The 115000-nt window shown below is 34.5% G+C and overlaps 2 protein-coding genes across 2 annotated transcripts in view; one reads left to right on the forward strand and one right to left on the reverse strand.

Annotated features, from left to right (window-relative positions):
- Window positions 1–20364: 20364 nt before the first annotated feature.
- Window positions 20365–82076, reverse strand: LOC145246851 (Golgi to ER traffic protein 4 homolog). The gene is made up of 9 exons (XM_080108698.1): window positions 81843–82076; window positions 61616–61694; window positions 53066–53147; window positions 44844–44999; window positions 37408–37546; window positions 33534–33674; window positions 29800–29875; window positions 27488–27557; window positions 20365–21224 (listed from the first exon to the last, which is right to left on the reverse strand). Exons 1-9 carry the CDS (start codon window positions 81941–81943, stop codon window positions 21127–21129), a joined length of 942 nt encoding a protein of 313 aa, XP_079964824.1. The 5' UTR covers window positions 81944–82076; the 3' UTR covers window positions 20365–21126.
- Window positions 82077–103464: 21388 nt separating this feature from the next.
- LOC145246853 (diphthine methyltransferase-like) overlaps window positions 103465–115000 on the forward strand; it is a 167717-nt gene continuing 156181 nt past the window's right edge. The window contains exons 1-2 of the mRNA XM_080108700.1: window positions 103465–103599; window positions 113923–113962. The gene's annotated coding sequence lies outside the window, so the exon portion shown is untranslated. The remainder of the gene's footprint in view (window positions 103600–113922; window positions 113963–115000) is intronic.

Consider the following 115000-nt stretch of genomic DNA (forward strand, 5'->3'; position numbering starts at 1 on the left):
GTTCTAAGAAAGAAGCTTTGCTCATGGAATCTACGTTTTGATTTAGGCACAGATAAAGAGTGGGGGAACTTATCGACAGTGGTTTAAGCTAGACGGGTGTTTCTCGTGAAAGATTGGCGAGGGGGGGACGAGGGATTGGAGCTCAGACGAGCACATGCCATGGAAATAACGATAAAACAAAAACAGGCTCGCAACGTCTCTTCTGTGGGAGAGAGGTTGAAGGGAAGAAAAAAAGGCATCCCCACTAAACCACGAAGTCTATTTTGTACTCTGTCAAGGCAGGATAGGCTGTTTTTAGCAGCTCCTGCCCAGATGTGGCAGCAGTACTCCATCCTTGGACGTACTTGGCTTTTATAAAGATAGAGAATTGCATCAGCAGTGAAATATCTTCTGGAGCGGTAGAAAGATCCCACCATTTTCCCAGCGTCCCTGGCAACAGAATTGATGTACGTGTTCCATTTCAGATCAGGAGTAAATGTCAAACCCAGAAGCTTGTCAAAACATGGAGCCTCTCCAAGACGATAGCCATCCATTTCAATTGATGCCAGTGGGGATCAGAGCGTTGATGATGTAAGGATAGAAGCTTGGTTTGGGATGCATTAAAAGTGACCAGCCACCTCTTCCCCCATTGTACCACGTGCTCAAGATCAGAGGAGAGAGAATTAGAGAGACCTTTGTCATTTACAGCCTTTGATGTGTTGCCATAGATGGCCGTGTCATCAGCATAGATGTCAGCTAATGATTTAAGTATGTGTTTTGGGAGATCATTGATGTAGATCAGGAAGAGAGTTTGGGTTCGTACATTTTCATATAAATACAAAAAAATATGCCTGTTGTAATTTATTTCGTAATTCTAATTATTTTAAAGAAGCTAAAAATTCTTATTTTAATTTTGAAAAAAAATTGTTCAGGATTATCTTTTTATTTTGTGTTAATTAAGTATTGGTTTTACTTTTATCAATACGTTACGCGAAACTTTAACAACTCTTCGAATTGTCTCCCCTTCAAATACTTCAAAAATGAAAACAAAAAAATGTTCATCAAACGTAAAATGCACAACTGCCGACTAACGTACTGTCAGTTCAGAAAATTTTGGATATTAACTCTTTAATATGTCATTTTTTTATAGAAATTCAGTATACCTGATTTTTCTTGCCCTTGTACCACATGCCTTCATGTCGATCTGGCTTCAAAAAAGGTCATTAAACTTATGATGTGGCTGATTAAAAAATATATATTATCAATTTTAGATGGCAGCAATGGACAATTTTAGATGTAAGCAATGGACAGTTGCAATTTGGAGGTATCTGGCATCTACCCAGATACTGAACTAATATGTACAAGGTGTGTTTGAATCAATTCCCACTTTATTTATGGCGTTCTATTCATTATAAATGACGACGGAACGAATTAGTTCAATCAGGTCATATAGGGTTAAAGACAAATAATGAACGCAAAACTCATCCCCCCCTCCAGTATCCCTGACTCTCACAAAATAAACTCGATATATTCTTCGTTGTATAATTTGGATTTTCTTAAAGATTGTTCTCATTTTGAGTGTTGTTTTTACAACGTTTTAGTCGATGTAACCTCCGACCTCTATCTTTTGAACTCAGAAATCTGTGCGGAATTTCGAAATGAAACCCTTTATTTAACTCACGGAGGTAGCATGCTCTTGTTTCGTCCGCCTTGACTGGATAGAAGTCCTATGCCCAAGTCATTCGCAATTGTATTTTTGGCTGCCCATACTGAGGATTGAACCTTCAACCTTCAGTGCAATCCTCATTGTGGGCGATCAAAAATACAATTTCGAATTACTTGTGGTTTCTATCTAGTCATGGCTGACAGAACGAGAGCATACTATCTTCGTGAATTAAACAAAGGGTGCCGTTCGAAATTCCGTCTCGATTCCCAAGCTTGATAGAAAGACACAGAGTTCGACAAGATTCACCTGAAGAAGGTCCGAGGTTACATCGACCGAAACATTCTGAAAATAACACTAAAGATGAAACCAGTAGTCCGATGAATCCAAATAATACGAATAACTAATCCTCATCTCAAAAATTCAGAAATGTAAAACCAGATATAACTTGTTCTTTAAGGACATGACTTCAAGTTGAACTGATTTCTGGGAAGGACCATAACGACAAATATATATATATATATATATATATATATATATTACAAGGTGGTCACCACTTATCAAGGCTCGGAAGCTACTCGGGGATAAGGGTTATTGCGTGTACGTTAGTGTTGAGATTTGATAAAGTATTTTACTTAAGGGGACGGTTCATCAAGAATTTGTTTATGTTGGACTTGAAGACATCCAGGTTGTAGTCAAGTGGGAAACGGGCAGAAGGAACAGAGTTCCACAGGCGTGCACTTCTAAGAAAGAAGCTTTGTTCATGGCATGTACGTTTTGGTTTCGGCACAGATAAAGAGGAGGGGATTTTTGACAGTGGTTTCAGCACTTTTATACATTTTACAAAGGTATAAAATTTTTATACATTACGTTGTAAAATTTATGAAAGTGCACTTTGAAGATAAATAAATTTCAAATTGAATCTTGTACCTTTATTTTTAAAGCCTATAGTAAAAACATTCTGTTCAACAATTTTCATGCCTTGGATGAAATGCTTTTCTAACTTATATATATATATATATATATATATATTATAGATAGATAGATAGATAGATAGATAATTTGCATATTCCTTTAAAAACTTTAATTTTTTATGGTTTTTTATTAAATGGTTAGTTTCATATCACTATCATACTGAATTCTATTTATGTATAGTTTCTATATTCTGCATAATTTCGTAGAATTTAAGATGAAAACGTTCTAGCACATGCTAACGGATAAGGCTGGAGATCTATATGTTATGGTTTCGATTCTAACTGATAGCACACAAGTCAGTTTTATTTTTGAAAATCACTATTATATATTAGGTCCAATAATAATCGACGGAGAATTGTCTCTATAATAATAAGTACAAAATCTGCATGAATTAAAATATCATATTTAAACGTATTTTTCGACCGGGCAACGCCACGCTACCTGTTGGTATTAAAGATTAAATGTTATCAATTTTCGCGGTGTTGTGTAAACGTCCAACTGTCAAACTCAGTAATCGTCATCATATCGTATGAATACAAAAATTTAATTGTTGCCATTAGTTTCCCTGATATTTTCCTAGTCAGAATTATTTCTTGAAAGACATCAGTGAAGGGTCACAAGAAGGTTGCCGACGTCCTAAATGAAAGTGGTCTTTTGTGGAACAAACTGGGTTCGAACTTGAGACACCCAGGTCGTCAGTCCGTGTCATTAACCACTTGACAACCGTTACCTGTCAAACTTACTAATGCTTATCCTCGAGTGGCCTTTTGATCTTCATAAGACTCGTCAATACGTGAAAGCAGATATAAGAGGGATAAAAAAAAGCTGTAAAGTTGATCGCCTTAAAAAAGGGTTGCCTGTTTTCTTTCTTGGCCTTCGGACCAAGATCAAAGTGTAGTATCTGTTTTGATACTGCACTTTATTTTTTTGGTCTCCTTCTTGACTGATGCATAGTTTTATTTTTGTTACTAACCAGAGTGCCCCTTTTGGGGGAGCTGGCTTCCCCTCCCCACATTAAAAACCGACCTTGTGTCTAACTCTCCCCGCGTGGGGAGGTAAGTAAAACAAAACAAAAAGCTTGATCGTCTTAGCCGACGTTGCCGTGCTTTTCAGCTAATGCGTATCTTCAAATCTGATTAGAAATTTTTGAGAAACGGTTTTATTTGTCCAGGATCGGTCAGTCGTGTATAGCAATTCCCTAGCGTGGAGACGATAATCTAGACATCGAAGAAGGTGACTGAGCAAGGAGAACGATTGAACGACCGCATTTTATGATGACATTTGAGTTCGAATCAGTGTCGATGTTTGAGATACGTCCTATTACAAAATTCTTTTTCTTTTTAGCTTTGGTCAGTCTGTCACGCTTACGTCGTTTTTCTAATATATAAAAATAGCAGAGAAGCCCGACGTTGCTCGGGATTTAACAATGATCAACGAATGCTTCACACGCATATTTTTTATTGTCATCGAAATCGGTAAAATCGTTCATTTTTCAATCAAATCGACTCATTGCCTGCTCTAGTTGGCAACCCATCGCAGAACACCGAGAGGAAGCTCCACGCGCCGGTCACAGTGACTTAGTCCACAATACATTGTATTCTACATTGCACTGTAGAGAAACTGTTAATTTTATCAAATTATTTTTTATATATAATGGCTTGCATTAAATTTTCAAATGCAAAAGTCAAATATCGTTGCTCAATTGTGCTCCAAACAGAAACATTCATTCTGAATGCTCACTTGTCCTGTCAAAAAACATACTGTTGATTTTATATGTCTGGCCTTACAGCTTGTACGGTGATAATACCTTGAATTTAAGCTTAAAATGAAAAGGTCATTATTATGGTTTAATCATGCTTTAAACAGAAACATTCATTTCCAACGCGCCCCTGTCATATCAAAGAATCTACTATTGATTTCATATGTCGGGCCTTACAACTTGTGTGGTAATAAAACTTCTCAAATGCACTCGTGATGTAAGGATGTTTAAGGTGTTAGCTTTGGTCAAAATCGCCTGTTCCTTCTTTCATAGGATTATTTCGATTATCGATTATCGATGCTTACCAGAGACCTTCTGATGCAAAACCTTACAAAAATGCCAGGCACATAAAGTACCTTCGTGTGAAATTTCGTTTCGGAGTCCATAGGGAACGAACTCACGCACACAGATACACACACACACACACAAAGTTCCTTTTATATAAAAAATGGAGATAGAGATAGAAATAAAGTTAGTTTCTTTCTCGATTTTTACTATCGGTAGATTTTATTCCTATGAAATCAAAATTTGAAATTTTTTTTGTCGACTTCTTTTGATGGATCGTTGCAACACGTTAACAACAACAATAATCTAATATATATAAAAAGCAAAATGTGCGTGCATGCGTGTGTATGTGTGTGTACGTGTGTTTATGTATTTGTATATCTGTCAAAAACGGTATCGTTAGACATATCGAACTCTCGGACGACAAATATCCAAAAATTGGCCAAAAACATTAATTCTGTGCTGGTCAACTGAGCCGTTTTTGCAGAAAGAGGTCAGTTTTTGCGTGGACATTTTGACAAGTCATCATACGCCTTGCAATGACTAACCTTATTTCAAACGCCCGCAACATTTTTTTTTTTTAGGGGCAGCGCACGGGCAACAAAAAGTTTACAGAAAGACCCTATACCCAATAGTTTTATACAAAGACCCTGTACCTTATAGTTTTATACAAAGACCCTGTACCTTATAGTTTTACAGAAAGACCGTGTACCTCATAGTTTTATAGAAAGACTCTGTACCTTATAGTTTTATAGAAAGACTCTGTACCTTATAGTTTTATAGAAAGACTCTGTACCTTATAGTTTTATAGAAAGACTCTGTACCTTATAGTTTTATAGAAAGACTCTGTACCTTATAGTTTTATAGAAAGACTCTGTACCTTATAGTTTTATAGAAAGACTCTGTACCTTATAGTTTTATAGAAAGACTCTGTACCTTATAGTTTTATAGAAAGACTCTGTACCTTATAGTTTTATAGAAAGACTCTGTACCTTATAGTTTTATAGAAAGACTCTGTACCTTATAGTTTTATAGAAAGACTCTGTACCTTATAGTTTTATAGAAAGACTCTGTACCTTATAGTTTTATAGAAAGACTCTGTACCTTATAGTTTTATAGAAAGACTCTGTACCTTATAGTTTTATAGAAAGACCCTGTACCTTATAGTTTTATAGAAAGACCGTGTACCTTATAGTTTTATAGAAAGACTCTGTACCTTATAGTTTTATAGAAAGACTCTGTACCTTATAGTTTTATAGAAAGACTCTGTACCTTATAGTTTTATAGAAAGACTCTGTACCTTATAGTTTTATAGAAAGACCCTATACCCAATAGTTTTATAGAAAGACCCTGTACCTTATAGTTTTATAGAAAGACTTTGTACCTTATAGTTTTATAGAAAGGCCCTATACCCAATAGTTTTATAGAAAGACCCAATACCCAATAGTTTTATAGAAAGACCCTGTACCTTATAGTTTTATAGAAAGACCCTATACCCAATAGTTTTATAGAAAGACCCTGTACCTTATAGTTTTATAGAAAGACTCTGTACCTTATAGTTTTATAGAAAGACCCTATACCCAATAGTTTTATAGAAAGACCCTGTACCCTATAGTTTTATAGAAAGACCCCATACCCAATAGTTTTACAAAAAGACCCTGTACCCTATAGTTTTACAAAAAGACCCTGTACCCTATAGTTTTATAGAAAGACCCTTTTGTAGAAAAATCCTGCACGCATCCCCTCTCCCCCAATTTCTTATAGGGCTTCATGCCTAAATTTGTTTATTTGTGACTTTTATATTTATTGCACAAACATTAAGCGTAACTTTTGCACATCAATAAACTTTATAAATTAAATAAAAGATTCCGGTGGAAATTCTTTGTAGATTCCCGAGTTCAGCAGAAATATTCGGTAGTCCGACAGGATACACCTGAAGAAGGTCGGAAGTTACATCGACTGAAACGTTGTGAAAATAACAGTCAACATGACCACATTATTCTACATCGTGACCTGAAAAACCGTATCCCAGGGTTTTACTGTAATAGAAATAATTTCCGTTTGTTTGTCACGCTAAAATTTGAAATGTATTTTTCGTTGGTTTGTAATGCTTAAGTTTGAAATATATTCTTCCTTCATTTGTAATGCTTAAATTTGAAATATTGCTTTCGTTAACTGCTAGGCTTAAGTTAAAAATAACATTTTCGTTGGTTCGTCACACTTAAATTTGAAATACCATATTCGTTGGTCTGTTACACTTAAATCTAAAATATTTTTCTTGGTCTGTCACGCTTAAATATGAAATACCTTTTTCGTTTTTTTATTGCTCTTAAGTTTAAAATATCGTTTTCATAGGTTGGTCTGTCACACTTTTAAATGTCAAACGTCCCCATTGCTAAACACGTATGTTGAATGGACATATTTTGCCATTGTCGTTTTAAGCGAGATTCCCATGAATCTCGGCCGTATGATCGTAATTAACTCTCATAATTATTCGTACAATAAAATGAACGCAACCACTAGCAGTGTCAGAAATTTCGTGAAAATAGTGAATAATTCCACCCCATCTTTCCAAGCTTATAACTCCTCGAAAAATGTAATTCAAGCCCTAATTTTTTTTTTCAATTAAAGGAGTAAGGACCAAGGTTTTATTTTAAAAAAAAACAAAACAAAACAATGTGTTTTTTTTTTTTTAAAAAGGTTTTAAACTTCGGACTTTACAGGTAAATTTCTAAAAAACTGATTTTTTTTTTTGTTTTAAATTTGAATATATTATTTATTGACCTTTTCTCTTCAATTTGTGATATATAAACCTATTAAACATAAATTAATTATTTACTTTTTAATAGACATTTCAAAATGAGAGGCGTAAATTATTCGACCCCCTATCTTTCTAAGCTTATAACTCCTCGAAAAATGTAATTCAAGCCCTAATTTTTTTTTCAATTAAAGGAGCAAGGACCAAGGTTTCATTAAAAAAAAAAAAAAAAGACAAAAAGAAAAAATGTGTTCTTATAAAATAAGGTTTTAAACTTCGGACTTTACAGGTAAATTTCTAAAAAACTGATTTTTTTTTTTGTTTTAAATTTGAATATATTATTTATTGACCTTTTCTCTTCAATTTGTGATATATAAACCTATTAAACATAAATTAATTATTTACTTTTTAATAGACATTTCAAAATGGGGGGGGCGTGAAAATGGGGGGGCGTGAAAATGGGGGGGCGTGAATTTAAAAAAAACGTTTGTCTAAAATATTATATTCGGTTTATTGGAAAGAACATAAAATTTCACATTGACCCTGAAAATATCGTAAAAATAGAATCAATAGAAAAATTTTGATAGATTTTTAAAATTTAAAAATTTAAAAATATTGAGTTTAAAAATTGAAAAATATTGAGTTCGGAAAATTCATTACTGTTTTAAAAAAAAAATAAAAATATTTTTATTACTTTTAAAACAACTGTAATAGTTTATTTTGGAAGTATAATCCATAAAGAAAATAAATAACCCACTTTTAACAGAGAAATTACGAGATTTTTATATTGTATTCGCAGTTTCGTGTTAGGGGTGTCAAAAATTCCTACAAAAATTCTGATACTGCTACGCAACCACTGGTAACGGATTAGATTAAGCATACTTAGCCCATTCTCCATCTCCCTCCCCTCGGGAATTCAAATTTACCCAACATTAGGATGGGGTCGTGTTGTCGTAAATGTCTTCACCCTTAAACGACAGATTATTTTCGATGGATTTTTATTATTGTGATGGCTACAAATTAGAACGTACCTTTCTTCCTCTCACGCACAGTCTCTCTCTCTCTCTCTCTCTCTCTCTCTCTCTCTCTCTCTCTCTGACCCACACTCTGTCTTTATCTTTCTTTCTCACTCCCTCTCACACACACACTCACACATTCTCTTTCTCACATGCATACATTCTGCCCCCTCTCTTTCTCTCTCTCTCTCTCTCTCTTTCCCGACCCTCTTTCTCCCCCCCTCTCTCTCTCTCTCTCTCTCTGACCCACACTCTGTCTTTATCTTTCTTTCTCACTCCCTCTCACACACACACTCACACATTCTCTTTCTCACATGCATACATTCTGCCCCCTCTCTTTCTCTCTCTCTCTCTCTCTCTCTCTCTCTCTCTATCTCTTTGACCCACACTTTTTCTCTCTTCTTCACTTCCCCCCTCTCTCTCTTTCTCTATATCTCTCTCTCACACACACACACACACACACACACACACACACAAACATTTTCTCGCACAGATTCCCTTTCTCACATACATATTAGGTTGGCTATAAAGATAATGTTTTTTATATATTGTTGGACGTCAAAAACCGACATTATTTTTGCACCAACCTAATACATACTCTCTCTCACACTCTCTCTCTCTCCGAAGACAAAACAACAAACATTTAATTCTTCTCTCTCTCTTTCACTCGCTCAGTTTGTATCTCGCTGTATATATTCTCCTCACTTTAAAACTTTTAACAAATTTTTATACTTAACTATATTTCCCTCACCCTAAAAATTTGTAACCTTTCTTTAACAATTTATTTTTTAGCTTTTTATCGCATATCTTTTCAAATAACTATGTTTACGAAATCAAAATATCTTATATATTTTGTCCAACTCTTTAGATAGTTTCCATTTTTCATTCCATACTTCAATTGACAAACCTGCACGCGTGTTTGAAAGTTAGGGCCTAGTTTTAGTCACAATTACCGATTTTGTACACCGATTGCCTGCGCTACATTTTTAATGTAAATTTCATTACATAGGGAATTGTTTTCAGTGAAGTATTTTATTTAAATATCTTTTCCAGTCTGATTCTCGACATTGCATACACATTAAGTATTTTTAGTGTGATAGGCGGTAAATTTGTACATTGGGCCCACCTCCACAATCTTCTTAAGAATGATGACTTTTACAGTTTTTCGACTATGCTGGTTAAGAAAATGTCATTCAAATTGTGTGGAGACAGGTACTTACAGAGATATAAATACCTATATTATGCGCTGTAATTCACAGGCTGCCATGTTTTTACACACACGCCATAAAGAAATCTACTTCTCTCCTACCAATACTGCCACCCTACATTTTTTTTACCATTTGCAGGTGGATAACGATTATCAGGGTTAAATTTGGAGGAATTATTTTTCCACATCCCTCCAATAAATAGGGGGTTGTCTACTCCGAAAATCGTTCTTTACATGGGTGTTTATTCCAAAAGATTGTCTTTACAAAACAATGCTCAAATAAGTGAAAGAACTTGTAATTGTTTTACACGTTAAAAAAAAACTTATCTTTGCTTTGTGGGACAAAAAGAGTCCCAACGCGTATAGAGACCTGTAAAAGTTGGTTTACGATAAACAGAAGTAAGAAAACACGAGGATGTCTTGGACACAAGAATATCCAAAAACGGAAGAGTAGAATTCGTTTCCTTGTCTGCCAACCTTTACCGGTCTCTATACGCGTTGGGACTCTTTTTGTCCCACAAACCAAAAATACAGTTTAATTAAGACTTTAGACCTTGATGATTTGTTCTAAAGTTAATCTGGATAACGAGCTTAAATTTATTACTAAGACCCTTTGTAACAACGGTTAACCCTTAGATATTGTTGAAACTACTATTAATAAGAAAGTTTCCAATTTTTATAAACCCAAAGAAATTATACTTAATAGATGTCCTGTTTACCTACATCTACCTTTGCTAGGTAATATCAGTGACCGATTTTCTAAACAAATCTCTTTGTCTGTGCAACGGTGTTATTTTGCATCGAATCCACGTGTTGTTTTTTCGTCCATTTGCAAAGATGTTCTTCCCCCCACCATAATAATTCTATTATTTATTTATTTAAATGTAGTTGCAGTGTGTGCTATGTTGGGCGAACATCGCAAAGATTAGATTTCCGTTTGAAACAACATGTACCAGCAAAGATTCGTTATGCAAATTTTTCACCTTTGGATGTTCTGAATAACACGTATGCTTCTACGATTTGCGAGCACCTTATAAATAACCATGCGTGTGCCACAAATTTTAGTGCTGACATGTTTACAATCTTGAGTAAGTCGCTCTCTCCCTTTCATGTAAAAATTCAGGAGACCATTTTTATTAAGTCTTTAAGACCTTCTCTTTGCAAGCAAAAATAAAATCTTTTACGACTTAATTTAGTCTCTGTGTAATTTTCCCTCCGTTTATTTTATGATTTTTTTCTCCATCCCCCCCTCCCGCCATATTCATGACCTTTTTCTTTTTTTTTAAATCGTATTTTCCTCGATTTAGCTCTGTTGATCGAGGAACGAAACCTGGTTAGCTAACCTCTATTTTCATTTTTTAAATCATTATGTTGATTGGTCTGTATATATATATATATATATATATATATATTTCAAAGAATCTTAACTATTTATTTTTACAACAAAAATATTGACAATATATTACAATCACAACAAACACTTTATAACAATTAAACTTAAAAAAAAACTGCATATTGTATTGGGGAAGACGGGGTTCCCCCCACTTTTACGGAGAGACAAAAACATACGTCCTTACACCATGTTGGTGCTGAAGAAAGAGAATGTGTCCTGGCGAATTGCATTGTTGTCCCTTCTCCGTATCCTTCTGCGAATGACCAAATCACCTCCTGGCTATCGTGATGGGAATCATAAAGCAGTGGCACTTATAACATATTCCTCCCTATGTTATATTGTGGGGTAGGATCATATAAACGTGTAAATTAAGTCATGTTGTATAAGCGAAGATGATAAGTATAATATATGCTTCATACCTTTTCTTTATCCAGGAGTTCTTCTATCTTCACTGCTGGGCTCTGTGACGAAACATGAAACGACCAACACCATAACCGATTGAGACACCTGTTTTTTATTCTTTTGTGAAACCACAGAACAACACTTTATATTTTTAAAATATAAATGTATTTCGGCTGTCCCGGTGGTCTTCACAAAGAGTCTGCATTACGTGGCTACACGCTTGCGTTTTTTTACAGCCCCGCTTCCTGGCTTTAAAGCATGTCTGCTCACTTCTCAATCAAATCTTGACTTCTTGACCTATCAGTTCCGTTACATGACCTGTCACATATGTAACTGTTGAAGGTCGATCTAGTTATTATTTTGCTTATATTTAACTTAAACTAGCCGCATACTGGAAGTTCAACAGCACCTTGTTGGAGCTTGAGGACTACCGGTTCAAGGTCACAGAGATAATCCAACGGGCATTAGTGGGGGTGGTTACCGGGAGTAAATGGTCTAAAGACTAAGATTAGATGCTTCTCGGTACAGTACAGCCAACGCCTCGCACTAGATAAGGCTAAGGCCAAGAAGCGTATAGAGAATAGGCTGACCCGGGCGGTGGAGGGGGGGGGCCCTAGAGATAGCACTAGCTAAACAAGACCTCAACCGCTTGGCTAGCGAGCGGTACGAGGGCCAGATTGTTAGGGCTAGGCTAATGAAAGTCTCGAACGAGGCTGTTAATGTAGATGCTGTTGTAGCCAAGTTTAAAGCCATGGTCACCTACCTTATTCAGTGTAACACACCGGCCTGAAATCCTCGGGGGGCGAGGACGTGGTAGGTCTGTCCAAGGCTTCCAGTGAGTAAGTCCGGCGAGGGTAATCCATCCTTGACCACGCCTCCCACGTCCAAGGGGAAAGTGAGTTTAGGTGCCCTGTAAAAGGAGGGGTGAGCATAAACAGGGATTCTTCCCTCACATTTGTAAATGATATTATTCAGTGAGGGATGCTCCCTATCCACCAGCTGCTGGCCTGGGATAGCATCCTTTGCTGCATCTATCAGAGCCCAGAGGGCCTTAGTCCTAGCATCCTTGTTGACCCTAATGAAAGTGGTCAACAAGGGAACGTTCTTGAATTTTGTTGGGTCGGCGACGTTGTCGCCACCAATATATGCAAAGTTCCTTAATTTGTTGTACCAGACCTTCTGCTGGTCTTTGAGGTCAGGTAATAGTTGCAGAGGGTCCAGTTCACAAATCCTTTCCCCTGGTAGGAAAGCGAGTTTTTTCGTCCGCTCCATGCGGACTGGTAGCATAGGTTTTTCCTTGGTCAGGGAAGGAGGGGATGGGGTAGGAGTGACAGGAGTAGGGGGTGTAGGTTTTTGGGCGTTGGTGTCTGCCCTATCTGGGGATGGGTTGTGTGAAACTGTTCTGGGGGAGCTTGGGCTGGAGGGGGCCGGTTCCACTGGCTTATTGGGGGTGGTGTGTGTGGGTAGTTCAGCCTTGGTTGTTTTGCTATTGTCTTTGTGGGTGGGGGTGTCTTCTTTAGTCTTCCTGCTCTTCCTCGACTTTTTGTTGACTGTTGCTGTGGCTGTTTCCTCTGCGTCTGTGGTCGCCTCTAATCCGTCCGACACGATCTCTTCCTCGGAATCTTGTAGCTTCCTTTTGTTTAAGGAAGAGGATGCCTGCGTGTCCATCGGTGTGCTGTCGGGTTGGGTTTTGGTCACTATTGGCTTGGGCAGTTTTTTTGTTGGATCTGCCTTTCTTAGTGACCGTCACCCAACCTGCTTCTGCTACTGGACCGGCATTTACTGCGGCTAGGGCTGTGAATTATGTTGGAGCTTGGACTTCTGCTGGAGTCTTGGTCGGTGCTGCTTTTCCAGGGGCTCTGGCTGGTTGTTTTGTGGGACAGCCCTTTACCATGTGTCCCATCTGCTGACAGTGCGGCCTTCTCCCCTGCACGATCAGTGTCATGGTCCAGTCCCCAAACTTGAGCATGGCCGGAAGGGTGTCAAATTCGATCTTGTCCAGGACCATTTGGACTCTGTAATCCCCGATCATCACGTTGCGTTGACTGCGGGACGGGACGATCACTTCCACATTGTCGTACTGGCTCATATGGCACCGAGTTCCATTCCGGTCATGTAGCACGGGACATTTAGGACTGAGACTGAGGCGATTCTTTTGTTCAAATATTCTGGCTGGAGCCGAATATTTCTGGCTCTGAGGTCGGACCTAGCCAATCTTTTTGCCTCTTCTTGACTGGGGAGCAGGATATCCAACATGGCGAAACTTCTGTTATGTTTATGGGGGCAAAAAATAAGACTGAAATTAAACAAAGAACAAGTGAATTTACTGGAAGTCTGAAAAATCATGGATTACAATAGAAAAATGCGAGCATGAAAAGTAATATGGTTAAGCTTAAACATGGGAAAGTAAAGGACTAGTTGTTAAAACAAGAAAAGAAAAGGACAAGATAGTAAAAAATACAAATTTATAACTTAAAATATTGCAGCATTAAGAATTTCTTTTTAAAATTCAATTTATTACATTATATAATCAATTCTTAATGCTGCAATATTTTAAGTTAAAAATTTATATTTTTTTACTAGAATATCTTATCCTTTTCAGTTTTAACAACTAGTCCTTTACTTTTCATGCTCGCATTTTTCTATTGTAATATATATATATATATATATATATATATATATATATGAGCGTATAATTGAGTTCATTCATCTTTTTTTTACTCTCTTGTTGGCAAGTAAATTTTCATGGATCTTTTGTTTATACGACAAATTTTGCTCAGTGGCTAATAGAATAAGTCCCATATCCGGTAACTTGATTATCTTTTATTTTTCTTCCTTTTAGTTATATCTATAGCCAATTTTAATAAAATTTATATTGTTTAACAGTGAGATTTTACAGGTGTTTGTTGTTCGACAAATCATTTTTAACTGTTTTGAGAATAGGACACCTCATTCATGTTTCAGGGTCATTTTTGCCATAAATCTTGACAAACTTTCTTTTTTTTTTTTAAATCAGTTTGTTGCATCATTTTATTTTCTGCCATTCCCAGCAGAATCAATTTGTCTCGTAACCCATGATAATTAAGTCATGTGCTTAAAAATAATCGACTCTTCTCTCCTCTTTTTGACCTTGTTGCTTACTGGATGATCATAGCAAATAAATCATTTATCTAAAATTGTGTTATTGATTTAATTAATGGAATAATTAATGTAGAAGCATGTCAGATGGCTACTGAAATTGTCACCAGGATCACTATACCAAATGCATGCACGTTGAGTTATGCAAATCCACTCGGCAATGTCTGTTCACTTTTCTTTTTTTTTTTTTTTTTTTTTAAAACAGGCGCTCTGTGATCTTTCTCTTGCATTGTTTCTTAGCGGATAATCTTGGAGTTGCTGTCCAATCTTTGCATTCCCAGCAGATGCTCATTAACATATCTTCAAAGACTTCTTCAGTGCTTACATGGTTTCCAGAGTAGATTCCAAAAGTTCAGTTCTTGTCCAGAATTTCTTATATATTAAAACAATAAAAATCAGTATGATGTACATAGCTGTTACGAAACAAAAATATATTCCAAAATTCATGTAAATTGATCAAGTAGTTTTATTTTTAAATAAGAAAATCAAATATCATGAGCAACTGAAGAGCAGCTGTTTTCGCCAGGATTAGGGAAAAAAATAAAAATAGGGGGGGGGGGATAACTCAGCATAATTCAAACTTGCAAGATTACGGTTGTAATGCCTACAAATACCCATTAATCATTTTGAAAGGATTTTCTTTATAAAAATAAGCTACTTGATCAATTTATGTGATTTTCGGAATATGATAGTTTTGTCACAGATACATCATACAGATGTTTTTTGTTTTTTTTAGTTTTTGTTTTTTAATGTAGAGGGAATTCTGGACAAAGAATCAAGTATTCTCCTGAAACATCTTGATTACTCCATAGCTCGACTGTTATGGATCATAACGCAAAAAGTGGGGAAATGAGGAATAGGAGTTTTTTTTGTTTTTGTTTTTTTTAGTAAAAAAGAAAAAAAATGGGGTTGTGTTACTATACACATATACATTGAATACGGTAAGTTTGTGAAAATGAGTTCAAACTAAATATTTATACAAAATACGGTCAGAAACTCACTCAATATATGTTACCGTGACATAGAAATTCATTGATTATATTTCCGCCTAACAGTATTTTGTATAATTATTTAGTTTGAACTCATTTTCACAAACTTACTGTATTCAATAGCAAGCACGCTGCCAGTTTTCTTTTTCAAATATATTGATAAACACAGTATGATTTTCAAAAGATTTCACGTTTTAAAGTGAGTAAAAAACACTAAAAGCTTTTGCAGATAGGTAGAAGAGTAACTTATCTTGCCTTTGATAACATTTGTTATATATTTGATTTTTTTTACAACTTTTTCGAATCTATGTGTATAGTAAACCCGAAAAATTAAAAAATAAACAAATAAATTAAAATAAACTTGTGAATGACCCAAAGAAAAAAAAACTTTATTTTCAGAAAAGAAATATTTGTAGTATTTTTATTTTTTTAATTTCATTTTTTTTTTTTAATATAAAGAAAAAAAAAAAATTGGGGGAAAGAAGGGGATAAGGGTTTAAAAATACAATTTTTTTTTTTAAATAATATTCAGATATTTCTACATTCAAAGAAAACTGGGTGGGAAAAGGAGAACAGAGAGTTGGGGGTGATGATGTAAAGAAAATTTTGAGGATTTATTTAAAAAAAAAAAAAAATTATAAGGTCTCAACTATAAAAACAATTCTTTAGATAATATATGTAATAAAAATAATTTCCACCCCCTTTAAAAAAGTAATTTCCGAATGTTTTTATTTATTTCAGACTTAAATGTTTTTTTTTAAAATGATGAAACATAACATCAACTGTTTAAAAAGCCCCATCAAACCTCAGATCCAATTCAGATAAACCATAAAATTTTGTAAGTGGATTGAAAAAGTCAGGCGGATAAACAATGTAAGATTTTCATGTTTCCTTCCAAAGTTGGTAAAAAAAAAAAAAAAAAAGAAAGAAAGAAAAAGACGCAGAGAAAAAGAAAACGAATCGGAGAGAGAAAGAAAACGAATCGGAAAGAGAAAGAAAACGAATCGGAAAGAGAAAGAAAACGAATCGGAAAGAGAAAGAAAACGAATCGGAAAGAGAAAGAAAACGAATCGGAAAGAGAAAGAAAACGAATCGGAAAGAGAAAGAAAACGAATCGGAAAGAGAAAGAAAACGAATCGGAAAGAGAAAGAAAACGAATCGGAAAGAGAAAGAAAACGAATCGGAAAGAGAAAGAAAACGAATCGGAAAGAGAAAGAAAACGAATCAGAGAGAAAGAAAACGAATCAGAGAGAAAGAAAACGAATCAGAGAGAAAGAAAACGAATCAGAGAGAAAGAAAACGAATCAGAGAGAAAGAAAACGAATCAGAGAGAAAGAAAACGAATCAGAGAGAAAGAAAACGAATCAGAGAGAAAGAAAACGAATCAGAGAGAAAGAAAACGAATCATAGAGAAAGAAAACGAATCAGAGAGAAAGAAAACGAATCGGAAAGAGAAAGAAAACGAATCGGAAAGAGAAAGAAAACGAATCGGAAAGAGAAAGAAAACGAATCAGAGAGAAAGAAAACGAATCAGAGAAAAAGAAAACGAATCAGAGAGAAAGAAAACGAATCAGAGAGAAAGAAAACGAATCAGAGAGAAAGAAAACGAATCAGAGAGAAAGAAAACGAATCAGAGAGAAAGAAAACGAATCAGAGAGAAAGAAAACGAATCAGAGAGAAAGAAAACGAATCAGAGAGAAAGAAAACGAATCAGAGAGAAAGAAAACGAATCAGAGAGAAAGAAAACGAATCAGAGAGAAAGAAAACGAATCAGAGAGAAAGAAAACGAATCAGAGAGAAAGAAAACGAATCGGAAAGAGAAAGAAAACGAATCGGAAAGAGAAAGAAAACGAATCAGAGAGAAAGAAAACGAATCAGAGAGAAAGAAAACGAATCAGAGAGAAAGAAAACGAATCAGAGAGAAAGAAAACGAATCAGAGAGAAAGAAAACGAATCAGAGAGAAAGAAAACGAATCAGAGAGAAAGAAAACGAATCAGAGAGAAAGAAAACGAATCAGAGAGAAAGAAAACGAATCAGAGAGAAAGAAAACGAATCAGAGAGAAAGAAAACGAATCAGAGAGAAAGAAAATGAATCAGAGAGAAAGAAAACGAATCAGAGAGAAAGAAAACGAAACAAAGGAAAACAGAGGAAGAGAGGGAGAAAGAAAAATAAAATGAGAAAGAAAGAGAAAGAATACAAGACAAAAAAAAAGAGCAAGAAAGAATAGAAAATGGAAAGAAAAGAACTATAAAAAGAAAGAAAGAAACATCTACTGTCATCGATTTCTAGACATGATACAACCCAACATAGTGCTTTTGAGATCTTAAAAATCATAAAAAAAGTAAAAGCAAAAAAAAACAAATAAAAAATTTTTTTAAATGAAAAAAAAAACAAAAAAAAAGCGGGGAAGGTAAACAATCCAGATTAATGGATACAGAATGAAAGAACGAGCGACTGGAATGTTCTCATCTTGCTCGTAAATATTTCCACAATTTTCCCAGAGGTCAAGGCTCAAAAACCTAAAACAAATGAACTATGTTCTACAGCTTTCATTGTAACTTTCTTACCCAAAAAGTATTTTTTTTTTTTTTGTTAATATCAAAATTTTGAATTTGAAATTTAATTAAACGCTAAATCAATTTATTTTTCTGAAAAAATTGCCTCCCAAATGAGCTAAATGGGTGAGGAAAAAAAGTTTTCTTTGTAAATTAAATATTAGAAAGAAAAAGAAATATTCAATAACTATTTTCATCCAATAATTTTTCAAAGAAAAATACAACAGAATAATTTGAATAAAATTAAATGGTTTAATTATTTAAGTATTGCATGTTAGTTGAATAACTTTAACACAAACTCATTAGACAGTTTGGCGTTTATGTATTTATAATAATTTTAAAAAATAAAATAATGCATTCGGAGTAAAAACACTTAGATATTTATGTCATGTCAAAAATCAGTAAAAATTTCAAATATTACGAAAAATAATAAGTAAAACTAAAAGTGCTTGTACAGTTTAGAAAACACATTAAAAACGAAGATTAAAAAAAATGTGTGTGTGTGTGTGTGTCCGTTATGGAACAGAGTGCTCAAAAAAATCACTTCACTTGATTTTTTTTTTTTTTTTTTTTTTTTTTTTTTTACAGAGGAAAATAAAATTTTAGTGAAACCGATCACGGCAGAGTCACCTTGGCAATTTCCAACTACAAGTAGAGGTATGCCAGGGGAGATAACTATTTTTTTGAAGTTTACTCAAATCTGACGAGATTATTTTTACAGATTTAAATAATTCCAGGCAATCTTTTTGTTTTTTTGGGGTTTTTTTTTTATTTCTTTCAAAAAATCGTTTAATAAGTTATTAATAAAAGAATTAGAACTTCACATGCATTCTGACAAAATTCAAAAATTAGACGGAGTTATCTCCCCTGGCGCACGCACGCACGCACTTCTAGCAGTTGGAAATTGCTAAGATGACTGCATCGTTATTGGTCTCACTAAAATTTGATTTTCTTCTGTAAAAAAGAAAAAAAAAAAAAACTTGATCAAATTAAGTGATTTTTTTATGAGAACATCATTCCATAAAAGGCACATAGAGTGATTTTTCTTTATCTTCATTTTTTTATATCTTTGCTAAATTGCACGAGCAGCAAAATAAAATTTACTGAATAATACTATTTTATCGTATTTTATAAATTGCTAAAAATTTCGCCAAATAATTTCAATTCTTGACCGGCCAATATGTATTTTTTTTTTGTTGTTGTATAGCATTTTTGTTATTAATTACCATTATCTTTATTTGCATTTTTCTTAAAAAGTTTCTTATAATGCCCCAAAAAAATTTCCTCTCTTCCATATGAAAAACAGATTTATCTCCCTTGCTTTCAATTACATTCCACCATTTCAAATTAGAAAATGGCAGATGGAGATTTTTTTTTTTTTTATTAAAAAAAAAAGTTTAAATCTTTTACTTGATCATGTTTTTTTTCGTAATTAAAAAAAAAATTTTCTTACTTATTCCGACGTGACATGTAATAGTGTTTTTATTTCAAATGCATTTTTTCAATATTTTAAAAATCCACTTATAATGCACAAGCACCCATGTTTTTTTTTTTTTTACACAAATAGCCACCAATACACAAACGTGAAAGATCGAGAATTCGTAATCATTTTATAGCAATCCTTGCTAGCATTTTATAGCATGCACCATATCGAGGCTTATGCAGTAAGTTTTGATCTATAGCAAAATTGAGTTATTGGTTCGTTTCAAATTCGATTGTTATTTTATTGCTGCTACAAGTATACACCTTCCACCAAATGACAGATAAAAACAATTATATATCACCAGTGTTCACACTAATATTCGTATGAAAACGTCTCAATCAGTGCAGTTAAACGAACAAAAACAGCTTGAACTTTCCAGTTTAAGATAAGAAAAAAATTTTTAAATAAAAGAAAAAACATCAATCAATAGGGAGAGGGTCTCATTATGGAAATAAAGTGTAGGACTTCTTTCCGAATTCATTTCAGACGGTAGTCTTTTTGGGAGGAGTGTGGGGTCTATTCACTTTCTCTCTTTCTGTGATCACTTGAAATAGTTTTGTTTGTCACTAATTTTTTTTTTTTTTTTTTTTTTTAACTAACTTGTGTGCAACAGGATGTATATATATTTATTTATATACAAATAAATACACCTTGGTCCTTATTATATAGTGGGAGATAATCCATCCAAGAAACAATAGGAATAAGGACTCTTCTAATCTATTAAATAAAATCTCTTTATTGTCGCTTTGCTATCAACAGATTTTTTTTTTCTTACAAAAATCCATATTTAATCCTGGTCTGCTAATTTTTTTCTTGTATGCTCACCTCAGCATGTTTAGAAGAACAAAATACAATTCGATTTAATCTCTTCCAGAAAATACTTTGTCTGGGTCGGAATCATTTTCCAATGGCTACCATTTTAAAAAAAAGAGGAAAGAGGTGGTGACTATTCATCCAAAGAGTTACTTCCTTGATTAAAAGAGAATATATTTTTTGAAAAAATTAAAATAAAAATATAAAAAAGAAAACAGCATAGTTCAGAAATAAAAAAAAATAAAAAAATTGCATGTCAATACACAACCGAGTAGTTTGCATTAATGCTATTCAACTCGCGTGCAAATTTTACACATTTGAATATTTCATAGTTTTTTTTTTGAAAGTTGAAAATAGAATATCATATTCCTGAATAAGCTATGTTTAATTTATGGAGACAAAAAAATTAACTAAATAAATAAGTGTGTGGATGTGTATGAGAGGACAATTTTAAAATTGTGTACCACTATTTGTATATAGAAAAAAAAATATTTCCTTTTTTTATTTTTTTTATTTTTAAAGAAAAAAGTGGAGATGTCTTTTTGTCAGGAATCCATTCTTGATTGACAAAAAAATCCAGAGAACCTTACAATTTCTGAGAATCCGTCAGCCCCCTTCAATTAACTAGAAGAGGGTCAGTGGAAGGAGGTTGAAAAAAAACGATAAGGTCATAAGTATATTGCGATGTAGATCAGAGGGTTTGGGCTGATCAATCCAGTTCCTCTGTAGTGACTTCAAGTCCACTGCTGCCCATGGCAGAGTCGATGTCAGAATCATCACCACTAAATAAACTTTGAAGAAGATTGCCTACAAGAATAAAAAAAAAAAAACAGAAGAGTCACAAACGGGGGAAAACAGACACAAAAGGGGGAGGGGGGAGAAGTCAAAAAGGGAGGGGGTCACAAACAAGGGGCAAAGTCACACGGGGGGGGGGGGTCACAAACAGGGAAAAAGCCACAAACGGGAAAAAAGCCAAACAAAATTTTTCATTTATCACACCTAAATTAAGCGAGTCACACATTAACGTATAAATTTAAAAAAAAAAAAAAAAAAATTGAAAATACATATTATAACGCTAAATTTTAAATCTATTTAATGAATGTAAAAGTGTTTACTTATCACTGATGTTAGCATATAAGTGGATTATTGTTATTTAAATCAATAATTGAAATTGGAAATATGCTATATAATACATATGAAAGACCTAAAGACATATAATACATATGCAAGACCTAAAGACATATAATACATATGCAAGACCTAAAGACATATAATACATATGCAAGACCTAAAGACATATAATACATATGCAAGACCTAAAGACATATAATACATATGCAAGACCTAAAGACATATAATACATATGCAAGACCTAAAGACATATAATACATATGCAAGACCTAAAGACATATAATACATATGCAAGACCTAAAGACATATAATACATATGCAAGACCTAAAGACATATAATACATATGCAAGACCTAAAGACATATAATACATATGCAGGACCTAAAGACATATAATACATATGCAAGACCTAAAGACATATAATACATATGAAAGACCTAAAGACATATAATACATATGAAAGACCTAAAGACATAATACATATGAAAGACCTAAAGACATATAATACATATGAAAGACCTAAAGACATAATACATATGAAAGACCTAAAGACATATAATACATATGAAAGACCTAAAGACATAATACATATGAAAGACCTAAAGACATAATACATATGAAAGACCTAAAGACATATAATACATATGAAAGACCTAAAGACATAATACATATGAAAGACCTAAAGACATATAATACATATGAAAGACCTAAAGACATAATACATATGAAAGACCTAAAGACATAATACATATGAAAGACCTAAAGACATAATACATATGAAAGACCTAAAGACATATAATACATATGAAAGACCTAAAGACATATAATACATATGCAAGACCTAAAGACATATAATACATATGCAAGACCTAAAGACATATAATACATATGAAAGACCTAAAGACATAATACATATGAAAGACCTAAAGACATAATACATATGAAAGACCTAAAGACATATAATACATATGAAAGACCTAAAGACATATAATACATATGAAAGACCTAAAGACATATAATACATATGAAAGACCTAAAGACATATAATACATATGAAAGGCCTAAAGACATTTAATACATATGAAAGACCTAAAGACATTTAATACATATGAAAGGCCTAAAGACATATAATACATATGAAAGACCTAAAGACATTTAATACATATGAAAGACCTAAAGACATTTAATACATATGAAAGACCTAAAGACATATAATACATATGAAAGACCTAAAGACATATAATACATATGAAAGACCTAAAGACATATAATACATATGAAAGACCTAAAGACATTTAATACATATGAAAGACCTAAAGACATTTAATACATATGAAAGGCCTAAAGACATATAATACATATGAAAGACCTAAAGACATTTAATACATATGAAAGACCTAAAGACATATAATACATATGAAAGACCTAAAGACATTTAATACATATGAAAGACCTAAAGACATATAATACATATGAAAGGCCTAAAGACATTTAATACATATGAAAGACCTAAAGACATTTAATACATATGAAAGGCCTAAAGACATATAATAAATATGAAAGACCTAAAGACATATAATACATATGAAAGACCTAAAGACATATAATACATATGAAAGACCTAAAGACATATAATACATATGAAAGACCTAAAGACATATAATACATATGAAAGACCTAAAGACATATAATACATATGAAAGACCTAAAGACATATAATACATATGAAAGACCTAAAGACATATAATACATATGAAAGACCTAAAGACATATAATACATATGAAAGACCTAAAGACATTTAATACATATGAAAGACCTAAAGACATTTAATACATATGAAAGGCCTAAAGACATATAATACATATGAAAGACCTAAAGACATTTAATACATATGAAAGACCTAAAGACATAATACATATGAAAGACCTAAAGACATATAATACATATGAAAGACCTAAAGACATATAATACATATGAAAGACCTAAAGACATTTAATACATATGAAAGACCTAAAGACATTTAATACATATGAAAGACCTAAAGACATTTAATACATATGAAAGGCCTAAAGACATATAATACATATGAAAGACCTAAAGACATTTAATACATATGAAAGACCTAAAGACATTTAATACATATGAAAGACCTAAAGACATATAATACATATGAAAGACCTAAAGACATATAATACATATGAAAGACCTAAAGACATATAATACATATGAAAGGCCTAAAGACATTTAATACATATGAAAGACCTAAAGACATTTAATACATATGAAAGGCCTAAAGACATATAATACATATGAAAGACCTAAAGACATTTAATACATATGAAAGACCTAAAGACATTTAATACATATGAAAGGCCTAAAGACATATAATACATATGAAAGACCTAAAGACATTTAATACATATGAAAGACCTAAAGACATATAATACATATGAAAGACCTAAAGACATTTAATACATATGAAAGACCTAAAGACATTTAATACATATGAAAGACCTAAAGACATATAATACATACGAAAGACCTAAAGACATATAATACATATGAAAGACCTAAAGACATATAATACATACGAAAGACCTAAAGACATATAATACATATGAAAGACCTAAAGACATAATACATATGAAAGACCTAAAGACATATAATACATATGAAAGACCTAAAGACATATAATACATATGCAAGACCTAAAGACATATAATACATATGCAAGACCTAAAGACATATAATACATATGCAAGACCTAAAGACATATAATACATATGAAAGACCTAAAGACATAATACATATGAAAGACCTAAAGACATATAATACATATGCAAGACCTAAAGACATATAATACATACGAAAGACCTAAAGATATATAATACATATGCAAGACCTAAAGACATATAATACATATGAAAGACCTAAAGACATATAATACATATGAAAGACCTAAAGACATATAATACATATGAAAGACCTAAAGACATATAATACATACGAAAGACCTAAAGACATATAATACATATGAAAGACCTAAAGTCAGCTATTCGAATGCTTAATTCATGCAACTATTTTTTAAGCAGTACGTAAATTAAGGTTTGGTTTTATTCACGTGTAATTCTACTGCCCTATTTTTTTTTTTTTTTTTACATGGTTGTCATCACTTATCAAGGCCCGGAAGCAGAGAGTTGATGGCCTTCATCGCATAGGATAGAATTAGATGCAAAGTTTTTGGCAAGTTTTTCTATATATTTCTATTATACTAGCAGGAGTGCCCGACGTTGCCCGGATGTGTGTAGGTGGTGTGGTAAGGACCCCCCCCCCCAAAAAAAAAAGTGGTAGTAGCGGAGGGAGGATCAAAGCAACAATAGGCAGCCCGGGTGGAAAGCGATGTTAAAAAAAAAAAAAAGTCGTAGTAGGCAGGTAGGCAGGCTCAAACCCATAACATGAAAGAGGTGTCTGGCGTTGCCCGGGTGTGGAGAGGTGGTGTAGTACGGAATCCCCGGTTATATTCCTAAATGCTGTTTACTAATGTCATTTTTTTTCTTTGCAGACATGAAAAAAAATTAAGCGCTTACAATTAAAAAGAAAACAAAAAAGTCATAAAATAAAAATGTTGGCTAGTTTTTTTCTAAATTAACAAACCAAGTGACACCAGAGAGAGGGATCAAAGGGCATTATTAAAATTGAAAATGGGAAGATTCACAGTGTATGAATTAGCTTCAATAAGTTTACTGGAATTTTATCAAAATATTGAAGTAGAAAAAAAAAAAAAAAAAACTGACCCTTAAATGTTTGCTTTTGTAACCAAGTGCTCATCTTCACATTTGGGGGGCAAGGCTTATACGCAAGAATAATCCCCATACTATATATTCTTTCAAGAAAGTTACCCATAAGCAAACACCCGGAACAGAAGATGTGATTCTTTCATTACAAAGTAAAGTGCTTATTTAGAATAATACAAACAAATCTTTCATGTACATATTTGTCACAAAACAAAGATGTCATATTCCAAAAATGTAGGGTTTTTTTTTCATTTACCAAGAAAATCAAATTTTATTACAAAGTGAAGCACTATTTTTAGATCAGCCATTTTTTTTTTTACTATAAATAATGAGATATGTCAATTCAAACTATCGAGCCTTCTAATGACTACAATTTATCTTTATAATCCGTTAAAATCATAAAAAAAGATTTTAATAGTTAAAAAAATAAATAAAAGTAATATAAAGGAAAGAAATACTTGATCAATTTGTGATTTTTGGAACATGACATCTTCATTCTGTGATGAGTATATACAAAGATTTTTCTGTAGATTTTGTTTTTGTATGAAGTGTAATTCTAAATAAACAGCAAAAATAATGTCCACTCACAACAGACATGCCGCTACCGTGATAAGTTTCAATGTCCGAAATACAATCTAGTGTAAGTTTATATCCTTTCCTTGTTTCCTTTGATAAAAACGGAGATTTCAAGCTGCACCTGATGTTGATTCGACTCCAGTTTTGTTTTAAATTTACAACAATATGTAGAATTAAGTTCTTCCCATACAAGCACTATTTTGAAACAGATCATTTTCCTTACACATATTGAATTAATTTTTAAATCAATATATAACAAAAGCTATTTATCAAATTTCAAATTAAATATCTTTACAGGAATTAAATGCTCCTACTGGTCACAAAATTTTTTTTTCTTAGAGTCGCCTTCCTTGCACTGTTTAAAAAAAAAAAAAAAAAAAAAACCAAAACACATGTGGGATGTCTATCCGCAGTTTTGTCAAATATTTTTTCAATATTAATCAACAAAAGAATTCAGTTAAGAATTGAATCATAGAAAAGTCTAAAAAAGTACTCTAGTGACCTCTGAAAATTGACCTTTTTTTAATTTACGGACACACTCTCAAACCCATGGGCCAATTTTTTTTTTTTTTTAACCAATTTTTTATTTTTTTCAACCAATTTTTTTTTTTTTTTTTACATGGAGGTCACAACTTATCAAGGCCCAGAAGCAACTCGGGGTTAAGGGTTACTGCGTGTACAGTAATCAATGAGATAGTATTGTAGTAATCATTAGTATTGGATATTTGATAGGGTATCTTACTTAATAGAGCGGTTTGTCAGGAATGTTTATATTGGACTTGAAGACATCCAAGTTGTAGTCAGGTGGGAAACAGGCAAACGTAAGAGATTTCCACAGTCGTGCACTTCTGAGACAGAAGCTATGTTCATGGAATCTATGTTTGGATTTAGGCACAGATAAAGAGTGAGGAAAATTAATGACAGTAGTTTCAGCTAGACGGATGTTTTTCATGAAAGATTGTCGAGAGGGGACCAGAGATTAGAGCTCAGACAAGCATTTGCGATGGAAATAACGATAAAACAAAGACAGGCTCGCAACGTCTCTTCTGTGGGAGAGAGGCTGCAGGGAAGAGAAAAGGGCATCCCCCACTAAGCCACGAAGTCTATTTTGAAATTGTCTAAATTGAAGTCTAAATTGAAAAACATGGATTTTACACCTCATGAAGGCTGTAGGTTTCAACGACTGAAACGTTGTGTTAATAACACATAAGATGAGAATTGTTCGAACAGTCAAAACAATACAAAAATTCAGAATTGCAAATCTTATATTTGTTGAATTCTGACAAATCCGAATATGTCCTGCTTATTTAAATCAAGGGAGACAATTACGTTGTGTCACTACATCCATATGCATAAGGATATACATCCATAACCACAGTAGAAGGAAAGCTTTATGTTTTACCATAATAAGTAAATTTTGCTTTAAAAACCCCATTATAATTTACCTTGAATATTTTCAGCTTTTATTTTTAAATCACAAAGATTAAAAAACAATTTATTTTTATAAAACAAAGTCCAGTTTAAAATCATTTGATTTGTACTAAAAATAGAAAATGTGGTAAACTCACCAAAAATCCCATGGGATGCGTGTTTTGGTGGTGGAAGACCGAAGAAAAGTTGGCCTATTCTATCCAGATACTGGAAGCGGATTAAAAAAAAAAAAAAAAAAAAATCATATTGTAAATAAAAACAAATAAAATATAAAGTAAAATGAATTTTTCATGGCATTATAAAAGTTTTGATTTTTACTAAAATTTATTTAGTTTTCATTTTTTTTTTAAATTATGATCGGCTGCAAATTAATTAAAAAAAAAAAAAAAAAAAAAAAAAAAAAACAAGAAAAAAAAAAACAATAAACAAAGAAAAAATCTTATTTAAACACATCACTCAATAAATCCCGGGTCTGACATATAGATGGTGCCACTAGCGAAAATAATTTTTAAAAAGTACTAACCTTCAAATGACATGTTAAAATTTGAGCTTAACCAGATTATCAATTTAAAAATTAGTTATTTAAGTTATTGTTTCAAATGTTTCAAATCAATGGAAAAATCTGAATTTTGCATGTTGATAAAACATTGCTGTTTAAGCAAAGCAATGGTGATAAGTGATGATTCAGACACAATGATTAAGTGATTATGTACCAACCTAAAATGTGGTTGTACAGACACAAAGGATGCTGAACTCTTGGGTTACCTAAATTTGGCAGTTGTTTAAGAAAACAAAAATAAAGTTTGAACTCGTTTTGGCTAATTGTAAATTGAAGTTTTAAAATTACTTTCAAATTTGTGAAAAGTCAATTTTTTTTTTTAAACTATTAACAAAATGGCTGATTTGTTTACAAAGTTGTGGATTTTATTTTGTATTTAATTTTGGGGGGGTGCTTGTCTAGGTTAACCCTAATATTAAAAACTGTTCATAAAAATATAAATAAAATGGCATATAATTTTATTAGGTACTTATGTGTTCAGTTTTTAGAAAAAGAAAACACCAAAATTTATGAATTCAAGTATTTTTTTTTTTTTTGGAACAAAAAAATCATTTTAAATGGTGAAATGTCCTGTTCGTAATTTTCTGCTTAGATTTGGATCATTAACAACCAAGGAACATAATTCAATACACACTCATTTTTTTTTTATTATAGCGAAATTTGAAAATTAAAATATTGAATTTCTACTGAAATGTCATGTTGCAGTAATGAACACGTCTTAAAAATTACAAGTTCATATCCTTTCCTTGTTTCCATTGATGATAAAAAAACTTATTGCATCAATAATTAATCTTCCACCTTAGTTTTTGAAGACAATTACCAAAAATTGAGTTTGCAAAAAAAAAAAAAAAAAGAAAGTTCTAATTCTAACAAAATGGAGGTAAATATTTTCTGAAAATCTTTGGCCAATTTAGCAAAACTTCATTTTTGCTAAATTGTCATCGAAAATCGGTTTCATAATTAATTTTCTACCTTACCGTTTTTCATCATTTTTGGGATATTTTCATTACTGCGGCACAACAACTTAGTAGATACTATTTGTTTTGCTTGAAATTCCACATTTCATTTTTTTCAATTTCACTACGATAACGAAAAACAACACTCATAATATTAGCCAGAAATCATTTACTGATCAAATTTCATTTTATTTTACAAAAACAAAAATACTGGATAAATTTGTGCAAATTTTGATGTATAGCCTTTTTTCAAAATGAATAGGTAAATGAAGTTTTTGTGCAATTATAATTTTTTTTAATATTGGAGTAAAATTATTTATATAAGCGCCATGTTTTTTTTTACATTTGTATTTTATACTATTTCATTTTGAATGACAAAAATAATTGATTTGAAAAACAAAATGAAAGTCACATGAGTTCATTAAAATAGAGATAAGCTGAATAATCCTACGGTAAAAAGAGATCACAAAGACTAACAGTGATTATAACCATCTCCTTAATAAACGTGAACCAACGGCCAAATGATTGAAATCAAGAAGAAACTTTCTCAGCTATGTTGACCCTCTAACAACATCACAGGAAGTGACCACAGTACAGCTGTGGACCAAACAGCTTGAGAATGGCCACCTCCTCATGGGAGCCCCACCCTTCCTAGGCCTTCCCCCTCCTAGCTCAGAAGCACCCTCGGTTCAATAGAAAATATACAACCAGCTGAAACCGGAATAAGGAGTGATCAAAAGTTGCTATGACCAGACGGGGCTACAAAATTGATGCACCCATCTGCAAATGTAGAGAGAATGGCCATACGATGCAACACTGCCTGAACTCTGCAGAATGCAAACAACGCAAATAACTATGAAAAAAAAAAAAAAAGTTAGGAAACTGTTGTATGACGATATGTTTCAAAGAGTAAAAAGTAAAAATATACATTTACCTCTTTATACGTTGGGTCTCGGTTTATCGAGGTCTCATACTTCTCACATAAAACAGTGAAGACACTAACTTTGCCGCTGGAAAAAGAAAAAGATGAAAAAAGTTTTCAAACGTTATATTTTTCTTTAAGAACACAGACCAATATTTGCTACAAGTGACTCGGAAATACATTTTTAAAAAATATAAAATTTATTTAATCATTTACACATGTGCGCCTACAATTTTTTTTTTTTTTAATGCAAGTCAGATGTAAGGGAAATAACTCTGTTAAGCATGTGGAAGCTAGGTAGTTATCTCTCTATTAAAAAAAACAAAAAAGAAAACAATCTCAAATGAAATATTTACCTTGATATTAAGTCAGATCAAAATTAATTGGCAAAAAAAAAAAAATGCAAATTTAAATATTGGATGAATTTCGGTCATTTTTGCTGAACAGTATGTATTTATCCCTCACAAGTAAGTACATCAGAAAGGTTTGCTATTTTTTTTATATTTTGGAACCATGGAAAAGCATCTGATGGTCTAGTGACTTTACTACTGAGTTACCCCCATTCCAGGTTGTTAATTTAAAAACTACTCTGAAACAATTTTATTCATTTATCAGTGCTATTGTGCATTCATCAAGTTGAATGCTTACTAGACACAGTCCTCGAGGTCTCTTTGTATAGGGCCTTGTCAGGTCAACATGGCTTGAGGATACTTTTCCCTAGAATAAATCTTCACCAAATATTCAAAATAACATAGTATTTCAGTCCAAATAAGATCTCCTCAGTATAGCTAACCCACACTGGCTTTTACAAGAAACTAGCCTGGGTGGTCGGCATTGCCCGGGTGCTTGGAGGTGTGTGTTGAGCAGAAAAAAAAAAGTAGTAGTAGACAGGCAGGCAGGCTCAAACCTGTGCCGCGAAAGAGGAAAAGAACATTTAAAAAAAAAAAAAAAAAAAAAAAAAAACTGACGTCTTTGCTGTTGCATCCATTGCCAAACCGGAAGTGACAAAGGTTTAAATTAAGGCTAGTCAATCGAAAAGAGGACCCAGGCTAGTTTCAGACAAAGCCCAAAATTCAAGGCCTTTTCAAGCTTGTGCAACCCCTGGCTAAATCAAGTACATCATGAAGATTTATTATTGTATCTATTTTTTTCGTACTCATATTCAATCTAGAATCTGGGGAGGCACCCGATTGTCTAATGACTACTACCAGATTCCACATGGGGTTGTTCTTTGGACGACACAACATCTACCTCATCCAAAACTTGTTGGTGCTGAGCAAATAAATGAAGACTTCCTCTCGTTAGTCATTAATTTAAAATAAGCTAACTATTTTGAAACAATTTTCAAATAGTACCTTATTTATTTATATCTAGGTTACCATGTATTCGTCGAAACACAGTGAAGGATCACATAGTATTCACAGCCGAAATAAGATCTCGATATGGTTAACCCACACTAGTTTTTACGAAGAATGGTGCACCTTCTTCAAGTGATGTTACCTCAAGTAACAGTACAAAGCTGGATACTCCACCAGACTAAATAAATTCTTGCCCTGGAATCCAGTAAGACATGAGGAATTTTTGTTTTGGAATCCAGGAAAACCAAGAGACCAAAAAGATATACTATAACATAAAAAAATGGTCAATTAGAGATAGGAAAATTAGGTTATAGTCAGCTGCCATGGCTGCTACTGGAAACGGTAATGAGGCAAATCAGTTCCTTCGGGGGGGGGGGGGTTCTATCATACCTATGCATACTCTTGTTTTATGTTTTTTTTAATCTTTTTTCATTTGATAATCATTGTTTTTTTTTTTGGGTTTTATTTTAATTATTAAGAATTATTGAAATTTTTTTTTTTTTTTTTTTAAATACTTCAAAATCTTTTAAAACTATTTTTGGAATATTATATATTGGAGACGTTTTTTTTTTATCAGCTGATTTTTTAGAAATATCAAATGCTGTATATGGTCTGTTTATCTTGGTATGGTTTCAGGTTGTTCTGGATTTCACATTGCCATTGGAATCAAGCTTTGCCAATACAGGAGGTTTGCGATTGTGCAACACATGCTTCACATTTAAACATGCAAGCACCCTTACAGGCAAATTGATGATGAGGTAAAAAAAAAAAAAAAAAAGTGAAGCATGTATGGTCCCCCATGAATGCACAGTGAACGAGGCATAAAAAAATGACTAAGTCCATCTTTTGCCTCCTCCCATTTAGTCCCGAAAATCCCCAAAGCCTTAACATATCTAAATTTGAGTTCAACACCATGCAAAACTGCTAAATAGACATACACAGAAAATTTTGGAAAAATATGGTAAAATAGTCCCAAAGATGGAGTGTTTTTTATTAGCCCTAAAAGAGCCCAAGAGTTATCGCAAAGTATAGGCAAACAAAATTATATAGAAATCAGTACATTTTAGAATATTTTATATAAAATAAAAAAAATAAAAATAAAAAAAAAAATCGAAGACATCAAATTTTTTTAATAATAATTAATTTTTAATAACAATATGATATAAATGCGGGAGTGCCCCAAGGGTCTATCCTTGGACCTCTATTATTCCTAATATTCATAAATGACCTCGCTGACAAAATTGTCTGTGAGATGAGTATATATGCTGATGACACCACGCTCTATAACAGACACGATAGGAAAACAAATGAACACATAACTAAAGAAATGGCAGAAACACTAGAGGATGACCTCCAATCTGTAGTGGAATGGGGACAAAAATGGATGGTCACATTCAATGCTGCTAAGACTAAACTTGTTTCCTTCAATAATTACAATAAACCATCTCTACCACCAATAGTAATGGCCAAAGACTGTCTGAAAATACATCTTTTAAACTCCTCGGCCTAACGTTCACAGTAAACATGAGTTGGAACAATTACATTGAGAGCATTGCCAGGACTACTGCGAAGAAGGTAGGTTCTCTCTACCGTGCTAGAAAGCTACTAACGCCCGAAAATATCCTGTACCTCTTATAAAGCCACTATTCGCCCATGTATGAGCTGGTGCATCTGCTACTAGTCTCTCGCTCCTAGACAAAGTTCAAAAGAGAGTCGCCAATCTTATAGGCCCTGAACTGTCATCTAAACTTCAGCCTCTGCCCCATCGACAAAATGTAGCATCTCTCTGCCTGTTCTACAAGTACTTTAATGGAGAATGCTCTAACAAACTTGTACTCCCTCAACGTGAACATCCCCGACAAACCCGACAAGCAGCTAAATCCCACCCCTTCACAGTAGAGACACTGAGATGTAAGAGAGCCTTCTACTCCAGTAGTTTCTTCCCCAGAACTGCTAGACTTTGGAATTCCCTTCTGGGTTCCTGCTCCCCAACTGTACTGACATGCAGAAGTTCAAGTGGCTTATGTCCCTGATAGTAGCCCGCTACATCAAAGTGGCAATGTGTCTTGTTTGGGGGTTATAAAAAAAAAAAAAAAAAAAAAAAAAAAAAAAAAAGCACAAAAGTGTCAATTTCAGCCATTTTTACCCAAAAGGCACCCCTAGGGGAGCAACCGGAGTTTTGTCAGAAAATCCGTTCCGTTACTTTTTTACTCCTATCATGTTTAATGTGTGTGCAAAATTTCAATTGAGAAAAGTGTGGACAGACAAGGGTGAATTTACATCAGGGAAAAAAAAAAAAAAAAAATAAATAAATAAAAAATATAAAAATAAAAAGAACTGAATAAATAAAAAAATTCTTTTAGTACATAAAAAATTAGTAAATCTTACGTTTCAAGGGCCAATAAGAGAAACCAAATGAAATTGAGTAGCGGTTTAAAAAATGGAGGGTTTTCTTTCAAGTCTGGATGTTCTTTGGTATACTTTAAGAAGACAACATTTGCAGTATCTTTATTCTGCAAACACAGGAACCTACAAGAAACAAACAGATTCAACTTAGTTCTTTTGTAAGAGGTCGTAAAATGTAGAAAATTTGCATTACAAGGAGGAGAGGAAATAATGCCTCATATCCAAACAGTTTCTTCAAACAAATTTAAGATTTCCTTTGAATAGATAATTTATATATATATAAAAATGATGGAATAAAAGTGTAAAAAAAGTTTGTTTTCAATATGAAAGTTCAATTGTGAAACAGTGTACCTTCTGTATATATTAATCAAATTGTGAACAGACAGGAATACAACTTTATTATAATAGATATAACTTTGCTGGGTTTTTTTTTTCAATTTAAATTCTAACAACGCTTCTCTGATGAATGTTTGCCGAAAGAAAATTTTAGGAGACAAATTACTAAAAGTAAACCAGTGATTTTTTTATTGGTTAAATTTTTGTGCACCCCATGAGAAAAAAAACACCAAAGTAAAATCTTTATGTACTTACCTGTGATGAAAAGAGAATATCTTACAGCAAAATTCATGTAAATTGATCAAGTAGTCTTATTAAAAAATAAAAACATGCTTTCGATGCCTTTTAGTAAGGTGTAGCAGAAACAAATAGAACTCTTTTCTTGTGCGTCAGTGCCTCCTCTGACTGTGCGATATGGCACATACTGACCAATCAGAGGCATAGCGCAGGGATCTTCCTTACCCCCTTAAGGAACTATAACTGCTTCCGTCCCAGACGAGAAAAATTCTACCCTTTTTCCAGTGAGACATCAAAGAGAGCGGACCTGTTTCCTCTCTCTCTCTCTCTGCCTACATCGGTATCTACAATTCCCACTTGGGATTAACTACCGGGCAAAGGCAGACAAGTTATATCTAAATGGCATCACACCCTTGCTTCAATAAACCTTTTCCTTGCAAGTTTTACAAAGTCGTTTGTTCGTTTATTCAGTAGCTTGTGTTGAAATATTTATTTTATTAGGGAGTGCCCGAAAAGCATTAACTCAACTCTCTAAAAAGGACAACGGAGATAATTAAAATTACTTAAAACATTTGCAAAATTTTAGGAAGCTATTCTATGATAGGGAGAACGACGGCATTGAAAAAACTAAAATTCACTCAAAAAGTTTAATTATGTACAATACTTTTTACGGATATGTACATCAAAGACTTAGGGGGGGGGGGGAACTACCACTACATTTTGTTTTTACACTTTAACAAGGGGAGATAACCTTGCAAAACAGGGGTTTAATTAAGGGAGATAAATCTGTGATATGCAAGTTGGTTTTCATGTTTGTACATAACTGGGACAACCTGTGATCGTTTGGGTAAATTTAGGTACACTATATGGCAATGATATAGTATAGTTAACAGTGAAGAAATTGAAACAAGAAAAATATACAACTAACTTTTACCAAACAGAAAACATTTTATTCGCTATTAACCTGCACATTTTTAACCTTCGGAAACTTTGGAAATTTTATAAGTTCAAAAATTGTTAGCCAAATTCGATTTGTAGGAAGATCGTTATCGACTTCAAATTTAAAAAAAAAAAAAAAAAAAAAGCTTATGGTACTACTAATCTGGACGATGGTTTCCAGTTGGATTAGGATAGTTCTATTTTTTTAATCTATTAAGCCTGAAATTAATAACCCCGCCCCAAAAAATAAAATCAGAAGCCATATTTGATTGTTGAATTCAGCTAAGTGAAAGTAACAAAAACTAGCAAGATTTTAAAAAGCCATTCTTATGATGGGGAGGATGGAAGTATTGAAGAGACTCAAATTCACAACAAAAAAAAAAATTTTTTTAATTATTTGATCAATTTGTGTGATATGTAATGTACAATACTGTCACAAATGCATACATTAAAGACTTGCTTGTTATTTTTTGAAGGGGGGGGGGCTTGTTAAGAGAAGAGTCAGCAAATCGATTTTTTTAAATATGTGCTTTTAAACAATACTTACTTGTCATGTCAAAAATAGTAATGTATCCAAAAATTAGAGTAGAAAATTATCTATAGTTAAAAGTAATTTTACAGACAACAGGGAAATTGCATTTCTCTAGATGTAAGCACCTTGAAGATTGCGAATAGAGGGAGCATACTTATCTCCCTTTTCACCGCTTTAATGGCTGATGGGTTTCAGACTATAGCAATAGACTTGTTTTTGTTTTTACTGAAAATTCAAGAGCAGTTGTTCTACTTAATGAATCATCATCATTTTTGGACATATTACTATTTTCGACATGACACTTAAGTACTGTTGCTATAAGCAAAAACAATATACTTCAAAAATCGAATGTCGACTATCTTAACAAGCGACGTTTTTTCTTGTATGTTGGTGTGGGTATTGACTAGCACCAAGCAAGGGGAGATAACCTTGCAAGAAAGGAGTTTAAGGGAGATAAATCTTACAAACGAAAGAAAATATTTTATTTGCTGTCGATCTGAATAGTTTTAAACTATTGTTTAGTGCAAAATTTGCGAGCAGAATTCAATTTCTTGGAAGGTAGTTGCTAATTTCAGGCTTAAAAGATATAGTAAAAAAAAAAAAAAATTATGGTACCACTAATAAGTTTGGGGGATGGTTGCCAGTTGGATTAGAGTGGGAAGTTTTTTTGTTGTTGTTTTAAGCCTGAAATTAACAACCCTATCACAAAAAATAAAATCAACACTATTTTCGATTGATGAATTAGCTAAATTCATCAATTAAAGATTTGACGAAATCAAAGTGACAGTAAAAAAAAATTGATATAACAAAACTTATAAAAGGTTAAAACTATGCAAGCTGACAGAATATTAAATTTTTATTTAGTAAAAATTATTGGTTCTATAATTGAAATTTTGCTGTATTTTAAAAATAATGTAAATTACAGGTTAATTCCTATTTCAATCACCTAAATTAGAGTTAAATTGGTATGAGCTTTTATTCTATTGTCCATTTCAAGTGCATTGGTGTGTCTGGTTGACCCCAAAACAAACCATCTTCTATTATATAGAAGGCAGTTGTCCGTGTGTGTACATGTCCAGCGAAAAGTTTAAAAAGCAAAGACCCACAAAGTTGATATACGCTTTATCAATGCATTAGCTGGAGTGAATAATATCTGAATTTTATGAAAAAATAATATTTCTTTCTTTGACCTTAAAAATGGCGCAGGATGAGGGGGGTTTGTTTACGAGCCATTTGATGTACTAAGTCAAGGAAAGTAACTGATTTTTGTTCAAAGCTATTGCCTTTATATTGACCTGAGTAATCTACAAAATGTGTGTGTGTATGTGTTTAAAGAGAAGAATAGGATGGGCAGAAAATAAAGATGGGATGGGGAGAGGTAAAACAGAAAGATAGAGAGACTGGGCAACATCAGATATCTTTGCTAGTTGTTTAATTGGAGGTCAAATAACGATTTATATAATTTACTGTTGTCAAGATGCGCGCACGCATCTTTTAATGTCATTATGTAAAAGGAAGTAACCGATTTCTTTTTGCAGAGATATTTTCCTTACACCGACAATGTTTGTGTACAAAAAGAGAAATGGGCAGGGGAAAGCTGTGAGTAAGGAAAAAAGAGAGAGGGATAGAAATTATGTCAAACTTTTGGCCTGGGAAATGCTGGGTAACCCTGCTAGTTGTTTATAAAAAGTCGAAATAAATATTTTACATCAGAATCTGGGCAACGCTGGGTAATCAAAACTAGTAAGCCAATAAAAAATGTTATCAAAAAAAAAAATTAAAAAAATAAATAAATAAAGATGAAATGCTTACTGCAATACAGCCTGGGCAATAAATAAATCGACCTCTGAAGAAAATCCTTGTGATATGTGGTATTCTATTAAGAGGTCAGCGGTATTGATACCATCGGTTGAGTGGAGAAAATGATATCTGGCTTGCACATAGTTCTTCTCTGAAAAAAATAAATAAATAAATAAAAATAAAAAAAAAATTTTTTTTTAAAAGTTTTCTTTTTAATTCAGCCAAAAACAAACGAAAAATATTGATGAAATCAAACACACAAAAAATTGTTTTAATAATCAAATAATCTTCTGAATCTCAATGCATGCATGTGTAGGTGTTCCCTACAGAAAGAAAGGTTAGAGAATTTACATAAGATTGAAAAGTGTACTCTTATCTAAAATTTACTGAGGAAAATAATGTAACCTTAAGGGAACTGTGAGGGTAACTCCCTTAAAACATATCCTATTTTTACAAAATGTAAATCATATTTACATCATTTCTGGGCAAAGACATGAAAGTGGTCACAAATCTCTAAGAGAGATATAGGGACAGGACCACCTTTAAGATTTCAAATATATCCTACTAGCTTTAACCTGGCATAAAATACGGTTAAATATATTTTAATTTGTTCAGATTTTGTATATATTATTATAGAGTTGTGATTTCAAAAGTAAAAAAAAAAAAAAAAGTATTTAGGTGCCATCAGCAAGAATCGAAACAGAAACTGTAGCATTCAAAGCTAGTGACGTTACCACTGTACCAATGTGACACACGTAAATCAATTACAAATAGACTAAGATGAATTTGAAAATATAGAGACAGACCATCAGACAACCGTTTATATATTAGATTTTTATGAAATTTCTATCATATGTATTAAATTTCTATCATATGTATTAAATTTCTATCATATGTATTAAATTCTCTGCAAAAAATAATGAAAGTGATTCTGAATATCTACATTACACTAGATGTTCCGACATCTGGGGACATAATCATATTAAAACTTGAAAGACATGAATACATTTTAATTAGGTACTTGTACAGTTTAATCAACATTCAAAAATGAAAATATCTAAAATAGGTTATATTGTACACATTAGTTTTGGACTGAAGATCTCCGAAAAAAAATTTCATTTAATTTGATCAAGTAGTTTTTATTTTACAGCAGAAAAACAAGTTTTAAGAAAGTGTGTTGAAGTCAGCCATTATGAAATTTGTTGAACACGCCACGAGGAGATAACTACCATTAAAGCGCCGACACTCCCTCCCCATTTTCATTACTAGCTTTTCTTCCTAAAAATTGAACCTGTTGCTCGGTATCATAACAAATTGTTTTTTCGCTTTAAAATAAAAACTACTTGATGAAATTAAGTGAAATATTTTTTTCAAAGAACTTCATTCCATAACGAATACGTACAATATAACCTTTTTTTCGATATTTTCATTTTTTTAATGTCTTGATTAAACTGCACAAGTACCTTTAATTAAATTTAAATCATATGTATAAAATTGATTCAGGAAATTTTCCAACTTTTCAGCTTCTTCCAATTATATCCAGGGCGAAATAGGAAAGGAGACGGAGCAGCAAAATATTGTGCTATGAACATAGTGAAAAAGTACATAGTGATTTTAATTCAATCCTGGGTGACATTGGGTCTTTCTGCTAGTCTGTATCATAAAATTATCATACAAGATATTGTCTGTATGTGACAATTAACATTTAAACATAACTTCTGGTACTTATCTAGAACTCACTCTACTCCATAAAAAAAAAAAAAAAAAATCTTCATGATGTATGTACCTGCAACATAACGAAAATATCATATTCCAAAATCCATGTAAATTGATTAAGTAGTTTTTGTTTTTTTTAAATAAAGAAAATCGTTTTTTTAAGCAAATTTGAGGGTTTTTTTTTTCAATGTCTCCTCCTCATGTTAAGAATGGCTTTCTAAAATCTCACAAAAGTTTTAATTGTAACTAATAAAACTACTTGATCAATTCACATGGTTTTTGGTATACAATATTTTCTTTTTGTCACAAGTACACCATAAAGATTTTTCATTTTTTTGTATTTTTTTTTTCAGTATTTTGTTTTTGACCTTTTTTTTTTTTTTTTAAAACTTAATTTGCTCTTTGCTGAAAATCAAATTTTATGGTTGAACGATAAGCGATAATCTTGCGAAAACAGTCTGAAGTAACATTCGCCCATGTATGAAGTATTGTTGCCACATTTGGGCTGGTGCACCTGCTACTAGTCTATTGTTCCTGGACAAGTTTCAAAAGAGAGTTGTCAACTTGATAGATCCTGAACTGTCATCTAGGCTTCAGCATCTGTCCCATCGACAAAATGTTGCATCCCTCTGCCTGTCCTACAAGTATTTTAATGGCGGATGCTCTGACGAACTACAAGCACTTGTACCCCACCCCCCGATGTAAATATCCCCAACAAACCCGACAAGCAGCTATATCCCACTACTACACAGTAGAGATCCCTAGATGTAAGAAGGCCTTCTACTCTAATAGTTTCTTCCCCAGAACTGCTAGACTCTGGAACTCCCTTCTGGGTTCCTGTTTTGCCAAATGTACTGGCATGCAGAAGTTCAAGTATAATGTGAACAGACATTTGGCTGCTTCACTCCCTATATAGTATCCCTGCAACTTATGTCCCCGATAGTACGCCCCTACATTAAAGTTGCACTATGCCTTGTTTGGGATGAAAATGAAATTTAAAAAAAAAAATACAACTTAAAAAATTTTTTAAATTTAAAAAATAGGAAAATCCCGGCTATTTGTTTGGAAATGTCTGTAACCAAAACTAGGTCCCATTTTTCAAAAATATTGCATTATATTCTTAAAGATTGTTTTTATTCTGAAATATTAAGTTATGACATGGTTGGCATGATTATTTTAAAATGAGAAAAACTTGATGTGACTAATAAATATTGGAAAAGATCTGTGTTACAAGAATATATCTAACACAAAATTATATTATGAGATTTTAAGTTAGACCTGAACAGCATTTAAACAGGCAAATCGATATTTGATTCTAACTAGCCAATCTTTACTTTTTCTTGTTGCATCAACTTAATAACAATGAAGCTGCAGGGAAGACCTAGAAAAATCTGGCTTGCGTGTATACAAAGTGCTAGCAGCAAAACTAGAATCAACCCTATGGATCAGACCACATGGCGAGCAAGCATGAAACGTTGCCTGGTGTTGCCTACCTCGGAGTCTGGGACACTCACAGAACCTTAAATATCAAAACCAGATTATGTACCATATCATTTGACAAAAAAACAAGTGAAGCATGCATGGTCCCCCGTGAGTATACAGTGAAAAAAATGACTAAGTTCAACATTTGCCACCCCCCTCACTTAGCCCAAAAGTCCCCAGGAGACGTCAAATCCTGGTGAAAATGAACAAACTGAGCAGTTTAAGGCCTTAACATATGTAAATTTGAGTTCTGTCCCATGCAAAAAGAAAAGAAATGACTAAGTTCATCATTTGTCTCCCCCACCCCCCAACCATTTAGCCCCAAAAATCGCCAAGGCCTTAACATATTTAAATTTGAGTTCAGCACCATGCAAAACTGATAAATAGATATACACAAAAAATTTTGGACAAATATGGTAAAATAGTCTCAAAAATGGAGTGTTTTCATTAGCCCTAAAAGAGCCCTTGGGGCACACCCAAGAGTTATTGCGAAGTATAGACAAACAAAATTATATAGAAATCAGTTAGTTACAACTTTTCAGAAAGTTTTATAAAAATCCAAGGTAGCAATTTTTTTTAATAAGCACAGAAATGTCAATTTTAGCCATTTTAACCCAAAAGTTTTCACCTGGAAAATCCGTTCTTTTACTTTTTTTACTCATATCATGTGCAAAATTTCAAAAAATTCCAAGGCGTAATGACTGAGAAAAGTGTGGACGGACCAACGGACAAGGGTGAATTTACAGGTCCACCCTCCTTTTGTCGAGGGGGGGGGGGTCAAAAAAATCTCTTTAAATTATTATTTTTCAGTTTCTTTACAAAATTAAATTGGGCCTGGAAAAAATTTAGAATAGATATATTTTTCACTAATTCTCGTATGTCATTAATAAAAACCGCATTTTATTGTTTTCTTATCTATTTTTGTTATTAGATAAACAATTAGATCACGTCTTGCATAAATATTCGCAAATTCATCTCTTAACATTACTTGGTTATCATACTAGGAGATAAAAATATCATCCATTGTTCTAATCAAATACTGCAAGAGATCAAAAAATGCAAATGATGATCTGTTGTTTTAAGACGTTCAACATGTAGACTAGAACATTGTATTAATTAGAATCAAATAATCTCCATGAGTGATATATTATTTAATAGTATTCATCCCATATTATCAAAATAAATTACAAAAACAGCATAAAATAAAAAGCTATTTTATAAAACATTTCTGTTTAAGTTTTTGTAACAGTATTTGTGGATGAGAGCAAAGTGTAGTATCTGTTCTGATGCTTTTCTGTCCTCGATCAGTGGAAGAGAAGTCCCTCATGATCGAGACAACTTTTACTTTTATTCTTATCTAGATTGCCCCTTTTTGGGAAGCTAAATTTTCCTCACATTAAAAACCGACCTTGTGTCTAACTGCCTTCATGGGGAGGCAAGTAAATGGGAAAACTTCTTTGGAGTTACTTCCCTTGAACCAACTATATCGACTCCTCTCCATATGAATAAATCTACGCAGCAAGTCAAGGTTTCTCACCTATGCATAACCCATAAACATACATAAAGTTCATTTTTTTTTTTTTTTTACATTAAATGATAAACGAAAGCAAATTTTAAAAATTCCTATTTCTAGCTGAGCAACACCACTATTATTTAGGGGAGAGAATTAAGGAGTTTGATTGCTGCCATTTCTTATTTACAAAATTTCAGAGATTTTTTTTGGGGGGGGGGGGGGGGGGGGGCTTTTGTTTTCCCAGATTGTTGTTCGGGTTCATTGAAACATGCTAGCTGCTGTTATAGTTTCTTACATCTTTTTGGCCAGGAGCCAAGTGTAGTATGTGTTCTGATGCTGCACTTAGTCTTTTCTATCCTCAGTCAGTGGAAGAGAAATCCTTCTAGAGTGAGACAACTTTTTATACGATGTATGAGGCGGCTATGACAGGTACTACCATATCTGTGGACCTGGGAGTAATGTGAACTAAGTGAACCTACACTCCCTAAAGCTCCTAAATTGGGGTCCTCACCACCAGATGGACTAAAAATATAATTGATATTGGTGGTCAATTCAGAGTGACTTTCTTTTTATTCTTTTTACATACAATAATTATACAGCAAACCTAAGTCGTCATTAGGTTGTTTCCAAGAATTGTTCCTATTTACAATGCCTCCCCACGGGACAGAGTTAGACACCAGGGTCGTTTTTTAACGTGGAGAAAAGGAACAAAAATAAAAATTGTCTCAGTCGTGAAGGATAATTTTAAACTAATTCATAGCAAACAAGACTCAGAAGTTTCAAGATGAGGATTGACTTCATATTTTTAGGATTATTCAGACTACTATTCTCGTCTTGAACGTGATTCTTACGCTTCGAATGATGCAAGGACCAGTGGTATAAATGATAAATTACTAAGCGAAATTCTCATCTTGAATATTATTCTCACAATGTTTCAGCTGACATAACCAACTTTTTCCGGGTGTATTTTGTCAAATTCTATAAAAGTCTGGAATTTCAAATGGAACCCTCCATGGGGAGTAGCATGCTCTTGTTCATCAGCCATAACCAGGTAGAAGTCTTAAGTAATGTAGAGTTGTATTCTTAGTATCGTCCACACTTAGGATTCTAGCATAATGGATCAACTACTTCAGTTCTAACTGACACTCTTCTGAAGGTTGAAGGTTCAATCCTTAGTGCAGGCAGTACTAATACAATTATACTCTGTCATGGCTGAATAAAGTGTTTCATTTTAAATTCCGTGCAAATGTTTCTTATGTTTCTGAAGTTTTGAGAGGAATATTATTTGCTTTAGTCGGACTGCTGTTCTCATCTTTAGTGTCATTTTCACAACGTTTTGGCCGATGTAACCTCCAGCCTTCTTCAGGTGTATCTTGTTGAACTCTGGAACCTTTCTGCCAAACTATAATCTGTATGGAATTTCGAATGGAACCCTTTAGTTAATCCCCGGGCGTAGCAAACTCGCATTCTTAATATTGTCTGCACCGAGGATAAAACCTCCAACCTCCTGAAGAGTGTCACTGAGAGTGAATTTTACTTAGTACTTAATCATGCCACAATCCTTAGCATAGACAATACTAAGAAAACAATTGCAAATTATTTAAAACTTTAACCATGTTGCTCTTGAACCCATACATTATCTGATACCATCGCAAAGGAACAAACAAAAATAAAAAAAAATAAAAATCCGACTGCATTTTTTTAGTGCAAGTGAAATGCACTTATACTTATTCTTCTAACAATGCATTTCAGATATTTTGATGAATAAATCCTTGTCAATGAAAGTCTTCTTTTTTTTTTTCTTTTTTTCTAGTCCATGATGTAATCTGCAAGATAGTGTTTTCTAGCCTTTCAAAAATATATGCAACGCTTCAAATGCAGGCAAAAAAAAAAAATATTTCTGTAATGCATTTCATTATCTTTCAAAAGTCTTTTCGGGCACACATGTTTTACAACGCTGCCATTCAATTGTGCTTTTTAAAAGTCTCTTTCTCCACCTCATCTTAACACGTCTGTCTTCGCTGACATGCAACTTGCTTCTATTTTTTCTACCCTTTTTTCTTCTTGTGACATCAGTGTATGCATACTTGCTTAATTTGCATATGTGTTAAGACAGCTGCTGCTAATATTTTTGCTAGTCAGCTATCCTACGGCCGTTGCTGATTTTCTCACACGTGCGTCATTACACAAGAATAATATTCCAAATGAGAACAGACGTTTGAATAATCTAAATAATACAAAAACTTTTTTTAAATACATCAGTCCCATGCATTCAAGATTGAAAGACAGGAAGGATAAATTATGAAATATGTTCAACTGAGCTCCAATCTTTAGTTGTTCTTTGTAAAACATTTACAGCAAGAAAGCACTATCTTCACTTCCCTTCTTCCATATGCCTAACATCAAATGGAATTTTCATGAACAGAGTTTATTTCCAAGAACTCCCTATCCATAGAACAAGTTGCCAGGAGATTGCTTCCCTGAGGTCTGCAACATGGTCATCTTCAAAACAAATGTGATACATTGTCAACAGAAATCAAATTTTATTCTAGTCATTCTCAATCCTCTTATAATATTCAGCATCATTCAAACATCAATTCGATTAACTTTTTTTAGAGTGACTTTTCAACCCTAATTAACCACGAGTCAGAAGTGAAAACAAAAAAGTGGGCAAGGAGTGAGGGAGAGGGGGGGAGTGAAATTAACAGAAATGACTTTGCACTTCCTTTAAATTTACCTGTCCAAAAAATGAGCCCAAACTTTTTATGTAAAACTGGGTGACCAGATTTGTACATTGGATCAACTTTAATCGACCAATTAATGCAATCCAGCAGGTACGTCTGACGCTCGGGATTTTCTGCTTCCATGCATTCAAAAAGACGGGCAATTTTGTCTGCAAAAGAGAAAAAAAAATACAAAACCATTATGGTAAAAAAACATTCACAATAAAAATAAATGTTAGATAGGACAACGTACAATAATAATCACCAGGTGCTTGATAAACATCTGACTTTGTCATATCAACCATTTTATGATTATTTTAAAATCAATGTTGTCTATAAATATAAAAGCGAAAATGTATGTATGTGTGTTCTGTCTACAAAAGGCTTCTTTCAGAGAAGCGGTCGCTCGCTTCACAACTTTTTAAAACTTTTTATATCACATATAAATCGTAATATCTCACAGTTAACGAAGCTCGCCTGTCTATTTAATTTGCTCGATTTCGGGAAGATAAATATTCAATATTTGTCGCTCACCGCATGTGGGTTAGTCTTTTTCCTATAACATCTTGGGGGAAAAAAAAAGCGTTCAGCAGTAAATGAAATCCTGCAGTCAAACTTGACCTCATTAACTCATTAAAACAAGCACCTGCTAAATCCAAGTAATCAAATAAATTCAAACGTGTTTCCGTAAGCATGTCGCGGTGGGGCAATGGTTAACGTCGCACGGTTTTTTTTCACAACTTTGCCTCAACGGTTTGGGTTCGATCCTCATACTTACTTTTTTTTTTTAACCCCCTCCCCCCACACACCTCCAAACACCTGGGCAACGCCGGGTACCCCTCGCTAGTCAAATATAATTCTATAGATAGGATAATTATTTATACTCTCAGAATACACTATTCTTTAAAGAATTAACCCTAACCCGCCCCTACATAGTAGAGATCCCTAGATGTAACATAGCTTTCTACTCTAAAAGTTTCTTCCTCCAGAACTGGAATTCCCTGACTGTACTGACATTCAAGTGTAATGTGAGCAGACATCTTGCTGCCCAACTCCCTACATAGTATCCCTGCAATTTATGTTCCTGATAGTAGCCCCTACATCAAAGTGGCACTGTGCATTGTTTGGGATTAAAATGTAATAAAAAAATATTTTTTTTTTTAAATAAATAAATAAAAAAAATAAAAAATAAAATAAAAAAAATTTATATTAATTTATTTTATTGCGGACTATTATCCTCATCTTTCTTAGATGTTGTTTCATGACATTTCGGTCAACTATTCCTCTGACCTTCGTCAGGTGGTAACCTCAACGGATAGGAACTTCGAATCTAACTGCATTCTCAGCAATCACTGTCATCCGTAGTTGGCGTCTCACCACGTTTTGCCCAAGTAAGCCTCTGGCCGGCTTTGGGTAGAATTGAAACCGCTATCTTCAGACAACGCTCATCTGGAACCGTAGCCAGAGGAATAGTTGGGTGAAAACAACAACCAATAAAGATGAGGATAATAGTCCGCAATAAATAAATTAATATAAATAATACTCATCTCAATAATGAATTCCAATTAAAATAAAAATTTTTTTAATTTTTAAAAAGTTCACTGATGCAGATGTTTAAATTCTTAGCAAACATTTGTAGTTCTTCAAGAACACAAATATGAAGTGTTCTTTAAGAATTCTAGAATAAGCAGTGTTTGTTTCATTATTATGCCATTTAAAAATTAGCACACAGTGAATCTGGTGGTGGGAGGAGTAGATAAGATGCAAGTAAAAATAGCACGTAATCTCTCTTTAGCAAGGTTCACTATAAATCTATACATCTATAAAAGTGAAATTATTTATGCGTGTTCGTCTATTGGTGTACATTTCCCTACCAAATTACTCTGCCAATTTTTAGTCTCAAGGCTCGAGATTTGAGATAAGGTATATTGAGATTTGAGAAAATCCTTTTAATCGGTTTTTGGCCAGAAATTTGGCTGTCAAGGGGTCAAAGTTCAACGATTTGACCTTTGAAAACACTACCAAACTCCTCCGCCAATTTTGGGTCTAAACACTTGAAATTTAAGATGTAGATTACTTGAAAATGGATCAAATTTTTTAACTTGATTTGAGCCCAAAACAATAAATGTTAAAGGGTCAAAGTTAAACAAAAATTTGACCTCTCAACCAATTTTTGGTCTAAACATTTGAAATTTTACATAAAGTGTATTCAGACATAGGGAAAGCTTTTTAATCGGTTTTTGGCCGAAAATTTGGCTGCCAAGGGGTCAAATCTCAAAAGATTTAACCTTTGGGGTCGCTACCAAACTATTCAGTCAATTTTGGTTCTAAACACTTGAAATTTTAGATGTAGGTTACCTGATCATGAGTCAAACTTTTTAATATATATATATATATATATATATATATATATGTGTGTGTGCATATAAAGTTATGAACAGTACATAGGGCCCGAGCAAAGTCAGGCTGAACTGCTAGTGTATGTATATATATATATATATATATATATATATATATATATATAGAATGAAGAAGAAATGAACGGAATAATTTCTGGAAACATGCATCAGGGTTTAGGCTGTTTGCAAGGGAGGGGGAGTATAAATCAACTTTACTTTATCATATAGACATATATACACCTCACATCATCACCGAAAATCATTTAAGTTTATACCATTTCTGAAATGGCCTTTTTCTGTTGATTGCAGCATGATATTAGTCCTGCGCAGTTCTAGGAGGTTCACCATTCCAGGCTTTGCCTTCTCTCTTTAAGAGGGTTAGTTTATTGTTGATTGCCTGCGGCTCCCCTACCAACTAATGCTGACGGGGTTGTCCAGGCATTTATTGTAGGTTAGGGTGCTTGCGGGGGGGGGGGGGTCGCTGACACTTCAATCTCCCTTTCTAACCCTTGTATCACATCTACAGAGAGATAAATACCCATTCACATTTATGGAAGAGATAAATACCCACCACACGTGCACATATAGTGTATGTGATGTAAACCAAGAAATAGAAAAAAAACAATACTGTCTTGTTTCATAGCCTTTGTGACTCGTCTTGTGTATTTAAGAATTTTAATATATTGTTTTATTTTTTTTCAGACGCATAGATATACTTCTTCAAATTGAAATGCAAAATCAGATTAAAATTTCATGTGTTTGTTTTCGGTCTTTGATATGACCTGACCAAGGATTGAACCTTGGTCTCACGGCCCGTTAGCGAATAATCTTACCATTATGCCAAATGGGCTGGTGTAAAAAATATGAATAATTTTTTATATATATTTCATTTCAGAAAAGAACAGAAATAGCATCACATCTTTTAAATTCTAATGGCTATACGTCAAAAAAAAGTTTTTTAATCCCTCACTATTCTGTAAACACTATACATATATTGAATGCTAAGAGCTAATTTTTTTTATTAAAAAAACAAAAAAAACATTTTACATTGCAAACGCAACAAGTATATTTTCAAATATTTTACTTCTTCAAATTAATCAGCCAGAGAAAGTCTTGAAATAAAGATATAACATTGAACAGTTAAAAATAATTGTTTTTTGTTCATTTTGTCATTATTTCTATAATATAAAGCTGAATGCCTGTGTGTGTGTGTGTGTGTGTGTGTGTGTGTGTGTGTGTGTGTGTGTGTGTGTGTGTGTGTGTGTCTGGTCACGAATAGGCTCCTATATGGTTGACTATTTTAAAAAACTGATTACATATGATAGAAGATGTATCGAGACACAGGAATGGGTATGTTTGATCTGGCATAACAGTGGTTCATTAAAATTGTAGTGTCTGCGTTCGTGCCTGGTCCACAAAGTATGGAAATAAAAAATTTTAAAATTTAAAAAAAAAACTTTTACAAGTGTTTTTGATATAGATGTACATAAGAATACTTTAATAAGTATGTTTTAACTTAAATAGTGATGGTATAATAAAATTGTGGGGTCTGCGTTCGCGCCTGGCCTCTATAGAATGGAAATAGGCACAAACTTTAATAAAGACTTTTCATATCTACCTGCGTAAGTAGACTTTGATAATTATGTCTCAGTTTGAAGAAATATGGTATAATAAAATTATGGGGTGTTCATTCGCGCCTGACCTCCATAGAATGGAAATATGTCACAAAGTTTAACAAGGTTTTTTTAATATAGATCCACAGAATATTGTGATAAGTGTTTCAGTGTGAACAGGTATGGTATAATAAATTATGCGGTTTATCTATTTTATTTTTTACTTTCATCATATTTTGCTTTGGTTTTGATATTCCCAAATTCGAAGCTATCTCTTTACAACCCTTCCTTTTCATAACCTATCATACTTTCATAAATCAGAGTCCATTTTCTGTAGGCTGTTTTTGAACCCAGTCAACAACAGGTACTTTTGCTAGTGTATATATATATATATATATATATATATATAAGGGCCCAACAATATTTTTCGGTCACTTTAGTATTCGACTTTTCAAGTATCATAGAGTAGTGAAATTCCTTCAATAGAATAGCGTAAACATATAATGACAATACCTGTAATAAAAATGGAAGAAAATCGATTAAGTAAGGAAAAATACTTCATTTTCATCATTTTTTTTTACAAAACACACGCGACATTTTTCGGACATCGTTGAAAAACTTAATAGTCTGTAATATCACCTTTCTTCTCAATAACTTTTATCAATCTCTCTTCATCATGATGAAACATATGCATAATAACATCTCCATGTGTTTCTATTAGTTGTTTTTTGGCATCTAGTATTCGTTCCCATAGTTCAGCCTCTTTCGTTATTTCAGGTCCATCATAGATAAGTTGCGCAAGCATTTCCCAAACATTTTCTATTAAATTTAGATCTGGGCTTTTTGCAGGCCATTCCAAAGTAGTCATATTCACTTTAGCCATCCATTCTTTCATGAGTTTTGGCACATGGATGCTGCAATTGTCTTGCTGTAGAACAAAATCATTCCCCATCTCTCTTCTTATCCTGGGTAGGGCTTTCTCGTCCAGCAACTGTTCGTAGATTTCACTGTTGTCATCCTTTCAGCCACTTCTAGCATATATTTCTATTAACAAAGATCATACCCAAACCATAACTCCTCCTCCTCCCATCTGTCGTTTGTTTAGTACAACAGGCTCACCCCTTCTCGACCAAGTACACCAGCAATTGTGCCCATCAAACTTGGAACGCTTCTCATCAGTAAATATCACCTTCTTAAAGTCAACATGCTTTGTTAACCACCTTTTAGCACTCTCCAGTCTTGCTCCTTTGTATTTCTTTGTTAGTGTAAGGTTTTTCTTAGCCTTTGCATACTTCACACCAATCCTATGCAGCGTTCTTTGTACTGTTCAGACGTTTACATCCAATTCACATCTTCTTCTTCACTTTTCTTGCTGTAACTTTTTCTCCAGATGTCAAAAGCTGTGTCACAGTCCTCTTCATTCTCTTTTCAGTCCTCTTGCCAATTGATCTTTTCTGGCCTCTCTTCTTTTTCCGCTCGGAGTTTGTCTTCATGTATTCGACCGTTGATTTCGACAGCTTCAAATTCATGGCGACCCTTGTGATGATCAGGCCATCTTCCCGCTTCTTCCGTGCCAAACAAACGACTTCTTTTGAATGCATTTTACCTCATTATACTTAAATTGTTTTGCCAGTAGAATAGAACAGATAATTGATTCTAATGATGACAGCTAAGTGTACAAGGAGAAAATTTGCATACAACAACATATACATGAACATAGCTCTTAATAAAATAAGATTTTTTGTTATGTCCGAAAAATAGTGTCGCACAAGTTTTTGCAAAAAAAAAAAAAATCACAAAAAACTAAAAAAATGATTACACTAGCAGTGGATTTTCACTTTTCAACTACAAACCTACAATCTCAAAAATTTTTAGCACTAGTAACCACCTTGAAGTACTTTTTTCAAAGTGTCTGAAAAATATTGTCGGCCCCCTGTATATATATATCTCCATATAATTATAAAACTGAACTTTGCTTGCATCTTGTCTTCAACAATCAGATGATTCCATCTTCTAAAAAAAGACGACATTATATGTCGTCTTTTTTTTAAATATATATATATATAATGAGCATAGCTCAGAGGTTAAGGAATGAAGATGGTGAGCTATATATTTCGGTTTTGATTCTAGCTGATGGCACCAAAGTCATATATATATAGTTTCTATTATTCTAAACCGGGTTAGAAATATAAATAAAGTATAAAGCTCATCTAAAAATGGAATTTTTCTCCATAACGGTGAGTATTTTTGTATTCGGTTGTAGCAGTATTGACGGTGAAATAAGTGATACCCTCTTAAAACAAATAAAACAACTTAACAATCAAACTAGTTTTTATTAAAAATTAAATTAGCAATTTGGAGGCTGCAAATTAATTTAATTGATTTTGCTATCTGACATCTTAAGTTGGTAGAATCCATGCTGATTTACTTATTCACTTACTTTACTCCCTGTTCTAAATGTTTTTACCCATAAATGCAGGAGTAGACATCTTCTCATCGGAGTGAAACACATTTGTAGCTATTGGGTGGTTTTGCTGCCAGAATAATAATTAGAGGATATATACTATCTTATTTAGATATCCAAGAATACAACACGCGAATTATAAGACATGAGCAGCATAAGTGATTAATAACAGATGTTGGTTAAACCCATGGGTAAAAACCAATTTTTTTAAAATTAAAAACATAATTTATATCCTTAATTTGTTAATTGTAGCACATTCTGGATGTGTGATTAAATTAATTATTAAATCATATACGTCTTCTAGTAATCAATGAACCGAAAACATCAAATGACCGGAATTATCTCCCTTTAGCTGTTATAGGAAATGAAAATCGACACAGTTTCCAACAAAATTAACTAGTAGCAATTAACATAATTGGATTATCTCCCTTCATAATTGTCTTTAGAAACGATATGAAAACACATTCAAGTAGAATGACAATAAATTTTAAACATTAAATAATAAATAGATTAGAATACCTCCCTCGAAACGTTATACAAGGATTTATATATAATACAGTCTTTTTATTTATTTTCACATTCAATTAAACTTCAAACCTAAAATGGTCTTACATCTAAGTACTATAATAACGATAACCTATAAACATTACTTGCCACTAATACGAAACTAAAATTAACCGTAACGTTATTGAAAGGTTGTTACGGCCATACTATAAATATGGAAATAAAAATTTAAAAATTCTTTTTTATAAAAAATTAATTATTGGGAAATAAAGAAACAGCGAGATCTAATTTAGGAACTCAACAAATGGGATATATAAAAAAATTTTTTAAATGGCTTAGGGTTTTCTATGAAAACTTCTCATGACTGCTCTTAAATAAGGATACAAAAATTAGGTGATATATTAATATTTAAATGGGATTTTCCATATCTATAACAAAGGTAAATGTTTCTCACGTGCTTTTCCCGTTAAGGGAATTTTTCTTTTTTTCTTTCTCTTCAAAAAATGCTCTATTGTCAAAAGTGTGTTTATTCATCAAGTCTGAAGAAATGCTGGTTTTGGAAAATTTTCAAACGATATAATGTTTGAAATTGTTCAACTGGACATGGAAACAATTGTAACGTAAAATGAAATACACTTTTTGAAGTCTTGATTTTGCTTTCACAGTATATACATATATAATTTTGATATCACTACTATATATTAGGTTCAATATACGAATTGATAGAGAATTATAATAGATACATAATCTGCATAAATAAAATCATTTAAGCAATGCAGGGCAGCCTGCTAGTGTGTGTGTACACACACGTATATATATATATATATATATATATATATACACACACTATAAATTAATGTTTTTAATGTTTCAAATAGTTTTTAAAGTCTAGTTAAACTTTTTGTTGCGTTTTTAATCAAAATAATTTCTAAGAATTTGAAAACAAAAAATTGCTTTTAAATAAAAGGACTTTAAAGACAAAATGGTCAACTCCACATCCTAAAATTTTCAGCTCCTAGAACAACGAATATGATCAGACTCTAAAACTCTTACTTATACATCACCACAGAAAAAGGAAACGATCCCACTCCCACCCCAAGAGAAGCGTTCATCAGCAACCAACAAAAATGGTGGGACGATGTGTCCGATCAGTCAATAAGTCAGCATCCAACTTTTCCTCTTGTGGATCATCATCATTATTGCTTCACATTACCAAAAAGTTTTAAATTTTTCTTTTTGTTTTTCCAAATACTTACCGACAGGATCTTCGCCAACTGGAGACCCTGAAGTCTGTAATGTATTTATATAAAGTGAGGCTAAGTCGGTTCCACTGCATTGCTGTAAAGATAAGCAAAAATAAAAAAAAAATGGTCAAAGTAGAAAAATATTTCACAAAATACAACTGCGATCCACAAAGACAGAAATACAACTTGTGCGTGCAGACACAACAAACAGGCAACAGCCCTTGTAGAACGGCATGGAAGAATGGTCTTACAACAGCAAATTGGATACTATGCTATCCTTCCTTTCCACGATGAAGGATATAACCTTTGAAAGGATTCACTTCACATTATTAAAAAAAAAAGTGAGGGGGGGGGGTAATTCCTTGGGAGGATAGTCTTATGACAGCGGAACCAATACTAGACTACTAGGCTTTTTTTTTCTGATATTTTTTAAAGTCATCCCCTATTTTCAATTGACCAGCCTTAGTTTAAACCTTCGTTTAAAAAAATGTGACGTCTTTGCTTTTGCGTCCGTCGCCAAAGAGAGAGTGAATCCCTCCTTGGTTGGGAGGGGAAGGAGACCAAAAAGGGCGGAGCCAGCAAGGAAGAGACACACACTAATTTGCTCCTACCCTGATTCAGAACAAAAAGAGGACAAGTAGTAAAGATAGTCTCTCCACCCCTCTCCCGAAGAAGTACACACCTCTGGCACCACCAAAACCCACACCCACATAGCCAACTCTCACACCATGGTACACAAGCATCTACCCGCACCATCCCCACTATTGAACCATGGATGAAAAGGAACCAATCAATTCCTCATAAGACAAAAAAAAAATCTTTAAATTGGGCAGGGACATTTTTAAAATTGATCCCATGTCAAAAAATATTTTTGTTTTCTGATATTTTTGGGCACAAGTTTTTGTACTTTCGTCCGCACATTGAAAATCGAGAATATATGATTTTATATCATAGTTGCTCATGTGACAACGAAACGTTCCATCAAGTATTTAAATTTAGAAAGGTTAATAAAGCATGGTGACTGCAATCTTATTATTTAGTAATACACTAGCCTGGGTGCCCGGCATTGCCCGGGTGTTTGCAGGTGTGTATTGAGCAAAAAACAAAGTGGTAGTAAGCAGGCTCGCACCCATACCGCAAAGGAGGAAAAGAACGTGAAGAAAGAAAAGAGGAAAGAAAAGAAAAAATAAGAGAAAAAAAAAGAGGGGAAAAAAAGAGAAAAAAAAGAGGGGAAAAAAGAGAAAAAGAAAGAGGGGAAAAAAGAGAAAAAGAAAGAGGGGAAAAAAGAGAAAAAGAAAGAGGGGAAAAAAGAGAAAAAGAAAGAGGGGAAAAAAGAGAAAAAGAAAGAGGGGAAAAAAGAGAAAAAGAAAGAGGGGAAAAAAGAGAAAAAGAAAGAGGGGGAAAAAAGAGAAAAAGAAAGAGGGGGAAAAAAGAGAAAAAGAAAGAGGGGAAAAAAGAGAAAAAGAAAGAGGGGAAAAAAGAGAAAAAGAAAGAGGGGAAAAAAGAGAAAAAAAGAGGGGAAAAAAGAGAAAAAAAGAGGGGAAAAAAGAGAAAAAAAGAGGGAGAAAAAAGAGAAAAAAGAGGGAGAAAAAAGAGAAAAAAGAGGGAGAAAAAAGAGAAAAAAGAGGGAGAAAAAAGAGAAAAAAGAGGGAGAAAAAAGAGAAAAAAGAGGGAGAAAAAAGAGAAAAAAGAGGGAGAAAAAAGAGAAAAAAGAAGGAGAAAAAAGAGAAAAAAGAGGGAGAAAAAAAGAGGGGAAAAAAAGAGGGGAAAAAAAGAGGGGAAAAAAAGAGGGGAAAAAAAGAGGGGAAAAAAAGAGGGGAAAAAAAGAGGGGAAAAAAAGAGGGGAAAAAAAGAGGGGAAAAAAGAGGGGAAAAAAAGAGGGAAAAAAAGAGGGAAAAAAAGAGGGAAAAAAAGAGGGAAAAAAGAGGGAAAAAAGAGGGAAAAAAAGAGGGAAAAAAAGGGGAAAAAAGAGAAAAAAAGAGGGGAAAAAAAGAGAAAAAAAAGAGGGGAAAAAAGAAAAAAAAGGGGAAAAAAGAGAAAAGAAGAAAAAAGAGAAAAGAAAAAGAGGGGAAAAAAGCAAAAAAAAAAGAGGGGAAAAAGAGAAAAAAAAGAGGAAAAAAGGGGGAAAAAAGGAAAAAAGGGGGAAAAAGGAAAAAAGGGAGGAAAAAGAGGAAAAAAAAGAGGAAAAAAAGGAAAAAAGGAGGAAAAAAAGTGACATCTTTTCTGTCCAAACCAGAAGTGATGAAGATTCAAATTAAGGCTAGTCAATCGAAAAGAAGGGATGACTTTCGAAAATATCGACAAAAAAAGCGACCACTCCCTGTAGAAAAGTGCCCAGTTGAGGGTGAACGAATTAATGTTCTCAGCCAATTTTTCGATATTTGTCGTCTGAAGGGACGAGCTTCAAAACTATACTGATCTCGTGAAAATCTGTCGCCTCTGTCGAAAGTTTTAGGCAGACATACATACACTTAAATAACAAATGAGATTTATATCCAACTAGCGGGGATACCCGGTGTTGCCCAGGTGTTTGTAGGTGTGTATGGTGTAAAGTAAAAAGAACTCGGGAAGGGGTGGGGGGGTGTAGGATCGAACCCGAAGCCCTGAGACGAAGTTTGAAAATAAAATCGGCCAGCCAGAATGAGTTAGTGAAAGATGTTTGAATTTATTTAAGAACGAAATTGACAGGTGCGCGGCCGGAAGTCGTCGAGCGTGACGACGACGTAGGTTTGTTTGTTATAAGCGAAGTAAAAAAAGAAAACAACGTTAACACTTAAGCGGGAAAAAAAACACAAAAAAAAACGTAAAGCAAACGAACGATGAAAACAGAAAAACGAACACGTGAAAAATGGCTTCAATAAGCCTGTTTCGATATGAAAATTTAAAAAATCGGTGGGTACCCGGGTGTTTTTGGGTGTCGCTAATAATAAGCGAAGTAAAAAAAAAAGAAAAAAAAGAAAAAAAACGAAACACTGGTTCAATATTTAAATTTAAAAAATCGTAAAAAAAACAAAAAACATCTCACACCATGATTCGAACCCAAAATGTTTAGATAATGAACCAAGGCCTTAACAAACTGAGCTAAAGCGACGTACATGAAATTTGTTCGGTTTTTAACTATTTAAAGTAAATCAGGTCACAACGTCATCTGACGCATGCGTAGAATCGGTCATTGTCACGAGAGGACCGATTTTGTTGACCCCTCCCCTGTCGAAAATTGTCGATTTCAGGGTGAAAAAGTCAACGTTTTTGGCCAATTTTTCGAGCAAAGGATGGAGCTTCGATGTGATACCGAGTTTGTGAATTTTCGTCACGTCTGTCGAAAGTTTTTAGCAGACATCCAAACATGCACACAAACATACATACATACATTTTCGCTTTTATATATAGACTAGCGAGGGGTACCCAGCGATGCCCGGGTGTTTTGAGGTAAATCAAAACTTCGGGGGGGGGGGGGGTAAAATAATAATAAAAAAAAGTTTTGGTAGGTGAGTATGAGGATCAAACCCGAACCCTTGAGGAAAAGTTGGAAATGAAAGTGTGAAAAAAAGATGTACAACATTAACCACTGGGCCACGGAGACATACAAGAGAAATACGTTTGAATTTATTTAACTGTTGACAGGTGGCAGCAATAAAAATTAACTCTGCTGCTTCTATTTGATCTAATTATTGAGGTCAAATAGAAGTCACGCAGTTAACTTGGGTTTGTTTACCCAAGTTTTTTCTCCAACAGATGTGGGGAGGGAGAAACCAGCTCCCCATTTTCCCGATTGATTAGCAATTGTCTGATATGAGAGGACTTTGTCCCCACATTGATCAAAGCTGATTGCTTCTGGACGTTCCTCGGCGCGATGCCGAGAACGTTAACTTTGAATTAGTTTCGCTTTTTATACGAAAAAGCCCAATCAACACGCGAGAAGCCAAAATAACAATAATTATGTAAAAATCAACACAAATAAATCTACACGCTACATGCGTTCTCAAATCCCAGATGTTATTATCTACGGCCTATATAAACACTTCTAAGTGATCGTTACACCCCCCTACCCCGGACCGTGTGCGAGAAAAGCCTTTGCGAGACATACACGAAATGGTCACACACATTTTGCCTTTTATATATATATAGATGTTAAAAAAATAAAAAAAATCATCTTCTATTGAGCTTTATATATATATATATATATATATATATATATACACACACACACACACACACACATAATGAAAGATATTTGCAAATAGTTTTTAGTAAATGTGATAAATAGTATATACGGACTCCAAAAGTGCTCAATATTTGAAGTACATACATGCTAAATTGTCATGTACTATTAGAAGACTTTGTGCTATAATTTTTTTTTCTTTTGTTTGAATGGAGGTTCCTTGGTTTGGAGGGGTGGGGATAAATTCACCAACTGCAACTATTTTAAACGAAGAAAACAAGATTGTCTATCGATTAAAACATTCCAAATGAGTGTCAGACAAGAAAACGTTAACAGCAATTTATCAAATTAAGTCTCCAAAACAAATGTCAAGTTTCTTTGGGTTTTTTTTTTTCCAAGATAAATTTTAAATGTTAACCAAATTGTAAAGCAAATAGTGAGGCATTTTCCTTCTAAAAATATTCAAATCAAGATTCATGTTGCATTGCAGATGAGAAAAAAAATCAAAGAGTTGGAATGGTGCAAGGAGAGAGGAGTTCATAAACATCAGTCAATTTCAGTGTTTATGAACAAGAGTTCAGGGACTGACCAGAGAGGGACCCTGACCGCAGGGAGGGACACGGGGGGGGCCCCAACCCCGCAGGGAGGGACACGGGGGGGGGCCCAACCCTGACCGCAGAGAGGGACACGGGGGGGGGCCCACCCTGACCGCAGAGAGGGACACGGGGGGGGGGGGGGGGGGGGGCCCAACCCTGACCGCAGAGTGGTTGTTTTTTGCTTTACGGCATATCAACCCTTTTCAGGTTATTTAATACCGAATCCAAAGATTTAAGAAAAATTTTTTAATAGAATATATTTGGTGTTTCCAAGTCAGTTTCTATTTAACCCATAGTTGGGACCCTAACAGGTACTACCACTCCGGGTCAGAGTGGACCTGGGAGCAATGGCAATTAAAGGGTGGCTCCACACTCCCCAAAGCCCACAAGCTGGGGCTTCACCACTGGATATAGTTTAAGGTCATATCCAGGACCACTGATCACAGGGAGGGACGGGGGGCCCAACTCTGACCGCAGAAAGAGCAACAAATGGCAGACCCTAAGAGACTGACTGCAAAGGGGCATGAGGAAGAGCCAGAGACAAGAGCACTGAGAAAGATGGCTGCGCTGACAGACATCGAGAACATTTGGAGGCGGTTGGCCATGCAGACGGGCACTGAGACCACCAGATGGGCATTGAGAAGATCTGCAGGGGGCAGGCACGCAGACAGGTACCAAGAAGATCTGGGGAGAATCACCATGGAGATAACAGGAAGGATTTGGAGATAACAATGATGAAATGATGAAATGATGGTTAGTGTGGAAAAAAGCACAGGCAAATGCCGATGAGGTCAAACTGGTCACAAAGAAAAAATCAGGAAAGAGGCAAGACGCCAAATATAATTAACATTGTGAAAATTACGCTCAAGATGAGAACAGTAGTTTAAAGAATCAAAATAATCAATCCTGATTGGGTTACTATTTCTTAAAATATTTATATAGCTCCCTAGATCAGGCATGTAAAACATGCAGCCCGTGAGCCGCATGTGGCCTGCAAGAAGCAGAATTGCGGCCCCACAGACAATTTAAAGCAACTTGGAAAAATCAAGGAGAGAAACGAAAAGATCAAAATAAGAGGTGAGTTCGAAAAGTAGTTAAAATTTCTTATCTATCCTCGCTTTAGGAAAGTCTTTTTTGATACTGAGCCCACATATCGAAAGCATACGTCACAAACACAACTGTCATGACTTCTCATTACTCCCCTTAGTTTCCCTTTCTTACACAGGGTACCCTTTTTAGCCCTACACCAACTTGCAGCGGTGTCATTCACTGGGGAAACAAAACAAAACCAAAAAAACTGCCTCCCAGACAAAATTAAGTGCGGGATTTCATTACCCCTATGGCGTGATGTTTGATCTCATTAAATTTACGCACCCGTCACATAACTTTTTAATCATTTCATTTCATCCACTCATTCCATTGCCTTCGTAGCATCGAGGTAAGTTATCACGCTGTTTTTCCACCTTCGCCACAAGGATTCAGAAAACTTTTTTTTTCTTTTACACCTATAAACACCTGCCTGCCTGAAACTTTTGACAGAGGTGACAGATTTTCATGAGATCAGAATCATTATGAAGCCTGCCCCTTTGGACAACAAATGTTGGAAAACTGGCTAAAAACAATTTCTTCACCCTCAACTAGACACTTTTCTACAGGGAGGGGTAGCAAAAAATCATTCCTTCATGACAATTTACCTATAGACGCATGTGCAAAAAAAAACGTCCCTTTTTGAATTAGTTTAAATATAAAATAAAATAAATGACCTAATTTCACTCACGCAGTCATAAACCAACCAGTGTAGTAGCAGCGTCGTTATCTTAAGATTGCACATTCGAACCGAGATGTCAGATATATTTTTTTTCCATTTTTTAAAGTTTTAATATTGAAGCAGGGTAATTTATGCCATTTTTCCGTTCATTTTGTTTTATTTTTTCCATCACATTCGCTGTTTTTTTTTTGTTGTTTTACTGATTTTTTTTAAAAGAAATTTTAACATCGTTCTCTTATTCTTTATTTTGCATCACGTTCGTTGTTTTTTTTTTAGTATAATATTTGAACAGGGTTATTAGGTTCGCTTATTCTTCATGTTCTATTTCGTTTTCATTTGCCCTCCCCACACACACCTCACCACACAGACAACACCGGGTACCCTCGCTAGTATATTATATAAATTTCATCTGTCTGTATATATATATGTATGTACGTATGCTTGTATGTTTGCCTAAAACTTTCAACAGAGGTGACAGATTTTCACAAGATTGGTATCGTTTTGAAGCTTGACCCTTCGGACGACAAATATTGAAAAATTGGCTAAAAACATTAATTCCTTCACCCTCAACTGGGCAGTTTTCTATAAGGAGCGTCATTTTTTTTTTGCGTCATCATTTTGGCAAGTCATTGTATCGGTTGTAATGACTTTACTAATTTCAACGTTCTGAACTTCCGGTCGCATCATGGAGTAGGGGTAAGACGTCAGGTTTTCTTTCACTTTCTTTTCCGCCTTAGCATCACGGGTTAGAGTCTGCCTTCCTACTACCACTTTCTTTTTTTTTTTTTTTTTTGCTCAACACACACCTCCAAACACCCAGGCAACGCCGGGTACCCAGGCTAGTATAAATTGAAAAGAATGTTTAAAAAACTTTTTCTTTTATCTTTTGATTAGATATGAAACGACACGTTTGAGTTATAAGAAATAAATGGACATTCCCAGAATAAACAGCAAGTATAATTTACATAACGACTTTAAAAGATAGGTTTTAATAAATTATTATAGTAATTCACTATCACTGCATGTAGCATTGCATGGAGACATTCGATGCATATTTTATCCTTGTCAAAGTTTGGAACAGAAAATGTCAAATATAACTAGCAATACACATGGCCAATAAAACGCTTTGGATAATCACAGATTTCAAGGGGTTTCTGCTAAACAGTCATATTTTAAAAACCAAAGCACTTTAAGTCTTTAAAATACCACCGTTTTGTTCAGAAATGAACATACTTTCAAATAAAGTAGTAAATAATAACATAAATTATATATTTTTAGAGTTTTAAGCAAATAAAGTGATAAAAATGTGAACATCATAAAACAGCATTTTCGGTAAGATTTTGTAATGACCCACCCCTGATTTGTAAACACTCATACCGTGTTTCTGTTAAGAATTTTTTAATGAAATTTGGAAATTAGCCAAAAGAGATGTCATTTTTAATAATTTCGAGTGTCTGAAATTCATTTGACCACTCGTTTTTTTGTTGTGTTAAAAAAAAGATTTCAAAACGGAAAATTTTGAAAAGAAATTTTCTTCGGACACTCACTATTAAATAAAACAATCTTTTTACTATGTTTATTTGTTAAAAAAATGATTGGACAGTGTTTTCTCTAGTGGTACGTAGCAATTTAAAAACATAATATTTGAAAAAATCGTTATGAATTTGAATCAAGACTTCTGTAGTATTAGTAATAATAGCAGCAGCAACAGCGATAAGTATGGCATAAACAGATGTTTTGTTTTTGTTCATTTTTATTCCAGATCGATTTTTTTTTTTTTTTTGAAAATCTGGTTATAAAAAAAAATTCTTACATGCTTTTTTGTTATCAACCATACAAATATTTTAGTCTATCTCGTCTCATGTTAAGAATGACTTTCTAAATAACATTATTTCAGTGTGGTCTGTACACTGTACAAGTTCTAATATTAAATATTTTTATCAAAATGGCATATATATTTGATGTCTCTTAATAATGATGTGTGATATCATTGGAGGAGAGGGGGGGGGCTAGATAAGAGTCTGAAAAACACTTACCTGATTGTGTTTCAACAACGTCAGTGAACCAGTGTATAAAAGTTCAAGAGCATCTTCGTATTTCTTTTGGGCGTTGTACCTGAAAAAAAAAAATAAATAAAAAAGTAAGAGACAGGATCGATAAAGCAGCAACCAGGAGACAAGAATGACAACCAACAGAATGAGGTGTGGAGAGGCAAAAAGAAAGCAGATGCCCAACTCCATTTAAAAAAAAAATCTGATAAATTACAGAGTCTGGCTATCATTTTGTTTTGCATTTTTTTAATTTTCTTTATTTGAAGATTGTACCTATTTACTATGCCTCCCCACGGGACAGAGTTAGACACTAGGGTCGTTTTTTAATGTGGAGAAAAGGTACAAAAATAAAAATTGTCTCAGTCGTGAAGGATTTCTCCTCCACCGAAAGAGAACAAGAAATAGAAGAAGATTGTAATGCTGGGTACAGAGCAGCCAAACCAGCTGCCAACATTGTCCTGCTTTTTATTGAAACCAACCGAGAGCTCTTTTTAGTATTCTTGCTGTTACCTTAAGTGCAATTGTCTGGATTTCTTTTGCACTTGGTTCACCAGGAATATTAGTTAGGTAGGACTTCAGGTTCTTCTTCGTAAGTCCTGTAGCACTTATAATAACTGGTATGATTGATATCTCCCTAAGATTCCAGTTTCTTTCCATATCATACATGAGACCTTGATATTTGGTCTGTTTCTCCCTTTCAGCTCTGTTCAGGCCTCCATCATTAAGAACACTCACTTCAACCAAGGTTGCCACACACTTTTTTTTTTTTTTTTTAATTTTCTTCCTTTGAAGATTGTAATACTGGATATGGGGCAACCAAACCAGCTGCCAACATTGTCCTGAAACCAACCGAGAGCTCCTCTTAGTATCCTCGCTGTTCCCTTAAGTTCACCTGTGTCTGATTTGTGTGTGCGTGTGTATTTTAAAATAGGACTTTAAAAAATTAAATTCAATTATCACAGTGCCACTTGGTCATTAAATTATGAATTGAACCAAATTGTTATAAAACTGCTTTAATTAATATGTAGTTTTAATCCATAGAATTGCTGGAACAAATGCGATTCAAGCATGAAACTGAGTTTGAAAAGCTAGTTAAATATGAAAAAAATAAAGACAAGTGACAAATTATTTGCTTTTTAATCAAACTATAATCAAATTAGTGATTTTCAGTGCATGTAGCCAAATGTGGTAATCAAAAAAATAGGAATTTAAAAAAAAAAATTTCTTGATCATGAAGACAAAATTCCACTTCGAGTGAGCCCTTAATTACCCTTATTCGGCTTTTATTCCCATATTTATAAATCTAGACAGGGCTCCATGGACAAATTTATCTTTAGTTGACCTTTGTCGACTAAATATTTTCGTTTACTAGCCAAATAGAAAAGTTACTAGCCAAACCCACATGATTTTTAGAATATGATATCTTCGTTCTGTGTTGTTTTAATAAGCGTAATTCTAAATATACAACAAATTTTATGTTGATACTTGAAACTATAAATATTCTTTCTTCAGATGTTTTTTAAACAGTCTTCGATAAAAAAAATAGTATATTATTCTATTAAACGTTTGTCTAAATAATTTAACTTTGTTCGTTTTATATTTTTTTTAAAAGTTGAAAAGATATTTTTCACTCAGTAGTGAGCTTTGGAAGATTGTCAGTGAAAGAAAAAGATAAGCGTTTCATTATTTCTAGTCGCCACTTTGAAAAATCACTCGCAAATGCGACTGTTTCACTCGCAATGTAAAGTTCTGCTAGACATAATGTACACAATTCAGTTGGCCACTCATAACTGTGCAATGCACTGTTAATGGTGCACGTACCATAGGTTGGCCATCTCTGTTACAGGCAAACACCAAGTTTTCATTATATAATTTTTTTTTTTACATGGTGGTCACCACTTATCAAGGCCCGGAAGCCACTCGGGGATAAAAGTTATTGTGAGTACAGTATTCAATGGGATAGTATTGTAGTAATCGTTAGTATTGTAGATTTGATAAAGTGTCTTACTTAAGGGGGTGGTTTATCAGGAATTTGTTTATGTTGGACTTGAAGACATCCAAGTTGTAGTCAGGTGGGAAACAGGCAGACGGAACAGAGTTCCACAGGCGTGCACTTCTAAGAAAGAAACTTTGTCCATGGAATCTACATTTTGATTTAGGCACAGATAAGGAGTGGGGAAAATTATTGACAGTGGTTTCAGCTAGACGGATGTTTATCGTGAAAGATTGGCGAGGGGGGACCAGAGATTGGAGCTCAGACAAGCACTTGCCACGGAAATAACGATAAAACAAAGACAGGCTCGCAACGTCTCTTCTGTGGGAGAGAGGTTGCAGGGAAGAGAAAAGGGCATCCCTTACTAAGCCACAAAGTCTATTTTGTACTCTGTCAAAGTAGGATAGGCTGTTTTTAGCATCTCCTGCCCAGATGTGGCAGCAGTATTCCATCCTTGGACGTACTTGGCTTTTATATAGATAGAGAATTGCATCAGCAATGAGATATCTCCTGGAGCAGTAGAAGGATCCCACCATTTTCCCAGCAACCTTGGCAACAAACTTGATGTATGTGTTCCATTTCAGATCAAACCTAGAAGCTTGTCAAAACATGGAGCCTCCTCTAGACGAGAGCCATCCATTTCAATTGATGCCTGATGAGGATCAGAGCATTGATGATGTAAAGATAGGAGCTTGGTTTTAGATTCATTAAAAGTAACCAGCCACCTCTTCCCCCCCACTGTACTACGTACTCAAGATCAGAGGAGAGAACTTTGTCCTTTACGGCCTTTGATGTGTTGCCGTAGATGGTCGTGTTATCAGCATAGATGTCAACAAATGATTTAAGTGTGTTTTGGGAGATCATTGATGTAGATCAGGAAGAGAGTTGGGCCCAGAATGGACCATGAGGGACTCCAGCATTAATACTCTGGGCCTCTGATTGCTGCCCATCAACCATTACTCTTATGAGTCTATCAGAGAGAAATGATTTAATTATTGAGAAAACATTTCTAGTTATACTGTAGCTGGAAATCTTGTGAAGTAGGCTCTTATGCCATACCTTATCGAAGGCCTTTGATATGTCAAGAGCAATTTCCCTAGAAAGGAAGCCTTTGTCAAGAGATTCACTAATCCTATGAGATATAACTATTAGCACATCTGCAGTAGATCAAGCAGAACGGAAACCATATTGCATGTCACTAAGAAGGTTATTTCTGCTGAGGTGGTTGACTACTACTCTATTTAATGTGGATTCCAGCAGCTTACTCATGACACACAGGAGACTTATTGGTCTATACTGAGAGGGGGATTACTTATCACCTGAATTCTTAAATACAGGGCATACTGATGAGGTTTTCCAGAGTGTTGGGAAGCACTTCTTAAGGCAACGCTTAAACAGTTTTGTAAGTAGGGGGGGGCAAGTTCTGGTCGAAGCTTTTTCAACACTATAATTGGAATGCTGTCAGGGCCAGTTGTTTTACTGGAATCAAGGTTCTTGATTAGCTTGGCGACCTCACGCACAGATATTTGCATGTTGCATAGCGTGTTGTCTGTTATAGGAGGAAATACAGGGAGTTGATGGCCTTCATCACATAGGGTAAAATTAGCGGCAAAGTTCTTGGCAAATAGTTTGGCCTTGTCTGATGCTGACGAGATGACCTAAGATCCATTGATGGTTGGGATAGAATGCACGCTCCTGTTCAAGATCCTGTTTGCAATTTGGCAAAACTGATGGGAACCAAGCTGCTGCTCAGCTATTTTGGATTTAACGGACTGAGCGTATAGCTCTCTTGCATTTTTTTATTACTCTTTTACAGTTGTTGCTGGCACTCCTGAAAGCAGCTTTAGTCCCAGTACATCTATTACGTTGGTAGCTATGGAAAAGTGATTACTAGAAATAGTGACAGAGTTTAAGTAAAAAAAAAAAACTTATGAGGTGTCGTCAGTAAGTTTTTTTTTGTTTGTTTTTTTTTTTATTGCATTTACACCCCAAACAAGGCACAGTGCCATTTTGATGTAGGGGGCCAACTATCTGGAACATAATTTGTAGGGGTACTAAGTAGGGAATTGAGCAGCAAGATGTCGGTTTGCATTACACTGAAACTTCTGCATGCCAGTACAATCAGGAAAGCAGAAACGTGGAAGGGAATTCCCAAGTCTAGCAGTCGTAGGGAAGAAACTATTAGAGTAGGTTTTCTTGCATCTCGGGATTTCTACTGTGTAGGGGTGGGATTTTGCTGCCTGTCAGATTTGTCAGGGGTATTTCTGTGGAAGTGGCACAAGGGCTTGTAGTTTGTTGGAGCATCCACCATTAAAATACTTGTAAAACAGGCAGAGGGATGCAACAGACTTTCTTTTTTTTTTTTTTAACAGGCATTTAAAACTGTCGTAGACTCTTGAAAATTCAGTATGTTAGTGCTGTACATCTTAGGAGTAACTGACCAATTCTTATGATTTTAGGTTCAAATGAACAGTTACAGCAGGAATTGGAATACACTCTACTAAAGTCCAATTGTCACAGCTGGTTAATTTCAAAAATGCAATCTGGATGTGAGGACATTTTAGAAGAACGATATGCAATAAAATTCTGTTTTAAACCTGGAAAAAATGTCACAGAAATGTATGGAATACTTCAGACTGCTTTTGGACCATCGTCTATGAATCGAGCACCAGTTTTTGAGTTTCAAGGAAGGCAGGGTGTTTGTGAGGGATGATGAGAGGTGTAGGAGGAGTAAGGAAGTCCGAACACCAGAGTTGATCGCCCAAATAAAGAATTTCATGGACAAAGACTGTCGGGTGTCTATAGAAACAATAAGTGCACAGTTTTTTTTTTTTTGTTTTTTTTTACACAGTGGTCACCACTTAACAAGGCCCGGAAGCCACTCAGGGATAAGGGTTATTGCAAGTACATTACATTAGTGTGGAGATTTGATGAAGTGTTTACTTAAGGGGGTGGTTCATTAGGAATTTGTTAACGTTGGACTTGAACACATCCAAGTTGTAGTCAGGTGGGGAGCAGGCAGACGGAACAGAGTTCCACAGGCGTGCAGTTCTAAGAAAGAAGCTTTGTTCATGGAATCCACGTTTTGATTTAGGCACAGATAAAGAGTAGGGGAAATTTTTCACAGTGGATTCAGCTAGACGGGTGTTTTTCGTGAAAGACTGGCGCGGGGGGGGGGGGGGGGGGACCAGAGATTGGAGTTCAGATGAGCACCTGCCATGGAAGTAACGATAAAACAAGGATAGGCTCGCAACGTTTCTTCTGTGGGAGAGAGGTTGCAGGGTAGAGAAAAGGGCATGCCCCACTAAGCCACAAAGTCTATTTTGTACTCTGTCAAGGCAGGATAGGCTGTTTTTAGCAGCTCCTGCCCAGATATGGCAGCAGTATTCCATCCTTGGACGTACTTGGCTTTTATATTGATAAAGAATTGCATCAGTAGTGAGATATCTTCTGGAGCGGTAGAAGGATTCCACCATCTTTCCAGCGACCTTGGCAACAGACTTGATGTACGTGTTCCATTTCAGATCAGGAGTAAAGGTCAAACCCAGAAGCTTGTCAAAACACGGGGCCTCTCCCAGACGAGAGCCATCCATCCCAATTGATGCCAGATGGGGATCAGAGTTTGATGTCAATGTGGGAACTGTACACACAATTATTCGCAAGGAACTGAAAATGCAGGAGATTTGTGCAAAGTTTGTCCCAAGGATGCTAAGAGAAGATGAGAAAGAAAGACGTTGTCATGAGAACAGGGAGATGGTTGAGCTGATCAATTCAGATCCCTATAGTTCAGACCTTACTCCCTGTAACTTTTAGTTATTCTTTAAGCTCAAGGAAAACCTTAGAGGCTGTCATTATTAGAAATGAGGAGATTAAAGAGGCTGTGACGTGGGTCATTGACACACTCACATAGGGTCTTCCAGAAGTTGTTGGAACGGTATCAATGCATTGCAACCGGAGGAAATTACTTCAAAAGGGATTAGTTTTATGTGTATACTATCAATAAAAGTGCCCATATGAAAAAAGTCTGGAAACTTATTGAAAGACATTTTGTCATATTAAATGGTTGTAAAAGAAATTAAAAAGAATATTAAAAATGCAATAAACTTGCTTCTCATCCTTTCTTTTTTTTAGCTTCGTTATAAGTTATATATAAAAATAAAAATTCTTTGCAGTGGTGCTTGTTGGTTGGTTTTTGTTATGAATGTCTTTTTTTTTTTATTACATTTTCACCCCAAACAAGGCACATTGCCACTTTGGTGTAGGGGGCTACTATCAGGAGCAGCAACTACTGGGGCACTATGTTGGGATTTGGGCAGCAAGATGTAGGTTCACGTTACACTTGAACTTCTGCATGTCAGTACAGTTAAGGAAGCAGGGACCTGGAATGGAATTCCAGAGTCTAGCGGTTCTGGGGAAGAAACTATTGGAGTAGAAAGATCTTTTACATCTAGGGATCTCTACTGTGTGGGGGTGGGATTTAGCTGCCTGTCGGATTTGTCGAGGGTGTCTACGTCGTGGGGGCACAAGTGTCTGCAGTTCTTCAGATCATTCACCATTAAAATACTTGTAGAACAGGCAGAGGGATGTAACGTTTCATCGATGGGACAGAGGCTGAAGCTTAAATGCCAGTTCAGGGCCTATCAGATTGGTGACTCTCTTTTGAACCTTGTCTAGGAGCGAGAGACTAGCAGCAGATGCACCAGCCCAAATGTGACAACAATACTCCATACATGGGCGAATAGTGGCCTTATAGAGGTACAGGATACTTTCAGGTGTCAGTAGTTTTCTAGCACAGTAGAGAGAGCCTACCTTTTTCGCAGCGGCCCTGGCAATATTTTCAATATTATTGTTCCAACTCATGTTTCCTGTGAACGTTAGGTCAAGCAGTTTGAAAAATGTACTCTCAGACAGGGAGTCACTGGCCATTGCTATTGGTGGCAGAGAAGGTTTCTTGTAACTATGGAAGGAAACCAGTTTAGTCTTGGCAGCATTGAATGTGACCATCCATTTATGTCCCCATTCCACTACAGATTGGAGGTCATCCTCTAGTGTTTTTGCCATTTCTTTAGTTATGTGTTCATTTGTTTTCCTGCCATGCCTGTTATAGAGTGTGGTGTCATCTGCATATATACCCATCTCAGAGGCAGTTTTGTCGGGGAGGTCATTAATAAATATCAGGAACAATAGAGGTCCAAGGATAGATCCCTGAGGCACTTCCACATTTATATCACACTGTTTAGATGTACGACCGTCAAGGACAACCTGGATTTTTCTCTTATCTAAGAAGGATTTAATTATGTTAAGTATTCTACCAGTGATACCGTATGATTTAATTTTCCTGAGGAGACCCTCATGCCATACCCTGTCACAAGCCTTAGATATATCTAGAACTACCGCTCTGCCCTCCTCCGCTTTGTCCAGTGAATGGTATATACGTTCAGAGATTACAGTGAGGATGTCAGCTGTGGAACGGGCGTGTTTAAATCCATATTGTTTGTCAGTCAGAAGTTTAGCATCTGTAAGGTGCTGAACTAGAGCATGGTTAATTATGGTCTCAAATATTTTGGCAAAAAGTGGGAAGAGGCTAATGGGGCGATAATTTGATGGGTCAGTTCTTTCGCCAGAATTCTTGAATACTGGTACAACAGAAGCAGTTTTCCAACAGCCCGGAAAGCATGATTCATTAAGGCATTTGTTGTAGGAGAGAACTGGAGCTACTTCGGCTGAACACTTTTTTAATAGCACAGCTGGGATGAGATCAGGTCCACATGCTTTTGAAGAGTCAAGGGTTTTTATGATAGCGTGTACCTGAGCCGGGGTGATTTTTAGATCGTCTAGTGTGGCGTCTGTCTGCAAAGGAAAGTCAGGCAGGGGGTGGTTGGAAGGGTCCAGTGTGGAGTTCGAGACAAACCAGCTGGCAAACATATTAGCCTTGTCAGTTGCTGAGCAAACAACCTCGTGATTGTTGGTTAGTGGGGGAATTGTTGATTGCCCATTATTTACTACACTGTTGTAGATTTTCCAGAAGTCACGATTTCCTAATTTTTGTGCTTCAATGCGTTTTTTAGTGGTTTCAGTAAATTCTCCCTTAGCTGTCGCTGTTTCTTTCTTAACATTACTTCTAGCTTCTATATACTTCTGTTTGTTTGAACTGGACTTATGTCGGTTAAATCTGCGGTATGCATGCTGCCTTTGAGCAATGGCAGTTGCGCAAGTCGAAGTAAACCATTGGGGAGAGTGGGGATTGCTATAAAATTTCTGCATGGGAACATGTGCTTCAATTGCTGTTTTTAACCATTCAGTGATCTCATTTGCGCACTGTTCAGCAGGAAGAGAAAAAATATTTCCCCATAGGGCATCTCTGATAAGATCTCTGATGGCTTCCCAGTCAGCCTTTTTATAATATCTCGTTTTGAGCACTGGCTCTTCAGTTTTGGGTCTAGAATTTAGGGCGATTTCTACCATTATCACTGCATGGTCAGCATTTCCGAGTGGGCTGTCAGCATTTGTTATACAATCCTCGGGAACTGTAGTCAGAAACAGATCTAGAAGTGATGTGTGTTGTTCTTGCTGGTCAGGGAAACGGGTTGGAAACGTAACCATTTGTGATAGGGAGTGAGATATAGCAAAACTATGTGTTGTGCTGCCCGCTGCCTCTGTGTGAGTAGCAAGAATTAGTTTGTTTTACAGCATATCAATCCTTTTTCGGTTATTTAATGCCAAATCCAGTAATGTCCATAAAAGTTTATTATGCTTCAAGTTCTTTATATCTTCAAATATTTTATGGTGCTTCCGTTTTGAGCTTTGCAGAACATAACTTGAGTTTTGCAACGGAAAAGCGAGAAAAAACAATATCAATGCTTGGTCCATTTTAGGTCTGAAAGTTGGTATCTTCAGACTGCCTAATTTAGTAGCACTAAGATTTTACAAGGAGGAACGAGAGATTGAAATTCAGTCAAGTACTTTTCACAAAAAATAACGATAGAATAGAAAAAAAAAAAAATAGCGTTTTTTCTGTGAGAAAGGTGTTATTAAGTAATTAAATTGTTAGTTTGACACTACCGGTATCAAAAGCAAGGAAAATTGTCAAGTATTTTTTTTTTTTTTCTTTAAATACTAGTGAATGGCAAGGGGGCCCAAGGAGTGGAGTTTTGTTTATTTTTTGTGCTTCTATAGAATTTGAACTGAACCTAACATTTAGGTTAAGGTCAGTTTAGGTTTAAAAAAAAAAAAAAAAAAAAGTTATGTTAAAATTCTATACAAGTATCTTTTTTATTATTTCAATAAAATATTTCATCAATATCTGTCTTGATAATAGTAAAATTCTAATATGGCCGACCCATGTGTTGGGGTTTCATTCATTAAAAAAGTTTTAAAGAATTTTGAATAAAAAAAAAAAAAAAAGGGGAGGTATCTTACCACTAACCATAATTTACTGACACCCCTGACTTGGGATTAGTGGTAGGGAAAATTTTGTTTTTTATCATCTCTTTAAGCCTGAAATTAGTGACCGTCTCCAAAATCGACTACCATTTTTATTTAGCCAAACACGATTAAATAAAGTGACAAAATATTCAGAGATAAATTTTATAATCAGTTTCTATGTTTCAAAATTATGCAGATCGGTTAAAAATTAACTTATTTTAAAAACTTTTTAGTTTGAAATACAAGTAGTGTTGAACCAAGTTAGAACAAGAAAAAAGAAAGCAAACGAGACAATCGTCCAAGAAGTCTCAATATTCGCTCAAAAATTGAGATTTAAACAAAATACAGTACTGATGCAGAGATGGTAGCATGCTAAAATAATAACATTTAGAAACCTATTCTTAATATGGGTGGGAGAAAGTGTTTTGTCTGTATTTTCATCTAACAATTTAATAAATAAAAAAAATATTGTAAAACTTAAAAATACTAAATAAAAATTTTTAAAAAAAGCGCAGTAATTTCTGAATAAATACTGGTGGAAACCCACCAAATAAATGACATGGCCTTTAAATGGATTTTTATCAATATTTTGTTTCGAATTTTGAGCAATTATCAAGACTCCTTCAGATGATCGTTTCATGTCGGTTATTTTTATTGTTCTAACTAAAGACTCAGCACTACTTCTATTTCAAAATAAATAAACACTTTAAAGTTAAACACAAAAATTCAAATAAATAAAAGTATCTAAATTGGCAAACGCAAGCGTGACCAACGTAAATAGATGATATTTTCATCTAAAAGTCATGTAACTTGCTGACATCACAAAATAAAGTAGAGCAGTCACGGTTAGGTGATAAACAACTATTGCTATTTAATTGCTTCCCCATGAGAGCAAAATGGGACACAAAGTCGTTCTTAATGTGTGTAGGAGGAGGGGACCAGCTCTCCAAAAAAGGGCATTCTGGAAGTAGGCAAAAATAAAAATTGCTTTAGTATAAAAGGGTTTCTCTTTCCGCACAAACTAAGGACAAATTAAGTGTAGCATCAGAACAGATACTACACTTTGATCTTGAGGGATTTATGAAACTGGTCCAAAAGTAACTGCATTTTTTTTGTGCAGTATGCACTTATGTTACCGTTCATAACTTTATGTGCATGTGTGTATATACATATATATTAAAAAGTTGACTCATGTCCAGGTAACCTACATCTAAAATTTCAAGTGTTTAGGCCCAAAATTGGCAGAGGAGGTTGGTAGAGTAACTTTAACCTCTTGGCAGCCAAATTCTCGCCCAAAAACTGATTAAAAAGCTTGCTGCATGTCTAAATACCCTTTATGTAAAATTTCAAATGTTTAGACCCAAAATTAGCTGATAGAGACAGCAACGGTCAAATCTTTTGAACTTTGACCCCTTGGCAACCAAATTTTTGGCCAAAAACTTTCCCTATGTCTGAATACACTTTATGTAAAATTTCAAGTGTTTAGACCAAAAATTGGCTGAGAGGTCAAATTTTTTTTTAACTTTGACCCCAATTTTGACCCCTTAACATTATTGTTTTGGACTCAAATCAAATTAAAAAGTTTGATCCATATCCAAGTAATCTACATCTAAAATTTCAAGTGTTTAAACCCAAAATTGGTGGAGGAGTTTGGTAGCATTTACAAAGGTCCAATCCTTGAACTTAGACCCTTGACAGTCAAATTTCTGGCCGAAAAATGATTAAAAAGATTTTCCCTAAATCTCAATACCTTTCATATCAAATCTCAAGTCCGTAGACTGAAAATTGAGAGAGTAGTTTGGTAGGGAAATGTAGACACACAGACAATTTCACTTTTATAGATATATAGATCGGCAGGGGGAAGTACAGAGTAGTTACAAAACACCCTCTCAGATAATGTGGCCTAGCGGATCAAACAAAAACTCACCAGTTCATTTCTAGGGTTACTCAGGTTTGGTATGAACGAATATAAGTTATATTTTCACCGACAAGTAGTTATGATATTAAGATCTTCATTATACAATGTATTTCTTATTGTTTTCACTAGTCACCATTCTTAATATGGGGAGGGGGTGTTTTGTATTGTTTGAAGCGTGTATGTTGCATAGCGTCTTATGTAACAAGAAATGGCAGCTACTTTAACTTGAAAGTACATGGGATTATAAATAATCAAAAAAATTACTTGCCCGCGACAAATTTCAGACAGTACCTAAATACCCATAAAAATCAACTTTTTAAAAGTTAAGTCTTCATTTGGTCCTCCAGTTCACAACGACCAAATAATCCTTGTAACGGCAATCTATTGCCTAACTGTAGTCATTGTACTTTATTCTATGACGTCACAGCTTGTGTGACTTTAATGGAAGGGTCTTCTATTTAAGTCAGCCACACTTGAATAAAAAAGTGTGTTTAACCCTAAAATTGGCAAACCGGAAAAATTTTACCCCCACTTTCTATTTTAAAAAAAAATTTTTTTTTTTTTTTCAACAGATCATTACCAAATGGACACTAGTCAACCAGATTATAAAAAATTAAAAAAATTTTTTTTAAAGTTTAAAAAGTCAGTATTTAAATATTTGGGTTTGTATTACTGTACACAAATTCGAAAAAGTTGTCAAAAAAACAAATATATAACAAATAAATGTTATCAAAGGCAAGATAAATTACTTTTCTACCTAACTGGATATATTTTTCGTGTTTTTATTCAATGTAACATGTTTATTCAGCTCGAAAAACATACAGTGTTTACCGATGTATTGGAAAATTCAAAATGGCGCCTGACTCTTTTTAACACGGTAAGTTCAGGAAAAGGTGTTATAAATAATAAACTAGACAAAATAATGTTAGAAATTCGCTCAATATATGTTACCGTGGCATAAGTTGATATATATTCTGTGTTTTTTTAATAGTATTTTATCTAGTTTATTATTTATAACACCTTTTCCCAAACTTACCATGTTAAAGAGAGAGTCGGGCGCCATTTTGAATTTTCCAATACATCGGTAAACACTGCATGTTTTTCGAGCTGAATAAACGTGTTACATTGAATAAAAACACAAAAAATGTATCCAGTTTGGTAGAAAAACTTATCTTGCCTTTGATAACATTTATTTGTTATATATTTGTTTTTTTTGACAACTTTTTCGAATCTATGTGTACAGTAATACAAACCCAAATATTTGTAGAAAGTGCTGTTTTTAATGCAATGTTTTAGTAAATCAATCACCCATTTTAGACCAAATTTTGTGAATTTAGCCTTTTTTTATTTCGCTTTTTAAAATAATTAAAAAAAAAAGGCTGAACTGCTTAAAAAAGGCTAAATTCACAACATTTGGCCTAAAAGTGTCGAGTTGTAAAATAACGTTGCATTAAAAACTGACCATCCCTACAAATATTTAAATATTGACGTTTTTGGGGGGTTTGTTTTCATTTTTTTTTTTTTTTAATAATCTGGTAGACTAGTGTCTATTCTATTGAAAAAAAAATAAAATATATACAGTGGGGGCAATATTCTTTAAGTTTTGAAAAAAGAAAAATAAAATAAAAATATACAGTGGGGGCAATATTCTTTAAGTCCGCCCTAAATTTTATGAAATTCCCCTTTTTGTACTTGTGCAGTTTACAGACCACACTTTTTATGATTACGATTTTCAAGTTGAAATCAATTTTTATGGTATCTTTGATTTATCAAATTGTCAGATGAAAATACAGAATAGTTAACAAAGCCTCTCTCTCGTCGTGTTAAGGATGGCTTTCTAAATAATGACGTTATGGTAATCCGGCATATTCCTCGAGACAAGATTGGTAAAAATACTCCCTAACCCTATATCTAGCAGTGTCAGAAATTTCGTGAAAACTATTGAATAATTTCACCCGCCATCTTTCGAAGCTTATAACTCCTCGGAAAATGTCATTCAAGCCCTAATTTTTTTTTTTTCAATTAAAGGAGCAAGGACCAAGGTTTCATTAAAAAAAAAAAAACACAAAAACAAACGTAGGTTTTTTAAAAAAAAAAGGTTTTAAATTTCGGACTTTACAGGTAAATTTCTACTTTTTTTTGTTTTTAAATTTGAATATATTATTTATTGATCTTTTATCTTCAATTTGTGATATATAAAACTTTGGTACATAAATTAATTATTTACTTTTTAATAGACATTTCAAATTTAGAATTAAAAAAAAAAACGTTTGTCTAAAATATTATATTCGGTTTATTGGAAAGAGCATAAAATTTCACATTGACCCTGAAAATATCGTAAAAATAGAATCAATAGAAAAATTTTGATAGATTTTTAAAGTTTAAAAATTGAAAAATACTGAACTCGTAACATACAATTAATTTCATTACTGTTTTTTTTAAAATATTTCTATTACTTTTTATACAACTTTAATAGTTTATTTTGGAAGTATAATCCTTAAAGAAAATAAACAACCCACTTTTAAAAGAGAAATTACGAGTTTTTTATATTTTATTTGCGGTTTCGTGTTAGAGGTGTCAAAAATTCCTACAAAAATTCTGATACACCTACCCTATATCACATAAAAGGAACCAAATTTCTCTAATCACCAGTATGTTACTATGTAAACAGTTTTAAATACGAAAAACATACGCAATATAAACAGAACTTTTTTTTAAATAATAAACACTTTTTGGTAATTTTAAAGCAATATACTGTGAGAAATAAGCATGCTCCTCATTGGTCGGTTTATCTGCCGACAATTTTGTTTGAACCATTCAGATTGCTTGTTATTCACTAACTGCAGAGGATGTGCTTGGCGCCAAATTTATCCTTTCAGATCACCAGATTCGATACAGACACAAATTGGAATGGACGATCGAATTCTCACTCGAGGCTTGTAGACTCAAATCACTTTGTCTCATTGAGACATTTTAATGTCCTAATATGGGACGAAATGTTATCATCTGCAAACACCAATGCCCTTATGTTGGGCAATTATTATATTATTGCACGCTGTTGTGTCCTGTGAATAAATTGGCTTTCATCATTGCAATATAATGTCTGTCAGAGACGAAATTAAGGTCTACAGTTTGACCGGTCATTTGTTCGCCATTTGGACAGTTATCTACAGTGGACTCCTCGAGGCAACCCAACTTGCAATAACCATCTTGGAAGATATCACTCAACTCTTCGACCTGTGCAGCGTTCTTCATCGGCAGAATTTTGTACCCAGCTTTTATCGAAGATGAACTATTACCCCCTTGGGGTGTTACCAGCCCATTACGGCAGATAGCTGAAGATAATACATCTTTTGCAACTTCGATCTTTTTGCTTTAATAAAATTTACGTTAAAGTTTAAAAAGTGAGCTTGTTTTAATTCTGATTAGTTTTCTTTCTTTCTGCCAGGGGCAAAACTTATGTGTGGAAATTCTCCACAATACAGGATTTTTTTTTTTTTAAATTTAAAACAATATACTCACATATTTATGAATTACTAGTGGGGGTACCCAGTGTTGCCCAGGTGTTTGGAGGTATAAAAGAAAAAAAAATGTGTTAGTAGAAAGGGATGCTTGAGCCTGCCACACAGAGGCGGAAAAGAAAGTAAAAGAAAACGTGACATTTTACTGCTACGCTACGAAGCCATAGGAAGTGAAAAGCGTTGAAATATAGCGATGTCAATCAAAAAGCTGACTTGCTTTGCTCACATTGGACTTGAAGACATCCAGGTTGTAGTCAGGTTGGAAACAGGCAAACGGAACAGAGTTCCACAGGCGTGCATTTCTAAGAAAGAAGCTTTGTTCATGGAATCTACATTTTGATTTTAGCACAGATAAGGAGTGGGGAAAATTTTTGACAGTGGTTTCAGCTAGGCGGGTGTTTATCGTGAAAGATTGGTGAGGGAGGACCAGAGATTGGAGTTCAGACGAGCGCCTGCCATGGTAGTAACGATAAAACAAAGACGGGCTCGCAACATCTCTCCTTTTTACAAGGTGATCACCACTTATCAAGGCCCGGAAACCACTCAGGGATAAGGGTTATTGCATGTACAGTACGTTAGTATGGAGATTTAATAAAATTGTCTACTTAAGGGGGCGGTTCACCAGGAATTTGTTTACGTTGGACTTGAAGACATCCAGGTTGTAGTCAGGTGGGAAGCAGACAGACGGAACAGAGTTCCACAGGCATGCACTTCTAAGAAAGAAGCTTTGTTCATGGAATCTACGTTTTGATTTGGGCACAGATAAAGAGTGGGGAAAATTTTGGACAGTGGTTTCAGCTAGACGGGTGTTTTTCGTAAAAGATTTGCGAGGGGGGCAGCAATTGGAGCTCAGACGAGCACCTGCCATGGAAGTAAGGATAAAACAAAGATAGGCTCGCAACGTCTCTTCTGTGGGAGAGAGGTTACAGGGAAGAGAAAAGGGCATCACCTACTAAACCACAAAGCCTATTTTGTACTCTGTCAAGGCAGGATAGGCTGTTTTTAGCAGCTCCTGCCCAAATTCTTTATGTTATCTGTGGTGACCATTACTAGTCTCGCATATTTTGGCCGTAAACAAGAAATGAAATGGCCACCACATACAGAATTACATGGCTTATTACCTGGAAAACTACTTGTTTGCTATCTAATTTTAAAATTGTTCGCCAAAGATTACTACACCATGTGAGAAGGCAGTTTGGTACGCGAGCGCACATTTCACGGCCTTCGTTTATGCTCGCGCATAAGACATTTGAAATAAATTTTCAAAAAAAAAAATATATGGTTAATTTTTTTGTGTTGTAACAGTTTTTTATGCTTTTTAATTGATCTAAAAAATTAAGTTTTCACAAACAGTTTACAAGAACACTATGTTTTTCGTTATTTTGGGGCGGAGGTATTCAATTATAGAATTTGTGTAGTTTAACAGGTGCATCTGTAGTTTGTTTTTCCGTAAGTAACATGCCGGACATACATTTCAGTAAGAAACCAATCGCGTGTAGCATAAACGAAAGTGGTGAAATGGCGCAAAGTAGTCCCAGGGTTTAGGGGTTCATACCATACAAACGGTAAATTTGCAATGGGTTTGATTATCAGATTCGTTGTCAGTAACCTCGAATATCCCTAGAAAACCAAATTAGAGTGGTCGGTGTTCTGTTTTAGCGTAAAGTAATATTTACTTCATATTCTTTTAAAATTGAAAATTTCGAAAAAAGGTTATATTGTATGTATCCGTTTTGGACTGAAGATCTCTGAAAAAAAATTTCATTTAATTTGATCGTGTAGTTTTTTTTTTTTTACAGCGGAAAAGCACGTTTTTATGAGAGCGCGTTAAAGTCAGCCATCTTGAAATTTTTTGAACACGCCATGGGAAGATAACTCCATGTAAAGCGCCGACACTCCATCTTAAATACTAGCTTTTCTTCCTAAAAATCGAACCTTTTGCTCAGTATCATAAATTGTTTTTTCGCTGTAAAAAAGAAACTACTTGATGAAATTAAGTGAAATTATTTTTCGGAGAACTTTGTTCCATAACAGATACATACAGCATAACCTTTTCTCGATATTTTCATTTTTTAATGTCTTGATTAAACTGTACAAATACCAAAAATATTTCTATATGCATGTGAGATGGGTCTTAAAGTAATATCGACGAATCCAGTAAATTATACTGCTGAAGAAATTGCATTTGATTCGACGCCAGAGAAATTCCTGTAGGTATTAATTTCAAACATGGGATTATATTGTTTTAAGTTTTTTTTTAAAGTCCTATGTATTGCTTAAAATAAAAAAGCGTTTATCAAAAATAAAAATAAAAGTTCTGTTTATATTGAGTAAGTTTTTATTTTTTTAAAACTGTTTACATAGTAACATACCAGTGATTAAGAAAATTTGATTCCTTTTATGTGATATAGGTTAGAGAGTATTGTCTCCTATCTCAAGGAATATGCCGGATTACTAAGTGCTTGTGTAGATTTAAGACACATTTCAGGTGAATGCATTATGTACTTACATGTCATGTCAAAATTAGTATAAATTTTAAAAATTGATACTCATGCACTTATTGATCCGTGCTGAAATAATTGTTATTATTTTGAAAGCTATTCTTAACATGGGGACGGGAAGGTGTTGTGTACTTATTCTGTACTTTCATCTAACAATTTAATAAAAACAGACATCATAAAACTTTAATTAAACTTGAAAATACCATTTTAAATCAATAAGTGCACTAGCACCCAAAAATTTATAAAACTAATCCAGAGATGTGAATATATGCGTTTTTAACACACACACAAAAGAAAAAAAAAGAAATCATCCACAATTACATTGTGGGATTTTTTTTTTTTTTTCATTCCAAACAAGGCACAGTGCCACTTTGAAGTAGGGAGCTACTATGGGGGATATAAGTTCCAGGGATATTATGAAGGGAGTTGAGCAGCAAGATGTCTGTTCACATTACACTTGAACTTCTGCATGTCAGTACAGTTGGGAAAGCAGAATCCCGGAAGGGAGTTACAAAATCTAGCAGTTCTGGGGGAGAAACTATTTGAGTAGAAGGCTTTCTTACACCTAGGGATCAGTGTAGGGGTGGGATTTAGCTGCTTGTCGGGTTTGTCGGGGGTATTGACATCGAGGGGGGTACAAGTGCTTGTAGTTCGTCAGAGCATTCACCATTAAAATACTTGTAGAAAAGGCAGAGATGCTGTCGATATTTCCTACCGACGAGTGGGGGGGGGGGAAGAAAAGACGTTTAGCTTGCAACGAAAAATTACCTCGTTGCTTACAAGCAAACGTATTCTTGTAAATATAACGCACTGTTAACAGTTGTCGTACCGGTCTGATAGATCTCTAACAACGACAAGAACAATCTACAACAACAAGAAGCCTACAAAGGTGACTCTTTTTATAGTCTCAATCTCTCGTTCAGCGAGATTGAAACAAGACTGGAATGTCTATTTAAGCTATAAGGAATAGACATCCTATTTTCTTCATTAACAAACACCAGGCCGGGCCGTTCACAGCCAGGAGTGTCTTTCCCTTCCCACTGAGCCACCCTCGGTAAGTCAATCAATTTAATTATCACAATGCAACATTTCGTCGATGGGACAGAGGCTGAAGCCTAGATGACAGTTCAGGAGGACCTATCAGGTTGGCAACTCTCTTTTGAACCCTGTCCGGGAACGAGATACTAGTAGTAAATGCGCCAGTCCAAATGTGACAATACAAACGGTGGCCTGGTAGAGGTGCAGAATACTTTCAGGCATAAGTAGCTTTTGTAAGAAATTATTTCTCACATCCCAGTTTACTCCTTGCAGAGGCAAAAGAATCCACAAATACAAAAGCCATACCTTTCAAACTCAAAATTTATTCAAATGTAACAGCAATGAAAGTTTGTTGGTTCTGGGGTTGTCCATTTGCAAAACGGTAGCCAGTTTTGCCTCTATTGCATAGACCCAGTAGTAACTCCTATTGTCAGAGTAGTAGTTAATAGTTCCTCAAAAGGATCCATCTTTGTTCATGGTAGACTCGAAGGGAATGTTGGCGCCTATAATTACGCATAATGCGAGTCACTTCGGACTAGAGTTGAATTGAGATAAGATCCAATATTTGGTAAATAAAATGTGAAGAAATGATCCTGTAATTAGGATAATTTCAGCAATATAAAATTGTCTCTGCTTGTAGAGATGTGATCCTTTGTTCACCAACAGTTTGGTGATACAGCATGAAGATATTGACGTAGCTCCCTTCTTTCGTGGGAGCTGCTGATAATGAGTCCATCCCGTTGCCGAATCTCTGCGTGGACTGAAAAATAACGCATGATACAAAAAGCGCACCAAGCAAATCACCTGAGACATCCAAAATTAACCAATGACGGCCGACCACTAAACTGTGTGGGCGGCTGAACAAAAAGAAATGCCGAATGTAAATGGAATTTCTCATTTTCTAGCACAGTACAGAGAGCCCATCTTCTTCGCAGCGGGCTTGGCAATGCTCTCAATAATAAGCGCCTTTTTGTCGACCATGTTTGTTGTCGGTTTAACTTACCAACTCGACACTATTTGCTTTTCAAACTGAATAAAAAGCTTTAAAATACGTTAAAAACTCACAAAACTTATCCAGGTAGGTAGAAGAGTAACTTATGTTTCCTTTGGTAACATCTGTTATATATTTGAATATTTTACTTTTTTCCCCGTTTGTTGGTTTTTTTCTTCTAAATACCCACCCTTTTCGGGTTTGTATTACTGTACACGTAGATTCGAAAAAGTTGTCAAAAAACAAATATATAACAAATAAATGTTATCAAAGGCAAAATAAGTTACTTTTCTACCTAACTGGATAATTTTTTAGTGTTTTTATTTAATGTAACATGTTTATTAAGCTCGAAAAACAGTGTTTACCGATGTAATGTACTGGAAAATTAAAAATGGCGCCCTACTCTCCCTTTGACACTTGGGAAAAGGAGTTATAAATAAAAAACTAGACAAAATAATGTTAGAACCCCACCGAATATATGTCATCCTATATCACGGTAACATATAGAGCGAGTTTCTAACAGTATTTTGTCTAGTTTTTATTTTTAACTCCTTTTTCCAAACTTACCGTGTGAAAGAGAGTTGGCCGTCATTTTTAACATTCCAATACATCGGTAAACACTGTTTTTCGAGCTGAATAAACATGTTACATTAAATAAAAACACTAAAAACATATCCAGTTAGGTAGAAAAGTAACTTATCTTGCCTTTGGTAACATTTACTTGTTATATATTTGTTTTTTGACAACTTTTTCAAATCTATGTGTACAGTAATGCAAACACCCCTTTTTTATATAAATTTTAAAAATAAAAGAAAAACATTTTACCTGAAATATAAAGTCCTGTACATTTGGTGAGCTTCATAGAAATTGTTTTCGTCCACGCATGCCTGACATTTGGCCAAAACACGACTCACACCCGACCGCATCTTGGGATTAAATACTGGGATTTATCCAATTCTTTGGATATATTAATTATATTTAGTTAATTTGAGCTCTTGTTTAGTCTTAAAATTTATTAACTTGAGATTTTAAATTGAAAAAAAAAATCGACTTCTTTATATTTACAACTGAACAAACATCTAAAGAATTCAAACCTTGTTTAGTAAAAGGTATTAATATAATAATAATAATAATAATAATAATAATAATAATAAAGTAAGGTACCCAGGTAATAAATCTACAAATAAAATATTTTTTCTATAAATAATTTAATTTTTAAGGCTTTTCTTTTTTTTTTTTTTAAAAAAAGGAAAAAATCCGATTTGGCGAGAAAAATGGAGCAACTTTGAATTAACTTCTAAACATTCTTGCGTTTGTTTCGATATATTACTCGTTTGCTTGGAGCGTGGATATCTAAATGTACTTTCTTTTTTTTTTTACCCTCGTACTAATCTTGTTCAATCCGGGTCGATTGATAAAATGTCCAGGATGGACTATTTTTTTAATTTTCCGACCAGCAAACAACACGACGTAGAAGAAACGGCCATTACTCCCTCATCAATCCGCCATTACATTATTTCCTACTGCGCATGTGCGACAAATGGCGGCCACTTCCGGTCTCTAAAAATACTTTTCATTAAAACATGTTTTTTTGTGTGTGTTGCTTTATTTATTTTAAATTTCCAAAAAAAAAAATAATGGCAAAAATATTTTTTATTTAATTTTATCATGAAAATATTATTTTCATAATAAAACAAACATTTAAAACATTTAGTTTAAATAAATAAAACATTTTTTTAATTAATTTCATTTTAAAAATAATTCTTTATATTTTTTATAAAGAATTATTTTTGAAATCTAATAAAAATTGTTTTTATTTAATCATATTCATTTTAATAAAATTTCAAGAAATAAAATAAAAAAAACAAATTGGAATTCGTTATAGGTTTTTAATATAAAGAATTATTTAAAAGTCAAAGCATTTTAATTTTATTTTTAGAATTTCATTAATTATTTTATTTTATTTTATTAAAATATTTTTTATGTGAAAAATTATCAAAGGTATTTTTTACTTTTGTAAAAACTAAAATTTTTATTAAAATAAACAATTGAAATTTTATTAAGATAAAATAATAGTTCTTTATTAAAAAAAAACCCAGATTTTTAAAATGATTTGCTATATTAAAAATATAAAGAATTATTTTGTTTTAATTATTTTAAATAGAAGCATATTTTTGATAAATAGTTTAAATAATTTATTCATTTATTATATTAATATTTTTAAAAATAAAAACCATTTTTGTAATTGTTGGGATGCCATCATCCTGCAAAAGAGAAAAAGATTGGGATAACCGTGCACAATGGATGGCGTCACAAAATAATGACATCACCAATAAGACAAAAGAAAGCGGGTGAAAGAGATCATTTTTGGCGTTTTATCTGGTCGAACAAAATACACTTGCCGGTGTTAACTGTAGCATTATTATCGTTATAGATAAATCTCTTAAAATAGTTGTGTATAGGTTTGTGGTTTTCCCTTTTGCCTTCATAGTAACACAAGTAAATAATCCGACATGCCTCAACATAGTACATAAGTTTCTTCAAACAGATTGCCCCGTTCTTCAAACAGCACGCTTTTATGCAGCCCAGGATCATCTAATTTGCATACAAACGGTGAGATTGTCAGTTTGTTTTTTCTATTGTTAAGCAATTGAACTTTACACTTAGGCGTTTCTGAGGTGAGCGATTTGTGCACTTACCATAATTTTCACACTTACCATAATTTTCACACTTACCATAATTTTCACACTTACTACAATTTTTTTTGGCCAAGATCAAAGTGTAGTATCTGTTTTTTAGATGCGGCACTTCCATTTCTCGGTCTCTTTCAGTGGAGGAGAAATCCTTCACGACTGAGACAATTTTTATTTTTGTACCTTTTCTCCACGTTAAAAAACGACCCTGGTGTCTAACTCTATCCCGTGGGGAGGCATTGTAAATAGGTACGAATTTTGCACTTCCAGGGCTGAATCTGAAGCACATAGAATCAATATTGATGTGCCTCAAGGATCCATTCTGAGATCACCCCTTTTCCTAATCTTCATCAATATGTAGCAGGAGAAGGTCAAGTGTAATGTGAACAAACATCCTGCTTCTCAACTCCCTTCATAATGCCCCTGCAAATTATGTCCCTGATAGTAGCCCCCTACTTCAAAGTGGCACTGTGCCTTGTTTGAGGTGAAAATTGATTAAAAAAAAAATATTTTTTTTAATGGTGATATTAGCAGCAGTAGCACAACAGCAGCAGCAGCAATAACTCACAGTATGTGATTTTGAATCTGTGCTTAATTTCTGAACTCAGCAGTGATTGGTGCAAAAATTGAACTTCCTTTATGCCTTGCCCAATCAGAGATCATCTTTCAGACGAGCTGAATACACCACTGAAGCTGATAAAAGACATTGTCTGCTAGATCCTTCCTATTTCCTTGACCAGGATAAAGCACTGTGAACAATTCCATGTTACTGGAATTAAACCACAAGCTTCTCTTTTTGGACTGCAGCAGAATTAGCAATAACTGAAATGAGGGGAAATACAGAGCTTACCTCGGATACGTCTGTTGTGTTTCAGGCTGAGCGGAAGAGAGAGTTCCAAGATGGCATCCATGGGTTTTTATAAGCGTTGACCCCATGCCATTCTCATAGAATCGCGTCTGCTCTCGCGCGATTATGCAAATATATAATTCCGAGCCACTATAAAGGCATGACGCTGGAAAGCAGTCAGGCAGTCTCCTGCAGATTGTGTGTAGGTGGTTCTGGCGATTGGATTGTTCTTTGTGACGAACCACGTGTCTGCGAGAAGTGAGTTCTTTTTTTACTTGTTTGTGTCTCCTTCTTCTTTCCCTACGTTTATTACAGCCAAGAATTCCCTCTCTTTTAGAGATGGGCGATATTGACTATTTCCTATCTGTGTTCCTGATTTTTTTTTCTTTTTTGTTTTTTGCCTACTACATTTTTGCTTTATGGACACAACAGAAATCCTTGACTTCAAGAAAAAGACCCAAGAATTCAATACAGTGATCACTGCACACAGGTAGACTTAATATAAAACACACACACACACACACACACAGTTCTAACTTTAACACCTGCGTACTGTTATTTACCTTTAGTTTTGTGTATGTTAATTAACAAATTTAATTATTTTGTTTTGTTTTTTTTACTTGGGAGTAACCATTTATCAAGGCCCAAAGGCCACTTGAGGGTAAGGGTTCATGAATGTAAGGTGGTAGTGCAGTAATCGTTAATGGTGTAAATTGGGTAGAATTTGATTATATATGGGGACGGCTCAGCAAGAACTTGTTTACATTGGCCTTGAAGGCCTTTCTTCAATGTTACTTAACATTGTTTAATCTTTAGTTCGCTAATTAACTTTGTTTTCTATTCATTAACTGTATCGGCAATTTCTTGGACTAACGAAATCATTGTTCAAGTATAGTTTTCATGCATTTATTTTTGTTGCTATTATTATTTAAATTAATGTTTTGTTTTTTTTTTCATTTTTAGTTTGTTAATTACTTTGTTTCATTTTCGTAGACAGTATTCATTTTTGCTGTTATTATTATTTAAATTTTTCTTTTTTCATTTTTAGTTTGTTAATTAATTTGTTTTTTTGTTTTGTTTTTTTTTACAAAGGAAGCACCACTTATCAACGCCCAAAGGCCACTCGAGGATAAGGGCTAAAGAATGTACAGATGTCAAAAGGACAATATCATAGTCATCGTTAGAAAGTGTAAATTTGATAAATTGGATTATTTAAGAGGAACGGCTCATCAATAACTTATTTACATTGGACTTTGATGTGTTGCCATAGATGATAGTGTCATCTTCAAAAATAATCTAAGGATGTGATTTGGAAAATCAATTATATAGATAAGGAAGAGAGTTGGACCCAGGTTGGACCCCTGAGGGATCCAGCATTAATACTATGAGCTTCTGATTTTTGCCAATCAACCACTACTCTTATGAGCCTATCAGAGAGAAATGATTTAATAATTGAAAAGACATTTCCAGCTATACCATAGTTGGAGATCTTGTGAAGTAGACCTTTATGCCATACTCCATCAAAGGTCTTTGATATGTCAAGAGCAATTACCCTAGAAAGGAAGCCTTTGTCGAGAGTTTCGCTAATCTTATGAGAAATAACCGTTTCGCTAATCCTATGAGAAATAACCGATACCGATTCTGATACCTATAAAAGTTCTGATTTTTCCAATTCCTGATTCCAATTCCGATTAATCGTTCCAAGACTAATATTTAGACTTGGTTTGTGGCACACTGACTTTCTGGTTGATGACAGTTAGAATTAATAGTTCATTGGGACACTTGACCACAGTTATGACTTTGACACTGTTCAAGGCGTATTGTAGCTCAGAGCAGATGGTGAAATGAATTGATCAACTAGCTGACAAACACAGCCTCGACAGGAGAGATGTAGATGGGGACTATAGCATTTACAAGGTCGAGGATGTCACACATGTACCCAGATTCCAATAATAGATAAATAATAAAACAATAGAAGATGAAGGAATAATTCATGGCACATGATGTTGAGACGGCAAGTTGTCGAAGGAGGGTACATGTGGTGTTACACCCTTCTCTAACAGTATTTTGTTTTTACAAAGAAGTCATCACTTATCAAGGCCCAGAGGCCACTAGAGGATAAGGGTTAATGAGTGTATAGTAGTCAATGGGAAAATGTCGTAATCATCAGTAGTGGAAATTTGGTAAATTGGATTATTTAAGGGTTCGGCTCATCAAAATCTTGTTCACGTTAGACTTGAAGACAACCATATTGTAGTCAGTTGGAAAGCAGGAAAACGGAACAGAGTTCCACAGGCGTGTAGTTTAAGAAAGAAGATTTGTTCATGGATTTTCCATGGTAGGTACTTGACTGAACTTCAAGCTCTGGTTGCCCCTGTAAAACTACTCGCATTGATACCAGCACTGCAAAGAATTCTCATTTCTTCCTTTGCGTATAAAAGAACAGAACTTCCATGAACAGAGTTTATTTCCAAGAATTTCCCACCCGTGGAAGATGTTACTCTGGGAATTTTTTTACAGAATATAACATGCTTGATTTCAAGTTCAGTATCAGCAAATAATTATGGAGCCATTCTGTGAATTAATCACGGTTCTTCATTCTTTTATAGTATTGTTACTATGCGGAAAAGTTGTCGCTATATGCAATGACAGTTATCCCGTAGACCATAGTTACCAAGGTACAAAAAGAAAAAATGCAACAATAAAAACAAGAAGCAAGAAACGACCGTCAAGAAGACAAAATAATTTATTGAAAAAAACATTTTAAAAAAAATGTAAAATGTTCATTCGCGTCTGCAACTGCTAAATTTGTCCCTTTAGCAAGGTTTAATGGACCTTAAGTAACTATAACAAAAACATTAGAAAGAGTACGGAATAGAAGAAGGAAAGAGAGAGAGATAGATAGAAAGAAGACACTTACTGAAGCACATTTTACAATGGACAGCATTTTATCTTTTTAAGTATGGACAAAAATAAGTCAACAGAAGTTACTTCCCCTTAATCATCGTCAATATCTTTTCTTTTTTTTTGTAGATGACGAAAATAAACTCATGAATGTTTAATTAAAGTTCTTTTGTTAATTTCCGTAATTTCGTCTCTTCAGCAGCAGAGTTTCCACCACCTCGCGTAGCAGATTTTACTTTTGTGCACACCGAAGTCGACCTTCCATTTGTCATGTTAGGCCATTAAAACAACTTTTTTTCTTTTTTTTTTTTTTTTTATTCAATTTTCACCCCAAACAAGGCACAGTGCCACTTTGAAGCAGGGGGCTACTATCAGGGACTTAATTAGCGGGCTCATTATGAAGGAAGATGAGTAGAAAGATGTTTGTTAACATTACACTTGAACTTCTGCATATCATTGCAGTTGGGAAAGCAGAATCCCAGAAGGGAGTTCCAAAGACCTGCAGTTCTGGGGAAGAAACTATTGGAGTAAAAGGCTTTTTTGCACCTAGGGATCTCCACTGTAAAGGGATGAGACTTAGTAGCTTGTTGGGTTTGTCGGGGGGTAGTTACGTCGGGGAGGTACAAGTGTTTGCAGTTCGTCAGAGCATCACCATTAGAAGAAATATTCTGTCTTTTATCCTCCAATGCACGAATGTTGCTGATTTTTATGTCTACACTGACATGTCATCTTTCTTCGACTTAATTTTAGTCAGGTCACGACATCCAGATAAATCATAACCTCCACTTGGTTAGCTTATCTTTAAACTTTCTAACTTTTTTTTCTTTTTTTTTTTACATAGGCATCACCACATTATCAAGGCCAAGAGGCAACTCAAGGATAAGGGTTAAAGAGTGTACAGTAGAAATTGGACATTATAGTAATCATTAGTAATGAAAATTTGGTAAAGTTGATAACTTATATGGAACGGCTCATCAAGAACTTATTTACGTTAGACTTGAAGACAACCATATTGTAGTCAACCGGAAAGCAGGAAAACGGAAGACAATTCCACAGGCGAGCAGTTCTAAGAAAAAAGCTTTGTTCATGGAATCTACGTTTAGGTTTAGGCACAGATAAAGAGTGGGGGGAATTATTGATAGTGTTTACAGCTAGACGAGTGTTTCTTGTGAAAGTTTGGCGAGGGGGGGACAATAGATTGAAGCTCAGTCGAACACTTTCCATGAAAATAACGATACATCAGAGACAAACTCGCAACATCTCTTCTGTGAGATAAAGGTTGCAAGGAAGAGAAAAGGACATCTCCTACGAGGCTACGAAGTCTATTTTGAACTCTATCAAGGCAGGCCAAGTCCTTTCTAGCAGCTCCTGCCCAGATGTGGCAACAGTATTCCATCCTTGGACGTACCTGGCTCTTATATAGATAGAGAATAGCATCAGCAGTGAGATATCTACTGGATCGATAGAAAGATCCCACCATTTTTCCAGCGGCCTTGGCAACAGATTTGATGTACGTGTTCCATTTAAGATCAGGACTAATGGTCAAGCCAAGAAGTTTGTCAAAACTTGAGGCCTCCTGAAGACGAGAGCCATTCATTTCAATTGATGTCAGATGTGGATCAGAATGTTGATGATGTAAAGAGAGAAGCTTGGTTTTAGATGCATTAAAAGTAACCAGCCATTCTTTACCCCATTGTACTACGTGCTCAAGATCAGAGGAGAGAGAATTGGAGAGAACTTGGTCGTTTACTGTCTTAGATGTGCTACCATAAATGGTAGTGTCGTCAGCATAGATGTCTACAAATGATGTAAGGATGTGATTTGGAAGATCATTAATGTAGATCAGGAAAAGAGTTGGGCCCAGGATGGACCCCTGAGGGACACCGGCATTAATACTGTGAGCTTCAGATTTTTGCCCCTCAACTACTACTCTTATGAACCTATCAGAAAGAAATGATTTAATAATTGAGAAGACATTTCCAGCAATACCATAGCTAGAGATCTTATGAAGTAAACCTTTATGCCATACCCTATCAAAGGCCTTAGATATGTCAAGAGCAATTGCCCTAGAAAGGTTGCCTCCGTCGAGAGATTTGCTAATCCTATGAGATATAACTGTAAGCACATCTGCTGTAGATCTAGCAGAACGGAAACCATATTGAGTATCACTAAGAAGGTTATTTTTGTTGAGATGGTTGATTACTTCTGTATTTAACACAGATTCCAGCAACTTACTCATGACGCACAGGAGACTTATTGGCCTGTACTGAGAGGGGGATGAGCGATCACCTGAATTCTTAAATACAGGGCATACTGATGAAATTTTCCAGGGATATGGGAAACTATTCTCCTTAAGACAACGTTTAAATAGTTTTGTAAGTATGGGCGCTAGTTCAGGTTGAAGTTTTTTTGAGTACTATAATTGGAATACCGTCAAGGCCAGTTGCTTTACTGGAATCAAGGTTTTTGATTAGCTTGGCAACATCACGTACAGATATACGTATATCACATAGCGTGTTTGCTGATACAGGAGGAAATATTGGGGGTTGGCAGCCTTGATCGCAAAGGGTAGAATTAGCTGCAAAGTTCTTGACAAAGAGTTTGGCTTTGTCTGATGCTGCTGAGATTACCTCAGGTCCATTGATAATAGTTGGGATGGAGCACACGCTTCTGTTCATGATTCTGTTTGCTATTTGCCAAAACTGGTGGGAACCAAGCCGCTGCTCAGCTACTTTGGACTTAACAGATTGAGCATACAACTCTCTTGTATTCTTTATTACTTTCTTACAATGGTTGCTGGCAGTCCTGAAAGCGGCTTTAGTTTTCATACATCTATTACGTTGGAAACAGTGGAAAAAGTGATTTCTGTGCGCAATGGCAGCAGCACATTCTGGAGAGAACCATGGCTGGCTGTTAGGTTTTTGCTGAAACTTTTTCGAGGGTATGAAACGGTCAATACCTACAATTAACCATTCCGTCAGGTCTAATACTATAGAGGACACATCCTTTTTAAACATGGAATGCAGAGGTAGATCAGATATAAATGTACGGAAGCTATCCCAGTCAGCCTTAGTGTATCGATATACTGTACGATGGAGAGGTACGTCTGGGGACTTATTACATTTCATTTTTATCTTAATTGATACAACAGAGTGGTCGGAAGAGCCAAGAGGCGACAGAACAGAAACTGAATTTTCCAACTGTTTTAAAGTCTTGTTAAGACTATTTCTAATTTAACACGTCCCGCACAAGTGAACGGCGAATTTCCAACTGACGAAATGTCGCAAATCTTCAAAAAACAAGCGGGAACTTCCCAAACCAATCAGTGAGCACAGTTCAGTCACGTGATACAACAATCATCATCATCACATCAGAAACAGATAAAAGAGTAAGAAAGAAGAAGAAGTGGAAAAAGAGAGGAAGAAAGATTAAACAAGCATAAATAGTATTCCAACACTAGATCATCTAAATGAAAATCTTATTGACCCTTATCCCTGAATGGCGTTTGGCCTTAGTGATGATCCCTCCGTTAAAAAAAAAAAAAAAAGATGAAAAAAATATATCCATCCTTTTCTAAAACCTTTTACCACACTGTATCGTACAATTTCTCTTTATCAAATTCCCAAATTTATGGCATTCCCTGGTGTTGGCACCCTTGGTGATTTCCCAGTGAGTAGCACCAACCCTATTTGGAAGAGGTAAAGATGAACAATTGAAAACTGCAAAGAACTATCTTTTCTTTTGTCTGCAGACCTAAAACCAAATGGAACTTCTATAAACAATTTCCTTCCAACAACATCTCATCTATCCAACACATTTTCATTTGGCCTTTTGGTCAAGATCAAAGTGTAGTATCGAACTTTATTTTCTCACACATACACACACACACAAAAAAAAAAAAAAATGCACACACAACATACAGAAATGAATATACAAATTGTACATAGTTAAATTTTACATTGAACGCTGGGGTTATTAGTTAGATTAGGATCCACAGAGTGATTGAGGTATTTTGGTAAATGTTGCCAGTCAAGAGTAAGACTTCAAAGTCTCACCTGTTACATAGTCAAAAAGACCCTGTACCCTCCCCCTCCCAATTTCTTGTTGGGCCTTGTGCCTAATTTTGTTGAGTTGAATTTTTTGTACGTTTTTTATGTTCAATTTTTTCTTTCTCAATAAAATATATAAACAAGATCAAAGTGTAGTATCTGTTCCGGCAGATACTGCAAGCTATGACTAGCTATGACTAGCAAAGACCAGATGTGGGGGCAACCCCACATGCCTGACCTTTAACCAGCTCCCATTTCCCACCTCTCGGGAGCTGGTCCCCTTTTTCCCTTCCCCCTCCCTTCACTCCTCACATTAAAAATCGGCCTTGTGCCTAATTTGCTCAGTGGGGGAGCAAATAAATACCATCTATCCAACACATTTTCATTTGGCCTTTTGGCCAAGATCAAAGTGTAGTATCTGTTCCGGCAGATACTGCAAGCTATGACTAGCTATGACTAGCTATGACTAGCAAAGACCAGATGTGGGGGCAACCCCACATGACTGACCTTTAACCAGCTCCCATTTCCCACCTCTCGGGAGCTGGTCCCCTTTTCCCCTTCCCCCTCCCTTCACTTCTCACATTAAAAATTGGCCTTGTGCCTAATTTGCTCGGTGGGGGAGCAAATAAATACCATCTGTTCCGGCAGATACTGCAAGCTATGACTAGCTATGACTAGCAAAGACCAGATGTGGGGGCAACCCCACATGCCTGACCTTTAACCAGCTCCCATTTCCCACCTCTCGGGAGCTGGTCCCCTTTTTCCCTTCCCCCTCCCTTCACTCCTCACATTAAAAATCGGCCTTGTGCCTAATTTGCTCAGTGGGGGAGCAAATAAATACCATCTATCCAACACATTTTCATTTGGCCTTTTGGCCAAGATCAAAGTGTAGTATCTGTTCCGGCAGATACTGCACTTAAGATAATTTGTACCAGTCAATGGAGGGGAAACCCTCTATACTGGGACAATTATTATTTTTGGTAACCAGAGTGCCCCCTTTTTGCCTACTTTTAGGGGAGCTGGTTTTTACCTCACATTAAAAACGGCCTTGTGCCTAATTTGCTCAGTGGGGGAGCAAATAAACACCATCTGTTCCGGCAGATACTGCAAGCTATGACTAGCTATGACTAGCTATGACTAGCAAAGACCAGATGTGGGGGTAACCCCACATGACTGACCTTTAACCAGCTCCCATTTCCCACCTCTCGGGAGCTGGTCCCCTTTTCCCCTTCCCCCTCCCTTCACTTCTCACATTAAAAATTGGCCTTGTGCCTAATTTGCTCAGTGGGGGAGCAAATAAATACCATCTGTTCCGGCAGATACTGCAAGCTATGACTAGCTATGACTAGCAAAGACCAGATGTGGGGGCAACCCCACATGCCTGACCTTTAACCAGCTCCCATTTCCCACCTCTCGGGAGCTGGTCCCCTTTTTCCCTTCCCCCTCCCTTCACTCCTCACATTAAAAATTGGCCTTGTGCTTAATTTTCTCGGTGGGGGAGCAAATAAATACCATCTGTTCCGGCAGATACTGCAAGCTATGACTAGCTATGACTAGCTATGACTAGCAAAGACCAGATGTGGGGGCAACCCCACATGCCTGACCTTTAACCAGCTCCCATTTCCCACCTCTTGGGAGCTGGTCCCCTTTTTCCCTTCCCCCTCCCTTCACTCCTCATTAAAAATCGGCCTTGTGCCTAATTTGCTCGGTGGGGGAGCAAATAAATACCATCTGTTCTTCAGATGCTGCAAGCTATGACTAGCTATGACTAGCAAAGACCAGATGTGGGGGCAACCCCACATGCCTGACCTTTAACCAGCTCCCATCTGTTCCGACAGATACTGCAAGCAAAGATCATATGTGGGGGAAACCCCACATATGAGACCTTGGTCAATGTTGGGGCAAACCTTCATACCAATTATCACTATCAAGCTCCCCTACTCCCCGGGGAGTTGGTCCCCATTTCCCTTTCACTCCTCACATTAAAAATCGGCCTTGTGCCTAATTTGCTCAGTGGGGGAGCAAATCAATACCTGGTCAAAATCAAAGTATAGTATCTGTTCTTCAGATGCTGCACTTCCATTTCTTGTTCTCTTTCGGTGGAGGCATAGTAAATAGGTACTTCCATGTAGACAAGGAGTCTTCAAACTGGGGCTTGCAGACAACAGGGGGTCTGCAACGACAACATAGCGGGTCTGTGGGCTAATCATGGGAAATTCAAAGTATAAATTTTCAATTTCTGAATCTTCATTCATTAATGTTTCTAAATAACAAAAAATTGTGTTATAGTCCATTACATGTCATACATACACAAAAGATTATTTTTACATATGAAGAGGTTGACGTTACTTTTTTATCCGGGTGCAAGCATTACTATTATGTATTCTGTGTTTACTCTAGGGTTTGAACACACTAGTCATATATATCCAAAATAGAAAGAAAGGGAAAGGAAAAGAGAGTGAATTAAAAGGGAAATTTATTAAACAAAAACCAAAAAAAAAATACAAACAAAAACTATTTTACAGGTTCCAAATGGTCAAAGGGAAATAATCCAGTACTAGACTCTAATCTAGCTTCATGTCTAATTTATAGTTGACTAGCGAGGGGGGGGGGAGTACCCGGCGATGCCCAGGTGTTTTGAGGTGTGTGTGGTTTTGGGTAAATCAAACTAAACTAAAATAAAAAAAAAAAAAGTTTTGGTAGGTGAGTTTTGAGGATCGAACGAAAGCAAAACTGATCGAAGCAAAATCCAACCGCCTGGCCTTCCGGGCCGGAACGTCTTGAAGGCAATTAGCTTTGATCAATGTGAGGGAAACCCTTCATATCAGACAATTGCTATTCATTTGGACACTCCCCTTCATGGGGAAACAAGTATGGCAGAAAATGGAAAGCTTAACTGGACTACAGCCAGATTTTCACTATCCGCTATGGTGTAATGGTTGACATTGCTAAATTTCAATGCTTTACACTTCCGTTCATATCATGCTGTAGCGGTAAACTCTCAGCTTTTCTTTCACTTTCTTTTCTGCCCTTATGTCACGGATTCGAGCCTGCCTGCCTGCCTGCCTGCCTGCCTGCCTGCCTGCCTGCCTGCCTACTACCACTTTTTTTTATATCTGCGACGTCGTAATTGAAGAGTGGCAGAGCATTCCAGTGGCTACATGGAAAGTTCTGGTAAACTCCATGCCAAGGAGAGTAAAGGCAGTTTTAGATAATGATGGTGGTCACACACAATATTGAGAGTTGACATGTTGTATGTTAATATTGACAACTTTTCATAAGGGGTGTACTCACTTTTGTTGCCAGGGATTAAGCTTTTAATGGCTATATTTTGAGTTATTTTGAAGGGAAAATAAATTAACACTGTTATATATGTTGCAGACAGACTACTTTTCATTTTATCAAAAAGTCGTTTTTTCAGTGTTGTCCCAGTCCTTTTCTTTTTCTCTACAATGACGTCATTTTGCATACGCCTTGGCATTTGCATATGCACGTCCGCACTCTGTTTGTTGCATTTATTGCTCGCATTTGTTTTACAAAAAAACGAAAAAGATATACAAAAAAATATATATATCTTCAAGAAACGTAGGTCAACTTCGTATCCTCGAATCTTTAATTATTTCAAAAAATACTCCCACACTAAACAATAGACTGGAATTGAGCTCCGCTTTTATAATATAAGTTTAAAACATAAGAAAAACAATAATTAAAATAATAATAAAAAAAAAACAAACCCTTGCTTGAATAGTCATCTCCCTTGATTCACAAACGCAACAAGTATTTCAAACACCAACTGATTTATTTTAACGTTCTCCTAACGTCATTTTTTGTTCTATATTTCGCGGTATCACGTGGCAAACTCTGCGGCTGCTTTTCCAATTTTGAACACTCTTCCGCTGTCTTCTCTTGAAAAAGGACTAATAGGTCTGAAATATATTGAGATTTATAACACCATTGAATACAACAGAAAAAAAAAAAAAATTACTGTTGTTTAGAGTTAAAATTTGTGTGAAAAAGAAAAAACAAACAACAAAAAAAAAGAAATTTATTTCTTTTGTTTTCATTTAATTTTACTCTCTATAAAAAAAAAAATCTCGCATTGTTCTTGGCTTTTAATTTTACCTTATAAAAAAATATATATATTAAAATAAATATATAGTATATTCTTAGCAGAAATATATCAAAGAATAAATTATGGAATTACCGTTACTCTGTCCAAATTATGATGGTTGTTAATAGAATTTTAATTCAGTTATCACGAATATATAATTTAATATTGCATAAATATTTAAATTTGAGTTCAGCACCATGCAAACTGCTAAATAGACATACACAGAAAATTTTGGACAAATATGGTAAAATAGTCCCAAAAATGGAGTGTTTCTATTAGCCCTAAAAGAGCCCCTGAGACACACCCAAGAGTTATTGTGAAGTACAGACAAACAAAATTATATAGGAATCAGTTAGTTACAACTTTTCAGAAAGTTTTATAAAAATCCAACGCATCAGTTTTTTTTAATACGCACAAAACTGTCATTTTTAGCCATTTTAACTTGAAAGGCACCCATAGGAGGATAACCGGAGTTTTCCCGGAAAATTCATTCTGTTACTTTTTTACTCATATCATGTTTAATGTTTGTGCAAAATTTCCAAAAATTCCAAGGCGTAGTTATTGAGAAAAGTGCAGACAGACGAATGGACGAACGGACAAGGGTGAATTTACAGGTCCACCCTCCTTTTGTCGGGGGGTGGGGGACCAACAAAGTGGAGGGAAAATATTTTCTGAAAACTGGAAATCTTTGGCCAACGTAGCAAAACTTAATTTTTGGTAATTGTCTTCGAAAACAATTTTCATTAATAATTAATTTTCTATCTCATCGTTTTTCATTATTTTTGGATATTTTCATTACTGCGACATGACAATTCAGTAGATACTATTGATTTCACATGAAATTTAATATTTCTATTTTCGAATTCGCTACAAGAACCAAGAAATCTTTATTTCAATACAATTTTCAAATAGTGTCAAGGGAAGTAAATCATATATTCTTAAAAGAGAGTTATGTTCCTTAGTTCACAATTCATTCAATACCAGCCAATGTAAATGTAGCTGCTGACAAGACAATGTCAGACGTTTCTGGCAAGAAGGGTTCCGTATTACTAGAAATTAACTTTTGATTGTCGACAGTTATGTAGTATAGCTAACAGCCGAGAAAACAAAAATAAGCAAACCATTTAACAAATAACGTTTACCAAACGATAGAAAATTGTTTCTATCGTCTGCATAGTTTAAGACTTCTGAAACTGTTTGTAAGTTTTGTCATTTAATTTGGGTACTTATGAAGAATACGGACCGTACTGAAATAATAATGTTATTATTTAGAAACGCATTTTTAACATTTTTGGCATTTTGTAACAATATTTTTTCACCTAACAATTATATTAAATTAAAGATGATTCAAAAGTTAAATTTTGCTTAAAAATCCTATCTAAATATTAACATGGTCTGTATTCTGTATAAGTTTTTTTTTTTTTTTTTTTTTTACACAGTGATCACCACTTATCAAGGCCCGGAAGCCACTCAGGGATAAGGGTTATTGCAAGTACTTAAAATTTGCATTGTTACTTTCACTCAGCCAAATCCATGAACCCAAATTGCAGCCGATTTCTTTTTTTTTTTTTTTTTTTTAAATATCTTGCTTATTTTCGACTAGCAGGGAAACCCGACGTTGTCCAGGATTAAATGAGAATCATTAGATATTAAACCCACCCATACTTTTAGTGTCATCGAAATTGGTGAAATCGCATATTTTTTAATCAAATCAATTGATTGTTTTCTCTAGTCAAGACTCTCCCCCCCCCCGCCATATATTGAGAGGAAGCTTCACATGCCTCCCTCAGTGACTTAGTTCACAATATATTGTTGTCTACATTGCACTGTAGAGAATTTATTTATCTTTTTATTGTTTGATTTTATAAAAGTATTTGTAAATAATGGCTTCACTTAAAGTTTCGAATGCAAAAGTCAAATATTTTAGTTCAGTTGTGCTCTAAACAGAAATATTCATTTCGGACGCGCCCCTGTCTTATTAAAGAACCAACTCCTGATTTTATGAAATTATTTTTTACATAATCACTTCAAGTTAAACGTACAAGTCATGTATCATGGTTCAGTTGTGCTCTAAAAAAAACATTCATTTTGAACGCACCCTTTGGCTGAGCCTTTCTTCTTGTGTGATAATAAAACTTCTCAAAAGCACTTGTGATGTTAGGTTGTATAAAAGTGTTAACTTTGGTCAAAATTAAACTTCCTACTTTAATGGGATTTTTTCAATTATCGATTTGCGATACTTATCAGACACATTCCGATACAAAACCTATGTAAAAACACTCTCAGACACATCAAGTACCTTCATGTTAATTTGAAAAAAAATCGGCTCAGCCATTTCTGAGTCCATAGGGAACACACACGCACACACACACACACACACGCACACACACACACACACACACACACACACACACACACACACACACACAAAGTTCCTTTTATATAATAGTAGATAGCGATTTCTGGACTGTTAACTATATTACATCATTGCCTAATGGTCTTATAGCACTCATTTTGTACACATTTTTTTTCCAGTGTTTTTTTATTATTAATTTTTTCATTTATTTTTCACAATGTCACCCGGACTTAGAGTTAGTGCTAAGGTTAATGGAGAGAATGTGGGGGGTTTTTTTCACTTCTAATTTAGCAAATGCAACAGAAACATTTGCTTCAATATTGTTACACATTTTTAACAATCTAGTGGGTGTTCCCTTTTATTAACTCCCGTTATGTGCTCAACACGCTTGAGAGATGTCATCTGATGGGGCAAACTAGACAGGAAGTTAAATGTTTTCACCAATCAGTGCCCAGCTTAGAAATTAAGCACAGATTAGAAATTGTAATGGTGGCTTTTGCTGTTGTTGTTGAGCAATGAGAGAGAAAGTGGTGTTGGGAATGAGTTATAATTGCAATTGAAGGGAGAGATTTTTGTCAAGCCAATACCTTAAGTATTGGTTTGCCAAAATCAACAGGGCACCCAACACTACCTACGGACAGTGTGGCCTTCATGAAGAGAGTGCAGAGCACATCATTTATGACTGCCCATGCATTCACTATCTCCTCAGCAGAACCACGCCCCTCCTCCTCCGATACCCTCGTCTTTAACCCCAACCTTACCCTATTCATCTGGGAGAAATAGAAAACGATGCTGCTACTGTTGTTGTTGTTGTTGTTGTTGTTGTCAAGAATCATTCTTGATGATGATTTTTGTTGGCATTTGTTTCCCTGATATATGTATGTATGTATGTATGTATGACGTCTGGCTCAAAAGCCTAAAATGAGATTCAAAGATTGTTTGAGGTCCACCTTAAAAAAATGTGAGATAGATGAAAGAACCTGGGAGAGTCTTGCTTTGAATCGCGGAGAGTGGAGAAGGACCTTGCGGGGAGGTGTGGGCAAGTTTGAGGCAAATCGAACCCAGTATGAGCGACTGAAGCGCGATATCCGAAAAGGGAGGGTGAAAGGAGCCGTGGATGGGTGGGGGCGCCAAATTGGTCTGGTGTGTGGAAGATTATGTCTGAGCAGAGCTGAGCTGATGAGCCACCAAACTACTCATTGGTGCAATGGATCACAAAGCAGTCTTGTGGTGCCAGATCTAACCTGTGTCAACTGCGGGCGGACATACAAAGCAGCAGGTGGTTTGAAGCGGCATTTGATTATACATAGAAGAGAACATCAAGAACGTACTGCTTGTAGCGCACATGTCTGCACAATGTGTGCCAAGGAATGCCAGAATCTGGCAGGGCTTAAAAGCCACCTTTGTGCAGCCCATAACTGAATGTTTTTGTGTTTCTGTATACCTTTTTTTTTTGTGCTATATCAAGTAATGGCAATGTTCGAAAACGAATTTGCTGCCATCATGTATGTATGTATGTATGTATGTATGTATGTATGTATGTATGCATGTATGTATGTATGTATGTATGGGGTGGAGAGGGCTCCCGTAAGCCGTGGTGAAGGCAATCTTTCTGGGAGAAGCAAATCTCTGATTTACAAAACAAAGTGGGAGACCAGTACCCGCATTAAGCTGGTCTGCAGTTTAATTTGTTGCTGGCTATCTTGCTCTTGCTTGTTGCTGGATCTCAACATTTTGAACCGAGAGAGAGACTTAGCTGTCGTACAAAGCTAAGACTCTGTAACATCATCTTTGTATAGATACTCCCTCAGGCATTTGGGCTCATGGTTTTAAATGTCTGAGGGAGTGGCACTCGTCTGACAAGACGTTGCAATCATTATGTATGTATGTATGTATGTATGTCTAAGCTCCTCTGGAGGTTTCTGTCAGTTACCTCACCCTTAGCCTTTGGTTAAAAGCACCTTGGTCCACAAGGCAGTGGAGGTCCAGTTATATGGCACAGGACACTCACCGTTCATCAGAGCCCCGTCTGCGTGGCAGTGATCACAACATGCACGTGGAGTTGATTTGTCTGGGAGAAGCGCAGTATGACACTAAGACATCTGTGTGCTTTTAACACACGTCCACACCAGACCTTGACCATCAGGAGAGCTTAGGCCCTGTAAGCTGCGGCATACATGATCCACCGGCATGTGGAATATGCTCTGGTGCCCAGCAACCTAAGTCTATGTCATGGATCAAATAGCCGTGGTGAAGGCAACCTCTCTAGGAGAAGGAAAAACCTGATATAAAACCTGCGGCGACTGCTGCTTCCAATGATGTTGACTTGCTCTTCTTTTTGGTTCAATGTGGTAGTTGTTCAGAGAGTGGGATTGTCTCGGTGCAAAGTCTTTCCTCACTATAAAAAGCTTCAAGCACAGGCATTACTTGATATGCAATGGAATACACATTTTGCGATCAGTGTGTATCTCGATAACAAAAAGGCTGGCTGTAGCCTAAAACGGCAAACGGACACTCAATGAGGACTGATGCGGATATGAGCGTCAATGGAAATAAAGACTCTGGAACATCCAAGGTCTGGTCCGGCAGGTGTTCAAGGCACCACAGCCTGGACCCGGTCATCAGCAGATGTGCAGGACTGTAGAAGGTTCAGAGAAGTGACCGTCTGGCACGTGCTGCTAGTGGCGCTCATGTTTGCCTCATTTGAGGCAGAGATGTATTAAGTAATGGCAATAATCGAGAACGAGTTTGCTGCCTTCATGTATGTATGTATGTATGTATGTATGTCAGGTTATGTCATATGCTACTGGTACCATGTAACCCAGTACTACCTGCCTCATGGTCAGGTCACCGGCAACTAAACTGGTACCCCCACCAGACTTGTTTGGTGAGGAGGGTGGCTAGTCTCCCTGAAGGATTAAAAACAAGACCTTACAAAGGGTGAATGAACCCTTTTTCAGGGTCAACGGCCAACTAGCACCGTGTGTGTTTGTGTGTGTGTTGGGGTGGAGAGGACTCCTGTAAGCCGTGGTGAGGGCAACCTTTCTAGGAGAAGCAAATCTCTAATTTAAAAAACCATAAAGCGGGAGACCAGTACCCGCATTAAGCTGGTCTGCAGTTTAACTTGTTGCTGGCTATCTTGCTCTTGCTTGTTGCTGGATCTCAACATTTTGAACCAAGAGAGAGACTTAAGCGTTGTACAAAGCTAAAACTCTGTAACATCATCTGTGTATAGATACTCCCTCAGGCATTTGTCTATAAAAGTGGTCCTGTGGCAATGGAAAAGTTGTGATGTGTGGAGGTTTGAAATGCTGGAAGCATGTAATAATTGATCTCAATGACCATCTTCAGTGTCGTGCCTGCTTAAGTGTGTGAATTCACCAGTAGGACTAAAAAAAAAAGTCATTTTTGGGGTCATGGACTATAAGTGTCTGAGGGAGTGGCACTCCTCTGACAAGACATTGCAATCATCATGTATGTATACCTGCCAAAAACTTTCAGCAGACGTGACGGATCCTGACGAGATCAGTATCATTTTGAAGCTCAATAAGTAACTTTCTAGTACAGTAGAGAGAGCTTACCTTCTTCACAGCAGCCTTGGCAATGCTCTCAATATATCTGTTCCAACTCATGTTCTCTGTGAACATTAAGCCGAGGAGTTTGAAAGAAGTACTTTCAGATAATATATCTTTAGCCAGAGCTATTGGTGATTAAGAAAGTTTCTTGTAATTATTGAAGGAAACAAGCTTAGTCTTGGCAGTATTGAATGTAACTATCAATTTTTGTAACCATTTCACTACAGATTGGAAGTCTTCCTCTAGTGTTTCTGCCATTTCCTTAGATATGTGTTCATTTGTTTTCCCCTCGTGCCTGTTATAGAGCGTGGTGTCATCAGCAAATATACCCATATCAGAGACAATTTTATTAGGGATGTCATTTATGAATATTGGAAATAATAAAGATCCAAGGATAGACCCCTGAGGTACACCTGCATTTATATCATATTGTTTAGACGTACGACCATTGAATACACCTTAAGAAGGATTTTATCATGTTAAGTATTTGTCCAGTGATGCCGTATAATCTGATTTTCCTGAGAAGACCTTCATGCAATACCCTGTCAAAAGCCTTAGGTATATCTGAGGCTACTGCCCTACCCTCCCCTGCTTTGTCCAGTGTATGGTATATATATTCAGAGATTACAGTTAGGATATCTGCTGTAGAATGGGCTTACCTAAATCCATATTGTTGGTCGGTCAGAAGTTTAGCAATTGTGAGTTGGTGAACTAGAACTTAATTAATTATGGACTCAAATATTTTGGCGAAAAGAGAGAGGAGACTAATACGACGATAATTTAATGGGTCAGTTCTTTCACCAGAATTCTTGCGAACTGGTATCACAGAAGCTGTTTTCCAGCAGGCAGGAAAGCAACATTCGTTAGGGCATTTGTTGTAAAGTTTGGAGAGGACTGGAGCCACCTCAGCAGAGCATTTTTTTAATAGTACAGTCGGGATGAGATCGGGTTCACATGCTTTTGAGGTGTCTACGTTTTTTATGATATCCTGCACCTGAGAAGGGGTGATTTTCAAATTATCTAGTGTGGTGTTTGTCCGCAAAAGAAAATCAGCGAGGAAGTGGTTTGCTGGGTCCAATGTAAAGTTTGAAGGAAACTGACTGGCAAGCATGTTAGCCTTCTCGGTTGCCATGCTAACAACCTCATAATTGTTGGATAGTGGGGGAATTGTTGATTGCCCATTATTAACTACACTAAACTCTCCAAAAATCACGGGTTCCTAATTTCTGTGCTTTGATACGTTTTCTAGTGGTGTCAATGTATTCACTCTTAGCTGTCTGTATTTTTTTCTTACATTTACTTCTAGCTTTTATAAACTTTTATCTGTTTGTACTGGACTTATGTTGGATAAATCTGTAGTATGCATGCTGCCTTTGAGCAATGGCAGTTGCACAAGTAGAAGTAAACCATTGGGGAGAATGGAGTTTGCTATAGAATTTTACAAACAAGGCATTTATAAGCTCGTTGGCAGATGAAATCAAGTTAAAGATAGCAAAGGTCATTATTGTTATGAATAAAGATTTTCAAAAACACACAGTTTTTCATTTTCAAGGTGAAGTTTCAAAACAACAAAAACTTTTGCACCGATCTAATATGGCATCTTAATCTATTATTTGCCCTTATAGTAATAGATAACCTCCAAACTATAAAATTTGCCCTTATAGTGATGACTATTCCCACAAAATATAGTTGTCGTAATAGTAATGGTTACCTTCTAATCTATCATATTTGTCAAACAATCCATTATTTGTATTTATAACAATTGCTACTCTTTAAAATATTTACTCTCAGAGTAATCACTAGCGATTACTCCATTCTGTTATTTGCCCTTATAGTAATGGGGGAGTATTTTAGTCACGTGACATAGTGTTTATTAACCGGAAGTTTTTTTTTTTCTACTCTACTTCCGGTTTCTTTCCCCAAAATTCGAAGGTGGAGGATTTTTTTTTTTTTTTTTAGGGGACCTGTCTATCAGCCTTTTTAAAAAATATTACTAAAACCAAAAAAATACAAAACGTGGCTGTATTTCCTGTCTAAGATTTCCACTGTAAGTACATAAAATTCTAAACATCGACCAAGCCGACATTTATCGAAACGAAAACAAAAAAAGACACGTTTTTGTTTTGGAGTTTCGTTGATTTCGATTCTTTGTTTTAAAAATGTCTAGAATTCTTCTTTTTGAAATGTTAAATAAATTTTCTTTGTATTTATCTGTTGCTAAATTCAGTTTTAGAGTATAAGTGAAATAAAAGCTATTTAAAAATTAAAAAAAAAAAGGCATTTTGTTTTATTCCCGCCGAAGAAAAATATTTAATTTTAAAAGTTGATTCTTTTATACGACGGGGGCGCGTGCGGACATTCACGTTTTCCGTTAGTTTTGAGACGCAAATAAACCGTGATTCCTGACGTTTGCATTTAAATATGATAATTTATAAAGATCGTGGCTGTCTGGGTACTTATGTATTTACCGACCTGCAGTTTCCACGAAGTTTCTCGAGTGTGCTCGGTCGCTGACAAGAATAACCGGAAGCGGCCGATCATGAAACGCTAAACTGTTACGAGAAAATTATAATAAGCAGTAAAAACATAAAAATACAATAAATAAAATTACAAACAAGTATCTAACCCAACCCTAAAACTAATCCCAAAATATGCACGCTTGCGCGTACAACAATAACCACCACTTATAACAAGGAATAACGGGTTTGTATTACTGTACACATAGATTCGAAAAAGTTGTCAAAAAAACAAATATATAACAAATAAATGTTATCAAAGGCAAGATAAGTTACTTTTCTGCCAAACTGGATATATTTTTCGTGTTTTTATTCAATGTAACATGTTTATTCAGCTCGAAAACCATAGTGTTTACCGATGTATTGGAACGTTAAAGATGGCGTCTTATTCTCTCTTTAACACGGTAAGTGTGGGAAAAGATGTTATAAATAAAAAACCGGATAAAATACTGTTAAAAACTCGCTCAATATATGTTACCGTGACATAGGTTGACATATAATCGGCGGGTTTTTAATAGTATTTTGTATAGTTTTTTATTTATAACACCTTTTTCCATACTTACGGTGTTAAAGAGGGTGTGAGACGCCATCTTGAATTTTCGAATACATCGGTAAACACTATGTTTTTCGAGCTGAATAAATATGTTACATTGAATAAAAACACAAAAAATATATCCAGTTTGGCAGAAAAGTAACTTATCTTGCCTTTGATAACATTTATTTGTTATATATTTGTTTTTTCGACAACTTTTTCGAATCTATGTGTACAGTAATACAAACCCGGAATAACATTGCCTCATATTCGGAAAACTACTTATTTGCGGAAAATTTAGATGCGATATTCGTTTTCAGCATACCTGAAACCCGTTCAAAGTCATTTTAAAGGAAAATGTTAAGATAGATAAAAACAAATGAAAAATTTACCAAAGAATAGTTTAAAAAAAAAAAAAAAAAAAAACACCCTCCCAATGTTAAGAATGGCTTTATAAATAATAACGTGATTGTTTCAGCACGGTAACAAAGTGCATAAAGTACTATTTTTTTTTTTTTTTTTTCAATTAAAAATTAAGGAATGCTCGGCCGAATTTTTCCGGTTAGTTCCGTTAGCTGCTAAGCGAGCCCGAGCCAACTTTGTGTAAATCACGGATAAGCACCCTGTCTAGGCATTAGTTTTTATGCCATTGTTTTCGTTATATATTAAATGAGGAATCATAGATGTATTAGAATTTTGCAGGAATTTTTGACACCCCTGACACAAAACTGCGATTAAAATATAAAAACTCGTAATTTCTCTTTTAAAAGTGGGTTGTTCATTTTCTTTATGGATTATACTTCCAAAATAAACTATTAAAGTTTGTATAAAAAGTAATATTGGTACTGGTTGCGGTAAGAGTTCCCTGCCGAACACCCTAAAAAAACAATGATTTCTCCCGCGCAGCCGCAAAGGACATGTTTTAGTTGCCATAGTAACAACACTTTTTATCGACATTGTTTTACTGTTTATGAATATTGAAATAAAAGACATTACTACACATTTATTAATAATATCTCACTTTTAATCACTTTTATCGACTTTTAAAAACTTTTTTTTTACTCTTTTTAAATGACAACGTTAATGTTTATGAATATTGAAATAAAACATTACTACACATTTATTAATATCTTTTTTTTTCTTTACTGTTTATGTGTCAATTTTATCGACTTTTTCTTTTCTTATATTGAATATTGAAATAAAAGGCATTACTACATATTTATTAATAATATCTTTTTTTTTTTTTACTGTTTGTGTCACTTTTATCGACTTTTTCTTTTATGAAACTTATCGGCGGTTCTTGAAATTTACTTACCACAAAACTTGTCGGCGGTTCTTGAAATTTACTTACCACAAAATGATGATAGAATAATAAATTTACTTTGGCTTTTTAAATAATAACGTTATTTTATTTATTTTTTATTGATCCGTGCTGAAATAACGTTATTATTTAAAAAGCCATTCTTAACACGGGGAGGGTGTTTTGTACCTATTCTCTACTTTAACCTTACAATTGAATAAAAAAAAACATTAAACTTTAAGCTTAAAAATACGATTTAAAATATAGCGCGGATCATAAGTGCACTAGCACCCATTTTCTTATTAATAAATGTTTAGTAATTATTTTTCTTTTAATATTCATAAACAGTAAAAACGTCGTCATTTAAAAAGAAAATGCTATTTAAAAAAGAAAATAACATTGATTAAACGTAAGTAAATTTATTATTCTATCATCATTTTGTGGTAAGTAAATTTCAAGAACCGCCGACAAGTTTTGTGGTAAGTAAATTTCAAGAACCGCCGATAAGTTTCATAAAAGAAAAAGTCGATAAAAGTGACACAAACAGTAAAACAGTAAAAAAAAAAAAAAGATATTAATAAATATGTAGTAATGTCTTTTATTTCAATATTCAATATAAGAAAAGAAAAAGTCGATAAAATTGACACATAAACAGTAAAGAAAAAAAAAGATATTAATAAATGTGTAGTAATGTTTTATTTCAATATTCATAAACATTAACGTTGTCATTTAAAAAGAGTAAAAAAAAAAGTTTTAAAAAGTCGATAAAACTGATTAAAAGTGAGATATTATTAATAAATGTGTAGTAATGTCTTTCATTTCAATATTCATAAACAGTAAAACAATGTCGATAAAAAGTGTTGTTACTATGGCAACTAAAACATGTCCTTTGCGGCTGCGCGGGAGAAATCATTGTTTTTTTAGGGTGTTCGGCAGGGAACTCTTACCGCGACCAGTACCGTAATATTTTTTAAAACTAATGAAATTAATTGAATTTTACGAGTTAAGTATTTTTCAATTTTTAAACTTTAAAAATCTATCAAAATTTTTCTATTGATTCAATTTTTACGATATTTTCAGGGTGAATGTGAAATTTTATGCTCTTTCCAATAAACCGACTATAATATTTTAGACAAACGTTTTTTTTTTTTAATTCACGCCCCCCCCCCATTTTCAAGTGTCTATTAAAAAGTAAATAATTAATTTACTCACCAAAGTTTTATATATCACAAATTGAAGATAAAAGATCAATAAATAATCAAATTTAAAACAAAAAAAGAAGTATTTTTTAGAAATTTACCTATAAAGTCCGAAGTTTAAAACTTTTTTAAATCATGTTTTTTTTTTTTTTTAAATGAAACCTTGGTCCTTGCTCCTTTAATTGAAAAAAAAAAAAAAAAAAAAAAATAGGGTTTGAATTACATTTTTCGAGTAATTATAAGCTTGGAAAGACGGGGTCGAATTAGTCAATATTTTTCACGCAGTTTCTGACACACAATCATTTCCATTAAAAATCCAGTTACAATTATGCATCTAAAATTGAGAAAATCACGCTTAAAAATTCCCAACATTATGTGAAAGAAGCCGAAGCAAAGCAAAATCGCCACAGAATGTAACCTGGTATGTGGTGTTTATCTAACAATGAAACCTTAATTTTAACTCGAAATGATTTCTTCATTTAATACTATTTATTTATAGTGTGTGTTTTAGTCGACGGATCGATTTTTAAAAATGTTGTTTTAAACAAAAGTATTTATGTCAAAAATAGTAATATATCCAAAAATTACGAAAATTCATTGAGTAGAAAATTTATAGTTAAAAGTATTTTTTACGGAAAATTGGCAGAAATTGCATTTTCCCTACACGTGAAAACCTCGAACATTGCGAATACAAGGAACATAGTTATTTCCCTTTCTGTATCTGTAATAGTTGACGTTTTGTTTTCGCCAATAGCAAGACTTTTTTTACTAAAAACATAATAGCAGTTGTTCTACTCCATGAATTTTCATAATTTTTGGATATATTACTATTTCCGGCATGACAGTTAAGTAAATATTGTTTTTTGCTTAATACCACATATTTAAAAAATCGATCTGTCGACTCTAATATAAGTAATACTTAACTAATGGGACCTATGGAAATTCCACAGGGGACTCATAAAGTTGCGATTTCAAAAATAAAAAAAACTATATCCATATGACTTGGGTGCATTACCTTGAATCGAAACTCTAAAAGTGTAAGCCATTTTGAGTTTCAGAACAGTTTCAGATGGTTCGCTTCAGTTGTCATAAAAGAATGAACAATTAATTCTTTTTACAATACAGACAATAACTAACTATTTTATATGGAATTTAACATAAACATTTACATATAAATTTATACATTTATCTATATATATATATATATATATATATATATATATATGTGTGTGTGTGTGTGTGTATGCATATATATATGTACATATATATATATATGTATAAATATATACGTATATATATGAATATATATATTTTTTAAATATTAATTATTAATCATTAATTAATAATTACTATTAATAATTACTACCTACTCGAGAAGTGTAAGCCATTTTGAGTTTACGAACAGTTTCAGATGGTTCGATGTTACACACAAGTCCTGGTAGGTGACTTGTTTGTAGTAGACAGTTCCACAGAACAAAATATTCTTACCGTGTCGAAACCCGGGAAAAGAACATGTGAAATTGCTCCTGAAAAGGTTTAATATTTATGAAGCAATTCTGGTTTCTGATTGGTTGGTAGCAGAACGTGAATTAATTTGATTCGTCAGTTCTTAGCAGCATCGTTTATAAATAGAATCGTCTGACTGTGTGGGATCATACCCCCATTACTCTCCATAGTGATGGGATGTGTCTCCTAGCGGCTTCGGCTGCAGGGAGACAGGGTAGTACCAGTCAAGGATTCGTCACTTGACACTCAGCCCAACAGGTGAGAGGCCGGGAACCGGCCCAGCACCTGTTGGACTGAGGTACACCGCCTGGGTAATACCTAGGAGGTCCATCCTCCCAGGCCTTGCCACCGGGCTTTCCGGTGGGGCAAGTTTATTGCTTGCTGCCTGAGGCGCCCCGACCGGGGAATGCCGACGGGGTTACTCAGGCAATTTTTAAAATTGCAGGAGTGCCCCTCCTTTAGGGGAGCCTGCGGGGTTCCCACTTTCCGGCCTTGTGCCACATTTTGCTGAGGTGGGCAGCAAATAAATATCTACCCCATTACCAGTCCAAAATATTGCAACAGAAACCGAAATAAAAACATATATATATATATATATAGGAAACAATAAGAGTGGAAAATGAAGTCACAAAAACTATATATTGGTGAATATAGAATAGTTCATTTATTTAATAAAGGTATATTCGATATAATTCCCCCTAACAACATTAATATTTTCATTGGTTTATTTTGTTCCTGATGAACCCCACACAGTAGATGTAGCATCCCCATTTTGTTACCTAGCATCTCTACTCTTCTGATGAGAAGCATTAGGCTTCGAAATACCTCGGTGTAAAGAGTTCCCTCTACCCCCCCCCAACTAAATGTTTGTATACGTTTATTAAATAAATGAACCATTCTATATTCACGAATATATAGTTTTTGTGACTTCATTTTTCACTCTTATTATTTCCTAATATAAGCTCCAATAAAATTTGAACTTTATATTATCCCGATAAGTCTCTTATAGAAATAGAATTGAAATTACTCTATTCTCCTAACTCTCTAAGCTATCTATCTATATATATATATATATATATATATATGTCTTTGAAGTTTTTAACCTTTAAAACTATACAAAAAAATATTTTTTATCATTCGTTAGATAACTATCTAGTCCTAGAGTGGATGAAACGCGGAATATTCAGTGTAGCTTAATCACCATATATATTTTATAACTTACTAACTAGCTCTACCTACGTATTGAGCACTTTTGAAGTAAATACTTAAAGTTTACGTATAAATTTATACTTCCGTATATCAATGTTATATGAGTAAATGAAGTAGTTATATATATATATACTTGAGTTCCTTCAGCCATAATTGAAACCGAAACCAAAACTTATAAAGAATTCTTGATAAAATTATTTATAAAAATAGATTACTGGAGTGTCATCAATTATAATCGAAACCAAAACTTTTGATAAAATTATTTATAAAAAAATAGCTGACTTACAGTTATAATCGAAACCAAAAACAAAACTTATGAAGAATTCTTGATAAAATTATATATTACAAGAAATGGAAGTATATAACAATTAAACGACCCGGATGTAAGTGTGACACAGAAAATAACACGCATGCTATCGTTTTAATATATAGATAATGCTACTTGTGGATCTATGTTACCACACTGAAATAATAAACAATGGGTGCTTGTCCAGAATTTCTCCTACATCAATAAACAGTATTTACTGTGCTTTTTTTTTTTTTTTATAGTATTTTGAAGTTAAATTCAAGTTTTACGATATCTTTTGTTTATTAAATTGTTAGGTGAAAGTACAAAATATTTACCCCCCCCCCTATTTAGAACGAGTTTCTAAACAATAAGGTTATTATTTCAGCATGGTATCTTCTCTGCATAAGTCACTGACAAAACAAAAAATAAAGTAAAATCTGTAAGATGTATGTATGTGTAATGGTAAATATATATCATATTCCAAAAATCATGAAAATTGATGAAGTAGATTTATTCTTGTAATGAAAATCATTTTTACGCAGATTTGAGTTTTTCAGTGTCTCCCCCTCCCCCATGTTGAGAACCGCTTTCTAAAGTACAGGGTGTTCCAAAAGTGTTGGGCATATCTTAACATTGAATATCTTGAGAACTGTTAAGGATATAAAAACGCATCTGGTATATTCAGAAAGCTTGTAATCTCAAGTTTTCCTTATTAATATTCAAACATGTCCAATGTATGTTTCATTGGACACACGTCAAGCCGAGAGTCCAAATCTTGCCAAGCACGTCCCAGCATTGCATTGTCAATGGTTGAAAAAACTTTTGTTATTCGGGCCTTCAGCTCATCCACGTCTCTTGGAATGGGAGGCACATAGACCAGTCCTTTCACAAATACCCACAAAAATAAATCGCATTTTGTGAAATGCATGTTGAACAAGTGTTTATGATCCAGTTTTTACAAATTCAAGCACACAAAACGCCTTTTCTGGTTGAGTGAATGCCATTACTGGATCAGAAAAAGAATTTTAAAAATCAATAGTCTCACAAAAAACTTAATGCATTTAGCTTTAAAATGGCACCACTTTCGTCTTACTACCATTCATAGTTAAACAAATATAAGGACTTGAAATGTGCCTAAAACTTTTGGAACACCTTGTATTGCAAGTTTGAATTATTTGAAGTTATCTCCCTTGTTCATTCAGTCTGCTTTCATGATGAAAAAAAGCAAACCATAAACAAAAAGAAATTCAAGTTGGTACATATGCGCTTATGTTACCATGCTAAAATAATGTTATTTTTTAGAAAGACATTCTTAACATGAGGAGGGGAGGATGTTTTGTAACTATTCTGTACTTTCACCTAACAATTTAATAAAAGATATCGTAAAACTTGAATTTAACTTGCAAATATAATTTTTAAAAATAACACAGTAACATAAGTGCATAAGCACCCCAAGTTTTCCTAACAAACATTAAAAACTTGAAAAAAAATCAAATTTGTCCCTTAAGATTTCTTTGAAAAGAAAAAAAACAAAATAATGTTTCTATTTATTTTAAACAAAAAATTAAAAATATATTTATGCTAGCTTGATGTTGTATTTTATTTTATTTTCACTTTTTTTTTTGTTCATTATAATTTGTATCCTATGAATGTTTTTTTTGTTCATTATAATTTGTATCCTATGAATGTTTTTTTTGTTCATTATAATTTGTATCCTATGAATGTTTGTTTTTGTTCATTATAATTTATCCTATGAATGTTTTTTTTTTTTTTTGTTCATTATAATTTGTATCCTATGAATGTTTTTTTTTGTTTCATTATAATTTGTATACTGTGAATGTTTTTTTTAATTTTTTATTTTTTTGTTTCTCAGTGATTTTAAACTTCATCAGCTGCCGGTCAAGCCTGAGCCAACATCACAAAGGTCGAATGTGCAAAGCACAAAAGCACCAACATTTAAAATCACACAACAAATTTTAAAATAAACGAATATACACAGACAATATGGCTTCGAAACAGAACTAAACATAATAAATTATTGGACATGAAACGTATATTTTTTTTTTTTTTTTTTTTTTTTTTTTTTACACAGTGATCACTACTTATCAAGGCCCAGAAGCCACTCAGGGATAAGGGTTATTGCAAGTACATTACGTATATTTATAGAATAAAAATAACACTTCAGGAAAAACCAAAAAAAATAGTGATATCATCAAGACTTTGTATATATGTGGGATTATTCTACCGTTCCGGTAGATATCTCCCTGCTGATGCAATTCTCTACCTTTATAAGAACCAAGTATGTCCAAGGATGGAGTTGTCACATCTGGGTAGGAGCTGCTAGAAAGACCTTATCCTGCCTTGACAGAGTTCAAAATAGATTTCGTAGCCTTGTGGGGGATACCCTTTTCTCTTCCCTGCAACCTTTTTCCCACAGAAGAGACGTGGCAAACTTCTCTGCAAAGGTCAAATCTTTTGAACTTTGACCCCTTGGCAGCCAAATATCCAGCCAAAACTCGATTAAAAATTAAAAATGTCTGAATACATTTTATGTAAAATTTCAAATGTTTAGACAAAATATTGGCTGAGTAATTTGGTAGAGACTGCAGAGGTCAATTTTTTTTTGTAATTTGACCCCAATTTTGACCCCATAACATTTGTTTTGGGAGCAAATTAAATTAAAGTTTGATCCATATCCAAGTAACCTACATCTAAATTTTCAAGTGTTTAGACCCCAAATTGGCGGAGGAGTTTGGTAGAGTTTCCAAAAGTCACATCGTTGAACTTTGACCCCTTTACAGCCAAATTTAAAAACTTCCCAAATCTCCATACTCCTTATATCAAATCTCAATCTTGAAAATTGACGGGGTAGTTTGGTAGGGAAATGTACACACACGGACAATTTCACTTTTAAAACAAACAAAGGACGATTTCTGAAATTTAGAGATGAGGATTAGTTATTCGTATTATTTGGATTCTTCGAACTACTGTTCACATTTTCAGTGTTATTTTCACGTTTTGATAAATGTAACCTCTGAACTTCTTTAGGTGTATCTTGTCAAACTCAAGAATGATTCTGTTGAACTCGGAAAAGCGGACAGAATTTCGAACGGAACCCTTTATTTACTCCATGAGGGTAGCATGCTCTTGTTCCATCAGCCATGACTGGATAGAGGTCTTAAGCAAATCGCTATTGTAATTTTTTGATCACTCACACTGAGAATTGAACCTTCAACTTTCAGGAAAATTATTTTACAATTGATTTTTCCATGTACTCTAACCACTGCGCCACGGGTCCTTGTGTTATGAAAATGACACTGAAGATGAGAAGAGTAGTATGGAGAATCGAAAAATACAAATAACTGAATGATATATCCTTGACAATTAGGCCAACAGTCTCAGCCCGTATTGACTGGCCTTGTTCTCTAGTGTTGGAGTCTACTTCTGTGCAATTCTAGAATGTCTAACCTTACAAGTTTTACCATCTTACGCTTTGAAAAGAGGTTAGTTTATTAATAATTGTTTGAGGTGCCCCTAACGAGGAATGCTGATGGGGCTGCACAGACATTTTTTTTGTTGGTCAGAGTACTCTGCCACTCGTACATTTACTTTTCGCCTTCTACCTTTCAACCATGTCACAGCTTCCCACGGGAAGGATGGAGTGTAAATATAAGCAACCTTCTCATTCGGCTGTCGATTCAGGTTGAGTTTTTAAAATAGATCCTGCAGAAATTATTTTTAATTAATTTTTTTTTTTTTTTTTTTAAATCATATTTAAACCTGATTATTAATTCTATTAAAAACTTTCTCTTCCTCTAGGGATCCTCACGAGCCTAACTTCTGTGAGTGGGGTGTGCAGGTGAGTTACTTGCGTTTGTTTTCTTTCTGTCAAGTAAGCTGATTCATATGGCCGCTATAATTCACTGGATGTGTATGCAGGGTGCATAAGGTATTTGAGAATATATATTCTTTTTTTCTAATACTATAGCAGGAATATTTGAATTTATATTATCTGCATTTCAGAATTATTAACAGGGCGTCAAATTTTGAGCTTTGCCCTGGAAAGGCGTCGAATTTTGAGCTTTGCCCTGGAAAGGCGTCGAATTTTGAGCTTTGGAAAGGCGTCGAATTTTGAGCTTTGCCTTGGAAAGGCGTCGAATTTTGAGCTTTGCCTTGGAAAGGCGTCGAATTTTGAGCTTTGCCTTGGAAAGGCGTCGAATTTTGAGCTTTGCCTTGGAAATTGTACTCTTTAAGTAAAAATTTATTTAACAATAAAAATAAATACTATTAAAATATTTTTTAAATATCAATTAAAAAAAGTGTTAAAATAATTTAGATGTTAAAAATAAAATAAAAATAAAAACATTCTTCTGAAATTGCATCATATTATTTCTGGTATTGTCGATACAAGAGTTATGCCCCTTTATCACAAAACTACCCGATGTTATCCATATACTTTACAGATGTAGCTGAAGTGAAATTCCAAATGGAAATAAATAATATTAAAATATTAATTAAATATTATTAGTTTTTTGATTTATTATACCATTCATTATATATCAAATTTTGTTTTGAAAACTTAAATTCTTCCTGTAGAAATGAAAATGGGCATTGAAAATCTGTATGAACCCTTGTTAACGACAGTCTCTATAATCACGCAACAAATGAAGAGATACGCACGTATCATGACTATAAAGGCTAAATCTAATGTAGAAATAGAAACATTTTAAAAAAAATCGTTGGATCTTTCCAAGTTTGCAAATACTGTATATTTTGGCATATAAGGCGACTGTCGGATAAGACGAGGTACAAAGTTGGAGCAAATTTTCATAAATGTATCATATATCGGTTGTATAAGACGACTGTTAAATCACAAAACCATGTTTGTTTAGCCTAG

This window comes from Euprymna scolopes, chromosome 24, assembly GCF_053919585.1.
Source record: "Euprymna scolopes isolate OS-2025 chromosome 24, ASM5391958v1, whole genome shotgun sequence".
Classification (NCBI taxonomy): domain Eukaryota; kingdom Metazoa; phylum Mollusca; class Cephalopoda; order Sepiida; family Sepiolidae; genus Euprymna; species Euprymna scolopes.

What these genes read in the sequence shown, in the direction of transcription:
- LOC145246851 (XM_080108698.1), bottom strand. Translation starts at nt 81,943, where the DNA reads ATGCGGTCGGGTGTGAGTCGTGTTTTGGCCAAATGTCAGGCATGCGTG. An exon ending in TACAGGACTTTATATTTCAG is followed by an intron (nt 61,695 to 81,842) that starts GTAAAATGTTTT and finishes TTTTTTTTTCAG; the next exon opens with GTACAACGCCCAAAAGAAAT. An exon ending in ATTGCCCAGGCTGTATTGCA is followed by an intron (nt 33,675 to 37,407) that starts GTAAGCATTTCA and finishes TGTTTCTTGTAG; the next exon opens with GTTCCTGTGTTTGCAGAATA.